Source organism: Telopea speciosissima, chromosome 6, assembly GCF_018873765.1.
Source record: "Telopea speciosissima isolate NSW1024214 ecotype Mountain lineage chromosome 6, Tspe_v1, whole genome shotgun sequence".
Lineage (NCBI taxonomy): Eukaryota > Viridiplantae > Streptophyta > Magnoliopsida > Proteales > Proteaceae > Telopea > Telopea speciosissima.
In genome coordinates, this window is record NC_057921.1 from 61,701,348 (window position 1) to 61,842,744 (window position 141,397).

The 141,397-nt window shown below is 38.6% G+C and overlaps 11 protein-coding genes and 1 long non-coding RNA gene across 18 annotated transcripts; 7 read left to right on the forward strand and 5 right to left on the reverse strand.

Annotated features, from left to right (window-relative positions):
- The first annotated feature begins 8,379 nt into the window (after positions 1-8,379).
- LOC122665282 (probable aminotransferase ACS12) lies at positions 8,380-15,078 on the forward strand. The gene is made up of 4 exons (XM_043861394.1): positions 8,380-9,025; positions 9,160-9,297; positions 13,958-14,118; positions 14,206-15,078. Exons 1-4 carry the CDS (start codon positions 8,546-8,548, stop codon positions 15,053-15,055), a joined length of 1,629 nt encoding a protein of 542 aa, XP_043717329.1. The 5' UTR covers positions 8,380-8,545; the 3' UTR covers positions 15,056-15,078.
- Positions 15,079-15,215: 137 nt separating this feature from the next.
- LOC122665283 lies at positions 15,216-16,812 on the reverse strand. Of its 2 annotated transcripts, none has more exons than XM_043861395.1 (3): positions 15,889-16,812; positions 15,477-15,526; positions 15,216-15,433 (listed from the first exon to the last, which is right to left on the reverse strand). In XM_043861395.1, the coding sequence occupies exons 1-3, from the start codon at positions 16,684-16,686 to the stop codon at positions 15,331-15,333; spliced, it is 951 nt and encodes a 316-aa protein (XP_043717330.1). In that variant the 5' UTR covers positions 16,687-16,812; the 3' UTR covers positions 15,216-15,330. The 2 variants fall into 2 exon arrangements, with proteins under 2 accessions (XP_043717330.1, XP_043717331.1); XM_043861396.1 differs by having other exon boundaries at positions 15,216-15,410; positions 15,459-15,526.
- Positions 16,813-16,987: 175 nt separating this feature from the next.
- On the reverse strand, positions 16,988-36,764 carry LOC122665280 (probable LRR receptor-like serine/threonine-protein kinase At1g12460). The gene is made up of 4 exons (XM_043861393.1): positions 36,755-36,764; positions 18,983-20,119; positions 18,798-18,910; positions 16,988-18,713 (listed from the first exon to the last, which is right to left on the reverse strand). Exons 2-4 carry the CDS (start codon positions 19,958-19,960, stop codon positions 17,222-17,224), a joined length of 2,583 nt encoding a protein of 860 aa, XP_043717328.1. The 5' UTR covers positions 19,961-20,119; positions 36,755-36,764; the 3' UTR covers positions 16,988-17,221.
- On the reverse strand, positions 23,424-30,203 carry LOC122665284 (transmembrane protein 64-like). Of its 2 annotated transcripts, XM_043861397.1 has the most exons (5): positions 30,062-30,203; positions 29,770-30,022; positions 26,879-27,115; positions 26,560-26,777; positions 23,424-23,914 (listed from the first exon to the last, which is right to left on the reverse strand). In XM_043861397.1, exons 2-5 carry the CDS (start codon positions 30,013-30,015, stop codon positions 23,734-23,736), a joined length of 882 nt encoding a protein of 293 aa, XP_043717332.1. In that variant the 5' UTR covers positions 30,016-30,022; positions 30,062-30,203; the 3' UTR covers positions 23,424-23,733. The 2 variants fall into 2 exon arrangements, with proteins under 2 accessions (XP_043717332.1, XP_043717334.1); XM_043861399.1 differs by lacking the exon at positions 30,062-30,203 and having other exon boundaries at positions 29,770-30,042.
- Positions 28,500-41,521, forward strand: LOC122665285 (peptidyl-prolyl cis-trans isomerase CYP18-1). Of its 2 annotated transcripts, XM_043861401.1 has the most exons (6): positions 28,500-28,506; positions 31,371-31,376; positions 35,474-35,548; positions 39,774-39,935; positions 40,908-41,066; positions 41,208-41,521. In XM_043861401.1, the coding sequence occupies exons 2-6, from the start codon at positions 31,374-31,376 to the stop codon at positions 41,289-41,291; spliced, it is 483 nt and encodes a 160-aa protein (XP_043717336.1). In that variant the 5' UTR covers positions 28,500-28,506; positions 31,371-31,373; the 3' UTR covers positions 41,292-41,521. The 2 variants fall into 2 exon arrangements, with proteins under 2 accessions (XP_043717336.1, XP_043717335.1); XM_043861400.1 differs by lacking the exons at positions 28,500-28,506; positions 31,371-31,376 and adding an exon at positions 35,345-35,392.
- Positions 41,522-43,402: 1,881 nt separating this feature from the next.
- Positions 43,403-70,095, forward strand: LOC122664632 (myosin-7). Of its 2 annotated transcripts, none has more exons than XM_043860540.1 (13): positions 43,403-43,735; positions 48,065-48,249; positions 48,326-48,429; positions 56,073-56,153; positions 57,191-57,297; positions 57,429-57,515; positions 58,913-59,115; positions 61,040-61,241; positions 61,350-61,400; positions 61,501-61,599; positions 61,811-61,870; positions 64,110-64,234; positions 68,782-70,095. In XM_043860540.1, exons 1-13 carry the CDS (start codon positions 43,487-43,489, stop codon positions 69,965-69,967), a joined length of 2,739 nt encoding a protein of 912 aa, XP_043716475.1. In that variant the 5' UTR covers positions 43,403-43,486; the 3' UTR covers positions 69,968-70,095. The 2 variants fall into 2 exon arrangements, with proteins under 2 accessions (XP_043716475.1, XP_043716476.1); XM_043860541.1 differs by having other exon boundaries at positions 64,113-64,234.
- Positions 70,096-71,938: 1,843 nt separating this feature from the next.
- Positions 71,939-76,978, forward strand: LOC122664633 (probable sodium/metabolite cotransporter BASS5, chloroplastic). 3 transcript variants are annotated; one of them, XM_043860542.1, is made up of 9 exons: positions 71,939-72,128; positions 72,223-72,270; positions 72,357-72,460; positions 72,643-72,773; positions 73,936-74,129; positions 74,214-74,466; positions 75,063-75,316; positions 75,384-75,466; positions 76,396-76,978. In XM_043860542.1, the coding sequence occupies exons 1-9, from the start codon at positions 71,963-71,965 to the stop codon at positions 76,465-76,467; spliced, it is 1,305 nt and encodes a 434-aa protein (XP_043716477.1). In that variant the 5' UTR covers positions 71,939-71,962; the 3' UTR covers positions 76,468-76,978. The 3 variants fall into 3 exon arrangements, with proteins under 3 accessions (XP_043716477.1, XP_043716478.1, XP_043716479.1); XM_043860543.1 differs by having other exon boundaries at positions 72,360-72,460; XM_043860544.1 differs by lacking the exons at positions 71,939-72,128; positions 72,223-72,270; positions 72,357-72,460 and having other exon boundaries at positions 72,643-72,721.
- On the reverse strand, positions 73,137-89,169 carry LOC122664637. The gene is made up of 3 exons (XR_006333366.1): positions 89,096-89,169; positions 88,476-88,486; positions 73,137-73,146 (listed from the first exon to the last, which is right to left on the reverse strand). It is a non-coding gene; the product is annotated as an uncharacterized LOC122664637 (long non-coding RNA).
- On the forward strand, positions 79,470-84,888 carry LOC122664636. Its single transcript, XM_043860546.1, has 5 exons — positions 79,470-79,722; positions 79,868-79,941; positions 83,488-83,556; positions 84,505-84,686; positions 84,767-84,888. The coding sequence occupies exons 1-4, from the start codon at positions 79,611-79,613 to the stop codon at positions 84,610-84,612; spliced, it is 363 nt and encodes a 120-aa protein (XP_043716481.1). The 5' UTR covers positions 79,470-79,610; the 3' UTR covers positions 84,613-84,686; positions 84,767-84,888.
- A 4,568-nt stretch (positions 89,170-93,737) lies between the features above and the next one.
- On the forward strand, positions 93,738-95,035 carry LOC122664635 (zinc finger A20 and AN1 domain-containing stress-associated protein 1). The gene is made up of 2 exons (XM_043860545.1): positions 93,738-93,804; positions 94,327-95,035. The coding sequence occupies exon 2, from the start codon at positions 94,342-94,344 to the stop codon at positions 94,900-94,902; it is 561 nt and encodes a 186-aa protein (XP_043716480.1). The 5' UTR covers positions 93,738-93,804; positions 94,327-94,341; the 3' UTR covers positions 94,903-95,035.
- A 5,946-nt stretch (positions 95,036-100,981) lies between these two features.
- On the forward strand, positions 100,982-117,105 carry LOC122664631 (kinesin-like protein KIN-UB). Its single transcript, XM_043860539.1, has 19 exons — positions 100,982-101,261; positions 104,170-104,270; positions 104,392-104,514; positions 105,055-105,240; positions 105,377-105,598; positions 105,721-105,877; positions 108,541-108,690; positions 108,920-109,008; positions 109,514-109,717; positions 112,201-112,347; positions 113,321-113,455; positions 113,558-113,689; positions 113,806-113,944; positions 114,039-114,131; positions 115,476-115,601; positions 115,710-115,835; positions 116,288-116,431; positions 116,654-116,782; positions 116,867-117,105. Exons 1-19 carry the CDS (start codon positions 101,063-101,065, stop codon positions 117,025-117,027), a joined length of 2,763 nt encoding a protein of 920 aa, XP_043716474.1. The 5' UTR covers positions 100,982-101,062; the 3' UTR covers positions 117,028-117,105.
- Positions 117,106-124,030: 6,925 nt separating this feature from the next.
- Positions 124,031-125,011, reverse strand: LOC122664048 (AT-hook motif nuclear-localized protein 22-like). The gene has a single exon (XM_043859729.1). It carries the CDS (start codon positions 124,992-124,994, stop codon positions 124,047-124,049), a length of 948 nt encoding a protein of 315 aa, XP_043715664.1. The 5' UTR covers positions 124,995-125,011; the 3' UTR covers positions 124,031-124,046.
- Between the last annotated feature and the right edge of the window lie 16,386 nt (positions 125,012-141,397).

Here is a 141,397-nt window from a genome sequence, read left to right on the forward strand (position 1 = left end):
ATTAAAAGTTATGCCTGATAAACTGCTCATGCCTCTAACCTAGCTCTCTCTCACCTCTCAACGTGTCTAACCTCTCTCTCACCTCTCACGCCTCTAGCCATTGAAACCTTGTACAACCTGCAACTCATCTTGGAGGTAAGATCGACCTCGTACTCTATCCCTTTCTTTCTATCTCCCTCTTTCTGTCGCTCACTCTCTATGCCCGATTTGGTTCACAGAAACCCTAAGAACCACGGTTTCTGTGTTCATCCATTGGAGTGAACTGAAAGCCGTGGTTATTAGGGTTTCCCACTTGAGAACCTTCGTGGCGAAGTAGGAACCCAAGAAACCTTCATTGTTGCTACAAACTTCAACAAAATCACCGGTTCGATATGCTTTCGCCATTACTAGAATCGAGAAGACCTCCCTCATTGAAAGCCCAATCAAAGGAAAATTTCAGGGTAGGTATCCGAATGGACTACCCTCTTAAGTACAAAGTACTTATTCACCCAAAAGATCAAGCCAGAAATTAAGTCAAGCCACTGAAATCATACTTAGTGGTAGAACAGAGATCAGATTTGATTTCAGTTTGATATATGACAGCAGGTTCGGATTTAGGGTGTAAGAAACAAGGGCTAGGGTCGCACAAGAGAATTGATTCAAACCCTAGAGTTTGGGATGGAAAGATGAATAATTGAGAAGGATCTGTGTCTCTCTTGTGGAACCAGATCAAGCTGGGACTGAACAGAACAAAACAGGGATGCATGGGTAAGGAAAAAATAAAAAAGGGAAGAGATTGAAAGGAGGAAGGGAATCGTATCAAGAGGAGAAGGGGAAAATACAAGTTGGCCAAGTCAGCGACTCGCCAAGCAAACACACACAGAAGGTACGATCCATTGATAAAAGATTTAACAGCAAGTTGCAATTGCAGACAAGACCCATAACCAATAGAAGAAAAAGAAGAGGAAAAAGTGAAGAAAGAAAAACGTTTTCCATAACAAGTTTACCAAGCAGGTCAAAAACGGTTTCTCAGCACAGAAAAGAAAAAAACTGTTCTTCTGTTTCTCAGCACATAACCAGAATAGAAACAACAGTAAGATTATCAAGCAGGCACTAATCTTTTTCCTAGTTTTTTGGTTTGCTTTCGAGTTCAGTTTTCAGTCAGTACAATTGGTTTTGGTTTCTACCAGTTTCAACAAAATACAAACCAAAGCTAAACCAATAAGCATTCGATTTGGTTTAGGCAGAAATGATCAGTTCGATCGATCTGACATGAATTTGACTACCTTAGATGTAATTATTTATGACTCCATGTCCATTTGCAAGAAATGGCTTAAGAGACTTGTTTGGGTGCTATTTGCTTTTTGGGAGAAAGATCTCTACTTGGTAGTGTTTCCTGCACCCTCTCACAGGGCATCGAGAGATGACATCTCTCTCCTAGGTAGATACCCAAGCGTGCTCATCCATTGGTCCAAACATTTATGTAAAAATCATGCAACCAAGTAGAGATCTTTTACCCGTTGGTTTTTGAATATGATTCAACTTGATATCTGAATTGGCTTAGGTTTGTCCTTTCAAGTAAAGGGAAATGGGAATCAATTTCTTGCTTTATTTACTGCAATTTACTTGGAATGGGTTCCTTGGATTCTTTGGTTCAGGTCAGTCACTCATTTTGGTAACAGAAATTGAAAAGTTTTCAAGCAGAACTGAGCTTCTCAATAAATGAGGACACAGTGGAGGAGAACTGGAGACAGTTGGACATTTTTGTCTTTACAACATAGGAAAAGATATTAATGGCATTAATTTCTCCTTTCTCGTACAATAGTTCTCTGTAATGTTCCATTTATTACTAAATTTAGGGGCTGTTTGGTCCAAGAATGCTAACCATTGTTCAAAAATGGAATCCATCTTCTGTTTATGTCTCACAATGCCAATGTTTTGCTCATCTTGTTGGTCATAGAAGAAGCAAGAAGATGAGCATGGTAGATCATGGAGCATATGGTTGAGATAGACCACTAATTTTTCATGTGATCAGGGTTTTCATTTTTCTTCTCAAATAAGAATGGGGTCTCGTTATACCCTAACCTGGACATGTAGAACCCAACACTTGGGAATGTGTGTTCAAGTCATCTCTACCGTTGAATGAGTGATTGGAGTGGAGTTGGAGTTGGAGTTGAAGAAGGAGAGGATCTTTTTCCGTTTAACACTTAGAGGGAGAGACCACCCACAGCCACAACTCACAAGTAACTATTTAAGGAGTGAAAGCACCCATGGAAATGTATGGTGCATTTCATTACTATGTATGCTAAAGGGAGGCTAGATCAGGTTCTCGTAGGAGAACCATTCTCATACGTTGGATGTTGCATAGACGAAATCCACTCACTCTTTTGGATTCCAGCTGTGGACCATCCAGCATTCTTGTACGAGAACCTAATTCACTCTATGTTAAAGGGGGGTGGAGAATAGGCCAGGTATCTAATTGTGGGCCTAAGAACAACCATTGCCAGTAGGGATGTAAATGGATCGGATTCGGCTCGGATAGTACTATATCAGCATCCGCATCCAATTAGCTTTCGGATGGATTCGGTTAGTGCTAAACGGATACGGATCGGATATTTTATCCATTTATACATGTAAATATAGCTTTTCGGATAGCTATAACCTATTCGTATCCTCATCCGTTTAGCTTTCGGATGGATTCGAATAGTACTAAATTGATACGAAAACGGATTTGGACTATTCATTTACACCCCTAACCATTGGTAACCTCGATTGGGCTCATCAATATAACGAAGAATAGGCGAGGAATTTTATTCTTCCAATGGAATGAATGTAAATAAGGCCCAATACCAACCCATGCCAAGCTTGATGAGTGGACTGGTTGACTCGACGAACATTAATTAGGACCACAAATTAGTGTTGGGTTGTCTACTTGTCTTATTTGTTGGGACACAAGAAGCAACCAAACTTCTAAGAAACCACAAACACTTAACACCAATCGTTCCAGTCCTCTTTCCACCTCTATTTTGGAGTTTAGCTTAAATTAAAACACTTTTATTCACAGGATTAGTCACTTTACTAGTGCCGCTTGTGTTATCCCTTTGGGGGACCTCCATTCCTTCCTTTCTCAATCACAAGCATAGATTCAAATGTCAGAATTGGATCGGCCGAATCGGCCAAGGCCAATCTCAATTCTGGTCGATTTGATTTGATCGAATCATGTGAGAGATCTGGGTTCAGGGCAGATATAGTTGGTTCTGGTGGATTTTTAATCGATTCAGTTCAATTCTGATCCGATTTGAATCGAAATCGATTAAGATATGGTCAAACTCAGATAGAAATGGTCTAACTCTGTCGGACTCAAAGTGCGTAGAATTGGGATTAATAGAAATCAGTTTGGATCGATTACAAGGGATCATTTAGTTTTTCCTTATCACAATGAAGAGATGATGGTACTTTAATGCTATGATCAGACTGTGAGAAAATGAATAAAAAGATCCTATGGATTAAGAGATTCTCTCTTCACCATTAATTAAGAGAAACTAAGTTATCTTTGATATCCTAGGGGCCTCTCTGGGTCCCAGATAATATTCGGGGTAAAAAAAAATTAAAATTATCTTTGATATCAAGAATCAAGGTTCTAATGGTGCGGGTACCCTGGCTTGACCTTGTCACACCTTGACCCTGTCACAATTTTGGTTTTGATATCATTTGTTGGGGACTTAAATAGAACTCATCCTCAAAAACTAGCTATTAAAGAAAGAATGCCTAAAAACCTATTAATTCACTCTCATCCCCATATCCAACGTGAGACAATTTTTCTGCTTCCACATGAAACCCCAACATTATTATGATAGAGATTTGTCCTCTTACGTTGTGAATCTGTGATGCTGAGGGCTTTATAATCTTTAAAAGTCAGAAAGAGGGAGAGGGAAGTTGTTTGTGATTTGCGGTGTTGGGCTCTTAATGTGTCCATTATTAATACCGTTAAGCTGCGGCGAGGAATGGCCACCGAGAAAAAGACAAATCTTGGATTTGGCGTCGAGTGCAGGAGTGTGTCAAGTGAAAGAGCCAAAGCTTAATACCACCTAATACTAAACAATCTATATACCATGACAGATAATGAAGGCGAAACTCTCCAACCAAAGAACTATAAACTAAGGCGATTCTAGTCTTTGGTTATGTATCAATTTTCACATTTAAATTCAATCAAATAGTATAACATGCATCCCATGTAAGTTCATGTATTCCTACTTGAGCAATTGAAATCATATTTTTTTCAATTTTTATATTTTGATTGAAACTTATGAGACTAGGGGACCATGGAATATTAAGGGTGTTAATCGGTTTGGATGTTGTGTTTTGTTATACAGTTTGTACAAGGTTCCCACCATTGCAGGGTCTAGGGAGGGTCATAATATACATAGCCTTATCTATGGCTTTTGTTGAGAGGTTGTTTTCATACTCGAATCCATGACCACTTAGTCATAACTCACAAATGGAGCAACCTTTACTTGCACCAAGACCCACCCTCCCCTTGAAGAATTTGGATCCTCTATTATACTATAAGGTGTGCGATGCATATCCTGCAGCACAACAGAGGCGACATGTGCCACACTAGCACACTTCATTTGTGTTGTGTTGCAGGATGTGCATTGTACACCCTCCAATACGGCAGAGGATTTTTATATCCCTTTAAATTCATTTATTCATAAAAATATAACCTTTGGTACCATGTAGCGAAATCAAGACCCTCCTAAAAAATTATAGATTTAGGAATCGGTAATGGTACTTGGCCAAAGCTAATATCGATATTGATACGGATCAATTGTATTGGGTTTGGTTGGACCATTTTACCCCCTTAAAATACTGATACTTAAGTTTTTGACCATTTTACCCTCCCTTATTCTAATACCATATTTTTTTTTTTTTTTTTTTGGTAAATCTTACTCTGACACCATTGCTACCAGTACAAATCAACCAATTCCCATTAAAAAAAACACAAAAAAAAAAAAACCAAGTAGACCGATTCAAAACCAATACCTGAAACCATGTTAAGAACGCTCTCCAGATCTGCCCACGTGGAAACACCGCTCCCAATAACTACTCCTTGAGTGTGGCACACGCCGCCAATTATTTTAATCCTTTCTTCCCCTTTTGAAGAACAGAGAATTGGAGATTCCTCGGATCCAAAACCAGTGGGGGGAGCCGGGCAGCACCCAAGATTTTAACTTGTTTCTTCAGTCAACAGTCAACAGTTAACACTAATTAAATTACCCTAAAACCCCTCAACCTCCAGTCAACAGTTAACACTAATTAAATTACCCTAAATTGAAAGAATAGATATTGTCCAAAGTATCGTATCTTTCCACATGCATTTTCTTAAATCAAGACTGTCCATTCCTTACAATCGTGCGATGATCATCAACGTAGATGTATAGTGCCAATGCTCTTTTTGTAGTATTCTGTAGCAATCTTGAATTGCAAGTTATTAAACGTGAAGTGCTTTAATTTTAACGATATTTGTGAACCCGTATATTATTAATAAAGAACCAAACCAACCCTCATCCGGACCGGGACACTTTTTCTCTTTTTATCTGGACCGGGGATATATCCGGTCATATAAAGTTGTGTCAAGATCCGAAAAGGTGAGCATCAAAAGTGAAAACAAACTAACAAAAGAGTATCGGATGGTGATGTTATGTTACTCTCAAAGTAAACTAGGGTTTTTAAAATTGGATTGGATCCGTTCTACTTCTATCCAGGGTTGATCGACCAAAACAGATATTGGTACTTAATTGATATGAATATTGGTATCAATATTGGTTTCACCTGGAAACCAGTACTGTGAACTAAATTCCTATTTTCATCAACTAATTTGGATCGGATCTAATATCAAGGCAATTTAGGTTGATTCTGATTGATTCTTCAACGATTCCTGATTGATTCCAATGGTTCAAAATCAATTGAAACTAATGATCCAAAATCCAATTCTAGGTTTTTTAAATATGGAAGTAGCCCTTAAATAAAGAAGTTAACAAAAGCAGATTGAACAAAACAAAAAATAAAAAGTAAAAAACGTATCCAACATAAGTGACTTATTAAGAATCAACTTAAATCTTTTTCAAAGGTTTGTTTTATTAAATAAAGCACTGGACAAAGTGTTGGTTGCCCCATGACTTAACTTTTAAATTTTAAAGTTAGAACCGTTAAACTTAGGTTATCTGTTAAAGACAATGGATGTGTGTGTGTGTTTTTTTTTTTGGGAATTATTTAAAAAAAATGATGACCAAATGTTTTTATACCATTACCTATTTTTTGTCATATGGGGGAATGATTTGTCACATATACGAGAATTTTTTAATAATGCGAAATAAAATCAGGCAAAAGGTTTTGTGTATGGCCGTGTATAGTGCACATTCGCACACGATGCTTTAAATGGGAATAATGAGGTTAAAATTAAAAAAATCCCCTATTTTACAAATTGTCAGTCGTTCTATGGTTGTGTACAAAATCTTTCTTTAATTTTATTCTAATACGGAGAAATATTGAATTGAATTAAAATCAACACATGATTAAATGATAGTATGAACAATAAGTTAATAGAGTTTGTGTGGCCAAGTTGTTTTTAACTGTAATTGTTAGTGATAACTCGCTTCAATTAGGTACTTGAACCAAAATACCAAAAGCTCCAAAGTTGATGGAACACGTTAAATCAAACCCTTTAACTTACATAACAGCTTCTACCATTGATTATATGTATATTTGAGCAAAAAAAGAGGGAGGAAAAAAAACAAAGTGACTTTCCAAAAAGAAAATCCATACATTATCTGCTATAGAGAATCATAACTCAATTTATCATTACTAACTGTTTGTTCATAATTGAAAACCCACCCTTATAATTACTAAGGGTGTGTTAGTTGGACATTTATATTAAATGCTGTCTAATTGTTATTAAACTTCAAGGAGATAGTTCTTCACGAAGCCATTATGGGGAGGAATCTGCACGCCACACTAATGGTAGTTCAAAAATTGGTATCATCCACGTGGGGTTCACATGGTCCGAACAAGCGAGAATTCCAATGTGAGTCTCATGACTCATTATCTGAGGGGGCATACAATGAAATCTACAATCTGACATCGTGTACTTCTTTTCCCCTAAAATTTATAAAGATAATTATTTAATACAAATGGTAAAATTATGCAAAGTCATTTTCAGAGTGCATCCCTAAGTAACCCTTAATGCTGTCTCATACACATTCAAAATAAATATATAAATTGACAAATCACCACAACTTAACAAATATAATAAATGCATGCAAGAAACAAACGAGACATATTGTGTCAACAAAAATAATCAAATACCATCACTAAAAATAAAAAGTCAAAGTTTTTTTTTATTTTTGGGTGGTGGCCAGAGGGAATGAGATGCATTGTCAACTAGTATCAACCACTTAAACCTTTGTTTGAATGCAATGGAAATTAAAGGGAAGGACAGTGAAAATTTCAAACATAAAATAAGAAACTTTTGTAAGAATTAATCCCACATGATTATATTACTAATTATAAATCATTCCCTATTTGATTGTAAATTTTCACTTCTTTTTGCATTTATATCTCTTGAATTTGAATAGTAAAATAAAAATTATATGTAAAAAACCTCATTTCTAAATATGATAAGAAATTTAGGTAATGGAAGAAAGAATGCTACCTGGACGCGTGTTGCATGCGGTGTGTTGCCCTTGCACCTAGGCATAGGGGTGGACGAAATGACTGCTACACCCCCATAAAAGGTAGAATTTTTCAGGAGCACGATGGTCATTTAGCATATCCCTGTGTCTGGCACAAGACAATGTATTGCACACGCTCAAGTAGTATACTCTTTCCCTTATTTAAGTAATATATACAATCATGTCGGAAAATAATTACCAAATTTTATTTTTTAAGTTTCAAATTTTTTTACTTCCTTTTCCTTTTTTAAACCAAACAAAACCTAAAAACCTGTTTGGGCTCGAAGGAGGAAATATGAAATATGACCCACTCCTTCCCTTATTTGTTTAGTTCTTTATCTTTTTTCTTCTTTTGAGACTTGGGCAAAGGTTGATGCGTCACTCATGAATCTAATATTGTCTCATTCCCGGGCTTCTAGACCGTTGATTCCGTCATCTACGGTGATAGAACGATGTTAGCGTAAGCATATAATCATGAGATGGAACCATTTGGTTAATCCAGAAACGTACGAAGGGTATTAAAGTAAATCAACGACGCCCGAAAATATCGCAATGAAAAGATCCATCATCTCTCCCAAGAAGGAACGGCGCAAAATTCTCGAACGTCTCTCTTGTCCACCTGTAAAAACTCTCGTCGTTCCCTCCAACAAAACCAATAAAACTGAGAAGCGAAAATCTCTCTCTCTCTCTCTCTCTCTCTTGTTCTGTCTGCTCACTCTTGCTTCTGCGGCTTTTCTTCTCTTTCTCCCACGCTTCATCGCACCTCAACCATCTTGAATAACACTCCAGAGCGTAACCTACTGAACAGACTCCATGAAGCTATTTCGTTAAGGATAATGACCCGTTTCCGGCAAAATCCGGAAAAAGACGAAGATCCCAAAGGCACCAGTAGCGGTAGCGGTAGCGGTGGGAGTGGTGGAGGTGGAGGAACGGCCATGAGAATAATAGTACCTTTGCAGGGGGTAGTTCAAGGTAGGGGTGGTCTTGTTTTAGGGTCAGTCATACCTTGTGCCCTCTTTTACTTCTTGCAGCTTTACCTTCGGAGGAATCGTTCCAAGTCTCCTCCATCATCGTCCCCTCCTTCGCCTTCTCAGTCATCGGGACAGCTTGTTGAGCCTTCTGGATTACCAAGGTCTTCATCTAGTCTCTTCTCAAGGTTATCGACTGCCCCGGCTCATATATCTTCTCGAGCTAATTCGATTGCGAAATCTGCTGATGTTCCCTACTATATTGGGCTCAAGAAGGTTACCGAGGATCCATATGACGCTTTAAATAATCCGGATGGTATTATTCAACTTGGATTGGCAGAGAATCAGGTAATCTTGCCTTATTCTGTGTTTTTTTTTTTTACTTCTGTTGTGTGCATCGATTGAGATTATTTATTTGTTTATCTTAGTATCTTAGAGAAAGTTGGAGATTTAGGGTTTTTTTCTGGTTTTGGTTGTTGTAGTTGTCGTTGGATTTGGTTCGAGATTGGCTGGCTGAGAATGTGAAGGATTCAATAATTGGCTCTGGGGGAGGTGGGGATTTGAGTATACGCGGGATTGCCACTTATCAGCCATTTGATGGATTGATGGAGTTCAAAGTGGTAAGCGCAGCATGTTCAATTGTTGATAATTTTGATGTTTTGATTGGATTTGTGATCCCCAGTGTTCCTATGCTTGATTTATATTACGTTGTAGTACTAATACAGTTGATACTGGTAGAGGGTTCAACACTCCAACCCACAATCTCAATTTGTACCAGCCGTTTATGGTATTATTGCGTTATCTAGCCTTAAGATTTGGATTTAGCGGATTGGCCAATTATCTAGAAATATCAATTGACCTGTGCTAAGTTCATTCTTCTATACTTCTATAACTTGCAAATATAAAAATGGAAGGTTTAATCATCGCATATGCATGTCTCTGTACATAGCCCATCATCAGCTTTATTGTTAACAATCTTTTCAAGGAATGGGCTTCAATGATCGAGCTCATCATCACAAATCACAACACCATAGATATGAGAGAGAGAAAGAGTCATGATTAACATTATGCCCAACTTCAGTTAGCTTGATGTAGCTTTGTGGTTACGTTAAATGCATAAATGTTTATTTTGGAGGGCATCATAATCTATCAACATTAAAGCGTTCGATATTGTAGACATAAAAATTTTGGGCCACTGAAAACAACAGTGATTTAACACTATATTGGTTATTATGTCTATTAGTAAAGTGTCAGCTGTTTTTTTGAAGGGGGTGGGATTAGGGAGAAAAGAGAAAATGAGAGTGTGAACTGATCTTATTATTGTGGAATGAGACTCAGCGCATGATGTATGGTGTATCACTGGTCATATTGATGAATGATGACGAAGACAATTTCATCTTTCCATTGAGTGAGCCATTGATTAGTACATTTGAATTCGGGAATCCTGCAAGAAGAGTGGCATCATCTGTCATTTAGGCGGCTGGGCTAGGTTCCACCTCAATTAATAGTAATTGCTATTCGTTTCAGTGCTAATTTATTTATGGTATTTGGGTGATCCATTCAATAATCATGAAAGCATGAGCCTTATGGGTTGTGCCCTCCACAGTAAGGTCATGTTTCTACTTTAATAATATCTAGAACACCTGTCTTCCTCACATCTAAATGTGTGATCTTTGGAAGATGTGCTTAGGTCATTTCAGTTGGTGTAGGATTCGTTTAGTTTGTGCACTGGGTAAGCCCTTTTTTTTAAGGTAAGTTGATAATAGAAACTGCTGGGAAGCAACCAAATTGAACCTCGATAAGTATTTAACTTTATTTTGAGATAACTTTGAAGGATACTTGCCTACTTGATTTATGAACAGATGGATTCATCTGAACTACAAGAGAGAAGAATGCTGCATGGACACACGCACACACATACACACGCACAAATAAAAATAGAATCTTCTATGCTGTAAGTTCTTTCTGTTCTGCATGGTACTTCACCTACAACGTGGAAATTCCAGTTCTAATGACCTGCTGATGACCTTTCTATAAGTGGGAAGGTTTTTCAATAAATCAATCTTAAAATTTCTGTCACCCAATGTAAAATGTGGTGGGATTCTCATCGATTCAAGGTGGGAATGTCCAATGCTTTACAAAATGAATACCATTAGGGCATTGGAAAGTTTTTTTTTCCGAGACGTTGATGGCCAAATCCATTCTGCTGTTGACATTTCCAATTCACTGAAATGTTTTTCATATATTAAGGACATGTTTAGTGACAAGGTTTAGGTATTTATTTTCATACTCAAATTGTGGTATGTAGACTGTAGAGTGTCTAGCTTATGTCTTAATTTATTAATTCATAATTTAACTTAGTTGATAGGTTTTATTTTATTGGCCGATTCGATTTAGTTGGGATAAAGGCTATGATGATGATAATGGTGCTAGGTTTTATTTTATTATTACTTGCTATGTGGTTGTTCTGAGGAGCTTTTTCTTTAGTGAAGAATCGGTCTCTTTGGCTTTTAGTTCTATGGTGAACTCTTTGATTACTTAGCTTAGGACCCTGCAAGACCTTTTAAGGTTTCCTACTTTAGCAGCAAGGAATTAACCCATGGCAATGGGGGAAGCAAGAGGTGAAGTAGTTAGTTTTGTTTCACTTTGGGATTTCACCTTCCAGGATATTGAACATCCAAGTAGAATGGAGTCCGGAGCTTCTGTGTTGCATCAAAATTCACACACTATTAGGGGGTTATCTGTTGTAGGTAAGTAGATCTAGTTGTCATATTTAAACTTAGTGAACATCCGGCCCAAAACTTCAAACCTGTATTGCTGTTGTTGTTTTTGTTTTGTGAGGATGGGAGGGATGGGGAAACAAGATAATAGAAATTATTACTGACTGGCAAACTCAAAGTAAGTGTCTGTGCTAAATATATTCTTCCAACTCAATGAAATACTTGAGTTGGACAATTATCAGGTTCCATCACTTACTGTGGCACTGATGCAGGTGCACTACCTTGGACCGTCCCAAACCCGTTTGGGAGCCCAGACCAAGAACTGGGTCCAAACATGGATTTAAGTCTAATAGATATTTAAGATTTTATTATTTATTTTATTGGGATAATTATGTAAGGAGATCTTTAATTTGGGTAGGATACATAGGAATAGTTTTAGCAAGTTTTAAATTGTTAAGAGTCCCGGTATAGTTGTTTCCTTATTGAAGTCCTAGTATTAGAGCCAAAGGATCCAATATCCTTCCCTGTCAATCTCCCTCATCCCATTTTTTTTTCTTCCCAAAAAACTCTTTCTCGATACTGTTATACCGTAACAATGGTAAACCTTCTCCCATCCCTTTGACTCAAAAAAAAAAAAAAAGAAAGAAAGAAAAAGCCATCTTCCACTGAAACCCCACACCATGGTATCAAACCCAACCCAAACCAGAAACTCAGGACCACCTTCACTGCCACCCTCTCCCTCGTTACCTTATGACTCGATCAATCCACTTTCGAGTGTTCTGCCAAAAAGGGGGGGGGGGGAAGTGAAGAAGAGAAGAGAGAGTGAGAAGCAGAGAACCGAAGAAACCAACAAAAAAGAGAAATCATACCTGGTTTTTCGCCTTCCCTCTGCGAGTCGAATCCCATCCTCCAGATTGGTCAGCTCCCTCGCCTCGTTGCCATCTTCCGAAGTCACAGAGCTCCGCTCCTTCCTCAGTCTTCTGAGAGGGAGTTCCACTTAAACACGATATCCCTCTCCCAATTCCCTTTTGCCCCTTTTTCTTTATTTTTTTCCTTTTTATTTCCCAATCTACCCCCCTTTAAGCCCCACTAACTCTTTATCCGTTTTTTATTTTCCCGAATTACCCCTTCCTATGTCATCCACGTTGTGTTAAAAAAACAATTATTATTCCTTTTATTCCACTTTGCCCTTATTTTAGCCGCAATTCTTAGTTTGCCCTCCATCATTAATTCTTAACCTTATTTCATCCTTATTCTGATGTCCCAATAGCCCTTAAAGATTTATTTACAGCAGAGCTGAAACTGAGACTACATTATGGAGGTTGATCGATAAGATTTACTCCTCTCGATTAGAGATGGTTTCCGTAAATTGCAAACAGAACTTTGTAATCTCCATACAGGGCTTCTTGATTTGGGGACAGGTTGTCAAGAGCTTGCTGATGATAATAACTGATTAGGTGTCAAACATGATACAATCTACAGAAGGCGTATCCGAGGTGGCCAACGAATGTGACGATCAAGCTAAAGTGGACGGTCCGATCAAGGTTGCAATTGAAGAATTTATCAATTGTCCGATTTCAGTTGTGAAACCCACGATCAGATTCCCATCGAAGAGACGTCATTTGATCATGAGATGCACTGGATCATCGCCCCATCAAAGTCGATATTTGTCGATGCCGATCGAATGGTGTTGATTCTCTCATTTTACAAAACTCGTGGGTGAGTTTTTCTCAACACCGAGGGAATTGATGCATGTGCACTACCTTGGACCGACCCAAACCCATTTGGGAGCCCAGACCAAGAACCGGGTCCAAATTTGGATTTGTCTAGTAGATATTTAAGATTTTGTTATTTATTTTATTGGGATAATTATGTAAGGAGATTTTTAATTTGGGTAGGATACGTAGGAATAGTTTTAGCAAGTTTTAAATTATTCAGAGTCCTAGACTCCTAGTATAGTTGTTTCCTTATTGAATTCTGTTTCTTTTATTATTTATATGCTTGTAAGCAACGTGTTGAGTAGATTGAATAGAATGGAATAGTTGGGTTATGGATTGAGTAGCCTGTGTGGCTGTGCGAGTGCACTCTTCTCCCCCCCTCTCTCTCTCTCTCCTCTTATGCGATTTCTCCTCTCCCCTGCAACTCTGATCTTCGCTTCTTCCCTACTGCCCTCCACCAGGCACTCTTTAGATTTAGCTCCCCCCTCCTTCTGTGGTAAAATTATTAGTACAGAAAATACATTGTGAGCTGTGCACAGGACTTGCAAGGTGATAAAGATCAAATCATCATATTTTATGCGATATGACTCAATTCGTGATATCCCCTTCCAATCAAATGTAATATTTTTTAAAATGTCTAGCTAAACATCTGTCTTAATATTTTTATTGTTTGCCAATTTCACCATTCTGATCTGTGTCAGAATCTGTTATTACCTGACCAATACAGATGTACTCTGCCATTGTATATAAATTAATAGCTAAGAGTGGATAAGCTGCAATGAAGAGGGATTCCTTCTGGGATATGTAGTTTCAACATTATAACTAATTTTTTTGTTCTGCAGGCTGTGGCTGGATTCATGTCCCAAGTCATGGAAGGATCAGTTTCATTTAACCCATCACAGATTATATTAACATCTGGTGCAACTCCTGCGCTCGAGATACTCAGCTTCTGCCTTGCTGATGCTGGAAATGCATTTCTTGTTCCCTCGCCTTATTACCCAGGGTAGTTCTGTTTACCACTTTTCAAATGATGCAACTCTTCTCTTACTGACATTGGGTCATGAAACTGAATTGGGTGCATAATCTGCAGGTTTGACAGAGATATAAAGTTTCGAACTGGGGTGGAGCTGATACCTGTTCCTTGTCGCAGCACTGATAACTTTAGTTTGAGTATCACTGCTCTTGACCGTGCATTCAACCAGGCAAGGAAAAGGGGGTTAAAAGTCCGTGGGGTTCTTATTTCAAATCCCTCAAATCCTGTTGGCAATCTGATGAGTTGGGAAACCCTGCATAGCCTTCTGGACTTTGCTAGAGAAAAGAACATCCACATCATCTCCGATGAAATATTTGCGGGTTCCACCCATGGAGATCAAGAGTTTGTGAGCATAGCCAAGGTTCTTGATTCAGAAGACTTTGACAGGAGCAGGATTCATATAATATATGGGCTCTCCAAAGATCTCTCCCTTCCCGGATTTAGGGTTGGGGTTATTTATTCCTTCAATGAGAATGTTATTGCTGCAGCTAAAAAGTTGGCAAGGTTCTCTTCCGTTTCAGCTCCCACCCAACAACTATTGATCTCAATGCTTTCAGACGCAAGATTCATCAAGGAATATATTGAGACCAATAGGAAGAGGATTCGGAGAATGTACTTGGCATTTGTGGTAGGGCTGAAGCAATTGGGCATCGAGTGCATGCCAAGCAGTGGGGGTTTCTACTGCTGGGCAAATATGAGTGGGTTAATCCGATCTTACAGTGAGAAAGGGGAGCTTGAGCTATGGGATAAATTTTTGAACATAGCTAAGATCAATGTAACTCCTGGATCATCTTGTCACTGTATTGAACCTGGATGGTTCCGCTGTTGTTTTACTACATTATCCGAGAATGATATTCCTGTAGTCATGGAACGGATTCGTAGAGTCTCTGAAACCTGTAAATCATAGTTTGAATGATTTTATTTAAATGTCCAAGCTGTGGCCTCATATCACATATAGATATCACTTCGTGAGAAATGCTGATATCAATGGTTTCAGTCTTTTAGAGTTGCAGGTGCACAAGTAACTTCTACATCAAAATTGAACTTCCAAGGCAAGAAACTAAATAGGAGTTTCAAGAAGTAACTACACTGTAGAACATAGAATAGACCTTTTGCAGATGGGTCCAGTGATGAAGGGTGAACGTTAAGGGGATTCAGAAGAGAAATTACAAATAACTGATTTCAGCTGGACCATAAAACTAGAAATAAGACTGATCGTCTTCTATGACAGTTTAAGCATCTGCATCTGTCGCCCCCTGGACAAGTCATCAATCCTGTTGCCCTTGGTTCCAAAGAAGCAGCCCCTGGATAAGTCATCAATCCTGTTGCCACTGGTTCCAAAGAAGCAGCATCCGAAAGCGCTCATCTTCATGAATCCCTACCATGATTGCGATCAGGAAAGAGTTAGAGAATCCTTTTACAAATGTCACTTTTATGATTCTTATGCAAAATTGATTCCCTTGTACAGATAAAGAATACTTTTGCCCCTTTAAGCTATTTAAATTACTTTTCTGGTCAGACTGTTCTAATAGTAGCCCTGCCACCCAGAAGGGCAGAAGTGATTGAACGGTGACCATTCAATTTATATCGCAAATAGATCAGAATTTCTCCTGCAATTTAGTGTTGAAATTTTTTGAATTGCTTCTGATTTGAGGAAATTAAATGGAAACTTATCTAATAGATGTAAAATTGAAAAGCAGTCAATACTGTTAAAACAGAGGCATGGGATAGAAAATTAACCAACGCTAGGCTCTCCTTCCTTGTTTGAGTGGCATTCCAATTGTAACTTCTTTTGCGGCTCATCAGTATTAACTCTCCAAGTGTTGGTGGTCTTCGTACCAGTAAGTTGCAATTGCTTTCACCATTGGATTCTTTGGTCTGTTGCGCTGGAGAAGTATTCATTTCATGACAGCCTCCTTCAGGATCACAATCTGTTGAAATCAGGGGGAAAAGGCATTCCAAGAAAGAAGCTCCGACAAGGCTTGTCCGTCCAGTTGCATAGCTACTTGCATCACTATCAGTTTCAGATGTTGGTGAGGATGGGGTTCCATGTTGAGAACTTCCCTTCACCGGAGATTGTTGCACAGGAACAACGATAGACTCATCTGTGTGGAAGCCTAATGAGTCAAGATCAAATTCAGACATTCCTCCTTCCTCTTCCTCATCTTCCGCAATCCCCCTTTGAAATATGTTGGTCAACTTGTCACAAGTTGTAGTTGAGGATGATGTGCTTGAAGAGAATATGGAAAGGTATGGGAAACCATTTAGCTTAACTGGGGAAAGGGTAAGAAACTGTGAATCTGGTTCTGGCTGGGAGAAACAGGGCAGTGGTTTCCCAGGAATTTCCTCCCATTTGAAGGGAACTGAAGCAACAAGCTTCGCTGGAGGTAAAATTGTGGTTACTGTTATAGCCTGGGAGTGAGATTTCCACTCTTTCTTTGGTGTTCCAGGCTTCTCTTCCCAAAGAAATGGAACTGAACCCTGTTGCCTTACCCTCTGCTGGTTACTGGGCTTAGAGGAATCTGTTCCCGCCATCATTCAATCAAGAAATTGTGACAATAAAATTCCATATCCAATCTGGAGTTGCACCATGGGAATATGTAGTGCGGTCAAAGTGGATTAGAAATTCTCCCAACTAATGCAACAATATATTCTATTTGTGGTCTTGGGGACGTTAAGCTTACTTCATGGATAAGAAATTTTGCAACTAATACAACATGGATTCTAACGACACCATTTAAGGGCTTGGCCACTTGTCAATCTGTCACACAGATGCTTTGAAAATCAAAAAACAATGAAAAAAAGTGGTCTTTGGTTCTTTATGTTTTAAGACTGCAAGTGATGGAAGAATCAACTAATTTTATTTCAACAATGAAGAATTCCTCTCAATTCACAACGGTAAGTTGGTAAGCACAAAAAGAATAAAAAAGAATGTTTTCTTTTCTCCCATATCTTCCCCCCTTCCAAATGCTTCAGGGGGTCCCATTTTCTTCCATGGAACACTTTACCTAATCTATACCAAACCAACAATTCTTTAGGGGTCTGGGACCCCAATCTTCAATTCTTCCCTTGACTATTGTGATTCCGAACCAGATCTAATGGATTCCAGAACTTGAACAACCTCTGCCATGTTGGGTCTCCTGGAAGGTACCTCAGAAGTACAAATCAGCCCCAACTTCATGACCTGAATCAACTCATTCTCTGCAAACCCTCGCAAGGTTCGGTCAAAGCAATCTGACGCTGCACCATGCTCCAACAATCCCCTAACGTATTCACACAGAACCACCACCTCAGTTGCTACTGGACTTTCCACTGGTTTCCTCCCTGTAACCAATTCTAGTAAGATGATTCCAAAGCTATAAACATCACATTTATCACTGAACCTTAAGCTCTGGCAAGCCAGCTCTGGTGCAACGTATCCAACAGCTGTGTGGAACTTGGTTAAACCATGACTACCCAACATGGGTAGCAACTTGATCAACCCAAAATCGGATAACTTGGCTTCGTATCTTTCATTTAAAAGTATATTGGTGGACTTGATGTTGAGATGTAGAACTTGTGGTTTACAGTCATGGTGAAGGAAAGCAAGAGCTCTCGCTATTCCAAGGGCAATCTGAAACCTCCTAGACCAGTACAGTTCGCTCCTACCACTACTGGTGCTGGTGCCAGGGAAACTTACTCCATGTAGATGCTCATACAGATTCCCATTGGGAACGAATTCGGACAGAATTAGCTGCATTGTAGAGGACCAGTAGTAGCCTTGGAAAGCAACGAGATTGGGGTGTTGAAGAGTTCCCAGTCTCCCAACCTCCTGCTCAAATTCATCTTGATTCCTGATCCTTCCTAATGTCTCGAGCTTCTTCACTGCAATGGAGACTCCACCTTCAAAACTGCTTTTGTAAACTGTCCCGATGGACCCGCCACCAATCAGACAATCCTTGTCAAGCAACGCTTTGGTCCCCGCTTCCCAATCCTCATACCTCGAAGGCAGGCTCTTGCTGAACAGAACCAGCTTCCCAATGATAACGTTTGAATCTGTTGAAACTGGCGGAGTGCTCTCTACAACCAACACCTCGTTGTTTCTCTTCCTGCCAGCCTTTATGTTCATGAAGGAGATCACGAAGACCCCAGTGAGGATAACTGCAGCAGCAACAATGGCCACTATTGCTGAAACACTCAGTACCTTGGCTTTCCCTTTTGTCGATGTGGTACGATTGCCTTCACCAGGGCAGAGCGTATTAAGAGGAAGGCCGCAAAGCCCAGGATTATGGGAGAATGCTGCGGCGCCAAATTTCTGCAAGGTGGGAATGGCAGGAATCTCCCCTGTGAGGTTGTTGAAGGAAAGATTGAAGTAAGTTAGCAACGTTAAATTTCCTAGGGATTCAGGAATTGACCCTGAGAGTGAATTTTCCGATAGATCAAGCAATTGAATCCCAGACAACTCTCCTAGAGTCGGTGGGATGCTTCCACTGAGCTGGTTCCGATGTAGGTCAAGAATTTTCAGGTATGTCATGTTGTATAGGGTCGGTGGTATTCCTCCCTGTAAGCCATTCCCCGAAAGATCCCTGCAAAACGAGCTTGCCATGTCAGTTTGATTCAAAGAGAAGCATATCTGTAGATTATATTAGATTGACAGATAGTGGACTCACAGCTCAAGCAGAAATCGACAATGGCTTAGCTCGTCTGGAATTTCACCAGTAAGGCGAAGGTTGTGCAAATCCAGAACCTGTAGCAATTCAATGCTACCAAGCTCCTGCGGAATCGTACCTTGAATTGTATTGTTGCCCAATCTGAGAACAGAGACCGTCTTTAGTTCTCCCATTGCAACAGGAATACTCCCGTTGAGTTGGTTAAAACTTGCATCCAAAATCCTTAGGCTTCTGCAATTCGTGAAGCTCGGTGGGATCTCTCCATTTAAACCATTTCTTGAAACATCAAAAATTTCCATTCGATCGCTGCAGGTTTGTATCTCGGGAATCTCCCCCTGGAACTGGTTTGAAGATAAATTGAAATGGCTGAGATTTTTCAATCCAAGAAGATCGAAAGGAACCAAACCAGTGAAAAAATTGCTTCCAAGATCTAAAACTTCCAAGCTTTGACACGACGAAATCTGCCTTGGAATGTTCCCTGCTAAAGAATTGCTTCTCAGGGATACGTAGGATATGCTCGGAGGGACACAAATCTGAGCAGGAAAACTACCACTGAGATTGTTGAAAGAAAAATCGAATCCCACAAGCTTCGAACATTTTGCAATAGATATAGGAATTGAACCGGAGAGACTGTTGTGCGCGAAAGAAATGAACCTCGTCTTGACGCAGTTCTTGAAGAGAGTTTCAGGAATTTGTCCGGTTAAACCATTGCTCGACAAATCCAGCAACCGAAGACTCTGAAGATCTCCAAGGTAGTCAGGAATATGTCCGTCTAACGCATTAGTACTCAAATTAAGCTTCCAGAGTGTCACAATCTCTGCAAATTCCGAAGGTAAGGGACCAGTAAATCGATTCCCGTATAACGACAATGTCCGCAAGAAATTCAAGCCAGATAAGCTCGGCGACAACACACCAGCAAGGCTCGTATTCCACAACACTATTCTCTCCACATATCCTAGTGGATTGCAAAACACGCCACGGAAATCCTCGCAAGGATTTCCATAAGGTTGCCACGAGTTTAAGCTGTTAAAAGGATCATCGGTGACATTTCCTTTGAATTCAAGCAGGATCTCCTTTTCCGTCAAGGAGTAACCGGTGGATCTCAGTAATGCAATAACGAACAGAAGAAGAAACCGATAAAAGAATCGCCGGAATCTTCTCATATTCTCTGAAAAGAACACAGGAGCCCTCCAGTGCTCAAATCTAGCCTTTCGGATCCGACATTATCAGTAACGAAAGAGTAAGATTCGTGATCTTAACGAATAAGCTTCGAGAATGAGAAAAACTCCATGATCACTTCTAAACAACAACATCGTCGTCTTCTAACAATGTGCTTTGAAAATTTAAGCTCTCTGCTTTGATTACTCAATTAAAATCGTTGAATCACTGGATCACCTCGGATCTCCCAGCAAGAAACCCTAGGCAAGGTTTCAGAGCTTCAAAAAAGTTTCAGAGTGAGAGAGAGAGAGAGTGACGAAATGGACAAAGGAGGGAGGAGTGAAGAGTGAAGCAAAGAGTAGAGAGAGAGAGGTGTAGGGCTTGGGTTTGACAGGAGTGCATTGCCTGGAAAGTAAGCAGGTGAAGGGGTGACCCCAATTTAATAACTTCTGCTTTTGAAGTCCATATCTTACGGTTGCAAACCATCGAGGAACCACGTGGTTCACCCCAACCTCTTCACTCTCTCTGCTCTGCTCTGCTCTGTAGGGCACAATCTTCCCTCTTCATTAAATTATCGAAATCGCGTCCATTAATTCTTCTTCAACAAGTCAACAACCACGCCACCTCCGTACCACCATGCATTAAAGAAGAAGATGAACAATAAGAAAGAAAGAAAGAAAGAAAGAAAGAAAGAAAGAAAGAATTACTGTAAACCTTGTCTTCTTGTCTTGGACCCTTTCAAGATCACCTTCTTCTTCTCTAACCTCTGTTTCGTTCTGCAAAATTAATGGTGTCCACTGTGGAGAGAGATCAAAGAATCCAACAGATCTGGTTACAGAAAAACTAATTCTTAATTCATGTCCTTTTAGTCTCTAATTTATAAATAAAATTTCGTAATTTGAGTTTGTTCTTGGTGGTGCACGGGACACGAGAGATGGTGGGAGTGACACTCCAGAGAGAGAGAGAAAGTGAGTCTCTTCTTCTTGTAGAATCTTTTCTCCCCACCTCCGTTCCACCTTTGTCGTTGCGAATCTCCGCAGCTTTTCATTTTTTGAGCGTCTTTTAATAAATAAATCTCTGGATTTTGGGTCTAGCGGAGTTCCTTGTGCTGCCACGTCAGCTCTTAGCTTCTTTCTAAAGTCGTCCAACTAAAATGGGACAGTTGGCAGCTTAGTTGGTCGCTTAAGAGTCATCCACGTGTCAACCACAATAGTGTCACTTTCATTTGGTAAAGAAGCCTAACTCGTCCAAAATAAATGGTCACATGGGATTCTGTCTTCTTTCCATCCTATCCTTTTCCACTAATTTCTTTGATTGGAAAACAGCAAGAAAAAAGTAAATTTTGCTGTTCTAATAGAAAATTGATAATGGGATTCACTTTTTGTCATGTTTTCCGTATGGAAAATTTTTCTCTCCGGTCAAACCATAGTGTAAATGAATGGAGAACCAAAGAATACCCATATATTAAGGACAAGTACCTTATAACACCAGCTCATCAGTTAGCTGTGAAGGCTAGAGTAGTAGACAAAAGATTAACATATTTGATTGATGTAAATGACTTTCTTTGTTTTTAATGCATATTTGTTTTGTTTTCTACCCAAAAAATTAAAAAAAAATGCCCATATAAATAGGATCCAGATCTTTTAGTGCCGAGCTGCTCGACAGGATTGTACTGTCAAGACATGGTGAGGCATGATGCTCGAACAATAGAGGATCCAAATTGACATAAATAAAGAGAAAAATTCTATGAGGAGGTGAAATGACCGTCCTACTCCCATGATGCCAATGCGTGCAAGGGCCATGCTTTCCCACGAAGAATGTCGACAACCCATAAGGACAATAATAAAACAAGTATGAAGTAACACTAAGGAGGCCCTTCTTAATAAATGACCTATAAATTACAAATAGGCAACACCAGATGGTTTCAACTTTCATATTGAAGCTTGTTCAGGACGTATACTCACATAAGCGGCTTTCTTGCTTTGGAGTTTGGACACCTCCTTTAATGGTGAGTACAGAATTCAGATACTTTACAAACATGGGATGGGACCATAATCAGCCTTTAAATATATGGGTGGAGACGTGGAGTTACTCTCATTCATCAGGAGGGTTCAGGTGTTACTAATAATATTGTGACATACCCTGGTGGTAGGAGGTGTGCATTCATAACCAACCCATCAACCCTTTTCAGTGTTTAATGCTCTTTTTTTGGGGTTTTTTTTTTTTCTCCCTTTGTCCATAAAACCCTATTTAAAATGATGCTTCAGGGTAAGAATAGAAATAAAGTAACAGGAAATTGATGCGTATAAAGATTTGGGTATCCTCCCCTTAATGGCTAGTTTTTTAGGATGAGTTTTAGTCAAAACCCAACAAGTGGTATCAGAGCTTTGACTCGTAAAATAATACTAAATCAATGAAATTTACTGGAGAGGCATGATTATTTGTTTAGCAAATGAGTCATGCTAGGAGAGTTAAAGGGTATAAATAATGAATGAAAATGAATGGCTGTTGGGCTCACTGTTAATAATAGGACTGAAGATAGAGGGTCAAATACGTTGCTGTTAAATCATATACATCTATTCTCACAAAAAGGAAGAGTAGAGTGGTTTTATTTTTGGGTAAGAAGAGTAAAGGCTAAGACTTCATCTTTTAGCTCTCCAGAGTCCACACTCATGTCATCATTTGTAGAGGGTCTTAGAGGACATACCATCCTAGACTTTTTTGGGCCTTCAGCTATCCTGTCTATAAACTTTGCTGCACTAAGCTCTCCAAAGATGGAAATCCATCATTCTATCATAATCAAACTTTTAAAAAAAAAATAAAAGAAAGGGTCCACTCATTAAGAAAATGGGTTCCAATCCAATGAGCTACAATGTCAAACCCAATTGCAAACTAATATTCCTGAATACCAGTTGACAAAGTCATACCGGACCACACCATAAAAGCATCCAGTTTTAGCCCTTTTAGAGTTGTAGTCCTGGTTTTTAACCCATCTTATCTTATCCAGTTTGAAAGGAACTTCAAAAACATTTCAGAAATAAAAGAATGGGTTTGATAAGATTAAAACCAGCACGTTCACATGGTCGAAAAACCCATAAAAACCGACCGGTTAAATGCACTTATGAAGCATATCCTGTTTTGAGGTTCTTGAACTGAGGAGGTCTCTCCAGTCATATTTGGTTTAACCACTCAGTGCAGTGAAGTCTTTAAAGCTATGGTATGCTTTCAGTGTATCCTTGATTTCTGGTTGGGACCTATGCCTTTAGAAGTGGACCTTCGGGCCTCGTTTCACCCTATGACCACAAGAAGCCAAAGTCTCAACGAACACCACTATCACTAAAACCTATATACCTTCGGGCCTCGTTTCACCTGTGACCACAAGAACCCAAAGTCCCAATGAACACCACGATGACTAAAACCTATATACAATTTGATTACAATAAATCTTTCTATCATTCAATTATTTTGTTGAACCATGAAACTGGCAATAAGTTCATTGCCTTCCCACTCATTCTATGGACAATCAAAACAATGTTAAATCTGAACACCACAACTGTTTGTATATATTTACACTCAAACAATGTATGCCTTCTCCCAGCAGGCTGATGTGGTTTACCCTGCATCATCCACGTCAGAAATGTCAACACCATCACGTGGCCAATTGCAGTGATGGTAAAAATAATAGACCACCCATGCACCTGGAACTATTTTTAGCTGCACAGCTTGATCCAGCTCCAAAGGAATGAGTTCTCCGCAACTCTGAGTCAAGCCAAGCCTCTTACTCCAGTACCAATTCCTCTTCCTCCTTTAGTCCATTCAGCTTCCTCTTGGCATAAACTGTGCTGACTACGGTAGTAGCCACTGTAAAACAGAAACCAATGACATTCAAGATGGCCTGCTGTGCTGTAAGGGACCTGTGCTCCTGCGTTGCCTCAGCCAATGTCCCTAATAGAATGCCGCTGTAAACAACAAACCAAACACAAGTTTAAAGAGAATGAACAAAAGATTGTATTCCATAACAAGACTTTTTAAGATGATTTGCAAAGCAAGAGAAGCGTCTGTTATTATGTCTAATTATCCCACACCCACACACAAACATGAGAAGAAGGTGATAGAATTATGGAGCATGTTCCATTAATAAAAAGATTTGGGAAAAACAACTCTGAAAGGCAGTGTGGTATCGGGGCGCAAAATGACTGCCCCCCAACCCCAACGAAAGGCAGAAATGCCACCCCTGCTGATGCTTCCGCTCACGTTCCCATTGGCCCCCGTGCTGGCGTAGGGAACCCTTTCCCTAAAAAGATTTACCAAAAACTGAAAGATGAAAAATAGTTGCTGATCTCATTAAACTTAGGACCCAAAATGATCACCATAAATCATCTTCACCCAGCCACATATTATGTGTTTTTGCATTTGTTTTCTCGCTCCTACTCTTTAGATGCAAGGGATCAAATTGTATTTCATATAAACAAAAATGAAAATGTAAATTGCAAAATAGATGCATTGAAGGCTGTTAGCAATATAATCTAAAATCACAAAATAGATGAACAATAGCAAATTCATTAACTGAAAATTCATGGTTACAACTACGGGGGTCGATTCCTTTATATAGATTAAGTATCAGCCTCCTAACTTGCATAACAAGTATATTGCTTCCAATGTAAGATGATATCTAAATAGAAACTGATCCTAACTGGGTAAAGTGTTTCTAAACTGGAATAAGAGTAGATATGATTACAAAACAAAAATGAAAATAAAATAAATTTCAGCCAAACACAATTTACTGCAGCTGGAAATATTCTAGAAGATGCTATTGCTAGACAGAATCAATTGGCTTTAAATCAAGGGAAATCAATCAGATATTTCCCCTTTTTCTTCCTACCGACTGCATCAACTATCCATCAACATAGTACATGCCAGACTTGTTATTCACTTCCCCCGTTGCACCCCCCACCCCACCAAACACACACACACACACAAAAAAAAAAAGGAGAGAGAGAGACCACTCCATGGAAGTCAACAAGTCAGTAGTCATTGTCAAAGTTAAACACATAGAAACCAAGTAATTTGGGTACCATAATAGGTCAGATTAGGCTACAAACTTTCAAACATAACCTAGTGACTTGTTACCTCACAGTCCAGTGTAAAAGTGCTGCCTATCATATGATGGTAAATCCACTCCCTAACTTTGAGCTCTCCATACACAAGCCTACCCCCAATAATCCCCCCCCCCCCCCCCCCCCCCCAAAAAAAAAAATGAAAAAAGAAAGGTGGGGACTTAAGTTGGCTGGGATTGGGAGTGGCTGGTGAGGATGCTCAAACAGGACTTAAGTCTTTCAGGGATGACGGATTTATGACAGGCTTGTGTATGTCACTCCGGTGACGTTTTTAAGTGTTTATTTTCATCCTAATGACCTCAACTTCCTTAAGCCCCCTACTTGATTGGAAAAAACCCAATCAGAACCACCAGAACCTCTTTCATATGTTAAACAAGCAGTTCGTTTTGGGGCTCTAGTGAAATCTCCCCAAAGCCATAACTTCTAAGCAAGCTTTTGTTGCACTCTAGTCTTGGGTTGGCATGTCAGTTCTGGACAGCAGCACCCATCATCCTATGATCTTTTCTAACCCCAATTCCCAGTGTTAAAATATCTTCTTAAACCCTAGTCAATCACTAAACTTTCAGCACCATTTTATTCACTTAATTCCTAGTCTAACTTCCCATTCATTCATCCCAAAACTACCACCATTGTAGGACTTCTCCAACCTCCTAAATCAATGATTCAATTCAGGAGTAGACAGTGTTCATCACATTCTTTCCTACCATCCAGTCCATCCCCCAAAACTGCTAGGTCTTCTGAGTATTCCCCAGCTAACTCCCTCCAACTTAATTTTAAAGACTGCTAGGGAACCTGGCCCCAACCGAAACTGAAACTGGAGATATCCATAAACAGTACAGGTGCTGTCTCATGGCCCGGCCCCATTGAGGAGCAAACTAAGATATAGCAGTGCTGATAGCCCAGCACTTGATTACTGCAGAGTGTAAGTGATTGTAATTGCATGCGTTACAAGGAAGATTGGACCTTGGAGGTCATCTCATCTGATCAGACAGGCCCACATCTTAGCTTTCACGATGGATACCTCACATTCGCATAAATAACTAGATGAGTTAGCCTAGCCTTGGGTCCACAGGGATAAAATGCAGGGAAGGGAGAGGGATTTTAACTTACTGAATAGCAGATATCAGATCCAGGAAATTACTTTCCTTTGCATATCTTCCCTTCTGTCTCTCAGAATGCATTATTCAGGTTTTTTTTTTTTTAAAAAAAAAAAAAGATAAAATAAAAGAAAATGCATACGTACATATGTATATATATATATATATATATTGGTTGGAGGGGGTGTTTACTCGAGTGTGTGCATTTGCCTAGTATGGATATATGCATGTTTGCACTTCTAGATGGACCTATGCATAAAGCATGAGCACATACTTGCTCCAGTACGAATACACAATAACTAAAATAAGATTTTCACTTACTATGAAAACTAAGGACAAATTTACACAGATGCTTTATGCTAAGAGAAATTCATGACAAAGATATCCTACCTGTAGATAGCAACGATAACATCGGGCACCATTCCCACCAATGACCCCAAAATGTAAGGACAGTACTTGACATTTGTTGCAACAACAGCATAATTGAATAAAATATAAGGAAATGGAGAAATCCTGAGTAAGGTCACAGCTCGGAACTGATGAAACCAATTTCCTTCACCAGCTAATCTAATAAAGGCAGCTCTCTTTGGCCATCTCTCCAACCACCTCTACATAAAATTCATTAGTGTTAATGAGAAGCAGAAAAGGAAGAAAAAAAATTCTCTGCCAAAAGAAAAATAGCAATTTGAAACTGCTCTTAGATACTCACATTGATTTTATGCTGAAAGCAAGAACCAATGAAATATGGCAATGAGACACCCACTGTCAGTGCTGCCATAATTAGTAGGAATCCATATCCATAACCAAAAGTCATTCCAGCAACCCACATAGAAGGTGCAGACGGCACCAAAAAAGCAGGAAATAATGCCACAGAAGCAAAGAGTATGACCACAAGTACTGGCATGCTAAATGTGTTCCTCTCCCAATTTAGGCTTGGGATAACCACCTGCCAAGGATATAAGGTCAGAGCAGGAATACATAAAAGGAGAACATGAAGTAACACATAAAGAACCACCACTTCTGGTGCAGTCCTTTTGGCACACTTGCTAGACAATGGCCAGGAATTGTTGGAAACACTTGAGGAACTGAGTCCACGTATCAAATGCCCATAACACATGTTAACTAAGTACCAACAATAAATAATCAAGGTTTTCACTCAGGAGCATAGTCGCAAGGTGTTGCCTTGGCATCCAGGCACCTTGGTCACCTTGTTGGTGTCACCCAAGCCCCCTCTAATGCCTTGCGTCGCCTAGACGCCATGACAACTATGCTCAGGAGCATGGTGTTTTCAAGAAATATTCATCTACCACAGTGTTTGGATTTTATAAGTTCAAACTTCCATCAATTAGGATGATCTATTAGCATTTCAAGATAAGGTCTACCAGAGCTTCCAAATAAGATGCCCACTACCGTAACTAATTCAGTTTTGTGTTAGAATTCAATCTACGTTTTTACCATGGAGGTTTGATTTCCTATTTGTCACGGAACCAAATCAAGCAGATAATACAAACTCACTCTATGATGTCTAACTGACATGACATGATCCATTGTGAATCATATATTTCCTTTCAGTTTGGTTTCTCAATTATCCCAATAGAACCTTAAGGAGAATAAGGTCAATTAGAATTCACATAAACTTACTACGCTCAGATAGCCAGCATTCATATTCATATAACTATTTTTTAACTCTTGAGAAAATAAAATCACACCACTATCTCTACTAATACAGGAAAATAACAAAAGTGGGCTTATTTTAGTGAAATAAGCCTTGGGTTGGGTTGCATATGTGTTCAGCCTTTGGTCCAAGGGGTTTTCATTGCAATGAGTCACATTAATGGGCCTAGAATGTTGGTAGGAACTAGGAATACGAGATAAGTCAATTAGGATGTGTTTAATCCAAATCCTTGGGGTTATTTGAGTCAGTCTTTATTGTCCTTTTGTGTTATATGTTAGTTAAGTCGAGCCCTAGAGTTATTAGGAAATCCGGTTGGGATTCACTTTTTAGTATATGCTTTGGTTTTAGAGTCCTAATGTCAAGAGTGTCAGTTACAGGTCTGTTTTGGCTCTTCTAAGCAGTAGTTTGAATCAGATTAGGAGTACTCGAGAGTTGGTTTAAGAATTATATATATAGGCCAAACCCATGTTTTATGATATTAAATTTTCCAGTTTTCTGTTATTTTACCTTCTGCGGATTCAGTGGGTTGACTTGGGTGGATTCTCAAGGGGTTTTTGGTGGATCCAAAACCACAACAGGTGTATCCCTATTCCCTGCCCCGTCATCTTCTTCTAATCTTCTATCTTTTTTCTTACCAATCTACAGGTCTTCTTTTTTTTTCGGTAAACTGATTTTGATAGTTAAGCTTCTGGTTATCTTTTCTCTATATTGAATTTGAGCTGAATTGCAGTTGGCTAGCTAGAATAGCAGTTCTATTGCTACTTCTATTTATTGAGCATCATGGTCAACCTGAATATTAAGACTATCAGACCTTTCAATCTTAAGTTGTAAAAGTTTCTCCGTAAGCTGCTTATTTTCTCCATTTTGTAGATCTGTGATTGCAAGTCCCTTTCTATCTCTCTAGTTTGCATTGGATTTGCATCAACTACATGCCCTTTTTTATAAATCCAATAATAAACCAATGATTTATTTTACAGGACAGATGCCCGATACGTTTCAATTACATATTGTACTTCCTTGATTATACTATGATTCTGCAACAAAATCACTCATTCCCAGCAATGCAAGAGAAGCCACTGAACATCTTAGAAATTTTGAGCATTGGAATGGCAATTCCTCCCATTTCTTGAGATAAACAAGACATAATCTATCGTAACTTATTCCTGACAAAGGAAAAAGTGCAGAACCAATAAATCCATAAGAGATTATTCGAAAAACAGTTTTGTTGAGTCCTCTATCACTTATGGAAGCAATTTCTATAATTGTGAAACCCATTAACAATTGACTCTACAATACTTTCTTTATAACATTTTGTCCAACAACAGACTGTCTAGGTGTTCAATCAACACTTTCAGAGACAAATTTGGAGGTTGTACTTCCTTTACATGTTCACACTTCAAACTCAGATAAGATAATATCAAAATTCAAATGTATCAAAACCCTCAAGTCTTGCATATGTTTACATGAGTGTGATGCACAGCAAGAATATGGACATGTCCTCAGTGAAGCTAGTCCATGACTATTTGATTCAATGGCCTCTGGAAGAATCTCAAGTCAATAGGACCATTCCCTTCAATGAACTAGTGGGTGGTTAATTGAGTGCATATATATCATTCAGAAGCACTTCACAGTTTCCAACTTTTGAATTACGATATAAGTATTTAAAGCAGAAAACAGTCAAAGGTGATCCAAATAATAATCGATCAATCAAAACACAAGTTTTTTTGATAAGACAATCAACACACAATTTGAACAATGCAGTTTGTAACTTTGTAAACAAAACAATTACAAACAGTTAAAAATTAAATGAGAATACTGAAAAACCTCATCACACTGCGATAGATGCCATAGATGCGAAGTGTCCAATAATAGAATATTGAATTAGAAACTGGAACTGATTCAAGAAAAAGAATAAACATAATAACCTTATTCATGACGATAGGCCCGACCCAGACAATAACGACCACGGCGAGCCCCGCCAAGCAAATGCACAATGAAAGCACCTTCACCCACCAACAGAGAGACCTTCCCTGTTTAGGACATGGAGGCTCCTCCTGGAACTCCCCGAGTTCACTATCGTTGAAGGGACCCAGTGTCACATAATCCCCTTTCTCATCGCCCATTTGCATTTTCAGCTCCGAAACCACAGTGTCATCGCTTTTACACGTCATTTCTTCGCTGAATTCAACAACACCAGACCCAAAAAAAAATGCAAACTTGTAAAGAATAAAAATGATCCTTCCGTATCTATCGAACTGCAGCCAAAGGAACCCTAAAAGCAAAAGCTCAGAATCATCTCCAATTGCCTAAAGCAGCAACAGTTCAACTTCAAATAGAGAAAACCATAAAACTTGTTCTTCTCTCCTTAACGAGCAGGAAAAACACCAGAAATCTGAGCAAAGAATCAAAAACCGAAGGGAACTTCTTCGGTTTCAAGAATTAAAAGAATCCAACATTGATCAAAGAAACAGAAACTGGCAAGGAATCGAAGGAATAAAAACCGGACAAAACAAATGAAATACAAAGACTGATAGATGGAACTAAGGGAATTAACTTAATCAATAATAAGCTAGGCATTAACCGTTGGGTTCAGATCTTTCTTCCCTGGATAATTTTCCCCAATTAACTATCATAATCGATTATCAACTTACGATATTTCCGTCGCGCTCCCCGGTAGGCATAGATAAAGAATTAAGAACCCTAATACCCGATGCGTGTCGGTAGTGCCACATCGAATGAACGAATGACACGTGCCAAAAACAAATAATCCATCTGACACACCTAACTAGAATAACTGTAAGACGAACCGTTGCGAATCGTCTGTTTCGCATCTGAGTTTGGAAATAGATGCCATTAGTAATTTTGGGCCCCACGCTTTATATTGTGATCTTTCTTTAACTGCAATGAAGTGGAGCCCACTATCTGACTTGGCGTCCTTTGTCGTAGTCTCTACCGCCGGCCGATGGTAGGGCTTATGGGCTAACAAGCTAATACCTGTTTAACATATAATAACCATACTTAATAGTAATTTAATAGATCGATATTTTTGTGTTAAGTGTTAATTAGTATTTTTTTTGGGTATATTAACAGTATTTTAATTGGTCTACCAAAAAAACAGTATTTTAATTGTTCTCTTATTAAAAACATTAACATAAATATAGTTTGAAGCAAAAAAGAAAGATCTTAAACAGGCTGGAAACATGAAATCTATTGGAAAGAACAGAATATAAAAAGAATCTCCATTTTAAGTCTACAAAGCTTCAATCACCGCGTTGGGCACGTCATTTTTGCTAATTTGTAAGGAGAAGGAAGAGTGAAGGTAGCTTTCATATTCTCCCTCCTGACATTATCTTCCTGTCTAATCATGTGGGTCCTTTTTATATATGAATCGTGAGGTATTCCCTCTACAGGTTTATTGACTTGGCGTGAAAAATGTCATTACATGGGTAGTCAAAATATCGAGTTTCCCTTCATCCATGGTGAAGAGAGATCTATTAATTAATCCACAAGGGTATAGGGATAAGAGATAATGGTCGGATGAAGAGATCCTCTCTTCACCCACGGTAAATGAAAACTTTGCCTTTATCAAACGTGCAACATGTTTGCTTACAAGTATTTTTGTGGCGTGCTCCATTTGTAATTCATCCAAACAATTAAAAGAATGTTTACTCAATAGAAATTTTGGAAGCATGACTAACTACTTGGGGAAATAAAAGCAACTTATAATAGAAGGCACGGCAAGAAGTCATGCAAGCAAACAATAGAAGCTTGGAAGAAATTAAAGAACTTACTTACAAGTGTTCTAACGCAGGATACAAGTTGGAAATATGAAGCTAGTACAAAATGGCCTTCTTCAAGTTGCCAATGGTTGACTCACTAGATGAGATGACATCAACAAGGCAACAAGTGAATGATAAATGAGAATATTTTCATTTGCCTATGAATATTATGTTATGTTTTAAGGAGAAAGTTTTCCTTCACTGTGCGGTAAAAGTTTACCATCCCATCTTAGAGTTCACAAACCCTAAACAATTTAATTTTAGTATATATCACAAAATACCCGCATGATACTTTCTCGATTGTACCATCTTTCAGCCCGTGATGAACAGGAATCTATTTGTCGACTGAAGGAAAACTCAATCCAAATGTTCTAGATTCTTTCCACGAAATATCTTTACATAGCTATCCAAAAGTAACCTCCAATTAATTCAAGGATATTAATATATTGGGGAACCGTTATCTGCATGGGAGCAAGGGCCACACATACGCGACAGCCAATGAGAGCACGTGTTGGCAGATTGGGGGTGAAAATTTTGTCATTCATGAGGGTGGGGCGGTCATTTCTGCCCCCTATGTGTCTGGGCGAGACCCCTGTGTCCCATGCAGATAATTTTTTGTTATTGGTGAAGCCTGATCTCAATCCAGAAAGTGTTGTGGTAATTCTGCGGTGGGCTGTTTTGCCGTCAAAATGTGCCAAAATGGCCTAAAAGTGCATACTTCAACGTTGTTGGCTCTCATCCCTTTAGAGCTCGTCGAGATCTTCGATTTAATATGTATTTCGACCATACGTTAGTTCAGATCCAAACCAGACTGGGTGGGTCTCTAAGGGCAATTTTGTACTTTATGGGTTAGGATTTTTTTTATATAGTGTTGTTATCTCCTTGAGAGATGGGTGAGATTGAGGGTTTGTATTTTTGCTTTACAGAAGTAGTGAAATCATTGTATCGCTCGGCCGTAGATGTAGCCTTCTTACTTGGGGGTGAACTATGTAAATCTTGTCTTGTGTGATTGTTTTTATCTTTCTCTTCGTTTTTCTTCTGCAAAATCGCCATTTTGGGCATTGTTTTTCTTAACACTTTTCTCCTAATATATTGTTATGAAATGGGATGGTAAATTTGTTTTCCTAGTATATATTAAGGCTCTAAGTGCAAGATCAAATTGATAAACAAAATCTTAATAGACTTTTAGGTCTACAAGGGTTTTCTCTTGGTTTATTGTAGCTATCAAATGCATTCATTTAGGACCATTACAATATTTTGAACAATGAGCAATAACCTATAAAAAAACTAAGGGGTGCAAGTTTGGCTTGATGAGCCCGAATCCTGCCTGAAAATTTCAGGACTTGTGTTAGGCTTTTCAGCCCGTAGGTTGGGCTATATATGTGATTTCCATGCCTAGGCTAAGGCCTTAGGTTGAGTCCAACTTGACTTACCAAAGGATTAAGAAGATAAATAAAAAAAGGATCCAGTTTCCCTTCACCCACGGTGAATGAGATCCCATTCACCAAGGGATGGGAGAGGGCGGGAATGGGTATCAGGAGAGTATTTTGGAATATACTAAAATCCTAGGAGGGGTTTGTGAACCCTAGGATGGTGCGTAAACCGTTCTCTATGGATGGAAGAAAACTTTGTCCATAAAAAAAATGTATTATATATGTACATATGTATAGTTACATGCAAGACAAGAGTCATGGACTGAGTATCATAATTTACATTTAAAATGCACCATGATTTTATAAATTAAAGCATATTAAATTTTTTATTTTTTATTTTTTCTTAAAAATGATAAAACAGGGTCAAACCCAGCCACTCAGAGCGAGCCCGACATAGGTAGGCCTAGGATGATATATCCCAGCCCAACCTCAAGCCGAGCCCTATATGAACATGGCCCAACCTAGCTTGGCACCAACTGCACCCTATATGAACATACCACACTTCTTGGCAATGACTTAAGTTAAAGTTTAAATTATTTTTTTCGGGAAATTTATGAGAGTGCCTGAATGACACCTCTATATGTGTACTTAGAACTTGAAAAAAATTGGAAAATTTTGTATGTTACACTAAAAGAGTAAAAAAATAAGGTTATAAATTATTTGACATCTTGAGGGATGTCATTAAGAAATCCCTTAAAGGTTACATTATTACTAAAAACATGGTGTCATTTTCTAAAATATATGAGAATTGTGTTTTCTGTTTTTTTGAGAAAAAAAAAAAACAAACATCTTGGCATCTTTTTGTCTTGCCTTTTTTACCCAAAAAAAAAAAAAAAAAAACCACTAGGCAACAAGTGTTTTGGAAATAAAAACTGAATTCCTCTAAGCGATATCTCGCCCAATTTTTTTTTGAGAACTTGATCCATTCTTCTTTATTACCAAAGAATGACTTAATGTTCTACCAAAAAAAAAAAGGACTTAATGTTTTTTTTCAGTGTGTTTTCTATTAAATGCTAGTTCTTATGGATTGTTACTTTGTTAAGAATCATTGTTTATGAATTAATTGCCGTCTTAATCCCCTCTTGATTATGAGGAATGTTGATAAATGGATTAAAACCTGGTTATGTTTCAGCTTTCTCTTGATCTCATCTCTCCCATACCTCAATTTTTATGCCTTACTGAATACCACAAGTTGATCGATCTTTGTACTTACACTATTATATATGATAGAAGTTTTATTAAAGAAACATTTAGTTATTTGCTCATGGGAAAATCTTTATCACTATTTTTGTGGATTTTGGCTATATAGGGAACGCTCAGGAGGCCGAAGCTCATAGAATACTTGAAGGACTATCAAGAGAGGGAGAAGAGAAGAGAGAGAGAGAGAGTTGAGAGCCACAATCGTAGACATTTGGATTAATTGTCGAAATCTGAATGACGGATTAGTGACAGCATGGGGATCTAACCATGGGAACTTTTTACTATAAATTTTGTTGGGTTTTGGGTAAATTTTTACTATAACTTTGAATATTAAATATGTAATTAAGCTATTTTCTAAAGTTTGTGTGGTTAAACAAAGTACGGATTAGATAGTCATATTTCATGATATGATTAAGTGTGCGAGAATAGAAGGTGATGAAGGAACACCAATATGCCACCGCCCCACCCCCTCCCCTCTTCTTCCTCCTATCGTCGCACCCATCATTTCCAACCTCGCCCCACCTCTTGTTCTTCATCCCAACCCATCGCCCACCCCTCTTATTCCCTCCCCTTCTCTTCCTCTCTCCTTTTCTTTCTATCTCCTTCTCTATCTTTGTTTCTTTAAGATAGAAAATGAAAAATACTGATGTGTGGCACTTCAAAATCCCATCCCGTTGCTATCCAAAGTTCTATTATTATTCAAGAGAAAAATAATTTTACCTCAACATTCCGTTTCAACAAAACCCCACCAACATGTGAGTTCCATCTTCCAAACAATCTCACCCACCGTCCCCTCTAAACAAACGGGCCTGATGGTTTATTTGTCTGGAAATCTTTTATCCGGGTTTGATTAATATGAAGCATCCACCAATCAATCAGTATCCGTACCTTGGTTTTTGACTCCTTTCTTTTCTCATTGTTTTGGTTGGGTCGACTCGGTCCTCTTCTATTTGAGGGGCGTTTGATGGTCAAAACATCCCGGTCCGGGTCGACCCAATTAATATCAAGCCAAAAAAGCGGCAAAACCTAGAAGGATCAAACGTCTCTTTTCCGAAACTAAGAATACTATAAAAAGGGGAATCGTTCGAGCGAGTTTATATTACTTTCGACTTGAGAGTTGAGACTCCGGAGAAATGGTTTGTGTTGAATCTCCTTATTTTGTCGAACACTATACTTTCCAATTATCTTCTAATCACCATCTATGTTTGTGATTGCAGTCAGTCACATTGCATACAAATCTCGGTGACATAAAATGCGAAATCTCATGCGACGAAGTCCCTAAAGCAGCTGAGGTTCGTAATCCCCCTCTTCCCTTCGAATTTCAATCCATATTGTGTGGCTACAGTTGAGGTTGAAAACCCTCCTGCTTCGGCTAACTATTGCTTCTTAATTTGATTATCTTCTAATGCTTCAGAAAACTTTAGTAGAAGTGGAAATACACTGAATTGATAGTTTTTAGAAGTCATGGAAATATAAGCTTTACTGCGCTTTCTGGAACCTTCAACACCCTAGGATCATTTTTGTTGGTTCAAGTCTGACAATTGTTATAGAAAATATACTTGTTACGTGACTGTTCATTGTAGTTGTTAGAGTTTTGATAAAAAAAATCACAACAGGAGCATTTTTCTGGTCTCCTTTGTCTCATTTATAAATTATCAACTCTGCTTGATTTGCTGACTCCACAAACAGAATTTGGGTCCTATTGTTGCCTTGTATGGTTGATGCAGAATTATCACCAAACTGAGCTTCTTTTATTAGGAATAAGTCTAGGGTTGGGATATATATATGTAGGGCTTTTGATCCCAAGGGTTTTCTATGTAATAGACCATTTTAATGAGCCTAAACTAGAGGTATAAAGGTTGCATACGGGATTAGCCCAATACTTAGTTTATTTTTATGTTAATTGAACCAGTTCAAATTGGTTGCATTCAATTGGTTCAATTTAAGTGATCATATGACTTGGTTAAGTGGTCATGTGATGTAAGTTGGGTTGGATTAGGACTCTATAAGTCCAGCCATGTTTTGAGTCTATTTCCTTTAGTATTCTAGTTTCCTAGTCAGTTTAAGTTACCTAATAGATTAGGGGTAGGGTTAGGTCTTTCTTTTTTAGTGTCTAAGTCTATTTTTGAGTCTTTTATATAAGTTTGTAAGGGAGGTTAGGACGAATTTTGATTAATAAAAACTCAGCTTTATGCTTGCTGCCTTTGTTGCTGCTATTGCTCCCTTGTGTGAGTGTTGCCTTGTGGATCTCAAGGTGCTAGGGTGAGTGGACTCTCACGACTCCTTGCGTCTATCCAGTACTGGGAGGTTCTTCTTCTTCTTCAATCGAGCTTCTTCAAGCAGCTGCTGCTGCCTATGAAGGAGATCAAACCAGTAAGTAATTTTAGTTTCTTGCATATATCCTTCCCCTCTTCATCCTCTAACCTAATCCATCCTTTCTCATCGACCCAATCAGATCACTACGGCCAGCCTTCCATCCCCTCCATTAAACCTGCAACTATTCCTTCGAATTTTAGCTTGATCCCCAAGGATTCACCTTCCAACCATCAGATCTGTGCCAAACTTCCAGCAAACATCCCTCCCTCTCCCTCCTACACTCGATCCCAATTTGAGTCCCATGTGACCATCTAAACCCTAGTTTTCAGCCTAGATCCTTAAACCTAAAACCCGAAACCCTAATTCTGCAGATTTTCAAACTCAACCAAATCCAATTATTTTTATCCCATAATAACCCCCTAGACCTGCATATTAAACCTATATAAGACCCATTCCCAAATTCCCATCCTAAACCCTAGAATTAACCTAAAACCTAGTGCTGTCCATTCGAACCAGCAAACCCTTTTGCTATTGATCCTGTTATCTGGCTCCTAGTAGGTCTCCTACCTATCTAGGACTACAATAATGGTCCTGTACTAAATGGCTAGTGGACATAAAAGAGTATGATTCTCTGTTGTAATCTTGTTCTGGTGTGATGTTGGTTGTAATAGATTAAGTTTGGTTGGCAAAGAATTTGGCACGTAAGACTTCACATAATGGGTTTATGGATCAAAGCAGCGTAATTGTGTTCCATTAAGATTGAAAGTGTTTTGCACCCAGGTGAAGGTGTGCCAGAGGACTTGAATGAGGTATAAATTCCTGAATCTTATTAGAAGATCAAATGGATGCAGCCTAAGGGCTTGAAATAGAGTTAACAAGAATCTGGATTTTAGTAATGATATAGTGACTGCTCTCATCTTGTGGAAGTGAAGATACTTCATTTGGGAAAAACACTCTTGACAGTGCATTTGCTTGTTGGGTATAGAGATATAAATAGTGTTAGAGATTTGGGGAAAAAATTAGGTTGTAACAGAGATAATTGCAAGAATGGGAGGGATTTAAAATTAATAATGTAAAACATGGGCTTATTGTTCAGAGTAGACAGTGAAAGGGATGGATGTTGTTTTCGTATAGGCTCCTGCTGCTTTATATAGTCCTTATGCTTTGTAGGGTCCTTTGTGGTACCAACAGTCTTCTCTTCTGTTTCTCTCAATAAAATTTATTGTCATACCAAGTTTAGAAAGGAAAACAGAAGGGTTCATCATATCCTGACTCAATATCTTTCTCCGTGTTAAAAAAATTGCTCAACATCTTCCCCTTGTCCTTGTATTTGTTACCTTGACGTTGGTGATCTGTGAGATCTCTGTGTTGTCATGTTGGAACTTGGAAGACTTGAAAACTCTGGGATCTAATCCTGACATTTTTGGTATAAATGTGTGTGTGTGAGAGAGAGAGCTCAATTTTTTCTCCTTTATTTTGGACCTCAAGTAATGAAAAAATGGTATTACTTCAACCTTTACCCTTGTAAATTTTGGGGGTGGAAGAATAATATAAATAGCATGCATGAGATCTTGTTAATGATTTGCGATTCAGCTTGTGAAGATTATTGAATGCGCACCAGTTCTTTCCTTCCATATGCACCGAAAAATAGCAACTTGAGAATGCCTAATTGCTCATATCAACATATTTTCTCTCCCTTCGAACGTGTTACCTTTTGGTTGCATCCAATGCTTTTGAAGATTTGGAGATTTATCTGTTCTAACTTACTTTCAGTGTCTCAATTGTTTCTGTGAACTTTTACTCATCTCCCCTGTTGTGAGAATAGTGTTTTTCATCTTCGAGGGAATATTCTCCTCTTGGAAGAGAGGAAATTGGGTATCGCCACCTAGATTAGGATCCAAGACCCACAGTCAAAACACATGATTTCAATCAAATCGGTCCAACCATGAGATTGGATTTGAGTTAGATTGCAGACCATGGAAGGTATTAGGCATCCCGGTCCACCTGATCAAACCTTTCTTCCCATTCATTTGGTGTTTTTGTAATAATAAATAGTTTAAAACTAACGATGCATGATGCTGGAATTTAGAGAAATAATCTACCAAATAAAATACAAAAATGTAAATAAAGGATATAAAGACTTACATGTGCGCTTGCGCTATGAAACAAAGGTTAGTACACATGAAATAATATCAAAATATCCTAACCATGCACAACTGAAATAAATGAAGAAATAAAAGGGCATACCCAGTGCACAAGGCTCCCGCTACTCCAGGGTTTGGGGAGGAGCATGTACATAGCCCTATCTCTGCTTCGCGGAGAGGCTGTTTCCTGACTCGAACCCACGGCCACCAAGTTGCAATAGAGAAACCCTACTGTTGCGCTAAGGCCCGCCCTCTAATTAAATGAAGAAACAATCTAAGCTATTGTTGTTAGTAATAGAAAATGATGGAAAAACCTAAGCTAGGTCATGTTTCAATTAATTATGAAGAAACATGTCTAAAGTAAAGATGTACCTACATCAACAACATATGTAAAGATGCAGTGAAGTAAGAGAGCGCAATTGTATGAATCTATATTTAATAAAAAAGAATCAAAATGCTAACCTAGGGCAATCTAAAAAATGGAGGGGAGTACAGAAGATAAAAATAAGTATGTAGGAATAGAGAGATGAAACCATGGGACACCTGTTCATCGCCATTCCCGCCTCCAGGGTGACAAAATGAGGTGTATACACCTGTGTTTATCATATAGTGTTACATGACTTTACATTTCTGAATTAGATGCGTTTGAAAGTTTATTTTTGGATTTGCTAACCATACTCTCTCCCAAAAGGATGCATGTTGGTTTTGTCCATGGTTTCAGAGAATTTAAGCTCGTCTAATCAGTATGCGGCTCCAGCTTTTAATCTATGGTCTGGTCTGTTTTTTTTCAAACAAGTGCATCATCTTTTAGTTTCAACACAGTTCTACATTTTCATGATCGAAAGTGTGTGTTGGAACACATTCCTTATCATTCTTGTATTCACTCTGTTGCATGTACTCTTGGTCACAAGCTGTTTCACTTAAAGCATTTTGCTAGAACTCATTTTATGTTGAGATTAAATGATGTGCGAGACTTCTGCTTCTACCTAGAATGCCTACAGAGAAAGTGACCGCATGAAAGGATTATAAATTCCTGTTGTGATTGATTTGGATGCAGAATTTCCTGGCACTATGTGCCAGTGGTTATTATGATGGCACCATATTCCATCGGAATATTAAAGGTTTTATGATTCAAGGTGGGGATCCCACAGGCACAGGCAAAGGTGGAACTAGCATATGGGGTAAAAAGTTCAATGATGAGATACGGGAGTCACTCAAGGTAATCTAATTCAGCTTTCTCAAAATGCAAACTTATTTATGTTAAAGTAAAATGAACCTGGTAACTGTACTTACCCGGAAAAAATGGGACTCTTGCTACCTTTTACGAGAAATTTCAGATAGTCGAGATGGTCAAGGAGAATGTACATAGTTCACAACTTTCCATCGAACTCTCAAAATTTCTCTGTATTGAGTCAACAAGACGGGTTGCTTTGCCAGATCTGTTGGAGTGAAGAAAGATAGTACAGTAGGCGTTAGGCTTTTGAGTGATTCCATCCATTAGGGTGAGGGATCAGCTTAACTCAACTATCTCTCCAAGTGTGTGGAAGAAACAGTCAAGAAAAAGATAGAGGAGAACGAGTGAAGTATACGAAGTGAGTGTGCTAGAGAATGAAATCACTCTTTCATTAAGAAAAGTATTAGAGCTTGCTAATACCCCTACGATATGACTGAATTGGTCCTATTTACTCTTCGAAATGGAGTGGAAGAAGGGAGGAGATTCTTGAACGAGGAAAAGGATCCAACGACTTTGAAAGAATTGAACCAGAAGCCGTATGAGGTGAAAATCTCATGTACGGTTCTGTAGAGTGACAGTAAGGGCAAGTGATCTGTCAAGTGTCAACACTGAGCAGCTTCTCACGCAGCACTCTGTGGTGCTCGACTTCTCATTGATAATCCGTCAGTTTTAGCTGAAGCCCTCTTCAGATTTTATTAATTGAAAATATATTTTTTTCTGAATTTCCATTTGTGCTAGCCATTATTGAGAGTGTGCCTCTTACTTTGCCTTGAAATCATGTCGTTCAAGGCAAGTGTCCTGGTTCAAAATATGAGATGTGTGCAACATGAAATGATACCATATCTTACTGTTTCCCCCTCATCTCTCATTTCCTTATTGTTGATAGTTGATACCATGTTGAGTGACATACATATTTTTCAAGTGTCCCAATTTCTTAATCTTTTCTCTTATTTGCAGCACAATGCAAGAGGGATACTTGCAATGGCTAATAGTGGGCCCAATACGAATGGGAGTCAGTTCTTCATTACTTATGCAAAGCAGCCACATCTGAATGGATTTTATACAGTGTTTGGCAGAGTTATTCATGGGTTTGAAGTTCTTGATCTCATGGAAAAGGTATGTGATTTTTATTTTGGTAATTCTGATGATGCTTGCTGTCTGTTCATGGTAAAGCAATAAACAAAATATAATCAACAATTGTTTCCAATATAAATCAAAGAAACTCAACTCATATTGAGTTGCTTTGGATTTGTGCAGACTCAGACCGGACCTGGGGATCGTCCTCTTGCCGAAATCAGACTGAATCGTGTGACCATCCATGCAAACCCTCTTGCTGGCTAGGTTAGGGAACTTTGAAGTTTGTGAATCTTTAGCTGCCTATCCTCATGTATTGTGTTGGTGTCTTTCTCAATGCAGAAAGGGTTTTATTGGTAAATATGGGCTTTCCATCATGTGTACATTGCATAATTCTTCTCATCAACTCTGCTAACAAATTCTTATTTTTTCTGTAAACGGGCAAAACAGATGTCTTGGGTTATTCTTGTTAACTATGGAAATCATATAATTATGAGTCAGCATGTTTAAACAGTTGAAATGTAATAACTTGCTAAGAAATAGATTTGGAAAGGAGAATGGCTTCCGACATTGTTGGTTTAGGAAACCCTTAAACAAAATTTAGGACATTGCACGCCAAGAGAGTTAAATCTGCCTGGAGAAATTAGGTGTTAATGGAAGAACAAGTGTAATGGAAGTTGAAGAGGTTGTAGAATCCATCTCTAATACTAAAACCATTATTCAACTTAATTGCAATGTCAATTTAGAGTTCAAGGAGCACTATTTTTTTCAGTATAATTTTTTTTGTGCTAATGATATCTAACATGAGTTTTTTTTTCTCATGTACTTTTTTGTTACATTTTTTTTCAATGTTTTTATTTTATTTTTAGTTGAAACAAATAATGGAAAATCCTATTTTACAGGGAACTTGTAAAAGCCATGTAAAGTGGAATTTTTCATGTAAAATCTCTTTTTTTGTATTGCTTTTACTTAAATGTCCTCCTTTTACATGGATTTTACCGGCTCCGTTTGTTTCGGCGTATAAATTTATCTGAACAAATTTTCTTTGTAAATGTAAAATTTTTTTAATTGAAAATTTTTTTTCATTAAAAAGAAAAAACATTGGAACACTTCTCAACATGTAAAATTTTACACCGAAACAAACAGAGCCTATGGAAAAAAGAGCATTACTGTAATAGTTTCTGGTATAAGGATGGAGTTCATACAAGGAACCAATTCTTCCCACCCTTAATAACTAACATGTGAAAGCTAGCTCAACTAAGACCTAAGGTTAGAAGGCATTTTAGCCACGTGGTTAAAATTTCAAATTATTTCACATCATCAGCTATACATATAATCAATTTTCATGTGACAGATATTTAAGAATATTGTTAAAAAAATATCAGAAAATGGATTCATTAGGATGTTGAAAAATTCCAAGAAAAGGGCCAAAGTATCAAAAATCAAATCCGATCAATATGGGAATCGATGACCACTAATCTTGATTAACCCTAATTCCCGAGATGGTGAAGCAAAGAAAGCAAGCACGGTGGGTGGGCCTTGTAAAGAAAGAAAATAAATCAAAAATGCATTGAAGCAATGGATAGATCGAAAGAGAAGGCATATAACAACGCGGTAGCTAATACTAGAACTTCATCAAAGGAAGCAAAGCGAGCACTTCCAAAATGAAAATAAAAGGCAAATTTTCTATCCTTTTCCTTATGTGATTGTGGGGAAGCGGTGACCCTTAAATTTGATATAAAGTTTGCCATTCGTCTTGACCTCTATAAGATTGCTTTTCCCTCAAATTCGCAAGTGTTGATTCGTTGCCTTGTAGACTGTGGACCCTTTTGTAGCTCCTCCTTGAAGTGTGTTTCTGTGCACTTAATGTCTAAGTGGGTTTTGATTTACCAAAGTCTTTGGAAGTCCTTTTTTATAGAAGAGTATCTATCTTCTTGTCCAATGAAACGATAAATATCATACTTTACGGGACCCTTCTAAAAACAGTTCGTATCCAGTGCCTGAGGCTCCCGTCATTACAGGGTCTGGAGAGGACCACATGTACTTAACCTTACCCTCACTCGAACCGTGACCACTAGGTGACAATGGAGCAAACTTATCTTGCGGGGGTCTTTATATGTTGAAAAAAATAAAAAAACCTTTCTATTTATCGTTGATGGTTTGGCCAATCCTCCACTCTTTTTAATTCGTTGGAAGGATTCCTGGTATAAAGCTTCCATGAGACACTTCAAAGTTTACAACTTAGAAGCACAGTACCGTCACATTTTGCTAGTCGTGCGGTCCACTCCCATGTTCCATTACTAATCATTAATTGGATCGATCATCGTTCACTCCGAGACAGGCAGAGTTCAACTACTTCTCTGTGGGAGCTTTTCCAAGTCACTTCTGGTGTCTTTACCATGTCAAAATCCAAAACTGGGGTTTGAAATCCCCGCCAATTCGATGTTCCTCTAAAATGTAAAATGACTCCCGAGGAAAAGACGGGTACTCCAGTGGTTCCGAGGTCGATTCCAAGCCCTAATGACGAAGTTAAAGCGATTTCATCCCACCAGGGCAACGACGAAACTTCTTCTGCTAAAAACACGGTCTCTCCCAAGGATTTTATCATCTCCGTCGCTCGCAAATTCTCTGTTCAATCTCTCCAGAATCCCGACCCTGGTGTCTGGGGCGTTCTCACTGCTATTTCCAACAATGCTCGGAAGAGGCCACAGGTTCTTTCCTACCACTTGTCCTTAAACCCTAATTCGTTTGACTCCCTAAACTTTGTCGCCGTTGTTTCTCTTGTCGTTGATCATCGTTTCTGAATTCAAATTTCCTCCATATTAAATTCTCAATGTGAACACTCCATGCAAATATATTAGAGCAATTGAAATGGAGCTGCCACATTATTGGATTGATGCCCTATGCACTGTTCCTAAAGCTTTTGCAACTTAAACTCATGTACGTGGGTGTGGTCTTGGTCATATTTTTAGTGTGTGGCCTTATGGGTAGCTTGAAAAACAAGAAGGTTGTACCAATTAATTATCACAGCAATAATTGAAAATAAGAGTATCAGTATGTATTGACATGTTATTCATACAAATGTGCAGCTCAACCTAATTCCAAGAAAATGGGGTGGCCAAGTTACATAGCCAAAAACTATCTGTCAGCTCAAAGCCATATTGAGATTCGAGTCTCATCCATTCAGTTGTATGGGTGACCACTAGCCATTTTATATAGCCCAAAACTGTCAGCTCAAAGCCCATTGCGATTTGTGTCTCATCCATTCAGTTGTATTTGATTTGATTACGTACAATAATTGAGCTGACAATCCCAACAGGATTCATATGTCTTGGTGAGATTCCTTGGGGTTGATGCCAGTGTATAGGGTTTTGAATCATTTTAGTGTGTGGGTTGAACTTACTAGCGTGTGCTTCAGCCTCACTGAGGTTGGCATTTTCAAGAGCTCATGGATGTGGAGCATTTATCTGTTATTATGAACTTAAGCAAATAAAAAAACCATGTATCAGAGCATTAATATCTTTTGATCACTGATGAGTGCATTTTTGAGTCAATTATTCAGATTTTTAGCATGTTACTAGAATTTAGTATGATGTGCCTTCCACCAAATTAAGTTCTGTACATTGTGCTCCTTGTACAGTTGTCAATGAGTTACTATATGGGCTTTCAAAACAGAAAACATTAAAATTTCTTGTCCATGACCCATATAACCTATTAGGCTACTTATTTAACCCATTAGACTAGGATTTGGGCATGTTCTGTCGTGAATACTTGCGCTGGAAGCCTGGAACCTCTCTTGATCTACGTCAGTTCTCACTGGTTTGATACAAAAAACTTGTCCACAAGTTTTGTAGAGACGATGGGATAACAACATGTGAATAACAACTTTGTCCAGTCCCAAAGAAAATTCTGGTGATGTAGGGACGTTAGGAATAAAACTTTCAACCCGAGGAGGTTTCTCTTAAAGTATTCAGGTGGAATGACGAACTCGATGTGTGCAACATTGCAATCATCATCAAGAATAAATGATGTACCCAAGTGGTCTCTCGTAAAGGTGTCTTCGACTTCTTCACCCTCCGCTTCAGCTTCCATTGTAGTAGACGCCTTATATTCCTCATCACTGCCGTCCTCAGTAATCTCTGTTGATACTTGATAGAACTGAACATAAGACATGAGTGCCATGGGTCATCGTACTGTCCTCATCATCAGCAGGCTGTGACTCAACCTCCTCCTCGAGAGGAAGTCCATCATGGAACCCTGTCTCCATATTGGCGTCAATGGCTGCCACAATAGCATTCTTTGGGCGTTGGGGGTGGAACTTAGCAAAGTGCTCATATTTAGCTTCAAACCTGGACTCAATAGCAGTCATACAGTCTGATAATTGCCCGATCATGTTAGTGATCTAGTTGAGAATATTTGTTGGGTCAGAATTCCTTGAATTGGGTTAGCCATGGCTCTGATACCAAAATAATGCAGAATCCTGGTTCAGTCCTTGCAACAAAATCAGAATCCTCATTCCTCAATAGACAGGATCGTAGGGAGGTGAGATTGTGAGAAGATAACCAAAATTGAGCAATTTTAATAACAAAGGAAGAATTAAGAAAGGTAAGAAGATATGATTTGAAAAGTCTCACCCCAAGCTTAGGCTAATATCTTACTAACCACCTAACATCTCACCAGGAGCATAATCTCACTGCAACTCTGTCTCTCTCAGAAGAATGGTAAAAACCACATTTAATTCAAAATTCTGATTTCAAATGCTTACTGGCAGGTCTTTTTATAGAAAGGCTGGGAGGGTTCTAGACTCTTATTGGGACTTCCTCTTAGACTTAATGGCCTGTACATTTCCAAGGACTTAAATTGGGACTCTTTTCAAGAGTAGGACCATTACAATAGAAAGGATTAAAATTTGGATTATGCTGTCAAAGTAGGCACATATATGGGATTATATGGGCTGTCATTCCCGTTTAAACTAACCAGGCTTTATCAGGTGGAAATCCTGTTCCCTTGATCGTTTAATGATAGTATCTCTGCATTTTATATGTACTTCTGGGGTTGTGCTTATTAAAAGATTGCAATAAAATGTGCAACCTTTTAATAAGCACAACCCCAGAAGAATATGGCTTTTGCTGCCCTGTACTATTTCTCGGTCCATGTGGAGAGACAGGAAGAATCAGATATTCCAAATTTTCCTGGATCTGCTTTTAGAATTGCATATAAGGTTAGACATTTGATGATATTTTGAGCTTTTTATTTTCAAAGAATTCAAAATGACAGCACACAAAATATATGACGGTGCTGGTGAAACTTTTCTATATAGTGGCTTTGCGTTTGTTTTAGTAACCGCTGTGTGTCTCCTGGGGCTTGTTTGTGTGCGAGTGTGTGTGTTATAATATGTGTTGTCATTCTACCATAGTCCGAAATCTTGCGAGATCTCGCCGAGATTCTCGATTTTTTCATTTATCGAGTCGAGATGGCCTACGAAACAAAAAAAGTGCACTTTCTCGCCGAGATCTCTCCGACATCCGAGATCTCGGCGAGATTTCTCCGAGATCTCGGTTCAACATAGGAAAATACCCATGTAGGTCCTTTATATGAGTGCCAGATCTTGAGATCTTGCTGGAAATTCTTGGTATACATACACCTATCTATGCCAGGAAGCAAGACAGACACTTAGGCACACACCTATCTATGCCAGGAACCAAGACAGACACTTATTTATGCCTAATATCATTTAAGTAAATGATTTATTTCATTTACTTAAGATATTATTCATAAATAAGCAAATACCCCCCCATTTGAATCCAATAAAAATAGTTAAAAAATAAAATTCCAAAAGGAAAAAAAGTCAACCCCCCAGTTCAAGAACAAAAATTGGATTTTTAGCGGTAGGTGCAATTTTCAACTTTCTAATGTTGGGGTTTTTCTCAAATCTAAAAATTCCATAAATCTTATTATGGTAAAACATTGCTAAAAACCAAAAGTGCGGTAAAATATTCATTTGTTTTGATGTCCAAAAAATTATTTTCATTCAGAGCGATTTTGATAGCATTCGCGCACATCGAATTAAGTTTGACTGGTATATAACTCTTTTAATATAAATCAAATTTTAGCAATCTTGGACTTGTTGGAAAGCTTTGTTTTGAAAGCTTTCCAACAAGTCCAAAATTGCTTAAATCTGATTTATATTGAAGGAGTTATGTACCGGTCAAACTTAATTCAGTCTGCGCGAATGCTGTCAAAATCGCTTTGAATGAAAAAATATTTTTGGACATCAAAACAAATGAATATTTTACCGCACTTATGGTTTCTAGCAATGTTTTACCATATTAAGATTTATGGAATTTTTAGATTTGAAAACCCCAAGATTAGAAAGTTGAAAATTGCACCTACCGCCGAAAATCCAGTTTTTGTTCTTGAACTGGGGGGTTGACTTTTTTTCCTTTTGGAATTTTATTTTGTAACTATTTTTACTGGATTCAAATAGGAGGGTATTTGCTTATTTATGAATAAAAGCTTAAGTAAATGAAATACAAATACAAAAGCATTTACTTAAATGATATTAGGCATAAATAAGACTGTTTGTCCTGTGTCTGTCCTGTTTTTTAGCATAAGTAAGTGTCTGTCTTGCTTTCTCACTAACTGAAATTCTTATTTGGACTTTGTTTATGCAAAATCTGATAGTGCTATTGTGTTTAAATGGCCTAAAATAGGCTAAATATCATCTTGCAGACCCAAAAGAGGTCTAAAACCCACCGAGATGGGCTTTCGAGTCTGAAAAAAAAAAAGCGCACAAACTCGCCGAGATCTCAGCGAGATCTCGGCCCAACTCGGTTTTGGGCTGGGCTGAGATGGCTCTGAGACCCGAGTTTTCGAACCTTGCATTCTACTGTTGTTACTAAAATTAGTGGATATGCCTACATCACATTCAGTTGTGTCATGTATAGCATCCCCACGGATGGTTGTTCAGGGAATTTGTTGATACGGTTGTTTTTATGTGCTTTTCTGAACTTTATGCTAATGTGAAGACCACAAATCAGGGTATAAATATTCTTCTGACAGCTGACGAGCACTGCATTGGTCGATTAGTAGAGGACAAACGTTTTCAGATTGAATCGAATGCTGTAAGTGGAAATCATTGCAGAATTTATAGGAAGAGGATTGTCACTGAAGACGTGGAACAGCCATCCAGCCTTTGTACTTCTGTCTTTTTGAAAGATTCCAGGTTCTGTATTTGTAAATGAAGTTTGTCTAATCAAGATTATTTTATGCAAAAGTCTGATGATATCTACTTTATGCAGCACTAATGGAACATTTGTTAACTGGGAAAGGCTGAAAAAGAATAGCACTGAAGTAAGGCTCCAACATGGAGATATTATATCTTTTGCTGCACCTCCTCAGCATGGTAAGAACTGCATTTGTCTTAGTGAATAAATTTACGATTTACTGCAGTAATTTTTACTTTGTCCGCTACATTTCATTTCTTCATTTATTGTACGTCTGTGCATATTTTGTTCATCTAACCCTTTTTTCCCCCGGGGTAGGGGGTGGTGGTGGCTATTTTAGTTCCTCTGCTGTATCTCTTTTATCTAATATGGATGTTTATGAAGTATGAATATTTTAATGGGAAAAACTAAATGTAATAAGGGTTGGTGATGCTTCATCACTGTCATCAATTCACGCTCCCTTGCCACATGGCAAACATGTGCAGGCAAGGGTGGATCCATGTGATAGGGATTAGAGGCCCCTCACCCATGGTAACAGGTCAATTTTAGTCTGAAACAAGCATGGGAAGTGGTTAAAGGTGAGGGTTTCATAGGATTACAAGAATGCCATTTCCTCTGGATCCTGGTCCCCCCCCCCCCCCTCATCTCAATCCCTCTAGGCCTGCTCTCCCTCCCATGCGGACAGATCCTTTGGTTGCCCTCCCCCAATGGCCTCTTCAGCACCAGATCAGCCTAGAACTTTGTTCGAACCATTGCCCCCATTGTACCTTGGCACCAAGGTACTAAAACTTGGGTCTCGGTACCAACTCGGCTCTTGGAAAAACCGAGACGAGTCGAGATCTTGCCGAGATCTCGCCGAGTTGGTGCATTTTTTTTTTCCAACTTGAAGCCTCAACTTTGGGTCAACCCGAGATCTGAGATCTTGTCGAGATATGTCAAGTTCTGTCGAGTTAGGTGAGGTATTTAAGTGGTAGGTGGGTTAAAAAAATGGGTTGAAACCGAGATCCAAACCGAGATCTCGCCGAGATATTGCACTTTTGAGACTTGCAGGCAGTATGGTCTTGGCTTTTCCAAAAACCGAGAAACTCGGCGAGATCTCGCGAGTTCTCGAACTATGCCTGGCATAACCTAGTCTGGTTCAAAGGCCACATACCCCACCACAATATCTCAACCTGGAGATCCCTTCGCCTTTACCTTCCCACCCAAGCCTTCCTCATTCACCGTCACATCCTTGTTTCCCCTACCTGCTCCCTTTGCTGGAATGGTCTTGAGGACATCCTCCATCTCTTCTTTGATTGCCCTTTTACCTCAACCATCTTGAAAAAAGCCCTTTGATGCAGATCCTAGCCTCCTCGAATTGAAGAAGCCACCCTAAGCCTAGGGTTTTAATAGGAGCCTTAGTTTAGTTTATTTTAGTTCTATACTTAGTTTTTATTTTGTGTTTTTAATTGAACCGGTTTAAATTGGTTGCATCCAATTGGTTCAATTGGTTTAATTTAAGTGAAGTGATCCTATTGGCGAGTAGGGAATCTTCTTTTATTTTAAGTAGTTTAAGTTGTTTTTAAGTCATTAGGGTCAATTGAGTCTTTTTATACCTTTTGAATTGTTTTAAAACACTTAATTGTACCTCTCCATGATTTTGGATGGAGATTAAGTTGTAATAGTTTTAGGATTTAGGCCTTTGGCCTCTTATTTAATAAGAGATCGTGGGAGAGGCTCCCCCAAGGTTCTAAAACTCGGATCTCGGTACCAATTCGGTAATGGGAAAAACCGAGTCGAGATCTCGGCGAGTTGGTGCATTTTTTTTTTCCGACTCGAAGCCTCATCTTGGTGGGTTTTAGACCTAGTTTGGGTTTGAAACTTAGTATTCAGCCTATTTTAGGCCATTTAAACACAATGACACGATCGGATTTTGCAAAAACAAAGTCCAAATATGAGTTTCACTTTGGACCATAGGTTGGTAGGCATCGAGGGCGACGACGTACTAAAATACCCTACTCTACACATAATTTAGTAATAGAAAGCAATCAAAACATTCAATTAATGTAAAACAACTTAAATAAGCATTAGAAATGTTAAAGTGTACAATACATCAATCTTTAAACAAATGTTACATAAAATGTGATATCTTAATATATTCAACCCCAATCATATCTACATAGAATTCCCATGTCATAGTGTTGCTGTAGTTTTGCACATAGTTTGCCACAGCACTCATATAAGTATTGTCATCAACATATTCCAACTCCCCTATCCTAGGATATAGAAGAGGTGGAGGCGGTTGGGTTGAGGCGCGAGATCTCGGCGACATATAAACAAGATGCCTCACAAAAGGGTTCAAAACAAGATATCGAACCGAGATCCGAGATCTCGGCGAGATATGGACAAGATGCCTCACAAAAAGGGTTCAAAACGAGATCTCGAACCGAGATCTCGGCGAGATCTTATACTTTTGAGACTCTACCTAGGTTTTGTCTCGGTTTTTCAAAAAATCGAGAAACTCGGCGAGATCTCGATCTATGGGCTCCCCCACCTATTATACTTTAAAAAAAATCGTTTCTTTATGCTGCTGCTTGCTCTTTGAGAGTGTTCCTTGTGGGTAATATCAAGGAGCCCTTGTGAGTCATATCAAGGGTGAGGGCTGGTGGACTCCGACGACTCCTTGCATCTTGTAGATCGGGAGGTCCTTTTTCTTCAATCAAGCTTCTTCAAGCTACTGTTGTTGCAGATCTGCAAATCCAGTAAGTGTTTACAGTTTTTGCAAGTTATCCTTCTCTTCTCCTTCCCCCCCATCTAACCTAATCGATCCCATAAACCCTAGCTTCTTCTATAATCAGTCCAGCCCTATACCCTCCACTGTTTGCTTTCAAATTTTAATCACAGCATCATTGAGTCAAGCCTTCCACTCGACTGTAGTCTCAAACCCATCTCCTCAATCAAAACCCTAATCCCCTTCCTTCTCCATTAAAACCTAAACCCTTAAAAATTACCTAGACCTATCCAGCCATCCAAATCCTTCAATATTACAACCGAACCACCCCTACACTTACCGGTGAAACGCACAGGGTCCCCCTGCGTTCCCACCTCATACTGGTACTGCTCGTGCATCCCCTCATGACGATCATCATAATAACCGCCACTCTGCATGCCACCACCACGACCACCACCACCATCATCACCATCACCATCACCATCACCATCACCATCACCATCATCACCATCACCACTGTCATTACCACCACCATCATCATCATCAGCAGGACTTCCTACAACAGGCTCAAAAGGTTTCGGTGATTCTGCATGTGCACGCCCCTCTTGCGACGACATATACTCATCAACATCAGTGCCGGTTACAGACGCAATGGTGGGGTCGGGCCTACCCCCAGGCTGATCCATATCAGGTGTACCACGATCCCTCACCTACTGGAATAGGGGATCCTCATCGTCACCAAAGTCCTCTTGGAAAATGTTGGACAGTTCAATGGTTTCTTTATCATTGGCCTCAATTCCTTCACGTATGTGCCTCATCCTTAATCTCATATTGTAGTGCACATACACAAGCTGCTCCAGTCGTTCGCTACCCAACCTGTTCCGCCTCTTTGAATGTATCAATGAGAATGTACTCCAGTTGCGCTCACATCCGGAGGATGAACAAGTTTGTGAGAGCACTCTCACTGCTACCTTCATCAGGTTGGGTGAACTTGTACCATAAAACACCCACCAGTCGGCTGCATTACAAATATAGAATAGTAAGAATATGTACATTCTAAAGAGATAAAATTATAATTCATAAATGTGATATCATGCCACCTATCAGGGTCTGACTTTTGTCTACCCTTCACTGCAGCTTGTCGACTGAAACTTGCTGAGGCCTCTCTGAAGTATTTGATCTATTTTTAATTTGAGGCATTAGTATTTCCTATTTAGTAATTACATTCATAAACTAACTACCAAAGTACCAAAGTCTCATACTCTCACCTCATCATTGCAAGCAGATTATGTCTTTGGATTGAGCTCTAACTTCTCTGTAACAGCTTGTACTGCCTCTAACAATTCTATGTCTAGCCCAAGATCATGGGAGTAGTGATACTTTGGATTCAAATAGTATGCTGGTAAAGTAGACACCAAAAATATGATTTGTTAGTGACTTAATGCCTTTGGGTTTTGAATATGTAAATGTAAAAAGTTATAACATTTAAAGTGTAAAGTATGTTGAACTCACCAGCTTTATGCATTGGATGACTCAAGTGCTTCTCCCACCGCTCATCAATGATGTTAGTGTAGGACTTTGCACTTCGAGGTATAGCAGCTCTAACCATTTCCTTCATTTTTTGGATGGCAGCATAAATATGGGCCAAGGTAGGCTTCTTCTCTGTATCAACCATCCTCAGTACTGCCACCACTGGCTCTAATATGGCAACCACTTTCCCCAAGTCCTTCCAAAATCCATCACTTGCAATGGTTTGTTGTGTTGCCTTTGCATCTTCTGACTTAGAACCTTGCCAACCAAACCATTGTTCACTTGCAAACATAGACCTCAGACCTATCGCCTTAGTCTGAAAGCTCTTTAATGCAATGTAATTGGTGGCAAATCGAGTGACACCAGGCCTCACAAAATCTCCATTGCATTTCTCCCTCAACAAGGCTAAAGCATAAAAATGGTTGTACACAAAAGTTGTCACTGGTCTTGCCCTATTTACCACACCCGCCACCAAAGTCTTTTTCCCCATGTCCTTCAGCATTAAATCAATAGAATGGGCTGCACATGGGGTCCAAAAGAGCCGGATCCTCTTACTCTTCTTATTCATCAACTTCTCTCCAACCTTTTTAAAGTTGGAACCGTTATCCGTCTCAATTTGGATAACGTTCCTTGGTCCTACCTCCTCCACCACTTGCTTCAACTCCTTATACAAGTATGATGCATCCTTTACATTCTTTGATGCATCGATAGACTTCAAGAATACAGTCTTTCCATTGCAACTCACCATGAAATTTATGATGGACAGTCTAGTAGGTCCAGTTCATCCATCAGCCATAAGAGTAACCCCATATGTCTCCCACATTGGCTTCAAACTATCAATGTAATCTTTCAGCTCCTGTACCTCCTGAGGCAAATATACATTGTATAATTCATGTGGTGAAGGTCCCTTCCATCCTGCACAGCCCTCCTGGCAAGCATCAAGGAATGCATTATAGTATGTTCCTTGTGCTACATTGGCTGGAATGCCATGGTAAAGCATGAATTTGCTGAAGGCTTTTCGTGCTTCCTCTTGTTTACCACCAAATATTTGTGGGATAGTTGGCTGGTAGGCATCTTGTTGCCTAAAAGTTGTGGGATCCTGCTCAAAAATGGGTTCTGGAGCTTGTACTTGTGGTCAGGTTGGGGGTCGTCGTATATTTCTTGTCCCAGTGCTTTTCCTCCTCTCCTCTTCTTGCACTGGTGCAGCTGAGCCAGATCCACCAGCTCCTCTTGCTTGCTCATATGCTCTTATATTATCAAAATGAAAACTTTGTCTACTTTCAGCCAAAGTTTGCTGGTAAATTCTCCATTCAGCCTCTGATTGAAACTCACCAGGTGGAGGCCCAATGTCAGTATCATCTCTGCCACGGACCTCTACACCAGTCCTCTCTAGTATTGCCTCATCAAACTCTTGTTGCATTCTTTCCCTCTCAGCTTTCTTTAATCTTCCTCCTTTCAAGTGTTGTGCCATTGCCACTTTCACTTGGATAGGAACATTTGGGCATGAGGCAACATCCTTGCCTGTACCAGACAAGTGTTGCTTTAACCTAGTGGCTCCTCCAGATAGCAACTTCCCACAATAATTGCATTTGGACTTCTTTTTGTCTGCGGACATGGAGACTCCATGTTGCTATGCTATATCAGACATTGTATAAAATGTCTTATATTTTACACTGTTACATAAAAAAGCATGTATTAATAACCATAGATCACTTAAAGTAAGGTATTCAAGACTTAAAGTATGCTATTCATAACTCTTAAACGTAATGTCAAGCTACTAGAACTATGAAATAACTATCTCTTATTTATCCCCTAACCCTAGTATTTATTTCTTAATTAAAAATAATATTTTGAATTTTTAAAAAAAAATATTTATACCTTAAAGTATTAGAAAAATATAATGTAATGATGTATTTGACACCATTTGAAGTTGAATATTATGTACATATGTTGTACATAATTTTCCATAAGCAATAAGTATTTTTCCTCAATATTATATATTTTAAAAAAAATTTTCTAATATATTTATTAAATCTGAAAAATAAAATAATTTTTTTAATGGGTGAAAATAAAAAATTAATCCATGGGGCTGTAGAGCATCCCAAGTAGTTTAACATATATGAAAATCATTTTCAAACAATCACTGTTCATCATATTTTTTTCATTTTCTTTTTTAAATAAATCATTTATTTTTTCAGAAATTATAATAAAAATTTTAATAATTGAAAAATAAATCCGACTCCATCAAGTGATAGATCGGGCAACGATGTTTAACATATATCAAAACCATATGAATCTAACAAGGATTACACAATTTTTTTTGAAAAAAATAGATTTGGGGAAATATTAGAAAATGCCTTTGAAATCCTACAAATATGTGATGATTCTTGGACTGTTGGAGTTGAATCTTCACTTTGGCACTTGAATCTCACTTCAAGCAATGCATTCCAGCCAAGAATTGAAAGAAAGAGGAAGAAATTTGAGGGAGAGAGCTGTTTTCCCCTTTGTTTAGAGAGCATGGACAGAACTATCGAGATTTCCGAGTTCTGTCCATTGGCTCTCTTTTAATAAAATGGGCACTTAAAATGGGTAAAATCCATGTATGACCCGATACCGAGATCTCGGCGAGATATTGAACTTTTTCAACTAAAAAAATGCAAAAAAACTGCACCGAGACATCTCCCGGCCGAGAAAATGTAGTTTTAGGAAGTGTATGGCATCTCGCCTCGGGATCTCACGAAACCGAGAAACTCGGCGAGATCTCGGACCATGTTTTCTTCCACCTCTGCGTAGGTTAGTTTGTTGTTTCTCCCCCTCCCTCTCTCCCTTGTGTATTCCTTCCTCTTTCCTGCCCCCTCCTAGGGTATGGTAATACATATTTATTCACCCAAAAAAAAAATCTAGCGACCCTTCTGTAATTTTGTGGTCACTTTAAACTTACTTTTAGACACTTCAACTGCTTGTTTGGTGCAGAAACTTGAACCAGTGAGATGGGTGGTCACTTCAAACTTACTTTTAGGCACTTCAACTGCTTGTTTGGTGCAGCAACTTGAACCAGTGAGATGGGTGGTCACTTCAAACTTACTTTTAGGCACTTCAACTGCTTGTTTGGTGCAGCAACTTGAACCAGTGAGATGAGTGTGGGTTCATTTCACTGTAACAGAATCTATCATGTAAATTGTAAAGCTCATACTTTTTTAGCATTGTGTGGTGTGACTGGTGTATGATCTTTTCTGATGTCCAAATGATTTCTGTTCCTTATTGTTTTCTGGATTCAGAATTATTTGAGAATTGTTTTCTGGAATCAGAATTGTTTGAGTTGGTTTGTCTCTTGTTGAAGCTGACCTGGACTGTGTGTTTTCTTTCTTATGTGTTTCTTAAATAACCTACATTTTCAGGAGGAATATATATTTTTCTTTTACCCCATTGTGCTTCTTGAATCTTCCCGAAAATCTATGGTTCTATTATCTATTGGGTTCATGATCCATATATATTTCATGTATATGACTGGTATTTATCATGATATTTCTTTTGGAGTCATGGACTTATTTTTTCCCTCTTATCTTTTTGCATTGCTTTCAGATCTGTCTTTCGCGTTTGTTTATCGAGAGTGTCTTAACTCTGCTCCTATGATAGATGATGCAATTTTGAAAAGAAAAGCAGGTACATCTTTATTGAAGAACACTTGTAGGTTGTTTGTAATGGTTATGTTCATTTTTTTGTTCTTTCATGTTGCTTAAAGTTATCAGTCAATATCATATAAAGTTGACAGCTGAAACAAATTGTGTTCTGGAACGTATGGGTCATTAGTTGTCAAACCTGGATAGATGATCAACCTAGTTTGGGGTTGACTTCCATACATTATTAAACCTCTCTTATATGTAACCTTTACTCATCCTTACAAATGAAAGAACGCTAAGTTTCTCTTTGCATTTTCATAAACCTAGTCAGAGAGTAGTGGAGATCCTTCACGCCATTTCCACAGCTGCTGTGGCCTCGAGTAAGCACTGTGTGTGTGTGTGCGTATGTATGCACTCAGTTTCTCCCACTCTCTACACCTTGTTCTCATCCACCCTCTTCCTTCCCCCTCTATCATATCCCATATTTCTCTTATTCTTTACAAAATAATATATTAAAACCAAATTTAATTTGTTATTGTTCACCTGATCCTTCATGAAAATGTATTTTATACTAAAGTTTAACTTTAAAAGTTTGAGTTAGAACAACCTTCTTTAATGAATAGTGTATGATTGTTATCTTTTCCAAAGTGAAAAATTTTCTCAATGATGAAGTGATCAACATGCTCTCGAAGAATTAAATTTGCAGTTGTTAGTTTTGCTCTGAACATTTGGTTTGTTTATGTGATGGAGTGCAGCATTTACTCTTCTTGTGGAAGTGTCAGAATGGCTGGGGTAGTGAACTTGCATTATCTTGATAGCATGGGAAATTAGCAATCTGAATGTGATGTTGCTCTATGGTCAGATACTCATACATTTGATTATTCTATCTTCTTTGAAATTGGCTTTCCATAAAAGAAAATGGAATAATTTCTAAGTTCATCTCATGTCAGAAAGTGCAAAACATGCGAGGCGTATATTTGAGGACCTACTTTATGCTAGTGTCATGGGTTAATGTTCAATTTGATTCCTTAAGCTTTGGAAGTGGCTATAAATGCTTATATACTTTCACGTCTTTGTTAGAGGAGGAATTTGGCTGTGAAAGCAAGAGGTTGAAAGGTATAGGTATTGGTGCTCCTGAGGGTCCTATTTCTCTTGATGATGTTCGAAGCCTTCAGAGATCAAACATGGTATCTTACATTTTGTGACCTGGCCTTTTTTGTGATTGCTAATGCGGACTTCGTCTCCATTAAAGTTAACTGCAAACTCAGTTTTTGTCTCATAAGCATTCTGATGTTGTAAATATTTCTAATATGTGCAGGAGTTGAGGAAGCAATTGGAATCTCATGTTCTTACAGTTGAAACAATGCGAAAAGAAAATCGAGCAGTTCTTACTCAGCATGAAAATGTACACTCAACCTCTCTCTTCCTCTCTTGTGTGTGTGGGTAATTATGTGTTTGTCCACTTGGTGTTCTCTTCTGTATGGCTTTTCGAATGCTTTTACATGTCTCATGATACATCTCTGGTATTACAAAATCTTCTGATTTGGGAGTGGGGAATATTGAACCTTTTGTCATTTTCTCTTGGCATGGGACCTCATTTGTGATGTTCTTACCTTTGAAGGTAGTAATAATATTTCTGTTATACCTGTAATGGTATAATGGGATCCATTCTTGAAATTAATTTAGGGAGAGGGTTGGGCATGCCGCCAGCTTTCTGTAAGCTAGCGGCATGCACCAATCATAGGGCTGGACATAGGAGGGCAAGGGGGTCCTTTCCAAAGAGGGAGTAGAGAGGATGTAATGTAGACCAGTCACAAGTGATAACTGATAACCAGTCCACAAGAGGATCACAACCTTCAGGTCCAGCAACAGTAAATACTTCGATTGGTTCTCAGATTTGCAGGAAATTTCAGAACAATAAAAGAGGAAAAAAAAAAAAAAAGAAATCAAAGAAGAGAAGAAGAAGATAGGGTAGTCTCTCACCCACGGCTTCTTGCCATATTTTGGACTCTCACCAATGGCATTGCACCATACTATGTTTTTTTGTTCTTTTCAATCTCATTAATCAAATTCGTGTGAAAGGCTGTAGCCCCTTACAAACTTACATAGAAGACTCAAAAACAGATTCAAACACTAAAAATGAAAGGCCTTACCCAATCTTTAACTAATAAGGTAACATAAACTGACTAGGAAACTAAAATAATGAAAGAAACAGACTCAAAACAGAACTCTAACTAAACTAATGAAGTAAATCCCGTTTTCCTACCTTCTACCCATATTTTAGGCCCATTAAAGTGGCCCATATATATATATAACCATCAAAGGCCTAGCACATACATAACCCAACCCAAGGCTTATTCCCAATAAAATAAGCCCTTTAGGGGACTTATCTGTATCAGGATGATACATGCTGGGCAAACTGGCAGTTACCAGCCTGTTTCCATTAGTTTAATTTTTATCTTCTTTACTTGCCTACTATGTTCTCAATAATGATGGGTAGAAGGGATGTAAATATTGAGATATTGTTGATCTGTGGGTGGATTTTAATGTGTACAACTTGACAATTAAACGTGCAAATTGTGAAGGTGATGTGTGCCTATAAATGCTTACAAATTGGGCACATACTAGCATGCCGAAGTGGGAAGTAAGCATGATATGGTGTTTGAGTTGCAAAACAAATGTAGTGAAAACTATATTGGTTTCTTGGAGGGTTTTGGTTTCTCCTTCTTATTCTTTGCTGTGGGCTTCTCTTCACTGTGACACTGTTTTGAGTTTGGCGTCTACCATCTTAACACTCTGTAGGAAATGAAGGAGCTGAAAGAATCAGTATCACAATCTTTCCTTGATCAAATTAAAGAGTTGCGCAATATGTTAGAGGTGAAACAGAAGGAGCTAGCTGAGGGCAATTCCCAATTGGCTGAAAAGCAACATGCTATGGAGGACCTCAATGAAAGACTTAATGCATCTATGCAGTCACGTAGGGATGCTGATGAAATAATCAATAGGTGAGGATTTATCTTACATTACAGTTTTTGTTTGGTCTGATTTGGTTCCTGATTTCATATCATTACTTGCTTGTCACTGTTCCACTCGTAATGCATGCTCTTGACGAGAATTGTTAGCTTTGGTTGGACTATTACCGCAACTATTTAAACGTGATTCAAGCAGAAGATGTTTAAGTGAAAATTAATAGTTAAATAAAGGCCATTAGATGCAAAAGTTTGTTTTTGCAGGATATGAGAGCTGTTGGCATATTTATGGGTGATAAGGTTCCTATATGATAAACTAATGATTCCTGTCAATTACTGTTTCGATTTTGCTGTACATTTCAGTTTCTTTTCTTTTTTTCCTCAGTCCTTTTTGAAAATGAAGAGCACAGACCTGGCTAGTGCAATAAAAAAGTTCAACTCATGAAAGTTGACTTGGTGGCTAGCAAGTCTATGATGATGTTTAAAGGAAGCCTATGGTTTTACAGTTCTTTCTTAAACTTTGGGTTCATTCTTTTTTCGACCAAACTTAATGTAGTTCAGGGTTCTAGAAAGATTGAAGAAACAAGATCTACAATTATTCCAGGGTCTATATAGAATCAATAGGACAGAGCAGGGTACAAATATTTGATGAAACAAAATTAGAATAAGGAAGATGACCAATCACCTATACTATGAGTCTGAATTCTGAAAAGTGAACCAAAAACAGGGGTTCCACCTGTTGTGGAATCAAGAGAAATAAGAAGTAAGAAGAAGAATAGAAGAGAAGGTAAGATCACACCTCATAAGAGCAGATCTGAATTCAGAAAAGTGAACCAGAAACAGGGGTTCCAGCTGTTGTGGAATCAAGAGAAATAAGAAGTAAGAAGAAGAATAGAAGAGAAGAGAAGGTAAGATCACACTTGATAAGAGCAGATCATAATGAGAAGGAAGAAATCAGGTTTTGGGATACCAATCCCGTTTGTGAAGCTTAACAGTTCCAAATCTCTTGGAAAAACTCATATTCTGATGCAGTTAGGCATAGGGTTAATTAGAGATAATGATATAATTTTTTTTTAAAAATCTTTATCTTGTTAGAATCACTAGTAGCAAGTAAGAGTTAAAGTTGTGTTTTAGTTTTGAGTCCAAGTTAGAGTCAAGTTTAATTTCAGTTTTAGATTACAATTAAGAGTATTTTCCTCTTTAAATACTTGTTTGTAACCAACACAGGATGGAGATTTGAAAATGAAAATTGGGTTTTGATTATGTTGCCGGTGTGGTACGTAACAGGTCGTGTGACCTCACCGTCTTCTCCTCTCTCTCCTCCTCTGATCTTCTCTCTCTCTCTCATCTCTGGATTTTCTCTGGCCTCACCTTCTATATCCTATTTTATTTCTCAGTTCTGTAACTAATGATACTTGCAGCCCCATAGTTGGATATTGATCTCTTTAGCTTTTCCTTATTTCACTTTTGGATTTGTGGTTTAGATCACCCTTCCATATGCAATTCAATCTCCCAAGACCCAGATCCGAAAGCCCTCTTTTATCTTGAGTTTGCATCCAAGTTTCAGACCTTCAATTAAACCCAGATCAGAGACTATCGCCAAGTTCAGTTGTAGAAGTTTCCCATAGTTTTGTGTCTGATTTTCAGTTCAGTTTATCGCATGCATCTAGTGGGGACTTGAGTTGCAAATCTAATCTCCAAGTTCCAGCTTGATTGGATGTGTATTGATTGAGTTTCATTGATGGAAACTAAGAGGCATTACTGCTGGTTCTGTTTTCACGAATGAAGAAGATGACTTCTTCTTGATGTCTTTAATTCTTGTCTTTGAGATTTTCCAAAAGTACCACTCTTTTTCTATCAAATGAAATTAATAATAATCAATTCCAATTTGGAATTTAATTGTATAAAAGGGAATTTCACATTTCTGCATTCGTTCTAAAAGAAGGCTTTTGCCCTGTAGTCAGAAGGCATCTATATCTGAACTTGAGGCACGGGTAGATGATGAGCGAAATCAGAGAAGGGAAGAACGGGAAAAGGCTGAAGTGGATCTAAAAGTTGCACTGCAGAAAGTTCACTCAGAGGCCCAAGAGGAATTGAAAAGACAGTCCAAAGTTGCCTCAATACAACAAAAAGAGCTGCAAGAAGTTATCAACAAACTTCAGGTCTGGGAAGAATGCTGATTTTTCTGGAAGATTGGTTTACTTATGTTCATGCTTTATCTCAAGATCCAGTGGGGAAAACTCAGAAAATATGTCTTTTTTATTCTTCAGGAATCTGATAAAGAAAAAAGCTTACTTGTAGAATCTTCAAGGGCCAAACTGGTACAGCTGATGTCACTTCCTAGTTTGTGCATCAACCTAATATCTGCATTTGACCTAACTATAGAAGCTCATGCTTTAGTCATTAATTTTCCTGCAATAGGAAGATTTCAGGGAAAGCTTGGTCATTTCTGAAAAGAAAGTCCGTCAGCTAGAAGGGCAAATTAAGGAAGAGCAGAAAGCCTCTGCAGACAGCAGAAAAGTATGTCTGCCTCCAAAATTGCATTTTTTCACTTTACGATTAAAAGATTTTGTTAACTTTTGTAGAACATATTTTTCTTGTAGTTGGTTGTGTATACATATTATTTTAGCATCGGTAAGAAAGTGTCTGTCTTCATTGCTTAAATATCCACATTTTATATTGATTTCTAAAAGGGATGCTTGATGTTTGTTGGGCTGTCATGTTGAAACAGAAAGTTGAAAAGCTGGAGCATGAAATGAAAAGATTGAGGAAAGAACTTGAAAGTGAGAAGGTAGAAATGACATTTTCCCTTGCTAGTCATGTTCCAGTTTTATTGATGCACCAAAATATTTTAGTCTTCGGCTACATTACTTTAAATGTTGCATTTTCAAATCCGTACGCTTCTTAAGAATTGTAAGCATTCTTGGTTACTTTGCTTCCTCTTCGGATGAATTGTGTCATGTCAAGTGCTTATCTGATGCTTGTGAGTCGTTAACTTCTTAAGGCATGGGCATGCGAGTGTACAAGTCTCTATTCACCATAATGTTTTTGGCTTTATCTGTGCATTTTTTAACCATGCATGTTGTGATGGTTATTAATATAACAGGTTTGTTGAGTTATATGTAGCCGCAAGGGCATTCTGGGGGTTTTCCCCATACCCGACTCATTAGTTAGAGTCGGCTATGAGGGGGGCATTATTGTAATTATTTTTCTCTCTTTTATTATAAATAAGGGGCTTGGTGATCTTATTGATCACTTAAGCATTCAGTTCTATTGGCTGCTAACATGGTATCAGAGCCAAAATTCTGATCTGGGTTGCAGTCCTCAATTTTTTTTCTCCCTTTCTTCTTCCCCTTCCCTGCTCTTCTCGATTCTACCCTAATCTTCCCCCTCTTCTTACCGCAACTCCCTTACAACCCTTCTCTCTCTCTCTCTCTCTCTCTCTCTCTCGGTTCTTCTCACCACTTGAAGGCAGCACTATGAGGTGATCTCTTCAAGATCTAGTTGCTGCTCTCCACCTTACCTCATTCCAGATTATGTTTTGATTGAAGATTACAGGTGCTGACCAGATTCTGCATTCGGTTCTCCTATTTTTTGAAGATCGAGTTCTTTTATTGATGATCGATTTTTGCTTTTTGGAGAATTTTTTTTTTTCAGTTGCTATTGGTCAGCATCTGCTCCTGTTTGGCGACTGCAGATTTGATTCAAGAAGAACTCAGATTCAGCCTTGCAATTTTCTCAAAAACAGGTTTTTTGACAAAAAATTTAGGTTTTTTATTGGCTCATCAGAAAGTGCTGATTTTTGGAGGACATATTTGCCACTACCAGAGGGAGACTCGATCCACTTTTTGGCTCATTCTGATGGTCAAGTTTGTGGGAATTCACAGACCAATCTCTAGGCTCGATTTCTTCACTAGTTGAGCAGTTCGATTGACTCCATTCTCTTGTCACTATGTATGATATTACTACTGCTTCGTCTGGATTTGGTTGTAATGGGTACCTCCCTTTTGCTGCAACTAACATCAAGTTAGATGGCACAAATAACCTGATGTGGTCTCGATCTACGTACCTCACTGTTGCGGGTCGCGGTTTTACTAGACATCTTACAGGTACCACTGTTAAACCTGATGAAGAAGGTCTTGCTCAAAATCGTTGCCTCCCTCATGACTTCTTGGTAATGTCTTATCTTCTTGACTCCATGCATCCTACTGTGGCACGGGCTTATCTCTCATGCCAAGCTTGCATCTAATGTTCTGTAACTTCTTGTCTGTGCTATTCATCATGTGATTTTAATTCTGAATTGTGATTCTAAATATATAGTTGAGATTTGAGGAAATGACTAATATTGGCTCAATGAATAGATGTTTGATAACTTCATGAAAAAAAAAGGAAACATAACTACATCACGATAGGGCCACTCCCCCTATCGTGATCAACAACAGCAAGCCCAATTCCAATAGAGTACCGCAGGGTATCGGACAACAATACCCCTGCGGTACATGTACATAACTTAACACCACATATTTATGAAAATTATCTCAATGGAACCTGGACTCATTTGCCAAGCTTGCATCTTTTGTTCTGTAACTTCTTTTGTCTGTGCTATTCATCATCTGATTTTAATTCTGAATTGTGATTCTAAATATATACTCAAGATTTGAGGAAATGACTAATATTGGCTCAATGAATAGATGTTTGGTAACTCTTTGTTTGGCAACCAAATGGATCCTTTTGCTCTACTTTTTGCTTATAGAATCTATTATCATACTTTTCTTTACTTTTGGATGCTTCTAATGTGCCATCTCTGAACCTTTTTTATTTACTTCGTTCTCTTAAATTACCCTAACTGAGCGGATTCAATTTATTTATCATGTCATTAAAATTTTCTTGATCATTTATTGATTTAGTTGGGAGAAAGATTTTTTACATTGTGTTTATTTGTAATTTTTTTTAGCCCGGTGACATGCCTTGGGGCACATTGGTGCAATTCCTTTATATTTTAAGTTGAGGTCCTTTCATGCTGTCGGTAGCAGGTAGCTCGAGAAGAAGCGTGGGCTAAGGTTTCTGCCCTGGAGCTTGAAATGGCTTCTGCACTTCATGACCTCTCCATTGAGAAACAAAGGTTTCAAGGTGCCAAGGAAAGGATTATTCTCCGGTAAGAACTGATAGTCGCTATTGCATTTCTGCATGTGGAGGACTGCTTATTAAGAGTTAACTTACTTCCACAAATTTATTCTTGCTTGTTAAGGATATTAGTCATCTAATGCAAGTACTTGGTCAAGCTTTTCTTGCCAATTTTCATCTTCCATTTCTGCTATTATTTGCATCTGTGTGTGGTCTCTCTCTCTCTGTCCTTCTTTGTCTCTCTTGCTCGACTTTGTGTATGTAAAACCTGAAAATTTAAAAGGAAAAGAGAAACCAGTGAGCTGCCATGTGTGTGTGTGTGTGTAAAACCTAGAAAAAAGCAAAAAAGAAACCAACAAGCTGCCCAATGTTGCTAATGGACTCCTAAGTCCTAATCACCTGTAATGGAAAGTGTTTTAGAGAACTCTTGCAACATGATTTGCAGTTATAATTTATTTTTTGGAATACCAGTGATGCAGATTTATCACCAAACTGGGCTTCTTTTATTAGGAATAAGTCTAGGGTTGGGTTACATACATGTTGGGCCTTTGATCCCATTGGTTTCTAATGTAATAGGCCACTTTTATGGGCCTAAAATATGGGTAAATAGGTTGCATACGGGATTAGCTCCCATACTTAGCTTTTTATTTGATGTTTTAAATTGAACCGATTCAACCAATGGTTCAATTTAAGTGATTTTATTAGTTTTTCTTTTAGTTGTTTAGTTGGGTTGGATTAGGACTCTATTTTGAGTCTATTTCAGTTTCCTAGTCAGTTTAAGTTAGCTACTAGGTTAAGGATTGGGTTAGGCCATTCCTTTTTAGTGTCTAAGTCTAATTTTGAGTCTTTTATATAAGGTTATAAGGGGGCCAAGTATTGAATACGAGTTTTAATTAATAAAAACTAAGCTTTATGCTTGCTGCCTTTGCTCCATCGTGAGTGTACCTTGTGAGTAATATCAAGGTTACCTTGTTAGTAATATCAAGGTGAAGGGATTGGTGGATCTCCAATCGACTCCTTGCATCTTGTAGATCGGGAGGTCCTTCTTCTTCTTCAATCAAGCTTTCTCAACTTGCTGCTACTGCAGATCTGCAGATCCGGTGAGTTGTTTGTTAATTTAGTTATTCCCTTCTTCTTCTAACCTAATCCACATACCCCTCCTTCCATCAAACCCTAATTCTCTATTAAACCTGCACTCCTACCTCAACTAGGACTCCCTCATAACTTCAGATCTGTCCATCAATTCCAAACCCTACTTCCAGCCTACATTCCCCACATCATTCCCCACATTCGACCTTAACCCTAGCCCTTAGTCTCCACCATAGTTGTCACGGCGTCACGGCGATCCAAGTCGGTGGAAGGGTGTCACGTCGATATATCGACATGTCGCCCGCCATGGCAACGCCATGGCGAGCATGTCGACCATGTTTAATTTTTTATTTTATGTATTTTTAATGTCATTTAGTATGCTATAATATATGTCCTATAACATCAAAAATAAATATGAAAGTGTACTACACTACTACTAATATACTATGCCACTATGGTTTAATTCATGAAAGTGTAACTAATATCCATTAGTGTATATGAAAGTATGAAAAATTGAAAATATAGATTAACCTGTCAAATAATTGAAAGCAATAGTAAAAATCAAATGATAGGCTAACCTGTTTACTGAAGCTTGATAGCAATAGTCTTTCTTTAGTGTGTGTGATTTGGAGCAAAGCATCTAAGCTATTAAATGGTTTTAAAAAAAAAAAATTTAAATCTAACTTTTATATGTACAAATATCGACCGATATGCCAACATATCGTGGTATGGCGTCGCCATGGAAGCTATATCGAACGATATATTTACATCCACCATGGCGTAGCTCGATATGCCACCTGTCCCAGCGCCAGGACGCCATGGCGACGCCATGACAACTATGGTCTCCACTGTAACCCCTCCATTCCCCCACTCCATTGAACCTAGAAAACTTGCAACTCGATTCTGCCCAACTGCAGAATTTTAAAACCTTTCCAAACCCTAATATTCTTATGCCATTAAAGCCTCCTAAACTTGTATTTTAATACCCTATAAACCCTTTTCCCAAAATCCATCCCTAAACCCTAGATCCTGAAAACACTCCATTTTCACCAGGCCTTTAACTTGAAACCCTAGATTTTCAACTTCATCCAAATCAATTCAAACCTACACCAATAGACTCCTAAAAACCTGCCCATCATTACCAAATAAAACCCTAGCTGAAAACCCTAACCCTAACCCTAGTTTTACCCTAAACAGCCCCAAATTTACCTAATTAGCAAACAGTTCCAGAATTCTGATCTTACCTGGCTCCTATTAGGCCTTGCCTATATAGGACTACATCAACCAGCTTGTTACAACTATGGATTCTTGCAATTGATGGAATTTGTTCTAAATTACCTTCTCTTTAGGAACCCAATCATAGTTATCAAGGCGTCGCCTAGGCATCCAGGCGGATTTTTTGGGGTCTAGGCAATTGTTGCCTTAGTGGTATCGAATTAGGTCTGGCCCTTATTTATGCCAAATATCATTTAAGTAAATGTTAATGTATTATTCATAAATAAGAAAATATCCCCTTATTTGAATCTAATAAAAATAGTTAAAAAATCAAATTCCAAAAGGATAAAAAGTCAACCCCCCAATTTAATGACAAAAAACTAGATTTTCGGAGTGAAATTTGCAACTTTCTAATGCTAGGTTTTTTCTCAAATCTAAAAATTCTTAGATAGTAATATGGTAAAACATTGCTAAAAAACCAAAAGAATGGTAAAATATTCATTTATTTTGATAGCTAAAAAAATATTTTCATTTAGAGCAATTTTGACAGCATTCGCGCATACCAAATAAGGTTTGACCGGAACATAACTCTTTAAATATAAATCAGATTTAAGCAATCTTGGATATGTTGGAAAGTTTATTTTGTGCTCTACCTAATGCAAAAAGTCTCATGTAAAAATAAAATCATCTGAGCAGTCAAACTTCTTAGAGAAAAAGAACATTTCTCTAAATTGAGAGCAATTTAATTACTTATAGATAAGATCATATTTTCTAAGAACAGTATAAACCAAATGTGAGACTAAGTATACCAGGACAATGACCAATTCCAAGAACAGTATAGCCTAATGTATTTTTGATTGTTTCAAACTTTCAATAGCTTGCTTCTTCAGTTCTGCTGTCTTCTAGTTATATACTGATTTTTGATGATTTGATGTGGCTTAATATTGATTTTTGGTGGCTTGATGTGACTTAATGTTGATTTTTTATGACTTGATGTGGCTTAATCTTGATTTTGATGTTATAAGGTATATATTATAGCGTACTAAATAATGTTAGAAAAGAGGGGAAATAAAAAATAACACTTGGGCACCTTGGTCACCTAAGCGCTTAGGCACCCCTCCACCGCCTTGACAACTATGAACCCAATTGGAAGTTATCACTTACCAGTGTTCAGAAAACGTAGATCAGTTGAATGGATAAATAGATGGTAGAGGACCATTTCTTGTTTCCTCATGTTCAAAGCATCATCCTTATTGCTTCCCCCATTGCTTTGATTCTTTCTCTTCGGTGAGGTTTTATGAGAGAATGCAACTTTACAGTGGTATAACTTTGGGTCCAATTGAGCTAACCGGACTGAAACATATGCTGAAGTACTGGGGTGACTCCCTTGGATGGATTGCAACAGTTGCTGGATTTTGTTGTTTTCTTGTTTGGATTCTCATTTATAGTCATGATGGAAGTAGGACTGTTCATGATGAGTGTAATCCATCATGACTTGCCACATCAACAAACATGTGTGGATCCATGTGATAGAGGACATCACACTTCCATGGTCAAGTTTCAATCTGAAACACACTAGAAGAAACTTAAAATTATGTCCACAATGACAATTACGAAAATGTTGTTAAACTGAATGGTATTCTTGGAATTGTTTGAAACATAAACTCACTTTATCACCTCTTGTGCTCGTTTCAAGCAGAAATTATTGGGTCCTCTCACGTATACCCATTTGTGCCCCATTCAAATCTGCTACGTGACGATGAAACACGACCTTGTAGGTCTGACAAATGAAATGTCTCAAACATGTTTTGACATTTGTATTTTATGCTGATGTATTTCTCGGGGTTGTCCTGGGTTTGAGTTTGTTTTCCTCGCTTCACTTTTCAAACACACGATTGTAGTCCAAATGAACTTCTAATTAATTAGGATTTGTTTTTTATTTTGATGTTTTTACTAATGAAAAATAATTTTGCTGCTGTACTGAGAAGATGCCCCTGATGGAAGTGTGAAGCCTTATAAAAAAATTGCCATGATATATAGGATGCTTGCTTGGCTCTACTATGCAATCTGATTTTTCTTTTCCCCAGATGAATGTGTTCATTCATCCTTTCCTTTAATGCTTCTCACTCATTGGATTTTAGTATATTTTTGCTCCCCTATATTAGCTCATGCCTTGTTTTAAATTTTTTCTCTCACATTTCTTCGTCAAGAAGATCTTTATATTTGATGATTTGAAGTAAGGATTATTTGGTTTCTGTTGTTGGTGAAATGCAGGGAAACACAGCTACGAGCATTTTATTCTACAACTGAGGAGATTTCTGCTCTCTTTGGAAAGCAGCAAGAACAGCTAAAGGCAATGCAGAGGACTTTGGAAGACGAAGAGAATTATGAGAATGCATATATCGATACTGAACTCAATGCTTCGAAAGGAACCATAGATGGTGTTGTTGTCAGAGAAAATGCAGCAACATCTCATCGAAAAAATACTGATGAAAAAGAAGGCTCCACCGCTTCAACACGGAGAGTTGTCAGAGTCCAGATTGAGAGTACAAGTGATGAAGTAAGTGCAACTGAGAAGCATGACTGTGAAATCAGAAGCCAAGAAAATCAACACACCCAAGACGCAGAATGCACAAGTGCTGATCGCTCTGTCAAGGGAGGTTTTGGTTCCGAGATTGATGGTGTTGGCACAGCACCTGTTCTTGAGGGAGATCCAATCGAAACTGAGAGAGTGCTTGGCACTGAGAGTCCTGCTGTTGAAGTCAACTTTGGTGAACGAAATCTCGATTTGAACAAATGCAACACTTTAGCTGGGGATACGATGCAGATTGACAATGAACCCCAGTTGCAAGAAACCAGAGAGCAGTTTCAAGAGACTTGTGAGAATACTCAGTGCTTACCATCAAATGATCCGAATGAGGTTTTGAAAACCATGGAAGATACAGAAGTTGACAATACAATCAGAACAGCAGATCTTTTGGCTTCTGAAGTTGCAGGGAGCTGGGCAGTCAGCACAGCTCCTTCTGTGCATGGAGAAAATGAATCTCCAAGTAATAGTGGACAAAGTGACAGTGTAAGGAGTAATGAAGAATGTGTAGCAGCTCAGCACTGTTCTGATGCTCAGGCAGCCGGGAGTCAGATACTACCATGTTCTGCTGCTTCAGCCACCAAACTGAGTCAGGAGCGTCAGGCACTGAATGAAATGATCAAAATTGTTGCTCCGGATTACAAACATCTGTTTGGCAGTGATAACGGTGGTGGTTCTGATCAAGGGGTCGAAGATGAAGCTTCTACTTCGGGTTCAGATACTGAGGAGGGTAGCAACCATGATTGTAAAGCTGATGTTGGGTCTATATCAGACTCTGATACCAAGGAAGGTTCAGACCAAGGTGGTGGGGGTAATGAGGTCAATTCAATGGATGAAGGTAACAATGCTACACAGGAAGACTCTCTTGGATAGCAGATAGCTTTCCTAGCGGTTAACTCAAGTTGTAAATATATTGGTGAAAGGGAGGGTTTGGGTTTTTCATGTTCGTTGTCAGTATATGCAACTTCTTCAGCTATGTTGATGTGCAGTCAATAGCCACAGAATCAACCCCCCCCCCCCTCAAATGGTTTGAGGAATCGATATTGGATTTCGTTGGATCAGCAGATTTGTATCGGTTTTGGTCTCCACCGATACTAATTCTTGGCTGATCCTGTATCGGTGGATCGAAATGGATCAAGGGTAAAAATTGTTTAAAAAATTCAATTTTTTGAAGAAAACCGGGATAAATATGTCCGATACAGGCTGATCCGGATCGATATGGGATCTATACCTACTACCAAGACCCTGCTCCCACCCTACTCCAAAAAATAACATATGAAAGGAAAAATTAAGTCTCCCTCTCCTGTACTATGATCTAATTACATATTGTTCCCTTGGATTTTTTGTAATTACATTCGGACTCCCTCTAGATGATGGTGTTAGCCTGGTGTTAGGCATAGTTTGGAAAAGACCATTGGATGTCATTTCTAGGCCCAATTGCCTAAAACGGTTGCTACCTTTTTTGAATCCCACACAACATTTTGTGCTGCCTCGTTAGATATCATTCTTGACCTAATTGCCCAAAACAGTTGCTAATTCTTGTTTAGAGGAGGACTTATATGTTATTTCGAGACCCAGTTGCCCAAAACAGTCGCTAATGCTAGTTGAGTGAGAGGAGATGAAATGTTAGGAAAACTTTTTCGATGCATTTCTTGAGTAGAACATTGGTAATACATTTGCAGTTGTTTCACGTAAAAGCTTGAACTCTTAAAAAAGAGCGTTTGTCAATATATACATCAACAATGTCTGCAAGTCCTTCAACTTGCCCAAAGCAATTCCTTGGAAATCCATGTGCCGTATGAATTTGTTGGTGTTAATCAGGAATTGGTCTTGTCACACTCTTCTATGACGCATCGATGTTGTTTAAGGTAAATGGGTCAACACAGACAGTTGATCTGTCAAGGAACATGTTGGAGTTTAATCTATCGAAGGTGGAATTCACTAAGAACTTGCTGTCCTTTGACATTTCACACAACCAGATCTTTGGAAGCATAACGGAGGTGATATTGGATTCTAACTTTTGTTGCTTTGGTTCCCGGTATAGGGAGAAGGATAGTGTTGTAGGTCTTCAATGGTAAGTAAATGGGGTTTCAAACCTTTGGGATGTGTTACATGGAGGGATATAACAGGGTTAAAATGGTTTTTTTTTATCAAAGTTTGAAGTTAACATTGTTACTCAAACTGGATATGGTAGTAATTTTTTCAAAACGTGGGGATTACGTGGTATTCGGGCTACTTAAGGGGAGGTACAAGTAATTTACTCTATTTTTAAATCGATTGAACTCGCAGAGTTTATGGTGATTTGGGTAAAAAGATCCAGTCTTATATGACTCTCGGATGATTCATGATTGAGTCTTATCATTTTTTACTCTTATCGAGTCTAGTCTACGTAACTCTTAATCAGGTTTTTCAAAAATTTTAGAAGAAATGTGACTCACCAAGATCATGTTTTTGGTAAAGGACTGATGAGTGCGAGTCACCGAATCAAAACCTAGTTTTCCAACTATTTTTGGGAGACGGCTAGATGTCATTTTCTCCTGAGATTTTTGTTCTCTCCTTTTCGAAAATGACTATATTCAGTGGGAATAATTTTTTAAGGAGTATCTGATTCAATTACAATTGCATGCAAAGGCGCGTGCGTGCAGGTTCCAGCTACCAACCGTCACTCTCCTCTGTGTCTCTCGCTGTTGAAAGAATCAAAACCCATGACTCCATGAGAATCAAAACCTAATAACTCAAAGAGAGTAAACGATCGCGCTTCAATTCCGTTAAACGTAGTAGTGTGTTACAGAGTTCAGTTTTATTCCCTTAATTTGGGGGGAAGGGGGGAAGCGCCGGAGCGTATTCGTGGATTCTCTCAAAGCATAAATGAGTGTGAAGGGTCAATTTTACTTGCAGTTGCCATCTCGGCAACCGCTTTTTCCTTCTTCAACTACTTTCAGCAGATTCCCGGAGAATTGGAAACGAAAAGATCGGTTTCCGATCCTTCATTTGCTGCGCAAATGCTCCGACAGTCCATCAATATCATCATCAGGTGTTATTTGTGATCTCTGCTACTTTTCTTCTCACTTTGAAATTCTCATCTTTCCAATGCCCATCATCATTGTATGTTTTTGATTTCTTTGCAGCTTCGAATTCTCTACGATACCCTGCCTCTTCCTGTTTGATTCCTCCACGTACGCTTCCCTCTCCCTGCTCCTTACTTTCTTTCCAATCCTTGATTCATTTTGCTTTAATGGTGGATTTTTCTCACTCTCAACAACAGTTAAGAGTTCCAGATCTTCTGTGGGAAGATGTCTACCAGAGATGGCTTCCGATTCCTTCGAACCGGATCGACCCTCAGAAACAGTTCACAAACTCACTCAGGTGCTTTCCCCACCCCTCCCCCCCTTCCTGAATTTTTTGTGTGAAACGGTTCTTTTGGTTCTATGTTTATGGGTAGTCAAGCTTGAGTTGCTTTAGAGACATCTTTGTGATATTGTAGTTTGTACCATATATTTTGTTGGTAGGGCATATAGGACGTTCTGATATTTTTTGAGCTTGTACAGGAGATTGGCAAAAATGAGAGTGGCATTTTGCAGATTTTAAAGGGAGCGAACTCTATTCTCCCTCATGTAGTCTTTGCAAGTACAGTGTTGGCTCTTGTTTTTCCTCCTTCTTTCACATGGTTTACAAACAGGTTAACAATATTCTTTAAGTGAATTGGATGGTCAATAAATTGTGCATTTGTGTTCTCTGTTGCTTCACTCCTTTTCCTATAGCAATCCTTTATTGTCTATTTTTTCTGTCACTGACTCATCTATTTGATTACCCTTTTGATAGAGTTCTTCAGTCTTAAGGAGAATCCAAGTGTTGCTCTATACTACATTCCATGCTCAATGATATAAATTTGGTGTCACTGTGCTTTTAATGCAGTCCAATTGACATTTGAACTTAATTTTTGACAGATTTGCTGTCTTGAATCTTAATTGAGGGGATAAATCGCCTCTCTTATGGTTTCATATTTACTGTATTTTCTTCTTGTATTTAACTGCCTCCGGTCCTTCTTCCTCCTTCAAGTTTATGTTACCCACTGATGTGAGAAAATTTACTATTAACTTTTTTGTAGGTGTAATATTTGTTTTACTATTATATGATTTATATGATGTGGAACATTTGTTTTGCTTCTCAGTGCACCCTGATATCTGGGCCAAAAAGGTTTCAAATCTATCCATCAAAAAGTATTTTATACACATTTGTTTGATATAAGTGTGCCTCTTCCCTGGGATTGAATGCACAAAAGCTTAGATTATGCGATTCATGGCCCTTCCTTTCACTTTGGAAGAAAAGTATGCGTTAGCACTTTCCTCACGCATGAATGACAACTTCATGTGATTCTTCAAGGATTGCTTCTTGGGATGTTACAAGAAATGCCTTTACTGCGGGCATGACTATCGTAAGTCTAGGGGGTAGTATCTAGGACTTAGGAGCTTTCTTTGGCTTGTGGTAATCAATCTCAATCAGAGCTTGATTAAGTAAAACAAATCCATTTGAACAAGAAACACAGCCATATATTACTGCACATGCATAAAAATCCAAACTCCTATTACAGAGGAGACATGTCCCTGCCCTGGCCCTCTCTCAGGGAATCCACCTGTGAAAGCTTTCAATTCTTCTGATATCGATGCAGAGAAGTTTAACTCATGGTTGATCTTTACTTGCCCAGATACCACAACCAAATCGAAAGTTGAAACTAATTTACAGTGTTCATGTAAAACCACATGCTGTCTGCAATCTAAACTGAATTTGTAAGAAAAATATGTTTTTATTTTTCTTTTAACTTTTATGAAAATCATTCCCAGGTACTATGCACCAGCACTTGGGTTTTTGATGTTTGCTGTTGGAATTAATTCGCGTGAAAAGGATTTTATTGAAGCCTTTAACAGACCTGCTGAGATATTAGTGGGATATGTTGGTCAGTTCATTATAAAGCCTCTCCTTGGATACATTTTCGGTACAATTGCAGGAACAATTTTCCATCTCCCAACTCCTATAGGTGAGCAGTTCATTTTATTTCATTTCTTTTCTTCCAAATCTGGTGAAAGGAGGCTATATTAGTGGTGACGAATATATGAATCAGGTGCTGGTATTATGTTGACTTCTTGTGTTAGCGGGGCTCAGCTCTCAAATTATGCAACTTTTCTGACGGATCCCTCCTTGGCACCTCTAAGCATTGTTATGACATCATTATCTACTGCCACGGCTGTGTTTGTTACACCAACCTTGTCACTGTTGCTTATTGGGAAAAGGTTGCCTGTTGATGTTAAAGGAATGATCTCCAGTATTATGCAGATTGTAGTTACACCGATTGCTGCTGGGCTACTTTTGAATAGGTGGCTGAATTTTCAAAACTTTTTCTTCCCATTAGTACCTTTTGAGGTTTTTCTCATTAACTACATGTTTTGCTGTGGAGCATACACTCATAATTGTGGGTTCCTTAGCAATCACCACTTAGGTGACTTCTTAGTACCTCTACTGGAACTCTAAGACTCACATTTGAGTCCCTAGAAGTGCTCTGAATTATGGTAGAAGCACTATCCGCGTGCAGCTTGTCCCCAACCCAAACACCAGAGTCCTTGATGGACCCAAGAAGAAAAAAGGAAGGGCTGGGTCGTTGAGGATTTATTTATATTTGCTGGACTATATAGCTGTTTAGATGGCAACAAAAATCGGGCTATCATTTTCTTTTGGGTGGTCTATAAAGGATTGGAAAAAATGCAGAATAAAACCATATCGGTTGGCTTCTATTGCCAGATATCTGGTGGGAAACAACAAATACGTTATGTGATGTGTCCCGTATGATGATTACCAGTTTACTATCATGTTGCTTTGGTGATTGATAATCTCTCTACATTTTTTTTCTGGCGTAATAGAATGGTTATTTCAGTCTGAATCCCTTTCTTGTTCTCTCTCTTTCTGTGCATGAAAGGCTCCTTCCCAAGGTTTGTGATGCTATCCGGCCAATATTGCCCCCACTATCAGTGTTTGTGACGGCTCTTTGTGTTGGTTCACCACTGTCAAGAAACATTGAGGCTGTTATGTCCCCATTCGGAGTAATCATTTTGTTGCTCGTTACTGGATTTCACTTATCATCATTTGTAGCTGGGTATGCCCTTACAGGTCTTGTCTTCCAGAAGGCATCTGATGTGAATGCCCTGCAAAGAACAATATCTTTTGAAACAGGTTTGGCTTCTTATATTGTCTATTATTTCGGAAATCATTTGGGAACTAAACGTTCTTGCTTTTGTAGGAATGCAAAGCAGTCTTCTAGCTCTTGCACTCGCAAACAGGTTTTTCCAAGATCCACTTGTGGGTGTTCCTCCAGCCATATCTGTAAGTCATAAACATAAACAAATTACCAGTTTTAGTATTTCAAACACTCTACCAAATACTCTTGTTGAGAGTGGCTCCAACACTCAAGTGTTGAGGTTAGATAGTGCTGGACTTCCCAACTTTGAGTTACATTGTGTTAATGGTGGTAAATGTAATAGTACTAATTAGTACCCCTGGACCCTGATGAGATCATGCATATTCAGCTCTGAAGCTCACTATCTTATGGAAAATGAAATCCACAAAACCTAACCTTGTAGTGCTAATCTTCAGCATCAAATATGAACCTGTGTCTTCATGCTGGCAGCCTCTTCTTTTATCATCAGACCAAGCAATGTTTCCTCTTGCTAAAGCTTTTTTGCTGGTGACAAATCTATGAAGCTTCTGGTCAAGCATGAATATGCATTGCTGCTTTCATGAGGAGACTTGTGACTGACTCGTTTTGGAAAAGTCTCAGGTCATCTGAGTCGAATGAAAGTTCATGATTCAAACATTATTAGACTGATTCTGTAAATGTTTTGCCTCATGATTTTTTATATAATTGAATTAGAACCTGCACTTAATCTGGATGAATTGATAAATTTCAGTGTCCATTTCTTCCGGATGTGGACTTTTCTACTTTGGCTTATTGAACCATCTTTTTTATCCAAAATTTAGTTAAATTTTTGTTCCTTAAATTAAACATAGAAATACCAATACCCTTGGTTGCTCCAATAGTCAAAACCTTTGTATGCTACCTTGGAAACCAAGGATCAAGTATTGGTATGGTGAAAACTCTCTTCTCTCAAATTAAACATAGAATTCATTCAATCACAACACAATCTGCATGGTAGTAAGGTTTTCTATTGATTAAAATGTTTTGATAAAATTCCTTATGCTTGAGAATTCTGGTCAGCTTTTGGGTAGAATGCTGATATACTTTGAATTTGCAGGTTGTAATCATGTCTCTCATGGGATTCTCTCTCGTTATGCTGTGGACTGGGAAGAGAAAAATTGCAGTGTAACAGAACAATATGCTCTCATGGTGTTGCCAAGCCAGTTTTTGACGAGTCGATCAAGTTGTTATTCCAGGCTCCAGTGGCATGACTCTTGCTAGTGGTGCATGTGAGGTGGAAACCCTTGAACAGTTCTCTTCCATGTCTGAAAGAAGTGCAGTTTAATGGCTGCAGTTTCATCTGTTCATTGCTTGATCATTTGTACTTACCACTCGTCCCAAAATTAAAATACAGTTTGTCCTTGGTGACTATTTCTAGGAGATACAGGGTTATGAGTTCTGTACATTTTGGCCTGCCTGCATATGTATTTTTTGCACTTTGATAATCATGCATTATCAGTTCTATTGTCTTGATTCATATGCAGATATAAGGCACAGTAAGCTTGAAGTGTTGATGGACTGCCAATAACTGCTTGGATATTCTTTTCAGGTTATCACTTGCATGCCAATACTATCATGTAAGAGAAGCATGGTTTGAAAATGCAAGAAATGAAAAAGATATGAACCATCATTCATGGTCATTAATGCTGTTGATCATACAAAAACAATCCAAGCCAAGACATTGGGTACGATACTTTAAACCTCTTTTGAGACATCCCTGATGACTGGTGACTGATGGCTGATGCCTCTTCTCTTTACAGTTCTCTTTCAGAAAATTCAGATTGAGTACATGGACGGGGATAGAACTGTTTGGGTTAAGACTTGCACACCTGATCACTTGGTCACCCTGTTATATCACCTATGTGAGTGACTGGGTCCATATCCTCACAGAATAAGCCAATTCAGTGGTCAGGTTAATAGCATCCAATGTAGGCTGGTATTTGAAAATTACATTGGCATGAACCATTTACCATCTGTATTGGCTATAGACAAAGTTGTCAAAATCAGATTATCGCACCTTTGGCTCTAGTCTGCCAAACTTCTACTTGCTCACTCAACTGAAAACATATACAAAAATACTTAGGAAACACGTATGTGACATCACAATGGTTGATCAGCTTTCAGATAAAATAATTTTTATTTTCTTATCCCTGTATTCTATAAGTTTCAATGTCAAAGGATCCTATATGACCTGTTTAAATTAGAAATGTAACCATTGGAAAAGCTCAAACATATAAAGTCACCTAGAAGGGGGTGGAAATATATGTAGGACAAAAGTTTGCTGGTGGGCAGTGTAACTAAGGGGTTTCATGGTCTGGACTCTGGAATATATATAGTTTGTATATAATTTTGCTTATTTTGGGTAAAAATGGTCTAGCAAGAGATGGGTTGTAAGGAGTGAAGGAATGAATGGACTGCTTAACTCTTCTTTCAGGTCTTAAGAGACGGTTGACATGCTGCAGGACGAATCCAAGGGAAGCTGGAAATGGAAAGTTTTTTGAAATTTTCTTTTAGACATGTAACTCTTTAGTAGGGTTTTACAGAGTTAGAGTAAAGTATTTTTCTAGGAAGTTTACTACAAATGCGGATTTTATAGTGATAAATCTAACAGTAGAACATGAATGCAGAGATAGAAAAAGAAAATCAAGACAAGGAACACAAAAGGGTTTTATTTTTTGTGGTTTGAGTTCGATTAATAGTGCCTATCAACCACAGTGGAAGACAGATCTCTAGAGGTTAGTTTGTTATTAATTGGTTATTGTGTACGATGAGAAGAAGGGAAAAAGAGGGAAAGGAAACACAATGGAGTTTTCTTTCACCCACGGTGAATAGGAATCTCTTCAGCCAATCATCATCATTGCGTTTGGATATGACTCTGGAATGGTGAAAGGGGTATTTTGAACATTTAATATACATGAGGCAGGTAATTATGTCAGTAGATGCATGGGTGAAGAGTTCACCTGGGTACACATAAACTTTCTCCAAGAAAATATACCATAATTCAATATTCTCATAGCTATATCATCCTTATCGATCCCTTCCATAAGTCATTGTAGACTGATAGCGATATCTGTAAACAGAGGAGAAAGTTTTCCTCCACCTGTAGAGAATGGTTCACCACCCATCCTAGGGTTTTAGTATATTTCAAAAATACCCTCTCAATGCTTTCTCCCGCAGCAAATGGATGCCCAATTATCAGGGGTGGAGGGATACTCGATTCAAAAACATATGTATTGGTCTTTTGAAGAGTAAAACGGTCTGAAAATCGACCAATATCTATGTCCATTAGTTGAAAGGGGGTGGGCCTCGATGGGGGAGTGGGGATTGACCGCTAAGAATGGATCAATGAAGGTTCATCAATGGAAAATTATCTCCTCTAATTCCCAGCCCAGCCAGTTCCCCCAATGCCTGTACTAAGTTGGGGGGGGGGGGGGGACCCCACCCGGGCAAAGTGTTTGGGCAGGGGTAGGGTGGTCATTGTGCTCTCCCCTTTTATAGGCACTGGGGATCTGGACCGGACAGGGAATTGGAGGGGACAAAGATCCTTCATTAATTGTGGTTTGAGCTCCTCTATAGCTCATGGGTGCACTCGAAGATGCCCGGTGCAGTACCCCATCTCATCACGTGGCTGAGGTGCTGTTCGCGGACGGCTGAGATGGATGCGCACCACCGTGCTGGAAATCCTTCTCTCCTCTCATGTGGACCATGCTCAGAGATGTGCATCCATCCCAGCCGTTTGAACGGCATCTCGGCCACTTGTTGAGCTGGAGTGCCAGCCTTACATCTTCCAGCGCACCCCGAGCGCAATTGCAACCGGCAACCCCAACTCTCCCACCTTACCCCGCCAAAAGAAGAGTTCATCAAAATAGTGATTTTCACTGTTTTTTGTCCTTTTCTTCCACGACTCCATGGCCTTGGGAATTGGCATTGGACCTGAGCCCTGGATCTCAACTTTTGATTGGTAAACTGTGTTCTGTTATCTCTTCTAACTCTATCCCAATTCCCAAGCGCCCGATCACTTGCAAACCCTTGCTTTCTGCAAGCTTTTGGTTTCGCGGCCATGGCAGCATTGTTACTCTCTCGCAAACTCTTGGCCTCTTACCAACCCATACGAACAATTAGCTCTTCAGCTCACCTTCCGGCTTCCACCATTGTCGAACACTTGTAGTTGAAATGGGAAACTTTTAAAAACTATCTTCAGCAATGTTTTGCGGAACCAAAGTGCCTTAGCAGCTCTCGTCGGGGCGGTTTTTGCCCTAACACTCGGAGGAGATGCTTCTGCTGCTGAATTTCCTTTATGGGGTACCACTTTGTGACTCAGCGAACCCGATAATGCTCTCTCTCTACCTACCTGGGCCGTTCATGTCTCCAGCGTCGTCGAATGGTGAGGAGTGAGGATATCCTATCTTCCTCTCAATTTCTGTACTTAATGACTTTGTTCTTTTTGTGTTGTCTGTGGTTTCATAGATTTTTTCCCCCTTTTGTTCATAAATCTATGCTCATTATCTCCTATATACCCTCTTAATCAGGATTGCGGCAATGGCTCTGGTGTGGCAATATGGAGAAAAATCTGGGAATGAATCTTGGAAAGGGCTTTCTTGGGGTATGCTAAGCCAGACAAGTACATACTGCATTTCTACCTTTTTTGTTTTGAGTTTCTCGGTTTGCTCTTTGAGTTTGTCTTTATAACTCGTTAATTGCTTGGAGTTCAAGTGTTGGTCAAATTCTAGAACATTCCTCTTAATTTGTCAAAGAAAAATTGCTGATTCTGTGTCTGTATTCGTGATATCTTTCCATGTTGAAGTCAAACCCAGGCAGCTAATTTGGTCTTACCATGTGCCACAACTGCTTGGTTCTTAAATTTTCTATCTTGCACTCACTATTTTTTGCTGCTTCATGTGCTTAACTTTTGTTGCCAACTATCATGTAGCTGCTAAGCATTGGAGACAACTTTCGTATGTATATGGCTTCTTTCTATGGGGCATGATTTTTAATCCATCTCAATCTTATAGTCCCCATCTATTAACTTTTTTCTTTTTATTTTCAATTGTTTTTCACATCATTGTCTTATTCAACTCTATTTCAAGGGTTTGACTAGTTGTAGCCAGGCTTGGTTACATTTGGCCCATATGAAATCACAATTTCTTCCCATGTGGCAAACATCGAAAAAAATAAAACATTAAAAAGAGTGTCCCGGTGCATGAGGCTCCCGCTACTACAAGGTCTGGGAGGGGAAAATGTATGCAGCCTTACCCTTGCTTCACAGAGAGGTTGTTTCCATGTTTCGAGCCCGCAACCTGGTGGTTGCAAAGCATAATACAACAACAACAACAACTCAGCATTATCCCAACTAAATGGCATCGGCTACATGGATCCTTTCAAAACAAAGTAGAGAAAATTGAGGTCCTCACAAAGGGGAAAGGAAAGTAAGAGGGATGAAGAGTAGAAATGAAGAAATGTAATAAGAAAACTGAGCAATGGAAATTGAAAAAAGAAAGTAAGAGGAAAGAGGATAGCCTAGAAAATCAGGAAAATCTCAGCTACATGGTGTCGATAACATGGATCCTTGCCCTCCAATAGGTTATATCTAAGGTCATACTTGGCACAAGACCCAAACTATGCATTTCATTCTTCACAATGTCACCTATGGTCATTTTAGTCCTGCCCCTAGCTCTTTTAGCTCCTTCAATCGGCATCAGATCACTCCTCCTTACTGAGGTGTCCCTAGGCCTCCATTGCACATGGCCAAACCATCTCAGACAACTTTCTAGGAGCTTGTCCTTGATCGAGGCCACTCCCACATCAACTCTAATATGTTCGTTCCTCACTTTATCCTTCCTAGTTTTGGCGCGCATCCATCTTAACATGCTCATCTCTGCAACATATAGCTTCGCTATATGGCACTTCTTAATTGCCCAACATTCCGCCCCATACATTATAGCAGGTCGGACAACAGTCCTGTAGAACTTTCCTTTAAACTCAAGGAATGTATCTGTCACACAGTACTCCGGTCGCACGTCTCCACACATCCATCCCACTCTAATTCTTTGTGAAATATCATCATCTATGCCACCTTCTTTGTATATTATAGACCCCAGATATATGAAATAGTCACTTGGCTGTATCTCTCTCCTCAATTTTCACCATGTCATCATCCATCATAGTGTGACTAAAGTTATACCTCATATACTCCGTCTTTGATCTACTAATCTTAAAGCCTTTTATTTCCAAGGTCGATCTCCATAACTCTAACTTAGCGTTAATCTCTGCTTTTGTCTCATCCACCAAAACGATATCATCAGCAAAGAGCATACACCACGATACCTCGTCTTGGATGTTCTTGGTTAATTCATCCATGATAAGTGCAAACAAATAAGGGCTTAGTGTTGATCCTTGATGTAACCAAACCTTAATTGGGAGATCCTTGCCCTGGCCTCCCACAAATCTGATACTAGTCACCACTCTCATACATATCTTTAATTACCTCTATATACTTATTCGACACCCCTTTATTCACAAGAAGATGCCGGATTAAATCTCTAGGGACTCTGTCATAGGCTTTCTCTAGGTCAATCAAGACCATATGGAGATCCTTCTTACTAGCTCTAGATCTTTCCATGCATAGTTCGAGAACTCACGAGATCTCGGCGAGTTGGCATACGAGTTGCAAAAGTGCAACAACTCGACCGAGATCTCGAGAATCTCGACCCAAACTCCTTTATATGAGTGTCAGATCTCGAGATCTTGGTGGAAAATCTTGGTATACAGACACCTATCTATGCAAACCTTGGTATACAGACACTTATTTAGGCCAGGAACTAAGACAGACACTTATTTATGCCTAATATCATTTAAGTGAATGTTTTTGTATTTGTATTTCATTTACTTAAGATATTATTCATAAATAAGCAAGTACCCCCCCTATTTGAATCCAATAAAAATAGTTAAAAAATAAAATTCCAAAAGGAAAAAAAGTCAACCCTCCAGTTCAAGAACAAAAACTAGATTTTCGGCAGTAGGTGCAATTTTCAACTTTCTAATGTTTGGGCTTTTCTCAAATCTAAAAATTCCATAAATCTTAATATGGTAAAACATTACTAAAATCCAAAAGTGCTGTAAAATATTCATTTGTTTTGATGTCCAAGAAAATATTTTCATTCAGAGCGATTTTGACAGCATTCGTGCACACCAAATTAAGTTTGACCGGTACATAACTCCTATTTGGACTTTGTTTTTGCAAAATTTGATAGTGTCATTGTGTTTAAAACTTTAAATGGCCTAAAATAGGCTGAATACCAAGTTTTAGACCCAAACTAGGTCTAAAACCCATCGAGTTGGAAAAAAAAATGCACCAATTCGGCGAGATCTCGACTCGACTCGGTTTTTCAAGGGACCGAGTTGGTACCGAGTTCCGAGTTTTAGTACTTTGTTTCCATGAGCCTCTTTAATAGGTAGATAGCTTTTGTCGTGGATCCACCTGGCATAAAACCAAATTGATTCTTCGAGATCTATTGCAAAGCATAATATTACCCCAAAAAAATTGTCACTAGATTCCCTTCTCTTCGCAAAGCATAATATTACCCAAAAAAAAACAGTACCATTTCATTGTAGTGGAATCTAGTGGCAAATTTCTAAGGTGTTTGTCACTTTGGACTCACTTTTGAGGCAATTCTCATACTTGTCTGAGGGTGAAATTTGATGAGTGAGATGGTAGTGGGATTCTCTTATCACATGGACATACCCGTCCTCATGGAAAAAGTTGTGATTTGGTTACAGGCTGAATGTAACTTGTTATATTTAATTTTCCTTTTTTCAAAGAATTATTTCTTTGCATGGGTTCTTAAATTTGGGCTAAAACCTGCATCAGAACTAAAGGCTGACGTGAAAAGTAGGTTCACATAATTTTGGTGCCAGCTGAGCTACCACATAGAAAAAGAACAGGGCCTGTGGAGAGATCGGTCTCTTCACTCTATATCAATTCCAAGAGGGAAGGGTGCGGGGAAAGTAAAGTTATGACTTATCAGTTATCACATCAGAGAGGAACTACATTAATTGTCAAAAGTAAGTAAAAGATAAATTAAGAAAGATGCTATAAGTGTTCGATATTTCCTTTTGGAACTCTACCCTGGTGTAATTTCTTATGGCACAGTTACCCCTGCTTGGTGGAGCACTTTGTGCATGCACATGGCATTTCTTTTATAACTCTGAGTCCCTTGAGGTAACCAGCTTTATCTTTTGTTTGGCATGGAAATGCTTTGAAATTTGCATGAACCAATGTTTAAATTCTTAAGTGCCCCTTGCTTGGTGCAAAATGGCATAAAGTTAAGACCTCTTTCCAATCAACCCCGTCAGGGACCATGTGAAAGCAGAACCTACATCGGATTAGGCCCTCTGTATTCAAATCTGTATGACTTGAATAGCTCACACTGTGGTAAACATGTCTGGATTCTCCCGCCCCCTTCCTTGTAAGAAACGTAAATGTGATTAATTTGATTGGAATGCCATTTGTATTTATGAATCGTTAAACCTCTACAGGTTACATTTAGGAAATAATAAGCATATTAAATATCCAGCAACATGTAGGGTACCCTTCATAAGATCAAATACCACTGGTGGCGGCTCTTTCTCTTTTTTCGTTGTGAAGTGGATTGGAACCTGATGCCAGCAGTCACTAACATGTATGTAAGGGAGTGGGTCCCACTTATCTTTTGGACCTCCTGCATAACTACAACACTGCTCTCACTTACTGACAACCATCTGATTGTCAATTTCTTCTGGACGCTCTAGCAACTGCCTGATCATGTCAATTTTTTCATCTAGGAGTTCTTTTAGGTGGGGCTTTATTTCATGGTGGGCACATTACCACTGTATCTATGCAGATAGCTAAAAAAATTCAAGCATCATAGACAATTGAAGGTATCGCAAATATTAGAATTGCAATGATATATACAGTTTAAAAAATGGTTTAAGTTAAAAATCGGATTAAACATGTTTGTCTTCTTGTGTGAACAATTCATATTTTCTTCCAACTTTCTGACCACCACATTTGAATTGTTTGAAACTATTACAATATTGAAGCTTTCCCGAATGACAGTTTGCTATCTAGGCCCATCCATTTTAGATGGATTGTGTATGAACTAATTTGATTATGCTCCAGTAATTTCAGGTACTGGTGGCCCTGCAAGCAGCACTGACTGTTGTTGATAACTTCACAATGTGCATTGCCGCATATTGTATATACAAGTGCTGTCAAGGGGGGTCAGGGACTCAGTAGTATATATTATCATGGGTTTTTTGCTTTTTGCCTGGACAAATCTTCAACTATTTACCCCTTGGTCACTGTGCAAGGTGAAATTATTATTATTATTGTTCAGGTGCCTACTCTGCAAGGTAAACTTTTATTTGTAATTGCAGTTATATACGTGCAGGAAGTAGGAAAGGTGGAGGAAAAGTCGGAGATTTCTTATTAGTGAGGGGCAATTTGATATGCTAGAATGTATTGGATGGTACTGCTTGAAAGAGAAATTTCCTGTATTAATAATTTCTGTGGTAAAGAAAAGCTGTGGATCCTCATTCAGGGCGTGGCTTGATATGTCAATTCTGAAACACTTCACAATGCTTAGAGCTCAAGGAAATTATTATCTTCAATGTGAAGTTGGATGCGAGGTAGATTGTCAATGCCAGCAGGTATGAGCTGTTCTGTGTTGTAAAACGAGTAATTCTATGGCAGGGCAATGAGTTTTTCAACATACTAGTCCACTGGTTGTAATATTATTCAACTTTATACATCTTTGAGGTTAATCATCATGTGATGAAGCAATGTCTTTAGACTTTCTGCCTAATTTTACAGGTTTTTCATGTGAATCCCTTTTCTGTCTTTTAGGTTGGGGCTGTCTGAGAACTTTGACGTATTCCTTGGACAGATTTTTATCAAGACATAGTATGATGAAGTACTCTTCAGTTCTCAATCCAAGCTTCCTTATCTAGTAGCAGCCTCACCACAGTATACTAAACATTTTTATGGATAATCCAGGCATTAGTGCTAATTTGACTGTAACTAGGGTGCATAAGAAAGTACTAACACTGTGATCTCTAAAACAGGCCAGCTTTTTGTACAAAAGCAAAACCCTATTGGATGAAATCAAATGATCTAATCTGCTGAGTTCTGGAAGATGCCCATGATTTATCAGGTTGAATTCTTTTGGGACCTCAATGAGTGCAACCATATAACATATCCTGCTTTTACAGGTGATTCCATGTACACCCCCACCTGCTTTCATTTAAATGATCACTATCTCTATAATAATTGGGCTAATCTTGTTTAACATCTGATGCAAGCCCAAGCCAATAGAAGCTTCTTGTGCAAAGGTGTAATATGCATGGGCTTGCCTCAAAATTAGTGATGCAGATGATGGGGTTGTAAACCAATCTACAGAGCAATCGATTGCTGAGGAAAGAGATGGGTCCAATTTGGGTGGCAGAGAGGGAGAGGATGTGGACCATATGTGGAGGGTGTGTGAATAGTCTTCATAAGAATCATCATCATCATGATTTCCTGCATGTGAGCTACGTTAAAGGTGTACAACAACCCAAGGCACTTGGTAACACTAGAGAAGGTATGGTTACAGGTTATTCATTTCTGGGTTGACTAGCAAGTTTAGTCCCACCTTCCTTAAGTATCAAAGACGAGAAGCTATTGGAAGAGTTGAAGAGAAGAAAACTTGACATGGATTGGAGAGACTGATGAATGCTGAGTGGTCCTAGTCTTCTCTAGGCAAATGGCTCACCCCTTCCATGTTCAAAAAGAGCATGACTTAGGAGGTGGGGAATATATAGATCCATCCCTGCCCAGACAAGGAAGCATCATGGTTGTCTTCTTCTTCTTCTTCTTCTTCCTTCATCATCTGAAGGTAGAGAAGAAAAGAGCAGAGCCAAGGAGACTCAATAGCATAGCCCCCCTAAAGTAGTATTTGACTCTAGATTCCTGTCTTCAAACTTAGTATTATGAGGAATTGGATAAAAAAGCGAAGCTGAAGTAAGAATAGAAGTGAACAGCCCACCTTTCCCATTGGAAATACCCCACAAGCAAAAGCACTCATCATCAGTTCATTTATAATCAAAGAAGGTTGAATCTAACACTTTTTTTTTTTTTTTGAGAGATAGAGAGAGAAGTGCATAGGACCATTGCCCTATGCCCATTCTAAATCTTCTCTTTCAATAAATGATGATGCTGTATCAGGGATCACTGAAGCAATAGCCCTTGAAGGTCGATGCTAGTTTCATGATATGGGACCATAGCTAAGTCATAACCTTCTATGTTGAGGATTGATAAAATGGTAGTAGCCACATAAATAAAAGCATCATAGTATCCTTTAATCTTAGTCAAAGGGGAGAATGGTTTAAAAAACAGGAATCAAAATCCGAATTGGACTGAAATAGGCTAGAATCGGTGGAAATCAGCATAAAAACCCCGTAAAACTTAGTTTCCATATGAGATTGGTTTAATCCGGATCGGATCAGAACAGAATTGGCTAGTCGGCCAAAAAAACCTGCTAAAAACTAGTTTCCATACAGGATTGGTTCGATCCATATCAGTCAGAATTGGGATCACCCTACCCGATCTGGTTTTTGAAACCCTGATTACACACGGGTTGTGGAGCCTGATTCTATTCTATCAGTTCCAGTGTCTAAAGGCTAGAAATTCAGATTCAACACTTTTAATCTATAGATACTTGTATGGTATCAATTTTTTGGGGGAGGGAGGTATGTACAGGTATTGTAATGAACAAATAAAGAAAAAAACTTTACTAGCACAATGCCAAAAAATCTAGGGGGAAGGTGGGGGCATATGTGGTGGGACCCTGGAGGGGTGGAGTAGCTAACCCAAGTTGTTTTGAAGCGAAGGAGATGGACAGAAAACCATCATCATGGTCATCGCCTCCATCACCATCATCCTTTTAATGGAACGGGTAGAAAGAGAGGTGGGAGGGTTGAGGCAGTGTGTGTGTGGGACCAATACTGGAGGAATGGTGGTGATGATCATGATGAGAAATTCAGATAAGAGCTGAAGATGAAGCCAAAAATGCCTAATTTGGGTGTTTCACACACACGTTTCACATAAATTAGCATAGCTTCCCCGGATCGTGATCCTCTATGGCGTGCTGCCCGTAGCGGTTTAAGCGGTATACAAACAAGGTGAGGTGTAATGATCGTCATACTCCTGTTCGGGCAAGGCATTTGGGCAGAGGTAAGGTGGTCATTGCGCTTCGCCTTATATGTGCACCGCTCAGACCGCTACGAGCAGATGTGCCATAGAAGATCTGGATTGTAGCTTCCCCTACTCAATTACATGAAGCAAAGGGACAAAAGAAATCTAACCACATTCTCTCTTGGACACGTTGGCTTCTGAAGTTTTAATTACCATAAACCCACAAGTGGGTAGCAACTAGCAAGTGAGATATTCTTACATTAAATCCTTTCTTCAAATTCTGTGTGTACTTGATTCCATATAAAAATTTGTTGTATTGAATACTTGAACCGTGGGAAGTTGGATCAAATCTAGTTCTGGTTCTGGTTGAAACTGGGCTAACTTAAACCAGATAGGAGTATTTGCCCTCTTCCTCTTCTGAAGCTGTTTCAACTTCATCAGTTCCCTTTTCTCAAATTGAGTTGGGTTGGTTCTCTAAGGATCAACCAAAGGACTTAAGCATGGGAGATGTCAGAAGAAGGGAGAAGGGGAGTGAATGAGATCAAGAATTGCCCACCCACAAAGAAATTACATGCTAAAAGTTACCATGGCCAGTACTGGTTCTTGAATCCAGATCAACTACCCACATGGGAACGGGTGGGGACAGATCTGAACCCTCCATTGGAAGTAGGTTCCACACCCTAGAGGCAGGTCTCACATCCCCATAGAGGGTTCAGATCTGTCCCTACCCGTCCCCATGTTGGTAGCAGATCTGATGTCCTGGTTCTTCCAAATTCCAAAGTTCCAATTACTGATTTTTTTTGGTAAGGCCAATTACTGATTTACTGTGGCTGAAACTGGAAACTAGGAAGGCCTCATTCATTTCACTCCTGCAGTCGGCAGTCCTGCAATTACTTCTTAAAAAGGTTGTTTACTTTGTCAAAAGGTACTCTTTTTAACTCTTAAGACTTTTGAGAGAGAGAAATCCATGAAAAGGTAGAGTTTCTCCAACACCAAACCCAAAAAAAGAAATCCCTCTATAAGCTCTATGAAACAAGTAATCCATAGCTTAATTAAGCTAATTCCAATAAGTAACTGTTGAGAAGTCTCAAAGGTAAACTACCTGCAAAGGTACGTATTCCTCTCATTCTCAACGTGTCTTCTTCAGCACCAATATAACCAAAAACTCCACTGTGAGTCTGTGACACTCAGAGAGAGAGAGAGGGTGGTGAGTCATGAATGGAGATAAGGAAATGAAGGGGGTGGGGGGCCTGAGGAGAGGGTGGGGGTAAGGGGAAACTGGAGGTGTAAGAAGTAATGATGAGACCTCAAGCCATCATTGCAAACGAAGCTGGCTCCTCCCATATACAAACACTGCACGCACAAAGACTCATTCAAACACCATATTATCCCTCCTCTGCCCCCTTGGGTCTCCTTAGTCCTTAACCCCCTCATTGCCTCTCACCTCTTCTCTTCTCATCTACTATTTATATGTTCACCTGCACTTTTTCCATTACATCTCCATCCCCCCCCCCCCCCCCTTCCGATATACTTTCTTCTTTACTGAAACTTAAGAAGGAAATTCAGAATGTGCCAATCTACAACTACCCACAATTCTCCTGCTTGCCGACGGCTAACTAAGAGATGCAAGGTTCGAGTCCATCGTCTAACCAGGTTCTTCCTTGCCTCCCTGCTCCTTTAGTGATTTCTGGGTCTCTCCAATTCTGTTTATATTTTGGGTATTTTTCAATTTCATCAACAGTTACTAATGATAGTTACTAATTAACAGCAGGAAGAGAAGGTCAGAAGAAGCAGCAGAGATGGTGGGTATAGAGATGGCAATGAAGAACTTGAAGCTGTATATGGAGAACCGAATTATCATACAAGAGAATGAGAAACTGAGGGAGAAAGCTCTTCTCCTTCACCAAGAGAACCGAACCTTGATGTTTGAGCTTCATAAGAAACTCTCTCATCTTCACGATTTTGCCTCCAAAAGCCACCATCATTCACGATATGATCAACTTTCATGTTGAAGCTTGAAGGAGAATATGATCAGATGGGATACTTTCTTTGCTCTTCTATTTCTTTCCAGGAGACTTTTTTTTCCTTCCTTGTTCTAGTTAATATTATTACATAAAGAAATATTAGTTATAAATAAGCAAGGGTAAGATTTTTTTGATGGATGAAGGATAAGTTTAATTCAAAAACTACTATTAGTTATTGTTTCCCCTGAAAACCTCATCAGTTTAAGGATTTGTGAAAGGGGAAAACATGCTTTCTACATGTCTGTTTCCATTAAGGATCAATACTCTGTTTTTTGATCAATTTAACAGATTAGAGAGAACACGTGTGCTTTGAGTTTTGATCCTTTTCCCAGGTAAGCAAGGGCTTATCAAGGAGAAGGTCCGTTTTGGGAGAAAGAACGCTACCTGGATGCATGCGGTGTGCTGCCCCTGCGTCCAGACACAAGGATTGATGAAATAATTGCCCCATCCCCATGGAATGGCGGAATTTCCTGGGGGCTCATTTCGGCGCAATATAAAGCAATACTATTATATTGTAATCCCTTCTTCTCATGTTTTCAACAAAAGGGAGTGAGGGACTGTAAAATAGTGATGTTTTCCTCTTTAAGATTTCAATAAACATAAATGAATAGTGATGAAGCTGCCTTCACTTTTCTGTTACTAAATTGCATATCTTGATTGTTGAAAGCAAATTGAGAAAAACTTCCCACTTCACAAGGGCCTCTCGCTCACCTACAATGATGTTGCACAATATACAAGGGTGTTCAAGTAATAGCATTCAACCCAAAAGCCCGAGCTTTAGGATGGAGAAATCTTTTTAAGGTCATAAGTCAAACTATCGCACATTACCCGATCGATGTGGGACTAAACTCCCCTCTCATTCCTGTCTATAGAGTGCATTCATTGTAACAACTTCCCCAACTTTGAGTCATAGGCCCCCACATGGTTGATGCACGGACAATACGCTCTGATACCACTTAATGACGTCCAACTCAAAAGCCCAAGTGTCAAGGTGGAGAAGCCCTTTCAAGGTCATAAGTTAAACTACCGCACAGTACCTGACCGATGTAGGACTAAACTCCCCTTCCATTCCTGGTCATAAAGCACATTCACTACATCATCAAATCCTTATAAATCTTCAAATCGAGCGATCGATTAATTACTTTCTCGTGGAACTCCAAAAGAATCCTCACTAAGAAAATATACACTACTAACTAGTTCAACTGTTCAACATAATAGAAAGGGTGGCCATCAAATAAATGGATACCAATATGGAATGGGAAAGACACCACCACCCACTGGTTCTTCTAATCAACTCATAAAAACGAAAGCAAGTGTACTCCATATTGTTCCATCACCAATAAAGACTACAAATAATGAAAATAGTTGCAGCTCAAATAAATTAAAATAAACAGTTAGCTTTACTGATACCCTTTATTGTGATGATAATTTAGAATAGAGGAGGGACAATCTAGATTACCTATACATAATAAGACATATAGTGGTCCAAACTATTAATTATATGAAGAAGGTTCTCCATGAGGCCAGTGTGTGGAAGGGGAGGGGGGGGAGGGGGGAGGGGCAAAGAATCTCCCACATCATACCAATGGTGGCGGTGTGGCACAGGGAATGGTGTAATTCATATGAGATACATATGGTTAGGGTAGGAGAGAGAAAAAAACGTGTGAAGGGCGATGGTACCCTTATTCTATGCAATTTGGATCCTCTACTACCGCCTGCCCGTGCAACCGGTGTGTAGCCTCACATAGACAGGGCATGGACCCCACGTGGACTCCACCTGGGCAGGGTGCTCGGGCAGTGGGTAGGGCGATCATTTCGCCCCTACTTGTGTGAAGCTGCATGCTGGCCGCATGGGCAGGCGACAGTAGAAGATCTCAATCCAATTCTATGCTTTCACTCTGGAAAAAAAAGCTTTGACTTTTCAACTTATTTTCAAGCTGCCACGACTGTTGTATTATTGAGACTTAAGCTTACTATAAGAATTAGGCAAAAAATTTCATCCACATTGGAGGAAACACCCAGGAATCTAGATTCATTATTACTCCTCTTATTTGTTAGAGGTCCAAAATACCCCTGACTATTCATTGGCATCCATACTCTTTCACCGTCATGGAGTGATGTTTTGGTATTGAATTAGCCGATGCAAAACCTGATACTAATCGTTTGTATCAGTTGGTACATGGTTTTTCTTTCTAATTGGGTTCGATCCTGATCCGATATGGCCCACTACAGACCAATACGGATGTATCGGTATCATTACTGTCAGAGACCGATATGGATGTATTGATATCGTTATAGTTAGAGACTGATACGACACACTTTAAACGTTTTATAATAGATTATCTTATCTTGTAGATTTAGGCAATTCTCACCCACCCCACCTCCGGAAGAAAAAAAAAAACTTGGATTGTAACAACTCCATGATCCATCTGATTCATGTGCAACGCCTGATCCAGTAAAATTTGCAATTGGCAAAATACAGGTTTGATTGCGTTGGGCTGGAGTCTTGTGGGCCCAGTCACTGGCCGTGCTTTTCAACCCAATCCATTTTAACCGTATACAGGGTAGGACCGTACGATATTAGGACGTAAGCGACCGATGTGGGAAAGCAAAAGCTAGGCGAAAGAAAACCCACTAAAGTTCAAGTCCACCGCAGCGTAAACATGGATGGAATTGATGTATTGTAGTCACATTTGTCACTTCAAGGTTTAGATGAGGTTAAAATTTTATTAACAAATAGATTATAAGATCATTACTTAGAAGTCAATTAATTCAGAAGTGTATGGACTTTAGTGGGACAGATTAAAATATATAAAAATATATGTTATTTGATGAGAGTGAAAATTTAACCAATGAGATACTTGTCTGCTCATCTATTACATGGACTAACCTATAGATTTCCATATGACAAATGATGAAATGTTATACTTCACAAATAGTGATCGGGATGAAAACCCCAAAAAAAAATAAAATAAAATAAAATTATTTTATTTTGAAGAAATGGTTTTTAGAAATTTTGATATATTTTCAATGGAGTGTTCTCTGTATGGAATGTAGGGGCCACATCGTATGTGGCAGCCACTGAGAGTTTGTGCACTGGCACATTGGTGGTGGAATTTCCACCATTCATGGGATGCACCGGTCATTCCACCCCGATGTGTCTGAGCATGGCTCGGATCAAGATCATCTCCAAGGAGCAAGGAATGTCCAGGACGTTGTTAGCCGTTGGGTTATGCCCCACATATTCCTAGACATGCGTCAAAATGTGTGCGACACAGCTCAACCCTGGGTGCACGCCTGACGAGCTAAATTCTTGCGTTCCACGCAGATAACATTTCTCCGTTTAGAATCGAGAGTCCACAGTCCCGACCCAAGCGCTGACGAGTCAAGTCAGAGAGAAATCTTCCTCGTCAGTCATGAGTCACGACTCAGGAGACACGGAGACATGACTCATGACTCAGAGTCACGATTCACAAGTAACTCCGTCAAAATTACAGTTATCGCCACGTCATCAGTTACCCAACGCGGCGACTCGCGTCTGACAGTTTATGCATATATATGACGAATGCTGATGACAATGTGGGGCCCAGGTATCATCCCGTTTGCGGGCCCAAATAATAGAAACAGCCAAACAAACAAGAAACCACTGCCAACTGCCAGTCACAGCTGACGTGTTTTTTACTCTATCAGCCTTTTACCGGTCCCAATCTGACCTGGCCCATAGACCCATTGCTCTATAGAAAATGTTTGACCCTTTTTGTGGGTTGTGGCTTGCCTCGGAAACAAGCGTGGTATGGAAGGTGCGAAGCTTGGCCTTTTCCGTCTTTTTATATGATTTTAGAATAACGATTCAATAACTTAGTCTCATATTAGTAGTACATTTTACACCATCAGATTAGAATCACAACAACACAAAGCGTCACAACTGTTATAAAATTCTGATCTGACGACCTAATACGACGTCATAGGGTGCTATACGTTACCTGTAATCAAAACCTCTATGCAATCAGTGGTCTCTTTTGTTGAAATAATTTTTTAAATTAAAGAAAAAGTAAAAGAATAGAATAGAATAAACAAAGAAGCGATAAAGCGGAAACAGAGGCGCCTTTCTCAAATCCAACAGCTCTTCTCCAAATCTCCTCCCCGCCTTGAATTACAATCCCCGTAGCTGTTTCGTGTTGCAGAAGAAGACCTAACAATCCTGGAGAACGAGATCTTGAGTTATTTGACGAAAGTGGTAAGAAAACCCTAATCGATTATTTCTGTTTCTGCTTCATTTGATCGAGAAGTTGTGGTAGAAATTGAATAGATCTATAATCCTTGAGAACGTTTTTGTCCATCTTATTAGTTGTTTCTGTATGATCACCTTCTCTTCTGTTTTAATGGTCGTAGTATGTGAATTTCACGGCCGATCGTTGGTTTCCATCGATGGTCCGATGAACTTGCATTTAAACGGTTTAATAATCTGCAGATTTCTGTGAATATTCGCCCTTGGAAAGAGAAAAAAAAAAAAACCAGAAATTTTTTTAGAACGATTCTTTTCGAATTTCCTTCGATTAGTTTGTTGAAGTTCCACAACTATTTTTAGTTTGACGAAATCACCCTTGCAAATATACTGATTACCTAAACAGTGAACAGTAGATTTTATGGAGGGGAATTGGGGTGGGAGGGTATTATTGTCAAATACGGAGTTCGAGTCAATTTTTTTCTTGACTCTTGACCGACGATTTTGTCTATGTGCTTATTCTCTTCCGAGCAGAGATAGACGGAGATGGGTTCTGAAGAGAGCTGGGATCGAGAGACGGGATGTCAAGCTCCTGAAAATCACAGGCCTTGCGCGAATGGGTGTGGCTTCTTTGGTACGCCAGCGACTTTGAATCTCTGCTCCAAGTGCTACGGGGATTTCTGCATCAAAGAACAGCAAGCGGCTTCTGTCAAGGTTGCCGTGGAGAGATCTCTCAGTCCAACGAAATCAAAAACATCAACGCAGCAACAACAACAACAACAATTATCTGCCCTTTCTTTGTTCGTTGATTCTTCTTCTTTGGCTCTTCCGTCATCGTCATCATCTTCATCTTCGTCATCTTATTCTGCTTTTAATTCCACAGCAACTGGTGTTGTTGGGGTTGAATCAGGGGTGAAGAAGAGGTGTGTGAGCTGTAAGAAGCGAGTTGGGATACTTGGGTTCAATTGCAGGTGTGGCAGTATTTTCTGCTCGGAACATCGGTACCCAGAGCTGCATGCTTGCACGTTCGATTTCAAGTCGATGGGTCGGGAAGCCATTGCCAAGGCTAATCCTGTAGTGAAAGCTGATAAGGTTCGGAGGTTCTGAAACTTCCCTTGTGACTCATCTCTTCCTGTTAGGTGTTTGTCCTTTTTTTTTTTTTAAGTTTCAAAGTTTCATGTTCTGTTCTTTCCTTTGGTTGGTTCATGTTCTATAAAAGAAAGGTTGCGTTGCTCTGTTGTGTTTTGGTGTTTTCTTTCTTTTTGCGAAGGGGAAAAGGGGGAATTGGGAATGGAGAATAGGCAGCTCAGCTGCATCAGAGGAATCCATACTTCCAGGCTGGTTGGGTGGGTAAAGTGGATTACATAATGGAGTGGATAATGGAGTTGTTTGCAGTTCTTACCATGCTTTCTTTCTTTTCTTTTCTTTTATTTTATTTCATTATCATCTTTTGCTGAAATAATATCTTTTTCTTAACTTTAAACAATAATAATAAGCATGGAAATAAATGTTTTGGTGGAATGATAATAATAATAAAGCAGGATTAATGGTAACCTAATAATTATAGATTTCAGATCCTTGTTTGGTGGAATTTTTATGTTGAATCAAGCTTGTTAATGGGGTTGCTTACCAAACAATATACAATAAAGAAGAAGGTAGTTGAATTATCAATTTTGAGATTCACATTGAAGGCTCTGATAGATCAGATACTGTTCCAGGGTTATGGGTCTGGAAGGATCCTTGATTAGAGTCCAGTAGAGGGTGATTATTATATGCACTGACACTGGAGTTTTTGTAATATATCCTCAATGGCTAGGTTCTACAACAATCCTTGATCTCCTTTGAATCATAAATTTAGGGTTTAATAAATTTACAAAACACATCCATAACTAGTCAGGTTATTAGAATCAGATTCAGCAAACTGATACTTCAAAACGAGAAGTTATAAACCATGGTATGGTATCGGCCGATAAGGATTGGTATCGATCCGATACCAATACTGAGGCGGCACGGTTACCGGCTTCAACAAAACTTTGTGTACAATTCAAGGCAACTCTCCCCAGATATCCCTGTCCCTCATGTGTATTGCATTTGTGCTCAGAGTTTTTGTAACCAGGTTGGTGTTTGGGATGAACATGCAACCAGGGTTCCGACTTCTTAAATGATAAATTGTAATCTAAATCAATAACAAAGATCAGAAATGCAAACTAGTCAAGAGATTTGCTTAAAATGAGAATTGCATTCCTCAAATTACCATCTTTTAAAATGTATGACCGTTGTATTTCCCTCGCTGCATAACTATGATCTAGTTGTTCACTTCCGGTTGAATACAATAATCAAGGTTTTAGTATATGGTATCGGTGGTCATATCAGTCCCGGCAGATATTGATATTAATACGGATTGGTCGTATCGGATTGGATTGGATGATTTTACCCCCCAAAAATATAGATACCATCGATTTTTTTATCATTTTACCCTCTGGTGATACCGACACCATCGATCGCTATCGGTAACTAATCAGAATCCAAAATTGATACATATGGGCCGATACAGCTGATGAATATGATACTAGAAAAAAATATTGGGGGGAGGGAAGTACGGTCAAGTGTGTAAAAGATGTTTTCATTAAAAAAAGGGCAAGAGATCTCTGCTTGTGGGTGTTTCCTCTACCCATAGGCAATAGAGGACGGTTCATCCACCATCTTAGGGTTCACAAACCCCTCTTAAGGTTTTAGTATGTTCTAAATACTCTCTCAATACCCATTTCTGTCCTCTCCCGCCCATCGTGGGTGGAGGGAAACTCGGTCCAAAAGTTATAGATATTCAATCCTTGATATTATTTAAAACAATACCTTAGAAAACATCTTAATTATAGACATAATATCCAAAAATACGGTGAAAATTTCTCATGGTCTTGCAGTCATTCAACCAAACTTTGACAATCAATCCAGATGTCTACAGTTGTGACTCTCAATTTTCTTGCTCTTTGCAATGCCCGGTACATGACTCTTGCCTTGGAATCCTCCACGATCCTTGTGAAACCGAAATCCATAAAAATACAAACAAACGTATTTTAATCAATAATTGGTGTTCATCATGTTTCATTAGTCTCTTTTGTATAGCTCCCATCACATATAATAGTGTATAGATCTTAGATTTAAGTAGCTCGTGGTATTTAGATAGGGTCAAAGCTGGGGAATTGAAAACAACCGGATCTTGAGCTAACTGAACAAGATTCAGATCAGAAATCCATAATTTGTTAATGTTTCTCATAATCATCACAGGTTTAGGCCGGGTTTAGGCCGGGTTTCGAATAATATGCAATGGTTCCTAGCAGCCCGTAGAAATAGCCAGAAATAGAGAACACGAGTTCTATTCACGCAAGCATATGACGTTAAAAGATTGGAAATATTATAAAGACGAAGTTGCCATGCACCTGCCCGTGTGGGGTAGGGCGGTCATTTCACCCCTGCCAGTGTGAGGCTGCAGCATGGTCATGGTCCAAGTTGTACTTAGTTATCTGAGTGTCATACCTAATGAATTATGGCGTTGTGTCTACATCAGACTTTACATGATTTATGCGTGTCCTCTTCTATGTTGTGTGACAATTGTGACTTTTTTTCCATTGCCTTCTTTCTTATTTTGCAACTTGCACTTTGGATGTTTCTAGATCCAAAAGACCTTTAATAAAGAAAAGGGCAGGGGGATCGCTGCCTGGCTATGTGGCCCCTCCACTAGTTGGAGCAAGGTTTTAGTAATCGATATGGATCAGTTTGGATCAGATAAGTTTATCTCTGTTTTCTTTAAAAAATTGATTTTTAAAAAATGAAATTTTTATCGTTGTCTGTACCGATCCACTAATATGGGATCGGTCAGAAAATTGATTGATACAATCGATTTGATACTGATTCCTCAAACCATAGTAATGAGGCCTTTTTTGAGGTACTTTTATATTACTTTGCAAACGAGATTTAGAAGCCAATCAAAGTGAATTTTTATAATCAAATTTGAAATTATTTAGAATTAGTAATATAATCATATAGGCAATGATTATAAAAATTTCTTTTTTCAAGTTTAAAAATTTCCCTTCTTTTCCATGTCCTTTTTTTAATTTTGAAAGGGTTGAACCCGATTCAATTGATCACTCCCCTGTGTCACTAGCTGTGGAAGATCCTAAAGATGCTCGAGTTTGGACCACCTTTGTCTACTTAATAAGCTCCTTTTTCGCATGCGATCTACTGTATATGTCGCAGGTTTTATCAGCTTATATACTAAGTGAAGCCACCTTCAACAGTTCAGCCTTGGGCTTTCATCAAAACCGCCCTCACTTCAGCGGGCCCTTAACTCATTGATATAGTGAGGTTTTATGCTTCATAGACAAGGCTCGTTTCGTACTTGACTTACGAACTCGTATAGTATTCAACCCTAACAAGTTAACGGCTAGCTAAATATGTACAAAGAAGAACCCTACATACACGATTTAAAAGCAAATTTATTTATTTTTTTGTTAAAGATTTACAAGCAAATCAAAAGCCACAGATAAATGGGCCCCAAGCTAACTATGCATTCTTGATAGTACAGTCTTGTAGTTATAATCACTGCCACAGTAAGTTGGCCAAGCTCAGCCAAGCTATGGTAGACCCACCCCAGCCCACACTTGTATTTTCCATCTTGGGTTGGGCTCAGGAAAAGAAAAATCCAGTCCCTAACCAAGCCCACTATAATATTTCGGGACTTGGGCGGGCTGGCCCTGTCCAAGTTTCATCCCAATGGTTAATTAGACCGGATCGTATCCTTGTACAAGTACCGTCCAAGCTGGATTAAAGTATTGTAGTTGCAGTTAGAATTTCACATCTCTCATCCTCGAGTTCCTCCTGCCACTGGATTCACACTGGAAGGGCTGGCGCGCTGGAGAGGATTTATTTCCCTTCTTATATTTCCTGCAAAAGGAGAAGATATAAAGTTCATTTACTTAAGTATCCTAATATAAGCTGGATTAAGGTACTTGTATTGGGTATGTTGATTCATAACAGTTATAGCCGTGATCAATATTGATATGATACCGATATGTATCATTGGTATCGATAAAAATGGCATTTTTTCAATTTTCAACTGATTAAAAAAACAATACGGTCTGATATGTATCGGTATCGACGATGATCGATACGATGAACTAAAAAAATCCACATCCTCTACTTCCGCCTGCCCCTACTTCGATGTGCGCCCTTCACACAATGGGGTGCACAAAGACCGCCTTACCCCCCCTCGGGCAAGGGTAAGGCGGTCTTTGCGTGCCCTGTTGTGTGTAGGGCGCACATGGAAGTTCGTGCAGGTGGAAGCAGAGGATTCGAACTCTGAACTAAAACCCTGAATAGAAGCTGCCATCCCTCTCACTCTAGTGTGTGTGTCAGAGGGGATTCAAAGTCATATGAGTCTTAGCCTAGAATAATTTCATTCATGCACTTAATCATCGTTTTGTAAGTCTGGTTTATATTTAGGGTAAATTACACATCACCCCTTAGTTTTCAATCGAAACTTAGATCACCCTCTGATTTTTGAAAAAACTCAGATTACCCACTCTACAGTAATGGTGTTAGTCTACTGTTAGTTATTGGTGTAAAAGTACTATTTTACCTTTGTATTAAAACATTCGAAATAAATTTACAATACTACCCTTCCTTCATCTTCAACCTAAAATACCGCATCACTTTCTTGCAACTCTGCTGACAGCATCACCACCTCCATCGGTTGCTTAGCATGCTCCACAGCTTCACAAAACAAATCAACCGCAACTATAGTGGATGACCAGTAGTTACTAGATGGGTTCGGTGAGAGTCCTCCAGCAACAATCCCACACAGTCCTCTCTGTCGGTCTCTGTTGGAGCTCGAAACTGAAGCGGGCCATATCCTATCCAAGGAAGGTTAAGGAAAAGAAGAAAATATCTCGATTGCTTAAAAAAAAATTGAGTGTTTCTTCTCTTCTTTCGTCCTCTTCTACAACTTTCTTTTGCTTTTTGGTACTTTGAAAGAGATTTCTCTGTTCAACCCTGTTTAAAGCAGAGCTCATAGCTTATATGGAAAAGAAGAAAAGAGAGAGAGGTAAAGTAATTACAGGGTTGTCCAGTGTCGTGGGAGAGGGCATGGTTTTCACTCTTGACTCTTCACTTCTTCCAGTTCAGTACTCAGAACTGCTGTAACAAAGGTTGGTTATAATATAACTTTTTTTTTTTTTTTAATCTTTTTAATATAACATGTTTTTTTCCCAATGATTAAAATCCTACCATTTTCACATAAAACTGCATTAAGTAATTTTAAAAAAGTTTAACTTTATTAAAGAAAAAAATAGAATTAAAAAAAGATTATAAGTTCTTAGTTCACGGTTTTGGTGATGGGCACATTTATTGATATTTCAAACATTATATTACTGTTTTGATTTTTTGGGCAAAAGTTCTCTATGAGGGAGTATGACCCTAAGCATATGAGGAGCCAATGGGAACACATATAGTGACATCAATCGGGCGGTCATTATCATTATTTCATCCCCTCTGTGTATAAGCGCAGGACGCACACTCCCACAGAGAATTTTCTCCATCTTATTAGTTTTTTAATAATTTTTATTATTAAATATACATTTTATTGGGATTATAATTATACGACAAAACCCTTCTACTTTATCGACAAAAATATTAAAATTTTCGATCTGAAACAAAAATATCTATTTGATGTGACTTACAACGTGGAAAATATATAAGTGACGTGGGAAATCTACGTGACTGGTAATGATTTTCGCAAAATCAGATCCCTTTTAAAATTTCGAAAATGTTAAAAATATAAAGCTAAAAGCGGGACCCACACTCGCTCGCTATGCTCTGCTCCTCCTCGCTCCTCTCTCCCCATATTTTCTTTGCTGTCTCGTTTACACTGCTACCCCTCCTCGAACTAGCAGAACTGGATTGCTTGGTGGGCCCATGCCCACTACTCTACGGACAATCGGACACAGACGAGCACGACCCGATCTCCGCTGGGCTCTCCCTTTTCTCTCTGGAACGTGCTTTTGAAAACCGCAGTTTTTTCCTTTCTCTATGCCCTTTTTATCGCAAGTTCTGAGTCCCATTTTTATCGATTTCACAGCGGATTTTGCTTCACTTCTTCCACCATTTCTTTGTTTTTGATTCCCAGTGTAGTCTGTTCTAGGTATAAGGTTCTGAGATTTCTAGATATATAGGCTTTAATGACGAGGAGCTAGGCGTTCTAGGAGTTTAAATCATGGCTTCCGGTAGTTATAGAAACGGAACTGCAAAGGGGACAGTGAGGGTAGAGAGGCCTCTCTCCCTGAATTCCAATATCAAGTCTTCTTCGTTCAAGTCCAAGCCCGCTCCTGCGCCTTATTCTCATGCATCTGGTATTCGACGGAGCAACTCCGGGTTGCCTGGTTTCACTGGAGCAGTCAAGGATGATGCCGGAGGTTGGTTTTTCTTCTGTGTTTTCTTGTTTTAATTGAATCAGGCACTGTTTTTCTCGGTAAATTTGCTTTTGTTTAGTTCTGGTTGCTGCATTTGATGTCTGAGGGCACAGAGATCTGTTATTATTATTATTAATTTCTGTATTTGTGACGTTATCCTGAACTCTAGATTTGAGATTAACCTGCTTGTTTTTTGCTTAGATTTTTTGAGGAATGTCGGTTTTTAAAGCATTTTTTGAATAGGTAGCGGTTCCATTAGACAGGAATGGGCATGGAAAAGCTGGATTTATTTTCATTCCATACTAGGTTTTACTCGAGCAGAGCATTTAGGGGTCACGCTGTAGATAAGAGTCAGGACTGAATGTTTTCCTCAAGGTGGATAATCTCCTGGATTTTCAGGGGAAAGTATGTTAGTTGGACGGTGGGTTTTATGTAGAAGAGAAAATCTTAAACCTGGTACAAATTCCAACTTTTTTGTGCTTCTCTTTGCATGTGCATTTTCAAATTTTGATTGGCCGAGATTCACCTTCAGCTTATAGGTAGGTGTGGCAAAGGGTGAAAAACCGTTAATGTGTTTTGTTGGAAAAAATTATTCTAAAGGCACGTATGCACTAACGGATCTTAGAGAAATACGGAACCGACGTTGTTGTCATCCAGCGTGTGGATCTTATACGGTGTTGGAAGAAACTGTGTGTGTGCAGTGTCCAATAACTCAGCTTCCTGTTAACTTTACTGTGTCCCAAGGAGTTCATTATATGCTGGCCCTATGGATCTGTCCAGATTTTATTGTATCATCTTAAAGATATTTCAAACTAACTTCTGTGACAGACCCTGTATTGGAGAAGCTGGTCAGAAATGCTTCGGTTTTGGTTAATCAGGAAAATGCTAAGGTCAAGCACAGGTGTACCATTCATGGTATTCTGTATATTGATATCAATTGTTCTTAAATCTTCTTTGGAGAAATGTCTTGGGGCCAAGGAAATCTAGTCCTTGGTGCTGATTCTTATTCTTTGTCAAGAATTTTTGGACAATCTTGTGGCCATTCAAGTTTCAATTTTTGGCCCTCAGTTGGAGATCATCAGTAAGAATGATGTCTGGTTCATGGTCCATCATTCCATCAACACCAGCAAATGAACTATCCAGATTGATTAAGTTAATTAGGCAAAGCGCTTGGGATAATAAGTGACTTCTTGCAACAGGTGTTGCCAATTTGGTGGTGCACTAAACAGTGTATATCTCTTCTAGAAATACGGAGAATCATAATATCAGTAAGAGCTAACTATGATTTCTGTAGTAGGTTGGTGTTGATACTAAATAGGCGAGGTTGAAACTTAAAAGGGGGAAAATCCTATGGTTGAATCTAAACTGATGATTCCAACTTAACTACTATGCATGGTACCTCTATTTCCCATAGAATTGTCTAAACTATCTACATGGAGATCTAACAGGTATGAAACATCTTGATAACAAAGAGAGACAATTATGGCATATACCACTACTTGGATTGGTTATCCCCATAAATAGTAAGCTAAATAAAATAGAGGATGGCAAAATGATCAAGTATTCTCCTACCTATGACAAATTAATTTATCTACCTGCTTTGCTGCAACTGTTTGCTATTTGGCATATGATTCACTAGCAGCTCATTTTCTTCTAATTTGTTATGTTTTCTTTCCTGAAGGTGGTCAGAGATTTGGGGTTTGAAAATTGGTGAAGAAAGTTGTGTTCCATTGTGTTGTAATATGGGTTCAAGGGTAGAATTGTCCTTGTACCAATTCCAGAATGTTCTTCTTTACATTATAAATAAAGATGGCTGTAGTCACTTTGACTCAAGTCAGTATTCACGGAATTCAACCTGATATCAAAGCAGGTAGGGGTCGCGGTATTGAGTCCCTTTGGGAGCAAGCAGGTGTTGAAATTATTTATCAACCCGTGTCCCCCTTTGGATAGTCCGCCGTGTTAGAGCTCCTGTATGATATACATATTGTTTCCCCCATTTCCTACAAGGTCGTCTCTTTAGAGGAAGCGGTTCCAACATGGTAGGGTAATTTTGTCCTTGTACCCATATTACAACACATTGATGTATCAATAAGTCCTTGAGAACATCAGAGAATTTGCTAAACATAGAGAAAGGAAGAAGAAAGAACATCGGAACTTAGATCTAGGGAGGGTTTCTAACACTTGGGAAGAAGAGAAATACATCAATGTACGGTCTGGTCTAGATGTAATGGAGATCTAAGTCATCTATTGGATAGTGTTTAGAAAGCCAGGAATTTTCCAGAATCACAGGATAGGGAATTTACTAGGTTTCAAGAGAAAATTAATAGCATTAAATCAGAGAATCTGATCTGACTAATAAGCTGGTTGAGTACGTAGGATATTCAAGAGAACAGAATACCAAAAGCTGAGTCATCCGAGGGTCAGATTCTGAAATATTGAAATATCCTTCTGGTGGTAGGAAACTGGAAAAACCAAAAAAGAAACAGAAATTGATGCAGGGTTTTAAAGATCTCAGAAGAGAATTCTATATACGTCTGATTTAATGAATAAACATGAACATGGAGCCATAAACAGTAACAGAAATTAAGTTTAGCAAAGCAAATCCAGAAATATCAGTTTTGAAGAGTTGAGTGGGTGGCAACTGGACTCTTGAAATCGATGGGGAAGTTTATGATTTGAAAACAGAAGCCTATTAAAGGTTAACAGAATACCATTTAGTTTTAGCAACCAGAATGAAGGAACTGGAAAGAATAAGATTTGCACAGGATTCAGAAAGATAACTGTACTGATCTGAATAAATAGACATAAATACTCGTATCTTTCTAAATACTGATCAGAATAATGCCGTTTATAAGTGTATTTAGACATAAATACTCATATCTTTCTAAATACTGATCATTCTGGATCGCAGTTCCTGGAAGAGTTCGAGTTTCTGTGAGAATGCGGCCCCAGAATGCGGAGGAGCTGGTGGCCGATGCAGATTTTGCTGATTGTGTAGAATTGCAGCCAGAGGTTTGTACATTCTGCATGGCAATATAAAAGATTACCCATCCCAAAAAAAAAGATTCACTGGGATGTTTCATGGAAAGTTGCTTCTGTATTGCTAATATCTGATTTGATTGTCTCAATTCAGCTTAAAAGGTTGAAACTTCGCAAAAACAATTGGGATTCAGACACCTATGAATTTGATGAAGTGCTCACCGAATTCGCATCACAAAAGCGTGTCTACGAAGTTGTGGCAAAACCAGTTGTTGAGGTGCGTGGGATTCAAAACTGGTTCAAAGTTTGTACTGTACATTGTTATAGTTATTTATATATTGTAATTTCCGTGTTATACAAAAATTATAGTGGGGTTTCTTTGTCTTCTGGCATAAGTTGGGAAATGTCTGTTTTGCTCGACAATTTTTCTGTGCTATACATTGATGGTATACTACTATCCAGTCCCTAGCTACAAAGACATGGCCACTTTTGCTTTTGTGGAGCCAATTGATGATTCATACCCTGTCTAAGATTTCAACAATGGTTCGAACTTAGGATTGAGGATTGACTGTTTTTTTTTTTTTGGGAGGGGGGGTGTTTGGTCTCAATGTGTCTGCATGCAAAATATGGGCCTTAAGGGTTTCTGTCCTCTTTGTAAAGGCTGTCATCCCATTGTTCTGTCCCACCATGTTAACATTATGGTAGATATATAAGAAACATGTGTGACATGTAATTACTCATTATGAATCTGTTTTATCCACTTTGACCTGACTTTCAATCATATGCAGCTGTGCTGATGTATCATTTCTTTTTGTAGAGTGTTCTCGAAGGTTATAATGGGACAGTGATGGCTTATGGGCAAACTGGTACCGGGAAGACTTTTACCCTTGGACTGCTGGGAGAGGAGGATACTGCTGCTCGTGGAATTATGGTGCGCTCTATGGAGGATATTCTGGCTGATATTTCTCCAGAGACTGATTCTATATCAGTCTCCTACTTGCAGGTTGTTAGTCCTGTAGAATGGTGTATAACTGCACAGACATTATTAGTTAAGGCCACTAGTGCATGCTTATTGGTTTTCAGCCTCTGTATTACAATAAGGGTTATTCCAACTTCATTGCTTTTACCAATTTGTGCAGCTTTACATGGAGACCATCCAAGATCTCCTTAATCCTGCTAATGATAACATTTCCATTGTGGAAGACCCGAGAACTGGAGATGTTTCATTACCGGGTGCAACTGTTGTAGAAATTAGGGGCCAGAAGAGTTTTGTAGAGCTGCTTCGATTGGGGGAAGCTCATCGGTTTGCTGCAAACACAAAGCTGAATACTGAATCTTCTCGCAGTCACGCTATTCTAATGGTAAATAATTGCACTTTTCATTAGCATGGTGCACTCACATAGAAGTTCATATGGTCTTGTTGATGGTTTTTGTACCTTTTTAAGATTTGCTGAAGTTTAATTGAATTTGCTTTCTCATGCAGGTACAGGTTAAGAGGTATGTCAAGGAAAGAGAAGCAGATCTTCCAAGTGAAAATGGCAATGCCTCCCACTTGAGCAAGACTATAAAGCCACCTGTTGTTCGGAAAGGCAAGCTAGTTTTGGTAGATCTTGCTGGTTCAGAGCGTATTGATAAATCGGGCATGTGATCACAACTTCTGACTATTAATTTGTTTTTCCCTAGCTACTGAGCAATCAAGATATTTACAACTAAAAGGATCCACACTCCAAGAGGATGGGGGGAAAAGAAAAAGGAAATTGTAAAGTAGAAAGGAAAATATCCATTGTGACCACTTCTGATCAACCAAAACACCAGCAAGAGCCAACCGTACCCAATGTCTCCACACCTTTCAACCATGCCCACTGCTCAACAGCTCTGTCACAAATGATGAAGCCCCTCAGCCACAGTAATACCACCAATCCCCCACATGGGCAACTAACCCCAAACAACAGTCATGCTATGCTTCCACTTTTCTCTTCCTATAGGGGGCTATGCTACTCCTAGTGATGGTGTTTCTCTGCAACTTGATTGCTTTTAAACCCTCCATCTGATGTAGACAAATATTACAGCAAGCACTATAATCGCAAGCCTAAGAAGAACCAGGTCCATACCTAGGCCCATGGTTCTTCAGCTGGACTTTTGGTCCAGGCCAGACCAAGCCCATGGTCTGGGTGTTAGCTGGTTTACTAAAACCCAGAATTGTGGGGGGGGGGGGGGGTTATATGTAGTTTCTATTAAATACTAATGTTTTAAGTTTTCTTTCTTTTATTTAGTTTTCTTATTGCACAAGGTGCCTACTATATGCGTAGGACTCTTCTTTAGTTACTTTCTATTTCTGTTAGAGTGCTACAAGCAACTATTTATTGTAAGGGCCATTGTGCCTATACCCCATGATTTTATGAATGAATGAAGCTTGGTTTTTGCCATGGTTGCTGTGAGATGCAGTTGAGAGGGGTGTGGTTAGTGAGAGATTGTCCAAGGCCATAGGTGAGAGGCCTTGGTCATATCCCTCTTCTTCCTTCCCTTTCTCTTCTTAGTTCTATTTAGCACTGCTACAAGGTCTGATCAGTGAGGTATCAAACCACCCTTTTCCTCACTGCTGTTTGAACTCTTGAAGAGTGTTCCATCAATCCACCAAACTGAAATCGAAGTCTTCCTCCAACCCTGCGACACTGCCTGTTAGTCTCCATTTTACAGCAAGCTTCAAGTTCCTATAACTCCAGTTCTGGTCAGCAGTTCTACTCCAAACATTTGAGAGTGTAAAGACCTTCATTGGCCTCCTCCTTCGATAGTTCTTTCAGCCATATCCAATGGCTAGTTTGTTCTATGGGCTGTAAGTTACTAATTTTATTTCAGGTTTCTAATTCCGACCTTAGGTTGTTGTGCCACATCCAGCAATCGATTCTTGCTGATTTTCTGAAGTCACAAGGAGCATGCCAGCTCCTTCCATTGGCTCCATTTGTGGTTTCCATTGGCTGGTACTGCAGGTTTAGTGTTTTTAGTAACTAGTTGCTAATTGGGTTTGAACTTGTAACCAGTTATCTTTCCATCAGATGATAGATAATTTAAGGGTTTGCTAATGTAACCGAGACCTCTACTGATACAATTTGAGGATAATATAACCCAGGGCTTGTGAGTTATGCATAGTTACTAATTTTGACAGCAATTTGCTATTTGTTTTGTTCTGCTGTAACTGTCAATCCAACAGTTGGATTGGTTCCAACTTTGGGGGTTATGGTACTGTTATTGTTTCCTTATTTATTGACCTAAGTTTAGGTCTAATCCAAGCCCTAACATTGTGGTTGTTAAAGAAAAGGCGTACCCAGTGCACGAGGCTCCTGCCACTGCGGGGTCTGGGGAGGGTCATAATGTACGCAGCCTTACCCCTGCTATGCAGAGAGGCTGTTTCCAGAGACTCGAACCCGTGACCACTTGATCACAATGGAGCAACCTAACCGTTGCACCAATGGTATTTAAGTCGTCTATATTGCTGTACAACTGTAGCCAACAGTCTTACTTGTAGGTTAGGAAGTTGTTTACTGTTTACTGAGCATAGGCCCCATTACCATCTCCCCTCTTACTCAAAATCCAAAGGCAAGCCTACCTCAGAAAAAACTGAGGTGGCCTTATCTTTCTTCTAGTCTCTTGAAGAAAGTAATGGTAAAAATCTCATCCGCCCAAAAACTGATGCCTCATTGTATGCCCAATTGGTGAACATATTATTATTACCTGGAACTTGTGCCTCATAAACCAGGTGCAACTCCGTATCCTTGCCTAATTGATATGCTCTCCCTTCTAATAGCATTCAGGTTTATATCTGGATTAAAGGTGATGCAGGATTCCTGTTCCATAACCCTCATGGACAAGTGGCCCCTGTGGCGCCCCCCCCTCTGTGCAATCTGCCCTTTTATTCCTTATCTTCGGTAGTTGCCCATGCAACCAAATTTCGTAGGAAAAAAACATGTGTTTTCCTCTAGTGAGTCTCCCCAACCCCCCCCCCCCCCAAAAAAAAAAAAAAAGGAAAAAGAAAAAAAGTGCATGATCATAGCTTTCATGGGTTTTGTGCCAACCTAGTAGTAATTAAAGTTGCATTATCTGTTCTGGTTCCATGGAATGATCAGTAAATGCATCATATAGGTAGCCTAGTACGGCTTGGATTTTTCCCTCCATCCCCCTCAGTGAAAGTTTCATAAAATTGTGACAGGGCTTGTCACTGTTCTTCATTATAATGTTAATCACTGTAATTTGAGCTAGATTCCTAAATTGCTTAGGGAGATTCTTATTGTACTTTTTTTGTTGGCAGGAAGCGAGGGGCATACTTTAGAGGAAGCTAAATCTATCAATCTCTCGTTAAGTGCATTAGGTAAATGCATAAATGCATTGGCAGAAAATAGTGCACATGTGCCGGTTCGTGACTCAAAGCTTACGAGGTTGCTTCGAGATTCATTTGGGGGTGAGACACTTCATATCTTCTCTAATGATTTGATTTGAAATAAATTTGATAAAGGAGCACATTTTATATTGGTATGTTACCAATATTTAAGCATGTGATATGGTTAGGTGTAGATCCCTCATCCCCCAAATCTATTATCCCAAGGCTTGGGGGGGGGGGGATCCAAGCGAAAGCGAGTGTTGATGTGCACTTCTGTATATGTGTTACTTGACATTAATTAACTTTACAGGTACAGCAAGAACTTCGTTGATTGTAACAATTGGGCCATCTCCACGACATCGAGGAGAGACTGCAAGTACCATAATGTTTGGACAAAGGGTGGGGCTTTACATTTCTGTTTGCTCTGTTGTTCTTAATAGTGGTTAACCTCTAGTCTCTCAAATTGTCATTGGAGTTTATTAAGTTTAACCTGGAACCATCATGTTGGTCTGCAAATTTTATCCTCAATACATTCTGAATTGTAAAGAAAAATTAAAGTCCTTGAATCCTCTGATCCAAACCACTTTTTTTTGCGACAGAAGCTGACAATCTGAGGAGCCATGGTGCAAGAATGTTGTTTTTTTTTAATTGACACAATTACTGTGACTTATGCTATTTTCATATTTATTAGATTTTGTCAGTATCTTTGTGCATGTAAGTACTGTATTCACAAATTTTTTATTCATCTTTGGAATGCTTGTTACTACTGTATTTGTGTTTATGCTTTTCGCTTGGGAATATTTTTCAGGAAAGAAATTCTGGGAACATTGGTAACACTTGATATTACATGATTGGATGGTCTGTGATCATTTATGAGTTGCTAAAAAATTCCCCCCTCTTATAGGCTATGAAGGTGGAGAATATGGTGAAAATAAAGGAAGAATTTGATTACAAAAGTTTGTCAAGACGTCTTGAGATTCAATTAGATAAACTCATTGCCGAACATGAAAGACAGCAAAAAGCTTTTGAGGATGAAGTTGAAAGAGTAACTATAGAAGCACAAAATCACATCTCTGAGGTGGAAAGAAATTATGCTGATGCTTTGGAGGTTAGTTCTTCAAGTATCTATCAATCAGGCATCAAAATGAACTTATTTTATTGTTCAACCACAATTATTAAATGCACATGCATTGGAAATTTGCCAGAGCAAACTGTTATTCATGGGTTGGGCATTCTGTGCTGAAGAAAATATTTTGAATCTTAGATGCTTTTTCCTTATACTTTTATTCTTCTTCTTTTCATCCCAAGCCTTTGGCTTGTCTCAATATTGACGTCCTCTTTTGTTTTTTGAGCTTGAAAAAATTTTAGGCAAAAGGTTTTATGGACAGAATCACCCATATAGAATATATGGATGGGCAAATCTACTTTTTCCATGTGGAAGGCTGACATGACAATTCTCACGGTTGGATATCGAGGGAATGATTTGGATTGGCCACTAGTCAAACTTCAGAAGATTCGATCAATAACCCTATCATGGATTGGCATACCTTCTGATGTAGTCCTAGGTAGGAGAAGTCCCACTAGGAGCCAGGAGAATGGGTTCACCTAACAAGGCTTGCCGATTGGGACAGCTTAGGCTAAATAGGGCAGAAATAAGGGTTAGGGTTAACTAATGGTAATGGGGTTTATAGGGTTTTAATATACAGGTTTTAAAGGTCTTAATGAACTAGGTTTGGTTAGGTTTGAATAAGTTTTTAAATTTCCGAAATTCTAGGTTTAGGGTTTCGGGTTTTAGGTTTTAGGAAAAGAGATCAATTTAGGGTTGGGAGGGGGAATTCTGGACAGCGCTTCTGGCCGACTGAGAAGGGCAGTATGGGGAAGGTTTGAGTGTAATATGGTTAAATTCTGTAGGCTGGTTAGGTCTGGGCAGGTTTCAGGGTTTTGGGTTTCAATGATAGTGAGGGAAATTTAGGTTTTTATGGATAGCTGGGGCTGGGAGTTAGGTCGAGTGTAGGGTGTGGTGTAAGGGAGCTGTGATCCAGTTTTGGGTGGATTCTAATGAAGGAATGGTGCTGGACAGACTTTAGATGATCTAGGGTTTAAAAGGGGTCAATGGGTTTTAATGGAAGCTTAGGTTGGAAGGTTAGAAGAAGAAGGGGAATGCTAAACAGTAAAATAACTTACTGAATTGCAGGTTCTTCAATGGCAGCTTGAAGATGAGCTTGAGCAGGACCTCCCGATTTACAAGATGCAAGGAGTCGCCGGAATCCACCAGCCCTTCTACCTTGATATGACTCACAAGGCCTCCTTGATACTACCCTCAAGGAACACTCTCAAAGAGCAAGCAGCAGCATTCATGGCAGCAGCATAAAGAAACGATTTTTTTTAAACATAATTGGTGGGGGAGCCTCTCCCACGATCTGTTATTAAATAAGAGGCCAAAGGCCTAAATCCTAAAGCTATTACAACTTAATCTCCATCCAAAATCGTGGAGAGGTACAATTAAGTGTTTTAAAATAATTCAAAAAGTATAAAAAGACTCAATTGACCCTAATGACTTAAAAACAACTTAAACTACTTAAAATAAAAGAAGATTCCCTACTAGCCAATAGGATATAAGAACCTCTTAGCCAATAGGATCACTTCACTTAAATTAAACCAATTGAACCAATTGGATGCAATCAATTTAAACCGGTTCAATTAAAAACACAAAATAAAAACTAAGTATAGAACTAAAATAAACTAAACTAAGGCTCCTACTAAAACCCTAGGCTTAGGGTGGGGCTTCTTCAATTCGAGGAGGCTAGGGTCTGCATCACCTTCCCATCTATTTTCTTGCTTCTCTTGGTAGTTCGTACACGCTACACCCTCTTTGTTGCCCTGGAGTTTTCCATGCTTTGTTTTGCCACGTTGCCAACTCCGATCAGGCCGAAATTTGACAGGTGGGCAGAGGACCTTGGTGTCTACCTGTCCACAATATTTTAGTCTCATCCATGATCCAACATACCACGTGGCAGAACTTGATGCGCATCCATAGATTCCATATGGTGTGCCTGTCCATAGATCCTGCTCCTTAAATTTAGTACCCCCCCCCCCCCCCAAAACAAGAAAAAAGAAAAAAAACTTTATAGTGGCGTGTGGTCTCTTTCCATTCCTACAAGATGTCTGTGAGTGTAGACTTCCTGTATTAGTATGTATTGTTTGCAACTGTAATGATGTAAGGATTATCACAGTTATTTCAGATAGTGTAATAATTAACTGAGGGGTGCAAAAGCAAAACCTGACATTTGGCTCCCTCGGCAATATTCTCTCTTTCCAAAGCAGTTCTCTATGTATTTCGCTACTTTTATAGTAAAGATGCTATTGACCGTTCTACATTTTGCTGGAAAAAGTTTATTATGATGTCCAACACTCCCAACTAATTTATTACTGTGACAGAATTCCAGATTTGGTTTTATTGTCGTTTGATAATGGATATTTTCCCTATTTTACTGTGGAATTTTTGTATTAGCATCATATCATGCTTAGCAAGGCTGGTTTAACACTTGGCTAAAGATGTAAATTTTGGTTTCATGCGTTTTCTTTTTCTAGAAGGAGAGATTGAAGTACCAGAAGGACTATTTGGAATCCATAAAGAAACTTGAGGATCAGTGGGTAATGGATCAGCAAAAGCGTGATAATGAGAAGAGTAGAGTGAAACATAAAGATGAATGCTTGGACAAAACATGCAGCAGGGAGGTTCGTATCCATTTTCTTTAACTTCTTTGAAGAGATTTTCTGGTTGTTTGAATTTGCTGTCATTTGCAATTTCATTTTTCATGCATTCTCTCTCTCCTACCATTCTTCATACTAACAGTGTAGCATAAGGATTCATTGCTTCTGGAATGTGCTTGCCAATCTTGATTTAGGAGTTAACGATGCATTCTTGCTCATCTGGTTAACCAATGTCAATGGTCATAAGAAAGTAATAGAGTTGTAGTCATTTGGTTTTGAATTTTTATAAGCTTGTTTATGAATACACAACTGATGCCACACATTGTGTTGGTGTCTATAAAAAATATAGCTTGAAGTATATGTCGCATAGTTGTCATGGCGTCTGGGCAACCTTGGGCATTGGAGGAGGGGAAAAAAATCAAGGTGACACCAACAAGGTACCGCCTTGGTGACCAAGGTGCACCCTTTCAGCAAAGGGCGCCTGGATGCTTAGGTGACACCTTGACAACTATGAGAGATGAACTAGACTTGGCTTATAGATTTGGCCTGTTACAATAAAAAAACCCGAAAATATTAAGCCTATGGCCCATATAACCCATTGGACACTCAAAATTCATCATATTAATTGATTCTTGGTCCAGTTTGATGGCCTAGTTTGCTTGTTTTTTTGAACTGCATTAGAGAGGTGAAAGTAAGAGTTTTGTGGTTGTGAGAAGCTGTTACTATTGACTGATTTGTTTCTTGGTTTCGTACTCTGTAATGGGTTGGGGGGGGGGGGGGTTGGTGGTGGGAAGGGATGCGTTAATGAAGATATACCAAACATTATTGAACATTTAGCGTCCATTCTTTTCTTTTTTGATACGTTCTTAGCACCCATTCACAGATGATTTTTTTTTGTGAGAGTTACCTGTGTTGGTGTGACTATTTTTTTTTACTGACTATCACCTTGTAGAATCATTACTGTGGAATGACCCTCATTTTTCATTCTGGTGGGCAGGGTCCCTTGGTGCCTGTTTCTGAGGAAGTCACTGAACTCAAACAGTTGCTGAAGAATGAAACTCATTTAAGAAAGGCTGCTGAAGAAGAAGTGAAAATTTTTAAAAGTCAACTAGCACAATGGAAGAGTTCTGAGGTATAATGAATCCATCAATCAATGAGTATTGTTCTTTGATCATCAGTCAGTTTCTTTCGGAGGTTTTTATTTGTGGGCTTGCTCGTATTTATGTTACCATAGGCATCTGGAAATGTTGAGATATTAAAGCTCCAAAAGATCCTGGAAGACGAGGCACATCAGAAAGATAAACTTGAAGAAGAAATCACAATACTAAGAAGTCAGTTGTTGCAATTGAGTTATGAAGCTGAGGAGGTATGCTTTTTGAAGAGTTCAACATGATCATTAGGTTTAATTCATATTTACATGCAATTATGGAATATTTCAAGTATTTGCGTATTGGTACCTAATTTATTAGTTTCCTCTTCTAGACAAGCCAAAGTCTTGAAAGAGGTGGCCCTGGAAAAATCTTCACTGGTTTGGATTCCCTCATGGCTCAAGTTCGGCATCCACAAGTCAAAGATTCAGGAAATGGACAAAAAGCCTCCATTGCAAAAATCTTTGAACAAGGTAGTATAACGGACTGACAAGAAGATTACCTAGTGCCTATCGTTTACCTAGCAACCTTTGTTTTCTCTCTCTAAGAAATCATTTTCTCTTGCAGTTGGATTGCAGAAGATCTTGTCTTTGCTTGAATCAGAAGATGCTGATGTACGGATTCATGCGGTAAAAGTTGTGGCCAATCTGGCAGCTGAAGGTAGTCTTTTCTGTTACTTTATCCAGTTTATGCTTCATTTGTTTTGTGTGCAGGGAATTGACACCTGCCTTCTTTTATATTGTATTTAAGTATAATCTAGATTAGCTTGACATGCATCAGTAAGGGCCTTGAAAGGGTGATTCTGGAAGGAAGCATAGTTACTGTTGTGTATGATGCTGGAGAACTGGAACTCTTTTCTCTTCTTTTGTCCCTCCTCTCCTAGTGATTTATGTTAGCGGTTCGAGAATAAAAAGAAGGATTTGGTGAGTAGCAGTTTGCCTTAAATTCAGGAGGCTGAAGCTGGGAATAATAGAATGAACCAAGTTGAGATCAATGAGTCCGAGAATTTTTTAGTTTGCTTGAGTTGGATTGTGCAGTTTAAGTTGAAATGGAGCTGTAGAATGATTAGTGGTGAGATATAGATAACAGCCTTGTAGAAATTGCAGGATTTGAATTGTATAAAGATACGAGGAATGTGCAGATCTCCTGGGTTTCTGAGATGGAAAATGGAAGTAAACAGAGTTCTGTTGAAGCAGATGGTCGATGGAATGACAATCGCCCTAAACAGGGCATGATTTTGAGGATCAGTTAATATTGTTGCAGTGTTGCTGGATCACCACGATGGCTATCATTCTATTAGGCTTTTTCTCGTTGGATCAGCTGACCTGAATCAATCCAGTTTGGTAATTAAGGAATGATCTGTTGCATCAATCAAGTGAGCAGTCAGACCTCAGATCTGCATTCGGCTTGAAACAACTTCTATGCCAAATACTAGTTGTGCATAGGTATTAGCACTAGATTGATGGGCTTATGAATATAATAGTATAAACCTGTCAATAACTTGGTAATCTCAAACTTCTGTCATTTGGAAAACCAAGTAAATCTTGCTTAGGTGTTTGAGTTGGCAAGTTGTCTTTGAATGGAGTTCAAGAAGCCTAGTTTCCAAAAATGTTTAGGGCTTTTTTTAGATGTATTATTTGGTTTACATATTTAGAAGCAGGATAAGTTCCATTCTTGGACATTGTTGTTTAGAATGGAGTATCATATCCTAAAAGCTCTGAAAGAATATTACCTAGGTCAGTTCAGAATCATCTGATAAAGCTGATTTTTGTGTGCATAGTTTTTTGCTAAGTTCATCTTGTTGGTCTTGACTTCTACACCTAACAGGTTGAAATGTGAGTTTGAGACTTGTGTATGACTCCTGTTGCCCTACCCTAGCCCCTAGGGGCTTCTTTCATAATTGATCTGTTTCCAGCTAATTTTAATCAAATCAAACAGTATATATTGAATATCTTTTTTCAGTGGTGGTGATTGCTTATTATGACATACACATGACATGTGCAGAAGCAAATCAGGAGAAGATTGTCGAAGCTGGTGGTCTTACATCCTTGCTAATGCTTCTTAGAAGCTCGGAGGATGAGATGATACGCAGAGTAGCTTCAGGTGCGATTGCCAACCTTGCAATGAGTGGTAAGTTTTAAAATGTCTATTGCTGATGTTTTGCTATTATAACTCACTATTGTTTACGATTCAGATTAGTTCATACTTCCACACTATTTACCTTCATCATTGTTCCAGAAACCAACCAAGAACTTATAATGGCTCAAGGTGGCATTAGTTTGTTGTCAATGACTGCAGCAGATGCTGAGGATCCACAAACTCTTCGAATGGTTGCTGGAGCCATTGCAAATCTGTGTGGAAATGGTAAACGTCCCCATATCTTCTGTTGATTGTAATATTTGATGTGTTTGATGCTCTTGATAAGGAAAGCTCTCTTTTTCTTGGATATGAATATAATCTTGTTGTAACCAAGGTTGGTTACAACAAGATTGTAACCATACTTTTTTTGTCCCTTGTCTTATTCCTAAAAGTTATTTAGTCATGGGTAAAAAAGGGTTTTCAAAATAAGTTGAAAATGACTTACCATTATGTAATTTTCAAAAGCTGTTATTGTCCATGTGAAATGACTAGATTATCCCTGCATTAAATAATTTTTTGGAATAAGAGAAGGGGCAAAAAAAGTGAGGTTACATCTTAGTTCACCAATTTGGTGACAACAAGATGCACCTTTTTTTTTAATAGTCGTCAGTTCATATGATTGGAAGGCTTCTGGTAGGAACCTTTGTCACTAAGTTCGTCTATACCTGTTTGTCTAGATAAGCTACAAACAAGACTAAGAGGTGAAGGCGGTATTAAAGCATTGCTCGGAATGGTGAGATGTGGACATCCGGACGTTCTTGCCCAAGTTGCACGTGGAATTGCAAACTTTGCAAAATGCGAGTCCAGAGCATCTACTCAAGGTAAGCACCTAATAAAAAGATGGTTCTGAAGCATGCAACTGTTTTGGGTTGTGTTTTTGACTTCTAGTTCTATTTGGGAAGTTGAACTTTATATTCAACGAATTTGTTCCATATAGGGGAAACCTGACTGGTATTCTGCAATATTGTGTCCCTTTCAAATTGGATGTAAAAGATCATGAGGTTTATGGATGCACAATAACAATCGTATTGTTCACACAACAGGAACAAAGACTGGCAAGTCTCTCCTGATTAATGATGGCGCACTTCCTTGGATTGTACAGAATGCAAATAACGAAGCTTCACCAATCAGACGCCATATCGAACTTGCACTTTGCCACTTGGCACAACATGGTTAGTAAGCTCAACTCTTCTGATGCAGAAACATGGAATCTCCTCACACATTGTTGGTTGAAAACTTGGATTTCTACAATGCAGAAGTGAATGCGAAGGACATGGTTAGTGGAGGTGCTCTGTGGGAGCTGGTCCGTATTTCAAAAGATTGTTCTCGAGAGGACATAAGAACTCTTGCGCGCCGGACACTTACTTCGAGTCCTACTTTGCAAGCTGAACTAAGGCGGTTACGGATAGAGTGTTGAAGATTATTCTGCGAATAAGCAGGCCAACAAAGTTTTGCTAGAAGGATGTGGGCTTGGTATGAGAATATGTTTATCTATTTATTTTTCACCCTTTCTTTTGTTTGTGGGGGTTGGGGGTTGGGGGTTGGGGGGGGGAGGGGTGGTTGCATTCCAATGCTTGCTTCGTTCAAGTGAGCCCTCCAAGTGTAACCTTTTAATATGAACGTTGTATAAAGTTTTGAGAATGGATCATCTGCATGTACATGTGAGAGGCAACCACATGTCCTTTTTGTTTTCATAAATACCCCTCCTCCTGTAAATTATGGGACATGTGGTTGCCTCTCACATGTATGTGTACCTACACGTACATGCAGAGGAGCTAAACTCGAAGTTTCTGTGTATATGCAATGAAAGAGAGACTTTTTATTATCGTATCCTTGAACAGAGACATTTGTTTCATTATGAGATGAAAAGGTGAAAGCATTGGCTATTTCCTGGGGCTATGTTTCTTTGGTAGAAGAGTTGAAGTTGTGTATTGTAATGTTTGAGGGTGATGCATCGTCCGTGTTTCCAGCTCGAACTGGTTGGACACCAGAAACAATCAAATCGAATGCTTAACAGTTTGGTTTTTGTTATTGGGTTTTTTGAACCGGACACAGACTGGATGGACCAAAACCAAACTGAACCTGAAAGAAACCAATAAAAAACTGGAAATTTTGATATAATTACTTTTTTGGCGTGATTAAATATATATAAACCTGAAAGCGAAGTAGTAACAACTCGATAATGGACCAGTAAGCCTGTTAAGCCATTTCAATAAAATCCAAAATGAACCGGACCAAAATTGTTCAAATCTGAATGTCACCTTAATGGTTTGGTTTTGGTTTGAACCGGTACATGCAAACATGATTTGGATCGACTGAACCGACTGTTTGACATCCTTAGCGTCCATGAAATTTGCTTGGTCAGCAGTTAGCAGTCCGGTCCTGCCGATGGTACAAGTCTGCTTGAATCTTGTATTTCCAGGTCTTAAAATAAGGAAACTAATTTGTACACACTGCCGATGGTACAAGTCTTCTTACAATCTCCGCCCTAATCATGTGGGGCCCATGTACAAGAACTGTGAGGCATTGGCTTGACATGGGAGATGTCAATACACGTGGGCAGCGAGCGTGTAGATTCCTCCCTCTATAATTTAGATTTAGGAAATTACTCCTAATTTTAGACTTTCTCACCCAAATAAGTCAGGGGAGAAAGAATGGCACTGGTCGCGTGCAGAATGCAGCCCCCTGTGCCTAGATAGAGAGAAGTATGAAAGGACTGTCGCCCCACCATGAAAAGACGAAATCCCTAAAGGCACAGAGGTCAATTCGTGCTTCGTGCAGCCTTGTGCCTGAGCATAGGGTTGTGTGCCGCACGCAACCAGACAACGCTCTCTTTCCCTTAAGTCAGGACCTTAAATTTGACATGAACAGTGAAGCGAATCATCCGTATACCAAGTGATCTTGAGTAGCCTCACTTGAAAGTGGGAGGAGAGAAATAGACATACGGACATACGGAAGCGCTAGTGTGACTGGGAACCCAACCCCTAATCATTATATATCTGAGATGGTATTATGTTACAGTAATGTAGGGAAATAAGCTGCCGGGCTTGGAGGGTCAGAGGTTGGACGAGTCCAGCCCACAAGTTATATCAAACCTGATGTAGTTGATAGATGTTGTTCAATGTGCTTCAAAGGCAAGAACTGTCCTCGAAATTTCAGATTGATGAAAAAATAGGGTTCTCTATGCTTACAATCTCTTAGTCTCTTGGCTGCTATAAATTCGTAATGTTAATTGTGTTTGTTCGAGCAGGGTCGTGGATGCTATTCTCTAGAGTGTCTATTGGTCCTTCTCTTGTGTAAACCTTTGGGTAGTTGTTTTCTGAGGGATCCTCCAGTAGTTTATTGAGTTAGATCTCCCTTCCCTGTATATTTTGTTTCTTCTTCAACCCATTAAAGGATCATACTTATCAACACCCCCCAAAAAAAAAAAAATTCATCAGCCAAATATAGCATTTTGTTACCATATTAGATGGACCTAGGCCTGTTGTTGAGACCAAGTTAGGCCCACCATAAATTTTAGGGTCGGGGCTGGACTAGACAAATTTGGCTGATATGATAGATCTGGGCTGATCTGGTCTTGTGCTGGCGGGGGGAGAGGGGGGGGGGGGGGGGGAAGAAGGGGTTGGGTTGGTTGTGTTAACTTTTTATGAGCCACATAAGTTGTGCCTTGCAGCTACTAACAGAAGCTGCACTTCATCGTCACCTAAAATGAAATGGTTTTAATTAACCTTGAGGCTTAGCATCAAGTGTAGATGATCTTCACAAAGAAACTGGACTCACTTGAATTCACTAAAACAAGAATGAGTTCCCTTTTATGCATTCGCCTTATGCATAAATATGGAAATTCTCCTTCTGCATATCTACAATCATGGTGTGTGTATGTATGTAAAGGCTCCTGCCTTCATATATTATCAAGAGAGAAGAATCTAAAATTACTTACAATTGATCATTGGACATGCATTTCTCTTATCTTTGTAGCTATCAGTTATTGGTTACTCACATCCGATGTGGGATTATTACTTATGCAGAAGGACCCTTTCCCTCGCCCTACCTCTATAAAGATATGACGATGTCACTACTTTGGCACTGATACCATTTGTTAGGGACTTAGGTAAAACTTATCCTTAAAAGCTAGCCATTAAGTAGAGGGTAAGTCAGGCTAGTCACATCTGATGTGGGATTATTGCTTCAATCTTCCACGCGGAACCCCAACATTATTTGTGTATAATTCGATATGATGCTTTTCCCTTTCATCTCATCATTCCGTTGAGCTTAACTAGTTTAGGATTTGGATCTTATGATTGATGATCTGAACAGTCTTACCTATAACTTTGGATCTACTGGTCAGAATTGCTTGATAAATTGACTATTGCAGAGGTCAACAATGACTGTGAGCAAGAAGTACTACTTCAGAGTGAATATTATTCTATATGGCTCACAATTGTTGATTATTCGAATAAACTCAAAAGGTTTGTTTTGTTTTCTACCGAGTGGATCATGAATTTATTTGAAATGGCTTTAATTTGTTTTGTGAAATCTCTCTCTTAATTTATTTCCTTAATAGGTTGTGAAATGTCTCTTTGGATAGATTTGAACTTGACTATAAGGCTCAAATATATTGCATAAGAGCACTCTACCAAAAACCAAACCTTATATAGCAAGTGTTTCTATTTTGAGCTCATATTTGAATAGATATGATGAGATTGATTGAAAAGCTCAAAAGTTACTTATGGAACATATCATTCCAATTAAGAAGGTAAAATAACTAGCTAGATTAAGAAAAATAAATTAATAAAGATATAATGCAGAATTTGACTTCCATGACCTGTCATTGTGATTTTTACGGAACCCAAATTAGTTTTTGGAACCTTAATCTCAGTGTTGGAATTCAATTAGTACCAAGAACTCTTGTTTAGCATAGATTCATTTCCATATGAACAAAAATTGAGCCGATTCAATTGACTAGTGACTAGAAAAGATATAACAAGAACAAAGGTAGGTATTAGTAAATAGATCTAACTAAAAACATTTTCATTTTTATTTTATACGTGAAAATTTTCAAAATAGAATTGAAGTAAATATAGATGGAATAAGACAACTTATTTATTATTAATTAGATTTATTTGAATTTCTAATTCTAATTTTTTTTTGGGGGGGGGGGGGTATGAGCTTGGCTTGGTGAATTTAGTTTACACCAGGTTCCTCCTTGATATTTCTTAAATGATTTCTATAGAAGTTGAAAGATCACAAGAGAAGATATGATGAAGGATGGTAGGATTGAGTCCATAGTTCAGTACTAGCTGGTAATAATTTGAGAAAAAGAAAAAAGATTGAATATCAATCATGATACCATGTTGTATCCTTAGGAACAAGAAAACATGGAATCAATTGAAGTATATATTCAATAATAGGAAGAGAATGGGGAGAGAGAAACATATAAATTAAATTAATGAATTAATTATTGTTTAAAATGATATACCCTGAGTAATTAAGCATGTTCTTCCAACTGGGCAAGTGTCAACTATTACTTGGGTTGGTACTCAAATTTTGTTCCATGATTCCATTCTATGTAGGCCCAGATGCCAACTGTTTGGGAGAACATATCTGGCAACAATTACAACATAAAAAATCCACAATTTCATCAACAAGACAAGTGACCGATTGAAGTACTATTTTATAAACAAAAATGTATGGATTAATTAAATATGGGGATTAATTAAATATACTTATTTAGTTTTATTCTTTCTAGTACTCATTGCTCTTATTTTGAACTGTTTGGGAATTTGGATTTTAGAGCTTCTGTTAGTCCAAGTAGGAATTATGATAAAGAATAGCTAGTCTCATCAAAGCTATTCTCTGTGAAGGAGAATGAGTGGCTAGGGTTGGGTTACAAGGAATCAATGGACTATAGACTTGTTTGAAAGAATAAAGTGGAAAAAGGGGTCCTAATCTATCCTGTCCAATATATACTAGGATGGGATCAATAGCAACAATCATGATGGAGCACAAAAGACTAAGAGAGTTGTCACCAGCACAGTAATAATATGGCTACATAATAATTACTTGAGTTCATTTTATATTCCATACTTATATATATATACATATATCATAATTTAGGATGGAAACCTCAGTGGAACAAAGCTTTATATTCTCAGACAGGAAAAGGTTACAACTCATATGTGTTTCAAGATAGACCAAGACAATGATTAGAAAAAAGGTGTGCAGCAAGTAAGCTAGGTTACAATCTTGTTGTAACCAACCTTGGTTACAACAAGATTTTGCTTAGGAACTTAAGAACTAAAACAGAGGAATTCCAGTATCTAAGTAACAAAAGTTATTACTTGAGTTGGAGAGATTGTTAATTTCAGGATAATGAGATAATCAACAAGAACAGATACACTCATAAACAGAAGAAGAACTAACAAATGTAGCATAAAGATTCTGTTAATTAAGGGAATAAATAGAATTTTGTTTTCATGGCTATAATAAGTTAACTAACAACTGTAGCTTGTATATATAAGACTTTTAATTAAGCTAAAATATAAATTTGATTTTCTTAATTTTCTTGTCAAATAGCAAATAAAACAAAAGTTGATCTAGGAAGGAAGAAGAAAGAAGAAGAAAAAGACTAACCCATGGGAGTAACAAAGATTACAACAACAAGAACATGAATCAAGAGCAGAGAGTAAATTGTAGAAAACGAAACCCTAAAAGGATGCAGAAAAGAATGGAAATCACAAACAAGAATCACACAATACACACAAGGATTTACGTGGTTCAACAAGATTGCCTATGTCCATGGTGAGATGAGATCTGTTTCACTATCAATAACTAGAAAATAGGGTTACAACTGTTTGTCTTCACACTTCTCTCAAATTGATTACAGAGAAAGAACCCTCGCTATAAATTTATAGAACATGATTGACATGTGAGCTTTCATGTCGAGAGGTGACAAGAATGGAAAGGAAACCAAAGGGAGAGATGAGAAGAAAAAGAAGTAAGAACTATCCAAGAAAAAGGGAATTAAGGGGGAGGAGGGAGGAAGAAAGATGTAATGAAACTTACTTTACGTAAAAACTATTCAAGAAAGGAAAGAAGTGGAAAAGAAGAAAAAGGAAAGCTGGTTGCAGCAACATTGCAGAGCCTTGCACAGTTGTTTAAGTTTCAATTCAAAGAACCTGATGAATTGAACTGGTTGGGGTTTCTGCAGTGCTAGACAGTGCTAGCTGCCCATTCAGATTCCACACAAATTTTTATATATCATTACATACCTTACTGGTTGATCTTCTTCTACTCCTCCCACTGAAACTTGTCTTTATTTTCACTTCTAAGCCAACGAGGAAAAGAAGGAAACTTTTTAAGCCTCAAGCTCTCTCTCTTTGTCCTCGTTCTTCGCCTTTTTAATTCAACAATTCTCCACCTCGAAAAGGAACTTGTTCAGAGCAGTGCACGTGTAACGCAGTACCCAATGCTCATGTCTCCTCTCTCTCTCTCTCTCTCTCTCTCCTTTTCTGTCCTTCCATAAAGAACCCTAATAACTGTTAAAAGCACAAGAAACCCTAAGCCCATACCCTTGCATGTAAACTCTCCATACCAACTTCTCCCCACCACTGAAACCTTCACTCACTTAGATGAACTCATCGTTCTTTCCAATGAAATTTAATAATATAATCATAAACTTAATAATAATAATAATTATAAGATTAGCCTAATAACAATAACAAAGAGTGAAGAAGTATTTGGAGATGTATGGAATGGATCGATGTCATGGAGGATTTTTGAAAGATTGAAATGGAGTTCATGCCTTGGTTTCATATCAATGCAAGTACAGTTTTGGATTCTTTTTCTTTTCAAACATTTTTAGGGTTTTTGTTTTGAGAGGCGGAGAGAGAGAGAGAGAGAGAGTAGTTGAATCATGCAATGAGAGCTGAAGCATATAGATAAAAACTAATCTATAACAGAGAGAAAAAGGCAACATATGTAAAGACCACCACCAAAAACCATCAATTTCCTTCTGCAGAGCAAGAAGAATTATCAGACAAGTTACCAGAGCTGCAACAGCAAAAAGAAAGAAAGAAAGAGAAACTCCCATCATTCTTCTTCCTTCTTCTTTCTCTTCTTCTCTTGTTGTACCCTTTTGCTGCTCCTCTTCTTCTTCTTTCTTCTATGCTGTTTATCACTTGGGACAAGTTAAAAATAGCTATTGTTTTAAAAAAACTAAAACTCACCAAGAATTCCTTGATTTGTACACAGCTTCTTCAATCCAAAGGCATTTGAATTATCTGATCACTAAACCCCAAAACAAAAATCAAAGATTACAAAAAAAAAAAAAAAAGAAGAACCACCAAATGAAAATCCTAATCTCCAACAACCCAAATTCTCCTTCATCAGCTCATCCAATACTTCAAAAGGGTTTCATTTGTGTGTGTTGTTGTGTTAATAAGGAGGGCGACCAGTAGCCCAATAAGCCTCAGGTGGTAATTGACCAGAATTGAGAAGGTTTGGTGGTAAACCATGAAAAAGAGGTGTGTTAGGGTCTTGCATTAACTGTTGCTGTTGTTGCTGCTGCTGTTGTTGTTGTTGCTGTTGTGGTTGACCTATCATTCCTGGTTCCAAGCCGCCTCCGCTCGCCATTGGAAGCGGCGCCTCCTCATCTTCAAGCGGCAATCGTTCATACGCCGCATTACAGAACGACGCTGCCATAATTACTACCGGTCCCGATGCGACAAGCGCTCCAATAACACTACCGCCGACAACTTGACCTTGTCCACCTGCTAGATATATAGTTAATCCGGTGGCAGCCGGTGGAGCTGGTGGTGGTAAGAATGATCCAGAAAGAGATAAGATTTCAAACCGTCCATGTAAAGTTACAACTGAACCAGGTGCAGCCGGTTGCCGGAGAGTAACATTAGTTACAGTACCACTACCACTTAAAATGCAAACTCCTCGTTGCCGGCGCCTAGCAAATGTAGCGACGCTTTCGCCGATATCACAACCGTTAGCTATCTCCATCACATGTGCTCTTAGGGCATTTGCACTATCTCTTGTTATGATGATTGGGGGTTTAGGTTTGTTCTTGGAACCTGCAGGTCTACCTCGTGGTCTTCTAGTAAACTCTCCATCTCCACCTCCGGTATTGGATCCAACAACCATTTCCTTCCCGTCGTTGCTGTCATCGTCGTCCTCGTTGTCGTCGCGATCGAGTTTCTTTCCTTTCTTGAAAGCGCTGGTGCCGGTATGTTCGTCTTCGGAATTCAGATTTTGTTGGTGGTGGTGTTGGAGTTGTTGTTGAAGGTGGAGATGTGGATGGTGTAGATGAAGACCTCTAGTATTGAAAGGAGGTGGAAGAGTAAGGCCATGTGCTGATGCTGTTACTGGATCCATCTTTTCTTCTTCTTTTTTTTTTTTTTTTACTTCTCTCTATCTTCTTCTTAGATTGAAATCCAGATGTGGAGCAGAGAAGGAAGCAACAAGAAAGTTTGAATTTGGTTTTCTTGAATGAATCAATTTCAAAAATTCTTGAAAAGAGAAGGAGGGGAAAGGAGAAGATTTTGGGTAAGAAGAAGCAATTTTGTAGCTGAATCATCCATATTTGTTGTGTCTCTCTCTCTGAGCTAAAAATTCTTGGAAGGTCCTTTGTTGCTGTTGTTGAAGGTGGGAGGGAGAGAGAGATGAAATGGAGAAGGAGAGGGAGAGAGAGAGAGAGAGATAGGAGTGGTTTTGATCCTCTTTTAGGTCATCGTTGGGTTAGGCTTAGGTCCAGGAAATGGATCGATGATGGATTTTGGTTTCGGTAAAGACAGCGTGCGTGTAGCGGTGGATGGGCCCACATCTTCTCTCTCTCTCTCTCTCTCTTTTTCTTTCTTTTGTCTCCCCAGCACACCACGTTCTATATAACCCTATTATGAGTCCATCAAATCGTTCCCTTCTTCGCTACTTCTTCAACCTCCCTTCTGTCAGTCTTTACAGAACACATTTACAACCCATTCTATTTTTTTTTTTTTTTCCTTCTCTTCTATAGTTTCTCTTTAAAGGGTCTTATTAATTTTGATTTTTTCATGATAAAAAACCTTTACTTTTCTGTAATAGATCACAGAGGAATTGAAACAGAGAAACGGTATGATCTATATTTCAAAGCCTACCCAATCCAGTTCCACGAAAACTGATTCTTGTTCAGTGTAGAAAATTCAGTAATTTTGCTTTGAAGGACTCTTAAAGCAGTTCTTACAGTCTTTCTTTGCTTTTCGTTTCTGTTTCTATCTATTATGTCTCTCTCTCCTTGTCTGAAGCTCTAACATATTTTATAAGAACTGTTCATTCCTGCTTTTGAGGAGGAAATGTAAGCCGCAATCTAAGACTAGAAAACAAAGACAAACTGGGGAGTTAATTTTCTCTGAAAAATTTTTCTCTGGTAAAAAGGAAATGCAAATTTTTGAAAGATTACTACTGTAAATCCAAATTGTAAAACGGAAGGAAGTGGAAGAGAGAGAGAGAGACCGAGAATCGTGCCGGTCACAAAGACAAGTTCTGAGTCTGCGACCTCATTGTAAGGGTCTGGTCCAAGTTTCGATGAGGTCCATGACCCCACTCGCTTACAGTCCCAACCTGGCCTCGTGCAAATTCTCTCTCTATCTCTTTCATCCTCACGCGCAAACACACGCGTCAATGCTAATGTTGGTGGGTCCACAAACTTCAATTTGACACGTGCCGCCTCCAAAACAATTCTTCTCAGTGTAGTACAGTTACTTATCCTATCTGTGCCTTGCAAATCTGATACGGTGATTACCGTATGATCAAAGCATCTTTATATTAAGTCAAATCACGGATCTTAATCTATATTGGTGGGTCCAAAGAAAACACCGCCACCAGTTCGATCGGAGGGAGGGGGGGGGTTCTATTAAAGCATGGCTATGATTGGTTGTCAAGAGAGAAAAGGCAAAATTAAATTAAAAAAAAAAATTTGACGAGATAAATATCAACGAACACATAAATTAATCATTGTATCATCATGATTTTTGTCTTATAATATATATATATTTTTTTTCTTTCTGGTAACCAAACATGGTTGAGATTCACATGCTAGGATGTCAATTTGAGACCGAAAATTTCATCGTTTCAAAAAATATTTTTAGAGAATTAGAACCATCTTAGAATCAACCCGTCTTATAATTATAAGGGGTGATTCTGGGAGTTGATTTTAGAACCAAGTACTAAATGGAATGGGATGTGCCGAATTTGGGCCAAGTTTTCTAAAACTTTTAGAACTGAAAGATTAATAAGGAATCAATTGAAACTAGAATGATCCATTTTTTTATTTTTTTTTGGTAGATACTAGAATGATCCATTCAAGATGCATATTTAATCCTAGTTAATACTTAATTGTTAGAAACTAATAAGGGATACATTAAGAGGAAAAATGATTGGCCCACCCCCTTGAATTACCAAAATGGCCGCCCAATCCTACCCCATGTTTTTTAGCGCAGCTTGCGCTCTCAGGTAGAAAACATCACCCCATATTGGAATTACACAAAAAAAAATAACAATTAATATTTGATTATTTTCATGCTTAAGAATATATATTAAATCATTTGTATGCATTATTTTTTTTTATTTTTGGTCAAAATTTGTATGCATTATTTGTATACTTAGGAATTGTGGTCTTATTTGAGTGCCCGATAATCATTAAGGAATCAAAATTGAACCGTCTCACTATTAAAAGAAATCAAATCCTAGTTTTGAAACCATCTGATAAATGAGGCCCTTTGAGACCGGAACCGGTTAGTAATAGTCCCAATAACCCAAAACCATTTCTAATCAATCAATGGGGCCTGCCTAGGAGTAACAATTAAACCTAAGGGGCCTTTTTAGCATGGTTTTCAATTTCGGGTTTGTTTGTTCGGTTTTGGTCGGGTTGTTTAGGGTTTGACACCTCTAATCCTTATTGACATGTGGACCTCTCTCAAGATAGTTGTACTAGTGCCTTGTGATTTTTGGAGTATAATTTTAATTGGATTGGGCTCCTCTTCAGAGCAGGGTGCGTTGCACATCTTGTGGCGCGGCACCACAACTCTTCATAAATGTGGACGAGCTACCCTCTGGACGGCCCGAATTAAATTGGAATCCAGATTTCAAAATCCAAAATTCCTCCTATACCTCACATGTGCACCACACTCAGCTTTGACAACTTGATCCAGGCCGTCCAAAGGGGAGCTCGTCTATGTGTGGTGCACCCCTGCATCGTAGAGAAGTCCAATCCATTTTAATCGGCCAATGGTCCCCGTTGATTAAAAAACTATAGAATTTAGAGATGGTGAGAACCAACCAAGCAGAATGATTGGGTGGAGATTCTGTTTGGTTGGTTCTCACCATGTGGGGTGATAGCACCCCATATGGGTAGCTGATCGAGACTCAATTTTGATGATCAAAATAGTGAGAATGTTGACATGGATGCCAGTTGTCCTTGTTTAAGCTCTAGATTACTAAGTTTAAGTAATTAAACTTGGACCGAGTTTTCCTCAACCCACGGCGAATGATATCCCATGCATCAGGGACAAAAGAGAATGGGAATGCCGAAATGGATATCAAGAGTTGGAACATACTAAATTTATAGGATGATGGGTGAACCGTTGTCTTTAGGCGGAGGAAAACTTTTTCAAATAAACTTTGGGGTGAGCACTAAAAATTAGTGCAACGAGAGGGTAGCGGTGCGTGTGCCGTAAGCGCATTGCGCACTAGCAATTGGGAAGTCAATGGAATTGGATCAATGAAATCGAACAGAGAGTGGTGGAGAAATCGAGGAGGAAAGCGCCGTTGCTTTCACATGAAAAGTACAGATTTCCTTATTACGGATTGCGACTTGCTAAAGGAACTACAAGACAAGTAAGCACCGTGGAAACAAAAGAAATGGGATAATAATCTATCAATAAATGGATAGCCTGAATTGACGAAAATACCCTATTCCACTATTGCCATGATAAATCTTATCTAACGGTTCAGATTAAAATCTCTTTTGATTCTGATCCTAGGGACAAAAACTTAATAACTCAATGGTACGCATGTACTCAATATTATACTGCAACGATCTCCATGTCGGCTGAATTTCCATAGTTGTCCATGATTTGAGAGGATATGATTTTGTCCTTCCGCTAGGTCATTCTACCACCCGAATTTTTATCACCTCCAATTCGCTGTCCGCTCCAATTCCTCACATAGGAATTGAAATTACCACCCTACCCCACCTTGGGCAGTGTGTTTGAGCAGGGGGTAGGATGGTCATTTCCACTCCTATGTGAGGAATTGAAGGGAATTGGAGCGGGCAACGAATTGGAGGTGATAACGATTCTCTACCACCCTAAACAGGTTTTCCAACCTCTCCATCTGATCGAACAAACGTGGAGGATAAGATCGAAATAAATAGAAACCAAAGCGATATCGAACTATCAACCATCAGATTTGAATGCAATTGGAATTGAGTTCGATTCCTTTGCACGTACCAACAGGTGAACGTACATGTGAGAGCCAATCACATTTTAATTTTGTTTCTATAAAAATCTCTCCTCCGCTTGTAAATGACAAAAATAAGATAGGTGGTTGACTCTCACATGTATGTTCACCTGTTGGTACGTGCAGATGATCCATTCTCATTGAAATTCTTATCCTTAAGTTATCAATCATCAAAGGGTTTTAAAAAATATCTTGGTTATGTCATTGTATAAAGGTATCATTATCATGTATATTTTTCGGGGATACATGTGAAATGATACTATTATTTGAAAAAACATCATATAGGTATCATACTAAAAGAGCAAAAAAGTAACTTGATAAACTATTTAACATAATTAATTATTAATTAAATTTTTATTAATACTAACTGTTGATTTGCTTGAAATCTTCTCTCTTTTTCCTTTTCACACTAAATGACCTTCTTACTCCATATGTATAAAATTGTTTGTAGTTCTTCATTGGTGTGCTCCCCTGTATCTCTTACTTAGAGAGCCCTCTCTTTATCCTTAATATATAATAGTGGAAAAGTACACTACCTGGTTGTGTGGCTCCTGCACAGACACATGGGTGTGTGAAAATACCATCCTACCCATCATGAAATAAAAAATTGTGTTTATGTTGATGCCCCTATATGCGCTCTCATTGGCCCCCACACTGGTGTAGGTGCTACATGACCAAGTAACGATCTCTTGCCCTATATAAAAATTGGGCAATGCAAAATAGAGATTTTAAAATTCAGGATTATGTGAGTGTAGAGGTACTCTTATATAGATGTGCATGGACATTTTTGGGATGCATGCCAATACAAATGAGTATATTTGATTGAATTGAAGGTCTTGAAATTTAACATGTGACCAAACCAGACTATGTGTAAAAATAATTTCCTTATTATAATCAAATATGTAAATAATTGCATGTGAAATAGTGTTTTCCATTCTCTAGTTTAAATATTCATGAAAAGTGCCTAAAAAGGTAGACTAAACAAGAAAAGAGAAACAAAAAGAATAAGAAAACCATATATAAGAAATTAAGAAGCCCTCGTCCAAAGAACTAATTTTTTTTTTCTATTTTATTATATATTAATTCTTCACCTACAAATTTTAAATCATATTAACATATAACAGTAGTTCTTAGATGTAACTTGTAAGAGAGAAAGAGAGATTAATCTTTTGTTATTCTTCACGTATCTTAAAACTATGCAATTTTCGCCGGCAGAAGGATGTGGATCAAGCTGAGTAGATGGGGAATGTATTTCATGAATTCCGATTTCTACCATGTGTCATGGCAATTAAACAAATTCAAACCATCAAAATGGAAGGATACCAGTATTTTTCAATGTGCTTTCCAAAATTACAAGATAAATCTGAATCATCTATTTTTACATTTTTCTTTAATCTAAATCATCTGTTCTCACTCAGAGTTGAAAAAGTGCACGGTAATGTCTAAAGTACAAGTAATAATGATAATAATAATAAGGTAAGAGATTGGTGTGTGGTCGTGTAGCATTGCATCAGTGTGGGGCTAATGACAATACACACAGAGTAATCATCGTGGATGGAATTTTTAATTTCATGAGGGTCGGGTGATAATTTTGTACAATCCTATGTCTAGGTGAAAGAGTCCTACGATCACAGATCGTTCTTTTTTCTAGTAATAATTTGCCTTAAATTTGACAAATATATTTTAATTAATGAACTTACCTTGTCACTAAAATTGAACCCAACCTATGTATCTCATAAATGGCAGATAAAACCACTGGAGGACCTTCACACACTTTCTCGGCCATCTTTCACTTCACTTCCTTATTCAACTTACACATGAAGCCTTAGAGGAAGGGTTTGAAGCCGATGCCAATTTGGGTTGGCCTGTATCGATTGGATCGGATGGATTTACTCTTTTTTTTTTTGTACATTTTTATCCTTGATCTGTACCAATCCAACAATATAGAATTGATCATGAATCAATATCGATCTCTATTAATACAAATATAAATCCATCGATCAAATAGATCCGATCCCAATTCCTCAAACCATATTTGGAAGCCAAAGTCTCCATTTCAGGCTATGCAAAATCGTATATCCCGTGCACTATGTCGATCTTTATCGGCCCAGTACTACTGGGGTTGCTGTGCGCATCGTGCGTCGCAGCCCACTCCCCAGTAACACTGGGGGCGATAATTTTCCGTACTATATTGGATATAGAGACAGCACATGGTATTTAGTGAATCATGTCGTGTATGCAGCTTACGGGGAATGGATCTCAGAAGGGCTCAGCAGTAAAGGTCAGCTGCTCTGCTCTGCTGACATAAAAAGATATCTTCTTTTCATGTTTACCTGTACCACTTACCACCTCCACACTCTCATCGCATCTTCCTCTTCTTCTGCTTTTGGTACTACCCATTTGAGAGTGAGAGAGGATTGGGGTAGATCGGGTAGGCGGTGGGCCATGACATCGGTTGAGTAGATGGTTCACAAAGAGGAAAAAATGTAAATGGCAAGCAAAGCAAGGCGTCGGAACAGTGTGTGCGTGGGCGTGAGCGTGTGCGTCAGGAGCAGAGTGAAACGTGTGAATAGCGCTGACGGTGCGGCGGCCACGAGCGCCCCGCAGTCACCCAAGCAAGAGAGGCAGAGAGTATCTTGCAACTTCCCCTTCCATCCATTACTATTAACTCTTGCACTTTTAGAGAGTGAAAGGCTGACGGAAAGAAGAACAGTGAATGAGAATGACGACTGCTCATCTCTTGCATGTCGGCTCCCTTTGGTTGCAAGCGAAGGAAACAAAAGTTAAATCAATTAAATTTTTTTAATCATGATGTATATACATAATTATTTTTTTTAAATAATTTTTTGTTATCTTATTATTAAAATTAAGGGTTTTAATTTTTAAATTTTAAGTACAAAATTAAAACCGTCACATAGCACACACAGCCCTTGCATCTGATAAAGGAATACACGAAATGACTGTCGCACCTTTTTGAATCCCAAAAATGACTAAGGGTATGACAATCATTTTATATACCCCTGTATCAAGGCACATAGGCAACGTGTCTTGCACGACCGAGTGACGTCCTTTTTCACTATAAAGTGATAAAAATTGATTATAAAAAATTCATTTTAATTTTGATTTGATTTCACTTCTTTTCCTTGTAATTTTTGAGTTCCTTATAATTTTTGAGTTGTACGTGAATGTACGAGAACGGCTCAAAGCTGTCACGATGAAATTCATCCTGTGAGACCCACATGAGGTGGATTCCATCTTAACGACTGTGAACTATTTTCGTACGCTCACGTACGTGAATGTGAGCTGGATTCGTTATTTCCCTAGCAACTGGATGGAGCCATCATATCCCCCGACTCCTCCAGACTCCAAGCCACAAACCCATGAAACATAAGATTGCAATTTGTGTCCCACCCCTTCTGTGGTCCCTACATCAATAGAGTGTGAAGCCTCCAAGATTTGGACAATCTCTCTCTCTCTTTCTCGTGCGGGCATTTCATCATGCACTTACTGGTCAATACTTGAATATGAAATGCAAGGTGAATGAGATTTGGGGGGATCTTTGGGCTTTATTGAGGTCATGAAATGTATATTTAAGGTTTCATTCTCTTGACGTGGTAATAAATACTTTCGTAAAACCCCAAGGGATCAGTTCAGTTGGCAAAAGATCAACTCCTCAAATAAGGGGTCATGAGTTCAAACAATCTTGGGACCCCTCCCCCTTCCCCTACCCCTACTCATATTAAAGCTCTCCAATTTCAAAAAAAAAAAACACTTTACCAAAATTGGTATTTCTAATGGCAGTTAAATATTATCGTCGCTAAGAACCTCATTAAAGCTCTTCTGTTGAGCGCTTTTCTTGTAATCCTGCCTGTTATGCCACAAGAACAAATCCATCCTCCCTCTAAATAAACCTCAAGAAAGATGAGCCAATACGCAAAATTTTCTCAATGCCCTAGCTTGCTTCAAGCTGTTTTAGGTGTCAAGTTTCAATCAAAATTTGTATGTCTAAACTAATTCTTTATGTTGCCATTTCTCTCTCTATTTTTAAATATAGTAATCGTAATTAGGGGTATCAATCGGTAGGTTTGGACCGGTTCCAGGATGTGAGAATGAGTGAGTCCAAAATTAATCCAATAAAGATGCACCAATTACAATTTGGTTTCAGATTGGTTTCTCTGATTGATTTGTTATTGGTTTGGTTTCGATTTGAGTTTAGTCTATCATGTAAATTTATCCATAATTAGTATGGTGTATTATTATTATTATTATTATTATTTATGAATTTCATATTGGTATCAGTTTCTTATTGGGTTATATCAATTTAGGATAAATTTTTTTAAGGTTGGTTAGGTTTCCTATCAGTTTCGGTGTGATTCGATTTGACTTTAATATTATAAAACCGCAATCCAAAACTGATTCAATAGGATTCATTTCGGTTTGATTCAGACCGGTTTGGTTGGGCTAAGGTTTGATACCCCTGCTTTCAAGAATCTTAGAATCTTTGTGTCGCTAAAGATCAATTATGGCTTATCCAAATTAAAAGAGGCGTTGGGCTCCTTTGTAGCGCGACAGCGAGTGTAGCGCACATCCAACGGCCCGTAGTGCTTGGGCATGTAGCCCAACACCCGCCTCTGTGTTTGGTTTGCGTGCTCGAGCACTATGGGCCATCAGATGGTATACTACAAACCCTGTCACCCCTACAGAGGACCCAAATCCATTAAAGAACACGGTAATTGACACCTTAAAACATATAGGACCTTCTTGTTCAATTCTGCTTTCTCCAATCAAAGGAGAAGCTTAAATTAGAGCGATCTCTTCCTTATTAATCAAAGCTCTATAGTCTTACTTTAAACCATCCATACATCTCCTGCGAAGGAGGGTAGCGTCATTTGCATCTCCCAATATTGTCTCAAAACTAGAGAGAGAGAGAGAGAGAGAGAGAGCGTTTAATATATATTAGGTTGGAGTTATAGGAGAATCTAAATGGATATCCGGTAAGACCGGCCCGCTTTCTTCTCGCCTTCACACGACTCAACCTGCGTCCCTCACCCTTAGCCGGCCCTTCTTCTTGTCTCTCTTGCTCTCAACATGTTTACGAGGTAAACCATCATTTTCAAGATCAGTCAACCCCCCTTCCTCCATCCATCCATCCCCTTCTTCTATTATTCATGTCTCCTACACACTCTCTCTCATGTTGGGCATCAGAAACCCATGACAAGTGGTCTGCGAAACCAATAACCCTAGTCGTTTGCTATGGTTTCACGCAAAAAGCAAAAATAATAATCTCACGTCAGATATGTATAGTTCATTATGAAGACTTATAAGTACTTAGACACTCTCTCCTTAACGACTAACTTTTAAAAATAAATTATTCCCAAACCCTTACACCACTGAAGTCATTCTTAATGCATGCATATGCATGGATGTTGCTGTTTGCTGTGATCATTTATTCTCTTGTTAAAGATGACTTTCACTTGATGGTAAAGCCCAACCCACCAATTTTTTGTAATCACATGCTTAGACTAGTTTTGTTTTTATCTTAGAGAGCTCTCTTCTTCCTATTTAAATGCTTAATTTTTCTATCCAAGAAAAAAAAAAATGCTTAATTTTAAATTGTTGTTTCCAAGACTAAAGATATTGCTCTGTCTATTTGACATAAAAATGGGAACATAAAAGTTGCCTTGAAGCATCAAAACCCAAGTTAGCAAAGCTTAGGTCATGGGTTGAGCTCTAGCCTTCCATCTTAAGATCTAAAACTTAATTGCCCATCTAAAATAATAGTAATGAAATTGAATCGTTTCTTGTGCTCTTGTTGACATAGGAAGTTGCGTATTCAAAGAAGGAATAGTCTTCCTTTTAGAGAGAGGAGAATAGAAGAAAGGTTAATTAGTGACATAATAATATCTTAATCCATTAACTTAATCAAATTGGTTAAATAAATCAAAACCCATTACCATCTCCCTATAAACAACAATTTTTAACACATGAATGATGAATCTAATTCTTGGACCACTTAAAATAAAAGAATTAGGAACTCCATGTGACTATCACCTATGGCCTCGAATCTGGCATAATTTTTTTTTCATGTTTCCACTTTCTAAGAGCCCCTTGGCTTTCCGCCCTAGCTACTAAGCCTAGCTTCACTATAGATCTTTGGACCTCATTAACTTATCCTCCAGGGATGATTAGCTTAAAGTTCTCTAATTTAAGTTAATTTAATCCTATTGCACCAGGCATTTTCAATAATTAATTAGGCTCTAAACCACCGACCGAAATGAGGTTCCCATGTGATCGATGGTGATCGGTTTGGACTCGCACTAGTCATGCCTTCACCTGCTTGAGCTGATCCACCTAATAGAAGTATATGGTGATTGCAATTGGTTACCACATTAATTAAGATGCCGGGTTCCTTAATTCATGTTAAAACCACCCTTAATCCTCTCCTCCTCATACTAATTATTTGTTTAAAACCAAGTTACATTGACTCCATTTACCCAACAATATTTCACTACCTCTACCTAGCATCAAATGTTTTGGTTCCAATATTCTTTTTAGATTTAAAATGGACAAAATCAGATAAAAATGTTATCCACTAACTGAAAAATATATCTTAAACTTCCATAAAGTGGAGAATCAAAAAAAAAAAAAAAAACAAAGAAAGATAAGTTCCCACTTATTTGGAAGTTGCAAATTTCTATGCTATTTTTTTAAAAAAAAATATGGATATCTTGACTTGATAACTTGAATTGTAAAATACCCACATGAAGATCTTGAGAAAATACATATTGGTTTTCTTTAATTAACCTTCTAAAAGTTGTTAATTAATTTGTTTAATATGACAAGAAGTTAGATTAATGATACTATTATCCCAAAGAGTATAAGCCATATTTGGAAGCTTGAAAAAATGATGGTTTTGTAAGGAACACAAATATTTTAACTAGAACGCAATCATCAATAAGAAGGGGGGAGAGCAATCAAGTTGTATATGAAAGAATATGATTACAACCTAACATGTTTAAATGGTAAAGTAATGGTGAAAGACATGAATAACTCAAGTTCCTAAAAAGAAAGTTGAGTTTGAACTAGTTGATCAGGTGACCCATTAACCAATGGATAAGCTTTACATGGGGATACAAAAACTAGAGCAATTGCTTTAATTTGTTCCCTTTGGATATAGTAATAACTATTAAATTTTTTAAAAAGACATGCAAGATTACCTAATAATATTGTTAAAAATACATTTGCTCTCCTTGTGTTTTGGAGAAGAAATTATTTTTTCTGGCTCCCAACTCGTATTATGTCATGTTATATTGTTCTTTTAAATAAAATAACATATAATAGTTTTCCTTTTATTTATTTATTTATTTTGAGGGATAGATTATCTAATTTGTTCTATTTATGTCAAAATCCAAGTGGATCTACAAATGTTGGCTTTGTGTGGTTTGATATGACATAATTTAGATCAAAACCTCCTATTAATGATGTATTTGGATGATAGTCTAATGGAAATGTTATTTTGGATCTTTATCCCCTATAATTCTCCGTCCGTCCATTGCTTGCAATTCCTCTCGCAGGGGTGAAAATGACCACCCTACCCCTGGCCAAACACACTATTCGGGTGAAGTCCACCCCCCTTATTAGAGGGATTTGGGGAAAAACATCGGGTAGAGAATTACAGGAGATAATTTTCCCCCTCTAGAAGGGCTTTAACGAGTTCAGATCTGCTACCCACATGGGGACGGGTGGGGACAGATCTGAACCCTCCATGGGGGTGTGAGACCCATGTCCCATGGATGGGTCAGATCTGTCCCCACCCGTCCCCATGTGGGTACATAGCTGATCTGGATTCGGCTTTAACTAGGTATGGGTCATGCTTTCCGAGGGTCTAAGGAGTGGTCAACTGAAGTAAGTCATGAGTCCCAATTCCTTCCACATTTTCATGCTTGGAAGTACAAAAATGACATTAAAGTTTGAATGGAAAGTACATTTTGATCAAATATAATCCTAGTTGGAAGGCCAAAATAAGCCCTTGAATATGTTAGAGATAAGACCATCATATATTGGTATTAATGATTGATTTTAGAGGCAAAACAGTTGAAATGTTAATGTCTTTTGTGTCTGGATCTAGATCTTCTACGGCCCGTGCTGTGCAGACACAAGGTGGTGTGCATTGATCCGCCTTATCCCTGCCCGAGTGCCTTGACCGAGCAAGGATAAGGCGGTCAATATGCATTGCCTTGTGTCTGTGCAGCACAGGCAGGACAAGGCAGCACGCGGTAGAAGATTTGTGTTACTTGTGCGTAGCTTGATGATCTACAAACTCAAGGGCTTTTATGGGGACATAGCTATATGAGTGTGGATATCCAATTTGATGCTATAAGGGTATAAACTATTAATTTTTTAATGTATCAAGTATAATTCATTTGGAAACCATTTACTGATTTTGCACGCAACTCACACGTCCCCTTCAAAAACTATTATTAGAAGGAAAAAAAAGAGAAGTAGAAGCAATTCATGGGGTTTTGAAAAGTTGAGCTCTTTAGATACCTTAGGCCTTAGGTGGGAAAGGTTCATCAGCCAATAAAATCTTGGTCTCCTCTTTGTTCCCTCACTATAAAAGTTTCAAAATCAACTGGATTTAAGAGAAGTTGTAGTAATGCTATGCCCAGGGGAACAAAGTTCCTCTTAGGCGTCACTATGCTTAGGGAAATATAATACTTCACTATTTGTCACTTGGTAATACACTGGTTAGTTCATGTGATGGAGGATCTCACATACAATGGCTAAATTTTAGTCCAAAGTAAGCAAGGAAAGTTGCTCAAAGTTTGATTCAAAATTTTAGTAAAAATACCAAAATGCCATCAATTGGAGATGAATATAAAATACGAAATGACATCTTTTGTAATTTTAGCTACTTTCTACTCATTTTAAGTTGAAATTGTACCAATGAGCTGCGGACCAAGATCCTCTACAATATCGGCAAGGTGGCAGTGCACATCCGACGGCACAGCAAAGGCCAGGTGGCACACATGGCACACATGGCCTCTGCTGTGCCGTCGGATGTGCACTGCCGCCCCGCCGGTACTGCAATGGATTTTTATTCATGAGATGCTTGCATGGTCCTCTATTATATGGACTAATCCATGTACTACCATGTGACAAATTGTGCAGTGTTAAACTTCATGTATATAGAGATGGGGAAGAAAACCATAAAAAAAATCTTACTTTGCAATTCGAGATTGTTTCGCTAGGCTTGAGAGATGGATATAGATCTTCAATCTGAATTTGGGTTTTCTTTTGCTAGGGAAGATGATGATCCGTAGAAAGAAATAAATAATTTCAAAATTTTCTCTCTTAATTCCCAATTACCCACAATTCTAAATGGCCAACCATCGATCTTGTAACTACCGAACCTTTTTTTTATTTTTTATATTGTTATTTTAGAAGAGGATGGCATCTTTTGTAAAGGAAGTATCTAAATAACACCTCTGTAGGTGTATTAATTAGAACGTGACACTTTCTTTTAACTATCTATTGTCTTATTCTTAGAAGTTTCGTAAGTTAGGGATATAAAAGAGTTTTCAAAAATAATTCAAAAATAACACATCATTATGTCATCATCGAAAGATATCATTACCATGAACATATTTCAAGTACATACGTGAAATGATAATATTTATTTTTATTGAAAAATTATATATGTAGTAATAAAAAGGCAAAAAAATAAAGTTAGAAAATGTTTGACACCTTTGAGAGGTGTCAATAAAAAATCCCTTCTGTAAATACTTAAAAAAGTAAAAAAATATAGATGAAAAAGAAAGTGAAGATTTTGGTGTAATGAAATTTGATCCTATTCCAGGGAAAAGGTCAATCAGACAAGACCAAGAAATGGGAAAATGCCATTTCTTTTTCTTCATTTTTTTATTTTTTGCCCAATATCCAGAGAATCATGGGACCCACTCTCCTCGTCAACCAATCTGGGCCCACATAGATGAGGATGTTTATGGATGTGGGCTTATCTGTAATGTATTGTTCCAATTCCATGGGATCTTTACGAAGAGACAATAGAGGACGTGAGCTCAACTAACTTTATTAGAGGGTAGCCACCACCTTCCATATTTTCCTTACAAGAAAATTACTGAATACTTTAAACAGACAAGTCAATCACGATGCCTTCAATCCCGTGGTTTTAAATATCGGTATCAGATCGGTTGTATCGGTTGATCTGTATCAATGTTGGTAAAGACAGATATCAGATACTTATCGAGAATCAATGTAATAGTTCATCGTAAGGGTAAAACTGACTAAATTTTAACTTTTTAATAAAAATGAAGGTAAAATGTTCGATACGGCCGATGAGTATCAATATCAATATTGGGATTGGTATCTTTATTATCGGCCGAGAACAATACCAATCCTGATACGCTAGCATTCTCTCTCTCTTCAGATGTAATGACTTCTTTACCCCCTATTTATAAAACCGTTTCATCACCCGTCATTGGTGCACTCGCCTATGCCACTTGCTAAAGACCCTCTCCTATCTTTTTAAAACTGATTTAAGTTCCCTCCCCTTCCTTCCTTTTACTTGCAACCAGACGGAGCCCTAAGCAAATACGTTATTGCATGGGTTTCTGTAGGCAGGGTGGACCTTAATGTGCAAGCTCAGCCCCAAAAAGTCTGTGGGCTTATACTTAAGCCCAGACTAGTAAGCTTCGAAGAGATTTTGAGCTCGTGGGCTAATGACGCTGAAGCAAACTCTATCACAATTCGCAATGCTCAGGTTGGAGATCTAAAAATATAAAAAATTTAGTCCATCAGATAGAGGGCCCATGGCCCATGGCCCACGTCTAATTATAGCCATTTTGTAATTTCACCAATGGGCTGGACTCAATACCATGGTTATAGGAATCGGTACCCGGAACAGTATTGGTCTATTGGTTGGGATTGTTTGGAAAGCCTTGAAAGTATCACTTTTGTTGTATCAGCCCGTATTGGCGTGCAAATTTTTTAATGAATTAATCCGGATCATATCGGATCGGTATCCTTAGCAATTGGAACGGACTGGTCTATTTGAACAAAATAAAAAAAAAATATGATGGGCTTCGGGCCTATTTGCAAACAATGGTTACCTAGGTGGCAACCAAAACCCCGAAATTTAAAATGGGCTGATCTAGGGCCAGGGGAGCACTGGAAATTCCAAAGAGGAATAAATTGGACAGATTATGGTTTGAAAGTGATTCTCTGGCATTGATTTCTATTGTGAAGTCTCAATCTTTTTCCTACAAAATATATTCAGCAGTGGTGGATCTTTATGGATCATTTGTTATCGTGCTCATGGAAGATCTCTCATTGCCATTGTGAAATCTATGTTATTGCAGATAGTCTTGCAAGTATGGATTCGAATCCTCTCTAATGAAGAGATGTCGAATGAGTGTCCAATGAGGAATCCAATGGCTGGGCTCCTTGACACACATCTTGACGTTACCTATGCTTAATCAGCGACCGTTGGATGCTCATTGGAGAGAACCCTGATAGTCTAAGGGTGTCAAAATCAAACCGAAACTGAACCGAGCCATTTAAACCTAAATCATGAAACTGTTTAATAGATGGTTCGGTTATGTTTTCAAAATTGAGGCCATTAATTAAACGGTTCAAACTGAACTGGACCATTTAACTAAATAAATAGTTTAACTCTCTTAAATGTACCAAATTCAAGTTGAAACCCTTTATTGAAATCAAATCAAACCGATTAAAACCGAAACATAAAACTATTTAATAAATGATTCGATTATGATTTTAAAATTGAAACCATTTATTTAAACGATTTAAACCGAATCAGACCGTTTAACATCCTTGCCTGATACCCCATTGTCTTCTCCCATTTTTTTTAATTTGCCTTCTTTAATTTTTTTTAAAATACGCGCCAACATATTGAGGAATGGAAAAAAGAAAACGTGCCAAAGTGGATATATTGAGGGACACTCCCCAAGGCAAATTGCTCTGTCACCATTTCGAACCAGTTTATACCCCAAGACTAAAGAGCTCTGCATACTACAAGGCGAAAAGAAAACATCCCAGATGTAATCCCTATTTCCATGAAATCATCTCTCTGTAACATTTTTTTTTTCTTTCTTGGGGGTAAAGTTTGAAGAATCTCTCTATAACATCTGACTATCTGTTTGAGTGTATTTGTAGCTGATCTTTCTTAAACACTTTTACCTTCTTGTTGTGATTAGGGTTCTATGATACACTGTTATCTTTATTCCTTTTTCCTTTTTTATGAT

Excerpts from the sequence above, each read along its gene's own strand:
- LOC122665282 (XM_043861394.1), top strand. The coding sequence starts at position 8,546 with ATGACCCGTTTCCGGCAAAATCCGGAAAAAGACGAAGATCCCAAAGGC. Across the intron at positions 9,298-13,957 it reads GATTGATGGAGTTCAAAGTG|GCTGTGGCTGGATTCATGTC; the intron begins GTAAGCGCAGCA and ends TTTGTTCTGCAG. Across the intron at positions 14,119-14,205 it reads CCCTCGCCTTATTACCCAGG|GTTTGACAGAGATATAAAGT; the intron begins GTAGTTCTGTTT and ends CATAATCTGCAG.
- LOC122665283 (XM_043861395.1), bottom strand. The coding sequence starts at position 16,686 with ATGATGGCGGGAACAGATTCCTCTAAGCCCAGTAACCAGCAGAGGGTA. Across the intron at positions 15,527-15,888 it reads GGAAGGAGAGCCTAGCGTTG|GGATTCATGAAGATGAGCGC; the intron begins GTTAATTTTCTA and ends CAATCATGGTAG. Across the intron at positions 15,434-15,476 it reads TGCTTCTTTGGAACCAGTGG|AAGGGCAACAGGATTGATGA; the intron begins CAACAGGATTGA and ends TTCTTTGGAACC.
- LOC122665280 (XM_043861393.1), bottom strand. The coding sequence starts at position 19,960 with ATGAGAAGATTCCGGCGATTCTTTTATCGGTTTCTTCTTCTGTTCGTT. Across the intron at positions 18,911-18,982 it reads TTAACCAACTCAACGGGAGT|ATTCCGCAGGAGCTTGGTAG; the intron begins ATTCCTGTTGCA and ends ATTCAAGGTACG. Across the intron at positions 18,714-18,797 it reads TGTCGATTTCTGCTTGAGCT|GGATCTTTCGGGGAATGGCT; the intron begins GTGAGTCCACTA and ends CTCGTTTTGCAG.
- LOC122665284 (XM_043861397.1), bottom strand. The coding sequence starts at position 30,015 with ATGACGTGTAAAAGCGATGACACTGTGGTTTCGGAGCTGAAAATGCAA. Across the intron at positions 26,778-26,878 it reads GCTTTCAGCATAAAATCAAT|AGGTGGTTGGAGAGATGGCC; the intron begins GTGAGTATCTAA and ends AATTTTATGTAG. Across the intron at positions 23,915-26,559 it reads GTTATCGTTGCTATCTACAG|CGGCATTCTATTAGGGACAT; the intron begins GTAGGATATCTT and ends TGTTGTTTACAG.
- LOC122665285 (XM_043861401.1), top strand. Across the intron at positions 39,936-40,907 it reads AGATACGGGAGTCACTCAAG|CACAATGCAAGAGGGATACT; the intron begins GTAATCTAATTC and ends TCTTATTTGCAG. Across the intron at positions 41,067-41,207 it reads TTCTTGATCTCATGGAAAAG|ACTCAGACCGGACCTGGGGA; the intron begins GTATGTGATTTT and ends GGATTTGTGCAG.
- LOC122664632 (XM_043860540.1), top strand. The coding sequence starts at position 43,487 with ATGACTCCCGAGGAAAAGACGGGTACTCCAGTGGTTCCGAGGTCGATT. Across the intron at positions 56,154-57,190 it reads AATTTTGAAAAGAAAAGCAG|AGGAGGAATTTGGCTGTGAA; the intron begins GTACATCTTTAT and ends CGTCTTTGTTAG. Across the intron at positions 61,600-61,810 it reads CCTCTGCAGACAGCAGAAAA|AAAGTTGAAAAGCTGGAGCA; the intron begins GTATGTCTGCCT and ends ATGTTGAAACAG.
- LOC122664633 (XM_043860542.1), top strand. The coding sequence starts at position 71,963 with ATGAGTGTGAAGGGTCAATTTTACTTGCAGTTGCCATCTCGGCAACCG. Across the intron at positions 72,774-73,935 it reads TTCACATGGTTTACAAACAG|GTACTATGCACCAGCACTTG; the intron begins GTTAACAATATT and ends AATCATTCCCAG. Across the intron at positions 75,317-75,383 it reads AACAATATCTTTTGAAACAG|GAATGCAAAGCAGTCTTCTA; the intron begins GTTTGGCTTCTT and ends TTGCTTTTGTAG.
- LOC122664636 (XM_043860546.1), top strand. The coding sequence starts at position 79,611 with ATGCTTCTGCTGCTGAATTTCCTTTATGGGGTACCACTTTGTGACTCA. Across the intron at positions 79,942-83,487 it reads TTGGAAAGGGCTTTCTTGGG|TTACCCCTGCTTGGTGGAGC; the intron begins GTATGCTAAGCC and ends CTTATGGCACAG. Across the intron at positions 83,557-84,504 it reads ATAACTCTGAGTCCCTTGAG|GTACTGGTGGCCCTGCAAGC; the intron begins GTAACCAGCTTT and ends CAGTAATTTCAG.
- LOC122664635 (XM_043860545.1), top strand. The coding sequence starts at position 94,342 with ATGGGTTCTGAAGAGAGCTGGGATCGAGAGACGGGATGTCAAGCTCCT.
- LOC122664631 (XM_043860539.1), top strand. The coding sequence starts at position 101,063 with ATGGCTTCCGGTAGTTATAGAAACGGAACTGCAAAGGGGACAGTGAGG. Across the intron at positions 112,348-113,320 it reads ACAAAACATGCAGCAGGGAG|GGTCCCTTGGTGCCTGTTTC; the intron begins GTTCGTATCCAT and ends TCTGGTGGGCAG. Across the intron at positions 113,945-114,038 it reads TGCAAAAATCTTTGAACAAG|TTGGATTGCAGAAGATCTTG; the intron begins GTAGTATAACGG and ends TTTCTCTTGCAG.
- LOC122664048 (XM_043859729.1), bottom strand. The coding sequence starts at position 124,994 with ATGGATCCAGTAACAGCATCAGCACATGGCCTTACTCTTCCACCTCCT.